Here is a 144,179-nt window from a genome sequence, read left to right on the forward strand (position 1 = left end):
AGGCCATAAAGCATTAGGGAGCTACCTATGCCAATTCCTTTTATGATCTTGTACATTTTTCTTAAGGATTTGGATAAGATTTATGTCGGTTGATTCTACTAATCTAGCTCCATGAGCATAGCAATTTATTCCTTTATCCAAACAAAATTCAATATTTCAAGGAATAAAAATATGAGGCATTGACAAATTTCAAAGATGTAGGAACATCGAACTTGAATATAATATTATGTTCAAGAAAAGATACTACTTGATCACCATTAATTTTCTCAAGTAGGATTTCCTTTGCCTAATTGGTGAAGTAGTATATAGCAATCATAATGCCTAATTGGTGAAGTAGTATATAGCAATCATAATGTATTTATGGAGTTGTAATGAGTTAGGATTGATCTCACTAATGACATTTAGAGTAGGCTTTTTCTCTCTTCTTGAAGATGTTTGATAAAGTCTACAATTTTTTGCATAAGAGTTTGAGTCCTTGAATGGAGTAGGTCAATAGTAACCAGTTTGAAAGATTTTGTGTGCAATTTTCTCTTCACCAAAATGTCCTCCAATTGTTCCATCATGAAGTTCAATCAAGACTTCTCTACATCAGATTTCTCTAAACATCTAAGTAAAACAGTGTAAAAATTCCTTTTAAACAACACTCCATCAATTAGTTGATATCTAGCACATTATAATCTAAGAGATATTCTTTTATTTAGTGCTAAATATTCGGGTGCACTAAAATTAAGTAGAAAATATCTAATAACATAGCACTAAGTATTGGTTGGTACATGAATGTAAAGGATTTCCTCCTCACTTACCTCAAACTCATTATACCAACCTTCTTCTTGATCATCTTGTGATCCTTTAGATTCTACTAGCAATTTCCAGAGACCTTATCCTCATATGATCTTCAATGGTTTTATCTCTCAAGGTCATACTCCTAGAGTGTAGTCATCCAGTTCACTCTCCTTTCTCCTAGATATTTCTACATCAAAAGATTGGGGATTGTCGAATAAGGAATAATTACTTTTGTATGATGTTTTAAAAGAAAAGGATGAAAATGCTTGACATATTTAAAAATTGTTTAAGTGTGTTTATCAATGTTAGGATAATTTAGTTCTACTCCTTGGAACACAAAACTCATGAAAGATATTGGAATCTCTATATTGTACAAATTTTTTTGAGTTAGAACGGCTGCATAAGACAAGTTAGAAGCAAATGTATATAAAATAAATTATCTTTCAAAGTTTGGAGTAATAAGAGTCAGTGTAACAACAATTGCATCCTTTTTATTTTTGAAATATTATTTCTATGTACTGTCCCATTTAAATATATGACCTTTCTTGATCATCTCCTGCATTGGTCTCACTATCTCAGCTAAGGCAGGAACAAATATTCTTACAAAGTTAATCTTTCCCAAAAATGATTGCATCAATTTTTTATTTTGGGAAGAGAAATGTGTAATATTGATTTAACTTTGTTGGGATCAATAACTATCCCAATTTTGATACTATAAATCCAAGTTTTTTCCTTCAGTTACAACAAATATTGCTTTCTTAGGATTCAAAGAAATGTCATATTTTATACACTTTTCAAATATTTTCTTTAGATGATCAACATGCATCTTCCCTCTTCTTAGAATATATTATGATATCATCAAGATATACAACCATGAAAATTATTTACCATAACTTTAAATGCAATATCCATTTACTATTGAAATGTTTCCCCTACATTTATCAAATCAAGTGGCACATTTTGATAAGAAAATGTTCCCCATTTAATTCCAAATGTAGTTTTCATTTGGTCTACTGGTGAAACCAAAATCTGGTTATAACCAAAGAAACCATCTAGTTGAGAAAACATTTTTGATGTACCTATCGATTGTAATATTTGTTCCATAGGAGGAATAAGGGGATTATATTTTTTAGAGGCTTTGTTTAGATTTCGAAAATCCATGGAAATTGTAATATATCTACTCTTTTTCCTCACTATGACTAGATTTGATACCCACAGGGAATTTCCAACTGGAAAAAATGATTCTAACTTTCGATAATTTGTTCAATTCTTTGTTGATTTGATTTTAAAGCTTATAATGAATTTTCCTTAACTTTTGTTGTACATGTTTAGTGTTTTATTTTATCGGAACAACATGTTGAATTATTTTTGTATCATAAACTTTCAAATCATCATACGTCTGAGCAAAATATCCTTATATTCTTTGAAAAGTTTTATGAATTTTATGCATTCAGAGGAAGCAAAATGAGCTCCCAAATTAATAGTTTGGAGTTTTTTTATATGTTCCTAAATTAATCACCTCATATTCCTTGCAGGAACTGTTTGTTTTTGCAATTTGTCCTTCCTTTGAATCTTTGTTGAAAATCAAAATATTTTTCTATACGAACTATTCACTTTGGTACTGGGTTTTGTGATTTAGCTTTATCTAGAGAATTCAAAATCATTTGTAAATTATGTTGATCTGCATCAATTATTGAACCTTTGAAAGTATCCTCCATAGTGAGAATTTTGTTTATTTAGTCATCATCGTCAAAGACCCTCGAGTTGGAGATGTTTTCAAGGACTGGTGGCCTAAAGATCATTTTTACATAAAATTTAGCCCAAGAAAAAATTTCCACATGAAGAAGCTTGGAGGCTGCACTAGCTAGTAAATAAATCAACATCTAAATTTTGAGAACGAGGTACAAAGTTTAATTCAAAAATGTCAAAGTTTCAAATTAAAATTCCATACCTCTTGTTTGTAATTCTTAAGGCGAATTGAAATGCAGTGAATAATTTTATTAACTTTCCTAAGAATGATTTTAGAATCACCTATTACTTTGATTTTCTTAACTTTCACATCAATGGATTTTCTAAGACCTTGTAATAATGCCTCATATTCAGCTACATTATTAGTGCATTGAAAGTGAAGTCTGCAAGATAATAAAAATTTATTACCTTGAGGGTCTTGTAATACTCAACTAACATCAGTGCCTTCAATTGACTTGGAACAATCAAAGTATATTACAACCCAGAATCAATATTGTCATCAATAACAAAAGAAGAAGAAGCTTGTGTTAAATCATAAACAACTATTGTAAGAAAATGTAAACTTTATTTTTATGACTCTTCAAAAAGAGATTCTTTTTATTTATAATTGCCAAGATAAGTGTCAAAATACTAATTTCTAAGAGAATGCTTGAGTAAACATAATAGGTTCATTTTTGTTGTCTAGATTTGTTACTGCACACTTCATATGTTTTTCTCATTCAATTTTAATTTTGCTAGGTTTACCATTCAAAGGTAACCATAAATGTGACAAATGAGTTGAAAAATAACCATTTAACTTATCCAATCAATCTCTACTCAACAATAAACCACATGACTCTAGAATGTCAACAACAATAATGTAAATAATATGATTTTTTTTGGATTAGAAGCAAGTCCAATCAACACATATTTTATTTCTCCCAAAACTATGACCTTTGATATGCCGAGTTGTACAATCTGTGTAGCAGATTTTATAGGAACCGAATTTAATTTTTTAGCCACTCAATATGGCATAACATTAAAGGAAGCTCTAGAATCTAATATACAATTATGTACATTGCAATTACTGATTTCAAAAGTTAAAAGAAAAGGCAGATTGTGTGAAGTGGACCGATCTCTAATCAAAGCTCCATTTATATTAGATATTTTCTTGGATGCATTGAATGTTTCCTGTAGAAGTAGGTTGATTTTGCATAACATTAACCTCTAAAGCTTTGAGAAATTTATTCTTTTGTTGAGTTGACTTTTATAACTCATTTAAGAAATATTAGCTCTTGCCTTTTTCATGTCTTCTACTAGGCCATACTCAATAATTTCAGTTTGAGCAGCTTTCTTAGATGAGGTAGATGTTTTTCCTATTGTTTGGGTCTTTTTTTAAGGATTTGGGATTATAGGATTTGTAGAAGTATACATTTGAGCTTTACTTCTTGTCTAAGCAATGTTAATTTCACTTTCTTCTTCCTTTTCTACATCATTTATTAATCCTTGAGATACCCACAAAGCATTAACATATTTCTAGGTTCTTCTTCTACTTTTTATTCTTCCTAGGTTGTTTATTCGTCTTCACTACCTACAAAAGCTTTAAACTTATCTATAAAAGAAAAGCTTGCTTTTTCTAAGTGATTAGAGTTATGAGCTCCATAAAAATCATCCTTTGTGTAATCTTCAATATTAATTTCCTTAGTTTGGGGTTGATTTTGAGTAGGTATAAGAATCCTTCTAAAAGGTCTACATGGCCTTGTATTATATGGTCCTTTCGAGGAGATGTTCTTAAGATCAAAAAATTTAGTAGTGATATTTTTTATAATCGTTTGAAGACTTTCCAAATCCACAACTTCCTTTTCTTTCTTTTCATAAACAATCCTAGTAGTTCTTTGTTTTTTGGGTATAACTATAAGCTTTTCTCCTGAAGTGTGTGTTTAGAAGTTATGATTAATAGTTGTTTTCCTACTTTCAAATTTTAATCAAAATGGTTTGGTAAAGTGGTTTTATTTGCTCTTATAATAATAATAGCAATTGACAGAGGCGAAATTGTGGTGTAAATTTTCGTTAACACATTTTCAACTGGTTTAGAATCATCAGAAATTTTATTCAAAAGAGATCAAAATTTGTCATTAACTCATTAGGGTTCATCTTGATACGTGAAAGTTCAATTACTAATGATGTTAGAGAATTGTCCTCACCCGATTTTCTGAGAAATTTGGTTTGAAAAGTATCCCAGTTGATATTGGAAGCATCAAGTGAAGAAAAATACCAAGTAGACTCCTTTCCCTCAAAAGTATAAGGGAAACGTCAACAAACATCATATTCATGTTGAACTCCCCCAAGTTTTAAAGAAAGCATGAATTGTTTTATATGTTCTTATGGGGTTATTTTGCCTTCAAGGTTGAACTTGGGAAGAAAACTTTCAAGATGTTTTGGTCAATCATGTTGATCTCATGGATTATTAACAACACCTGCAGATAACCAACGTCATTGAGCCATCATGATGATAGGATTTTGAGGAGGTGGTAAAGGAAAAACCATAGGTTGAATGATTTGAGTATAAGAAGATGGAGGTGTTTGAACAGAAGTACCTACTGGTAGCATTGTTTGAGTGGAAGTTATTTTAGAATCATAATCAATTTCTTCAATAGGAAACAAAGAATTCAAAACTAATGAAAATCTAGATTATTGCTTTGGGTATGATTGAGATGAAGAACCTACTTGATTGTGTATTTCTCTTTTAGGCTTTCTTTTATCATATAAAGTAAAAATAATTGGGGATAAACCCAAACGTTTACTTTAAGAGCGTGTGTAAAAGCAAACGAAAGTTGTCACTGGAGGTGAATAGGTACACCAACAGACTCTAAATTGGATGTTTTTGATGTGATTGGATTTTCTACAATAGAAGACGACTCAAAAACATGAGTTATTATGGAAAATGAAGTTTTTGGTTCACCTTGATGAACTAATATAGGAGGTGTAATGGAAACAATTGATATGTGTGGAATATTAATCTTTGAAGATTTATCATCCATACATGTTGCCCTCCTCAATGCGCCAAATTGTTGATAGACAAAAAAATTCCTCATGCAACATGGGTGATATCACTCAATCAGGATCCCAATTAGACCCTTATTCATTTGGTGTGGTGATACTCGCTGGAATAAAGGCTTAGTTGCTTGTACTAATCTACCCTAAAGAAATCATAAAAACTAATCTAAACAAGGGAAAATATATGACATAACAAATAGTTTACAAGGAAATATTATCTAATTTATACAATTGTTGTGGTTTTAGATGGGCATGTGCAATCGAGATAGTAGGGGTGAGGGAAAAATCACCCAGGTGCAGTCCTTTAAGAGTTCTGCAAATGTTTGGAGTAGTAATTTTCTCCACTGATAGGTGGGTTCAATCAACCCCCTGATAGATTTGTGCTCTTATTGAGATGGATTTTAACAGAGGAAATATACTTTTTTTTGCATAAAAATTAATCTATCTTAGGAATGAGAGCAAGTCTCGAAGCTATCATTCAAATATCAAAAATGAAACAATTATTTAGTTAAAGGTTTAGAATTAATCTAAATGCTCTAAATAACTGAATAAGTCATTAGTTTTCCATTTCAAAGGAAAATAAATACAATGCATTCCAATACTCTATTTTAGGAAATGATTTAAAGAATGAAAGGCTATGAAAAAAAAAATCACTTCCGAAGTCTTAAAAAAATCAAATCCTGATTAAAAATAGCATTTTGATTATAGTTCAAATGATTTCCAACCCCTTCTCCAACAAAGAGGATTGTATAAGTAATAAAATAAAATAAGATAATATTTGCTTCCTAAAGATAGAAAAATCCTTGTATCTTAACAAAGGATTTCCTTGCATATAAAAAGGAAACAAGAATATCTCGTTGATTGAAATATAGATAATATCTTTGTTGTGATTCTAGCTAGTCTTCCTTCATTTATTGAGACAACTGACCTTAATCTTTTTTTTTATTAAGGGGGGCCTGCTTTTTTTCTTTATCTTTAATATACTGAGACCACTAGTTGTATCTCCCAGATAACTAAAGTAGATAAACAAGGATAACATTCTTGAGGTTAATTTTGCATTGACCATTTCGTTTCTCAATGAACCTTATTATGCCTGTACTTGGGAAAAACTTGGAAATCAACTTCATGCATTCATAAGGAAATTGAAAGAAATTTAAATATTTTTAATATTCCATTAGTAATTTCATGAATTTTATCATTACTATAATCTCGATTATCACTAATTGTTTGAATACAAATGGTCAAAGGCAGAGCTTCTCTAATCCCTCCTAGATGAGGCATATTGAACTCCTTAATAATATCAAAGAACACTATCCTAGACCGAATCAAACCATTCAAAAGATTCTTTAATCCATTCCTTGATGATCATATTGTTATATTTCCTTTGATCTAGAGATATTTGCATTAATTTATTTTCTTCCTTGAGAACTAGCCAAAAAATTTCAGATTTTTCCTTACTCTCCCACATCACAATTTTATCAAACTAGTCTAGCAACATGTTGCCATCCTCCATCTGGACATCAACCTAATCTATAGAGGCAATCAAATCATGATGGAAGTTATAATTTTTATTTAACTATTTAAAGAATTTCAACTCAACTTGCTTGAGTTGATCATTCACAATTACAACTTGATTTTTGAAAACTTTAGCTTCTATAGGTTCCTTCTTTAACTAAATAATTGTTCTTCTAGAGATGCAATGCAAGCCTCAAACTTCATGGACACTATTTAAGTATTAATATCAACATGTTCCTTAAGTATCTCGATTTCTTGAGCTTAAACATGTCTCAAGTCTTCCATCTATTGAGCATGTGTGTTTTTCATTTCGTAAATTATTTTCTTGTTTGCTCCTTTATGCCAAAATTTTCATTGTGATGTTTCTCCTCATTTGTGCTATAATTATAGAAAAACTTCTCTTGGTACTGTGGCATGGGATTTCCACTCATTTTCTATGGAAATTATGTTGCTTGACAACTCAATATGCAATTCATTTATCCTACTCTGACTTTTATCTAATTCATCTAAAAGTTCTTGAACTATACCTTGATTTGTTGAAGAAAAGGCCCCAAGGGCTGATGTTGTTTCTATGGATCTTCCTTTTGGGTCACTTGTTGCTTTCCATATGATTGTTGATGAAGTCCTGATCATTGATGAATCAAGCTTTCTTTTTCTTGATCTTTTTACAACAAACTTATATTTAGAACTATAAAAATAATCCCCAAGAGACAATATTGTCTCTTGCATTAGTTCTATTTCATCTCCATGTCTCAAAAGAGAAGAAAATTTTGGAATGTTTGATGCCAAAGGAGTCATGACTACTCTTAGGGAAATTACCTCAGTTAAATTTACAGTAGGGACTAGACTTTGTAAAATTTATTAGGCAAGCTCATCTTGATGAATTTATGGTTGAGCCTCTTTCTCTAGTTTCTTTTGTGCTTCATCGATAAATTTTTATCAGTAATTTCATTCAATCGACCTGATGAATTTTCGACTTCCTCTAAAATTCTCTTTTTAAGAACAATTCCCTATACCTCAAGTTCTTATTTTTAGAACAAGATTCAACTTGTGTTTATGCATGTTCCATAAACTCTGACTATTCTTGTTCTTCTTCTGGATATGGTTTCGTTTTTTGTGGTTGTTGTTTCTTTTTTTTAACTGTTGTTTTTCTTTGTGAGGCTTTGACTAAACAAATTTTGACTGGTCTATCTCCTGAACATCCTCTTCTGGGCTAGACTATTAAGTTTGAAAATTCTGCATTCCTTGAGGTTCATTGTCATTGCGTGTGAAATGGGTATACCATCTATCATTTGAAAATTTTCCAAAGGAATACTAACGGTTTTACTCCTTTGTTAAAGGTAAAAAAGATAAGTATCTTGTCTAAAACCTTGTAAAGTCTATTTTGTTCCAAAGTTATTTGACAAAACACTCTGCAAACAACTTCATCAAAAGAGTTAACGTCTCTAAAAACAAAATCAAACATTAGGTCACGATGGACATAGTTCTTTGAATATATTACATAATTTAAGTGGACATTAACAATGTCATGAGGATCATATCTATAAAATTCTATAAAATGGAAGAGAATGTAACCAAATTTCCTGTAGGTTTTTTGCCTCAACAACTGCATGCCCTAGATTTTTATGGTCATTTGGCCAATTTTAATAGGAAAACTGGTACAAGGCTTCTTTGAATTCTTGTGTAAAAAAATGGTAATCCAATTGATTTTTTTTTGTAAGTTATCTCTCTAATTGTCGGTCTCTCCGGAATGTATCTAGGAAAGACATGAAGACCAACCTCAAAACCATCATTTTTGAAAAAAAAAAACTTATCTTGTAAACCTAATTGAATCTCTTTTTTGACTCTAGGTGTAGGTTTCCCAAATAGAAACTGATGAAAATGCAACATGACATTAACATATATATCATAGAAATGGTTTTTGCATTGACTTTCGCCAAGTATGGAACAAAATTGTTGAATGGGATGTTCACTAAGAAAATAACTTCAATCCATCATAAAAAAGGGGTATTGTAGCTATTACTATGTCCATCAGAAAGAGTGACATGTATAAACTTGGAACAAACCCTTGTGGAGCTGACTGTGATAATCTGATGACATTAGATAGGATCTATGATAAAATGTATGCCCAAATGAACCTTTTAGATTGGTTCATAATTCCGTAAACAAGGGGATCCCACTAAAGCTTAAAATGCTTTGAGTCAGATTCTCCATAAAGTCTTGATAGAATTTTAATTAGAAATGTATAAGGATTCTTGAATTGTGTAATTGGGTAAAGTTTGGTTGACTTAGCCTTAAAAGTTGTAGAGACCTCTACCCATTCTTTAAGAAAACCAACCAAATCAATTTTCTGCTCTTTCAACGCATTATTTTCAAAGTTTTCCATGTAATCTTTATTAAGATGAACCTTAAGAGGATTGAACATATATATTGACTATAAAACCTATGGTTTCCATGAAGCTATAACATTTTCAAATGATTTACTACCGAACATTTTGGAACATGTGCATCAAATATCAACCAGCTCACCATATCATAATAATGAAACATGGTTGGTCTCATTGCAACTTTATGTAGCTTTTTCTTCTTAATTTCTTAAAAAGTGTCTGAATCTAATGATGAGTCTTCTTCATTTCCTTTTTTCTATTCATCATTTTCAAAGAAGTCATATATTTCCTCCCAAGACATTTTCCCTGCACGTTGAGTTCTGAATGTCATATCAGAGAAGAATGTTGAGTTAGGGTTATTTTCCTTAGAAAGTTCACCTTTTGGCTCCATAACTTTAAATATGGTTTTGATGTTATGTACAACATGCTTAGTAGCTTTGGATTTTCCTTTACGATCCATTATTCTTGTGTAAAACAACAAAATTCATTAAGCGAGCACATATATTATTTTCAATGTAAAAGAAAGTTGCAACTCTACTAATACTTACCATATAAGATGATATTCTTCATCCAACAAAAATTCTACAAGAAACATGAATTATTGAAACATATGAAGCACAACAAGTTTTCTAAATGTCAAATTTCATTTAGAGTGTGAATGTTTGAAAGAGCTTCTTGAATTGCATGTGTAAAATTCCAAAAATTTGCTAAGCACAACAAATATTGGCACCTAAGTAAAATCATTAATGGGCATCACTCGTGAATTAATTATTCACATAATTATCATATCAAAAAATAAATCAAGATTGATTCGGTTATTTGAGAGTCCAAAATGTTTTCCCTATGTGATTATTTGCTTGGAATCAAATATCATATGTGTAAGGACGTGCGGTTCCTTAGCACGCCCACCCAATGTGCGACAAAGGCTTGTTGGTGAAACAAGCAGCTTAAACATGAAAAGTGCAAGCTTACCAAAGGTGTGAAGATTACTATGTAATAATGCGCATAAAAGGAAGGTTGTATGAAGGTTTATATGTGTGTGGGAGCGTGGATGGTTAGACCATGGGCTGACCTACAATTCATGCAAGGCCGACATGTATTTGGGAAAGATTGCGATGATTAGGGGGCGCTCCTCACATGGAGGACGAGTCGGCTTAGGCAGCTCGACTTGCCCTTCCACCCCTATATATAAAACAATGCGTGGAGCTCATTTTGGCATTCGAACTTCGCTCATCCAACAAGGAGAAGTGCGCAGAACAAAGGGTAGCCGCAGCAATAAAAGGGAAGAAGCAGAACGGTGATGCGCCCAACCTTGGGCGAGGCTACACGAAGAAGAATGCATTGTCTCCATTTTGGTGAGGGCACGGGTAGAGGTCGCCCGCCGCTCAGGTGAAGGTTGACACAGGTTCTTGGGTGGCTCGGGTCAGCGCCCGCCCGTCGTGTAAACACAAAACGGTGGAATGTTGGTGAAGCCAGGTGAACGATGGAAGATTGGTGAAGCCAGTTGTGCGTAGGAAGAGGGTGTCTTGGTGACTTGGTGGAGTCACTCGCCCGTCATGCGCGAAAACAAGATTCGGTTGTGAAGTGCGGAAGGCAGCTCGTGTGAGGGCACGCCCGCCCGACTTGGGCAAGGAAATCTTAGTTATCACACGGAAGTGTGATGATGACGTAAAATTGGCTAAGTATGAAACTTGGTGTTTCCCAAGTATACTTGTAAAGCTTTGTAATATTGAAAGATTATATAATATATTATTTGAGCAGACTCATTGTTCAGAGAGTTGCCCTTCCCTTTATACTGTGCAATTGTGTTCTCTTGTATAATTGTTGATGATAATGAATGTGTATGGGTGTTCATTGGTATAAAGGAAACATAATAATACTTGGTTGCGAAACACAAACTAAGTAGGATAAGTGGTTAGGCGTAGTCCACGAACATAAGTATTGGTGAAAAGAAAGTGTTCTGTGGTGCCACACCTCGCCAAGAGCGGTTGAAAGACTACCGCCGGCCTAGGAGCGTGACAGTTTGTATCAGAGCGAGTCTGAAGACTTGGAGGAGTCTTGTAGGAAGTTGGGTGAAGCAAGTGTATATACACTTGACAATTGATGACAGTGTAACAGGTACTTGCAGGTGAAGGAAGTTGGTTCCACATACAAGTGGAACAAGTGCTGGTTCATGTCTTGCAGGGAACTTGGAGAAGACTGAAAGGCAAAGATGATGGATGAACCTACGATAGGTGAATCTAGCCATAATGCAGGTGAATTCTTTTGGTATGAAGTGTTGGAACAGATGAGTAGATGGAGTTCTGACTGGGTTTCGATGAAGGCTGAGAATATGAAAGTTCGGGAAAGTTGTTCGAAGCTGAGGAAGGAACTTGAAGGACTCAAGTTTCAATACAGAAGTACGATGGATGGTGAACTCAAGGAACTTTATGAGGAGATCCGACAAAGTGGTCTTAGTCTTCAAGAGCTCTTGGATGAAAGAGCTTGGTTAAGGAATAAAAGTGCCATGGTGGAAGCCGAAATCAAGCAGATTGAGGAGGAGATAAAGAAGAAGCTTCTTAGTAAGAAGATCGTTGTAATTGAGCAAGAAGAGCTCGACTACATTGACAGGTTGGGGACTCACTACCGTAATAATCCAGAGGATGTTCGGAAGCTTAGTTCTATGGAAGTAGTCAACGAGCACTTGGTTGGTGCACTTAAGCAGAATGCGATGGAGGACAAGCTTGAAGGAAGTCAAGCTAAGCCAGGATCGAGTTGCTTAGAAGAGTCAAGCAAGGAAGTGAAGTACCTTAGGAGGAATGTCAAGTTGAAGCACAAGCCAATTAACACTTCTGAGGCCGAATTCTTGAAGAAGGTTGCTGATGTGAGACACAAGATAAAGCCGACAGAGGGAGGTGATGCCTTGAAGCTGAGTTTTGTGCAAGTGACCGTGAAGGGCAAGAGATTTGCAGCTTTGGTGGATACGGGGGCTACTCATGGCTTCTTGAGTAAGAAGGCACCAAAGTCTTTTGGGAAGAAAGCAAAGATGGAGAGGGAATGGAGTGCTTTCAAAGCAGTCAACTCTACCATGAAAGCTGTTACTGGTGTGATGGAAAACACTCAGGTGAAAGTGGGATCATGGTTTGGAAAGTTGGACTTGAGGATCGTGGACATGGATGATCATTCTATGGTGCTGGGGCAAGATTTCATGAGGCTTGCACAAGCCATACCAATGGTGGACCGGGACATTCTCTTGATCACAGCTGAAGGAAGAACCATGTTGGTTTCGATGAATAGAAGGAGTTGCTTGGGGTATGGACCGAGGATGAATTCTATGACTTTGTATCCCAAAGATCCGAATGTGAAGCATGAGGATGTGGAACAAAGAGGACTTGGGAGTATGACTCAAACAACGAAGGAAGGAAGTTGATTGACTTCGTTGTAAGAGCGAGGAAGAATGAAGTAAGTGGGAGATCAATCTCACGAACCTTAGAGCACTTGACAGAGACATCTTTTATGATGATCTTCACAATGGAGTTGCAGAAGAAGGGAGTTCGAGTACTACTTCAGAAGAAGTGGTTGGAGAGGATTATGAAGGTAGAGATCTGGCTGGTATAGTGGATTTTTGTAGATATGCTATGGGCATATATGACTTTCAGTTGATAAAGGACAAGCTAGGTGAGCTTGGATGCACATGTGAGGAGGTTGAGGCTGTGCATAGATATTTGAGGACACAGTATCAATCTGATACATGGGTGGATGAGAGTCAGGGAGGAAACTTCCTGGCCCTCCTTTCTCTATAGACAACCTTGGGGAAGGGTTGGTGTAGGGACCTTTTTTGGGAGGGGCTACACCAACTTAACAAGGGGCCTTAGAGGAGGCTTCTTTATGACATACTTGCAGACTTGGAAGTGGATGACCAAATGTTGGGATGAGGCCACTTGGTTGGGCATCATGGACAACTAGAGTCATGAACATCAGGTTGGAGACATGGAGCACGAGCATGCAGGGACATTATGCAGGAGCATGTGTAGAGGTGTCATTCATGGACATTCTATGGGGAATGCCAAAGCAAAGGATGTTGTGCAGATGTTGTTGTGACATGGAGATGTATGAGCCAGTGGAGAAGTTGTACACTCTTGTGCAACAAGGCCATGGGCTGAACATGTTTCAGATGGGATGGAGATTCCATGGACCTGAGCATGGGAATTGGACAGATTCTTGATGAGTCCGACGTGTAGCAGACGTTAGGGAAAGACTAATGGGTACATAAGGATGTGCATTCTTGTGGTTTGGGCGTATGGTTGGATTAGCTACCCAACTAGTTCGAGTCATGAGGGGTACCAGTGTGTAGAGGTATGTTGGCATTAGGACGAGGCAATCTTGGCACATGATAGAAGTGTGTTGGCATCTGATGAAAGACTACAGGATGAGGACGACACATGATGGAGATGGTAGTTCTACATATGTTGCAGGGATGCTTGTAGTATGTGGAGGAATCGGTATCATGGATAAGACTGTTCGGATATGGAATTCTTGATCTTGGTGGATGGCTACCGGGATGGCATGTTGTCAAGGACAAAAATGACTTCGGGTGGAGGAGTATGTAAGGACCTACGGTTCCTTAGCATGCCCACCCGATGTGTGACAAAGGCTTGTTGGTGAAACAAGCGGCTTAAACATGAAAAGTGCAAGTTTACCAAAGGTGCGAAGATTACTATGTAATAATGCGCATAAAAGGAAGGTTGTACGAAGGTTTATATGTGCGTGGGAGCGTGGATGGTTAGACCATGGGCCGACCTACAATTCATGTAAGGCCGACATGTATTTGGGAAAGATTGTGATGAGTAGGGGACGCTCCTCACATGGAGGACGAGTCGGCTTGGGCAGCTCGACTCGCCCTTCCACCCCTATATGTAAAACAATGCGTGGAGCTCATTTTGGCATTCGAACTTCACTCATCCAACAAGGAGAAGTGCGCAGAATAAAGGGTAGCCGCAACAATAAAAGGGAAGACACAGAACGGTGATGTGCCTAACCTTGGGAAAATAGGTTAACAATTATCGCATGGGGAAAATTATTTCTTCTGTCAATCAACACAAGCCCAATACTAAATATACTCTAAGGGGAATAGATTCAACACACTACATGTTAATGAAGTATTAAAAAAGACATTGGAAGAAAGGCAAAGGAATGTATTTGATGATAATGGGTTGAGAAATGAAACTAGAAGTAGGATTCAATCTAATGGCCATGACTAGTTTTCTTCAATTCAAATTAATGGTATAAATAAAAACAACTAGATAGTTGTTGTTGATTGGACTTCTTAATTGGGGAAACAAAACTAGAGATATAAATTTGGGACTTGGTTCCACTAGCAAACAAGAAGCAACTCGGGAATGTATATAACTTGGACCGGGGGGTGTATCAAAGGCTAAATGCCTTCCAATGGTAGCTTGATGAAGCACAACAAGGGATATGCACTAAGATGAGAAGTGGATTTGAACATAGAGGTCTTGTTGGGAAAATTTTTAATTTAGAACACCTAAAGTTGGAGACCAAAGATATAACCAGGCTTTCTCCAACTAGAATATTCAGTGTCTGTATCTTTACTTGTAGGGGAGGTGGGATAGAGTTAAACCACAATCAACTTTGACCAAGCTACCCTATCCCACTCTGTAGTGATCAAACCTCTTGTTTCTCACCCAGGGCAATTGCCAATCACTATTTTTGTTGTTTATGCATTTCATTGCTTGCTCATTGGGTACACTATTACAACAATTGTTGTAATATTTTTAATGAAAACCATACATACAAGTATTTGTTTTAATGAATGTAAAATTATTTGAGTAATGATTACATCTCAAAGTTACAAACTTGTGAGAGTAACACAAATATTACCCAATGAAGATTATAACATACCTTTTATTGGTGGCTAATTAGGAAGAACCAAACTACAAGGATAGGAAGACAATTAAGATGAAACAAAGCTTCAATCTGAAGGACTTTTATCTTACATGACATGTAATGCAGTGAGGATAATGCATAAATAAGGGGGAGGGTAATTTAATGCCCTCGACTTGATCCCCCCTGAATTGCAATGTACTTGTATGTGTGATACTTAGGTTGGTGAGCCATGATATGTTAATTAGGTCGGTGAACCGGATTATATTGAGGTCTACATGCCTTTGTGTGTATATATATGTTAGGAAAATGGGCCAATGTATTGATATGTTTTGAGGTCGGAGTGCCTGTGTGGTCCGGCTAGAGAGTCGGTTTGCTAAAAGCCCAATGAGCATGTATTGTGCGAAGTGCACATGTATTAAAAAAGAACACCAGAGTTGAGGTCATGGGATGAAAATAACATAGGAGCCCATACCTCCATGAATGAAAAGATAAAATGAGTTGACATTAAGATATATTATAGTATTATAATATATTGTTATAAAAAAAGGGTGGGGGGGCACCGAAGCCTATGAAAGGGTGTTCCCCCCATTAAGTTGCATATGAACTTGTAGGGACAAGTGTCTTTGTGTGAAGGCCTAAAGGGTACATAGAGACCCCTAAGGATAGAAGGAACTTTCGGAAGCCACATACTATGAGACATCCATGTTTGGCTTGAGTTGGACACCTTGGAGGGAGTGGCACAGTTTAAGTGACTACAAGTGTATAGGAGGGGCTGCACTACTTAGGTATGGGGGTTGATGGGGGATGTGAGCTTGTTGATTAGAGGTTGTCAAGGCTGGTACCTTAGCCCTGTTGTATTCAGTATTGGATATGTATCTGGCTTGAGAAGGAATTACCAAATTGGAGTCACATCCCCATCATGGGGGTGGTCGACTGCTAAAAGAGTTGGATCAACATAGTTTATGGTTGGGTAGTTTGTCCAAGTCCTACAACCAGTTGGTGGATTTCACTAGATAAGTGGCTAAAATCCTTAGGTTGTTTATAGTTTATGATTCTCATGCATTTTATAATATATCGTTATGTGTGTGTGTGTGTGTTTTTATCCTTGTGATATCAATATGTTTGTGGGTGGCATCACCCTAGTTGGGGGATGTTACAGATAGATTATGATAGTTAGAGTGCAATCTTCTTGGCAAAGAACCTAACTTATCATTCAAAGTCAAAGCATATTGATGATCAATATGACTTCATGAGAGATATGATTGAAGACAAGAATGTGTTGTTGGAAAAAGTGGACACTTTAAAGAATGATCCAAATTCATTAACAAAATATGTGAGCACTAAGATGTTATCTTGGTGAAGAGAAACAATGGGCATTTTTGCGCTATATTGTCATTCACGTACTCCTAAGACTCCCTATGTGAAAAAAAAAGTGGGAGAATGTTGGGTATGTGTTATATTCTTTACACGACTATCCCCATGCGTTGTAAAATGTGTGACACGTGACAGGGGTAGCAACCCCCCTACGTAGGGGTTTAGGGGTAATGCCCCAAAAAAATAAAAATAATATATATACCCCCAAAAAATAAAAAAATAAAAAATATATATATATATATTATATAAGGTGGTTTTTGCATTTGTTTTTGGTAGTTTTTGGCACACGTTTTTTGCTAAAAGTGCTTTTGTGGTGCATGATGGTTTTGCCTATGGTTTTGTAGTTTTGGTAAAGGAACTATGATTTTATTATAATCCAAGGTAAATGGATTGGCTATTTATGGATGCCACGAGATATCTATTGTTTGTAATACTATACGAAAGAACATATGTTGAAAAATATCATTGGTTTTCTCGATTTTGAGTTCTAGGATAAAAAAATTAATGTTAATGTGTGTGTTTTCCATTACATATTTTATATTTTATTAATAATATGTTTTTAGTAATTAGTGGTATAGGTGTAAAACCTAAAACAAATTGGTATCTTAAGCACTTTCTTTGCACTCTTTGCTTTATATTGTGTACACCCCTTAAGTCATCCTTAAGGTTTATTTTCCTGAATGTGCATATGACTTCAACCCACTATTTATACATTTGGTTTTGGCTAATCGATAGTTTTTCACCTCCATGGGTTGCCTTATCTTTAACACCCCTTGCATTGTCCTTTAGCGCAAGATTTTGATAGTGTGAATCTCATAGACTAAACCTCAGACTTCTTTCTCATCATTATTTAGACCCATCTCCTCACACTCCTAGTCATTATTATTTGTTGATTGGTTCTGGAAAATGAATTCCCACATTCTCATCCAACCTTTCATTCCCCCATAATCAGTAAACCATTTTCATTACAACCCTCCATTCATTTACCACCATGTAGACCAACTAATGACCCCCACCCTCCCATCATACATCTATGCTCTACTCTCGCCACATACGACCAACCATTTCATCACTAGGGGCACTTGCCTCCATGTATGTACATTCAAACCCAACATTTTTTTCATAGATTCAACAAGTGTACAAAGTATTTTATGGAAAGCAACCTATCATTTCATCACCATACTTGTGCCTCTTTATTTCTTTCTTCTTCTTCTTCTTCTTTATATATATATATATATATAGTCACCTTTGGTTGGAGCATCTATGCTGAGCCATTTCTGCTTACTTGGTTTCCACTACCAACTGCCTTTTGCGTATCCTAATACCCCTTACTAAAATCCTTGGTCGCCAATCTCCTTGCAACCCCTACATCCTCATTTGTACATTTTCCAAGCACATTAACGCACTTGGTTGTTCTCATAACATCACCTTACCAACTGTCAAATTGAATTTTTACTATTGCCACCTATTAACCACAACTTATGCTTTGCCTAAGGCAAGTTCTAAGCTTCCTTATGTCTCTTTTGACCTTGTCTATTATGATCTTTGTCTTCACTCCTTTGAAATTTGATATTTGGCCCCTCTTTAAGTTAATTACCAAAGGGATCTCTCCCCTTGGAAGTCATGGCTTCATTCCTATTTACATTGGCTCATGGAGTCTAGGAATGTAGTGGTATCTTGATTCTCGTTATCCACTCAAATGATGAACCTCAAACACACTAGAGAGTCATCATTGCTCGCTACATCTGTTGACCCTCTTGATGGTCAATGTCAACACATTATCACATTAACGTGGGTCTTACCCGATGATAGTTGTAGTTTCTAATTTCAATGGAAGACCTCTAGGCTTGACCATCCTTTCATACCCATCAAACATAAACACCCATATTCATGTGAGGCCTTACGGATTATTTCCTCAAAACAACTTTTTGTTGTTATCGACGCCCTTGAGGGTGATGTTGATTTCTACTTCATAACACACTAGTTATACTGTCCTCATGCACCTTAGACAGGATCATCCAACATCTTGTCGCTAATTGTAATATTCTTTGTTGATCATGATCATGAGCATGGGACATGGTTGCCTCGTTTGTATATTGTAAATAAATCTTCTAAGGATGCATGTTTTGCAGGGCCTCCCTTCTCCATCCACTATAAGACATCCTTCTCTCCTGGGTCTCTCTCTGTGTCAAAAGTATTAATTAAGTAGTATTCAATACATAAAACTATGATGTATTTCAACCATATATTTGCTCCTAACCTCACACAGGAAGGGGCCACTATTATCACCTAAAAATTGCTCACAACATCACTTTGGTGATTGTCGAAAAGGTCACCAACATAATAGGGCAAAGGTTACCCATGGAAATTAAATCAACAACTTAAAAGTAAAAAAAGCTATACAAAAGTGGGTTTTAATCCATTCGTGTAAACTTGTAGTAACGATTTTGCACGATCCATATGACTGATCACTTGACGGTTGTGCAAATTTGTAAGACAAGAAATCTCACCAACCTCCACACAATAAATACCCACGTCCCATCAAACTTCAAGGTCAATCATGAACCATATTGGTTCAAAGCTTAAAATCATTGATGAATGGTCCTTTAGCAGCCCAAAAGTCTCTTCATGCATGTGAATTATTAATGGGATTATGCTCCATTCACACTTGGAGATAGTTTGAATGAAACTAAAAAGAATCTATAAGTACCAAGCAATGGGTCTACATTTGGAAAGAGAAGTGTAGTTTTATGTTGCTCAACGACTATCAAACAATTGCATTTGTTGAGATTACCATTTGACAATTTTTTCACCATCTAAGAAGCATGTAAACTTCCTAAGGCATTTATCTTTCTTTTCTATATTTTTGTGAGTTGGTTTCATAACAGACTCTCCTCAAGGGGATTGGAGTAGGCTCACCTTTCTTAACCCAATCCTCATTTGTGTCTTCTTCGAAGACTACCAATATTTTGCTCAATTGGAAATCAAATAAAGGGTTTGGTACCCACTATTTTGTTTTTATGTGTTTTTGTTCATTTATGTTTTGATTTATTTGCTTTTGATTTTGCAAGTTATATTTTCCAACTATCTTTGTTGTGTTGTTTCAGTGTAACTTCTACAATGAGTTTGATTTTGCTTAGTCACTTGACAAATCAAACCAAATTCTACCATTACTAGGACTTCACAGTGTGAAGGTGAGCGCACACACATGCATGGATACTAATTAATTAGGCACGTGCACTAGTGCTTAAAAATATTTAGTACACAATGATGCTTTCAAAATATCTAATAAGCATAAATACTTTTAAAATATATAATAAACATTGTTTCTTTCGAAATATATAATGTGCATCAATGCGACTTACTATTTGAAATACATTAGAAATAAGTTTTCATTCGAGCATCTATTCAAAATATATAATAAACATTGGTATTTTTAGAATATATAATACACATCAATGTGTATTTAATATATAGTAGTGCACCAAAAAACAAACCCTTAGAACCTGGAGTCATCCATAATTTTGAGTTATAAATTACCTTTACTAATACCTTTGTTATCAATAATAAAGGATTTTTTTGATAATTTTATCCCAATCTTATAGCACTTGAAAACCTCATACCTTTTGCCACTTCATCAATTGACTAAATAAAAAGAAAGTGAAAAAATATATTTATTTTGCCCTATTTGGAAATATATATCCCCCTATTTCTATTAGTTGTAAAGTTGGAGATATATATAAGCATTCATAAGTGAAGCAATAATATGTCTTAGAACTATGTATTGATATTCATACTTACATTGAATCGTGAAAAAATTAAATGGTTTTAACAACTTTCCTATGATATGTCCGATTTGGCTTGGATTTAACCTATCAATTCTTTTTATAAATATGCATATCACTGTTTTCTTTTATCATGGTAATGATGTCTAAGTGTGGCATTTCAACAATAACAAGGGGAGCTGCGAGGCAGCAAGTCCCTGCATTAAGTTCAGCCACAGTTGCTTCCTAAGCAGATTTAAGTCCCTTCCCTTCTCATGCTTGTCCGATGACTGACCTTGATTGCAGAAGTCACCAAGGAATCAAGAAAATGTTGAATACAAGAGGAAATTCGCATTGATTATGTAACGCAAGTTGAAACTTGGAGCAAAGAGTTGAAACTGGAGTGGAACCCAATAAACTAGAATACATGGATCAACCATGGATTAATTAGATGAGAGAACTTTGCAATGAGACAACGAGGATTTTGCAACGCAGCCCTTGGATTTGAAAGTGTCACAAGCGTAGGAGCAAGCTCTCTGTCGCAATAGAAAAGTCTTGGAGCAAAGAGTTGAAACTGAAGTGGAACCCAATAAACTGGAATACATGGATCAACCATGGATTAATTAGATGAGAGAACTTTGCAACGAGACAACGAGGATTTTGCAACGTAGCCCTTGGATTTGAAAGTGTCACAAGCGTAGGAGCAAGCTCTCTGTCGCAATACAGACTCAGTAAAAAGGAAAGCATAAACATATAGACCATATAAAAGACTTGGCATGTAAATCATGAAAGAATTCTAAAAACCAGATCTGAAAAAGAGTTGACCCCATGCTCTTAGGGGTTTCATCATGCAGTTGGCAGTGAATTCTACAGTACAGAAAATGATAATAAATCACATGCTCTGAACATGTTTCTTATTCAATGATTATGCAACTTGCAATTCAAAGACACATATGCATAAAGCAAAATTTGTTGTATGTAATTCAATGTGGGAACCAAATGCTTCTCGTGGTATCCTGAGCTCAATGTATGTGCAGCCATCTATTGAATCCTTGGGACCTCCAGCAAAGTCTGGTTGACTCAGTCCAGGACTTTATTGTAATATACCTTGATTGTGTAGAAAAGAAAAGAAATATATTCCTAAGTAACCATGCAAAGATAGAAGAAAAAATCATATACATTGAAAACCATGACTATGTAACTTGTATGAGAAAAAGACTGAGAAGCTATATTAGAAAGAGAGATTTAAGTTTGAGAAGTAGCTAAAAGAAGTATATTTGCATTATTGGCAGGAATTTAAAACATTTTTACTTATAGAACTCAAGAGATAGAAAACTCAAAAAATACCAATTTGGTGTTTTGGTTTATATGGCTATAAAGAAGATACCTATACAATGTTTATATGTGAATTTAAACACCGATAGTCTCTCTCTCTCTCTCTCTCTCTCTCTCTCTCTCTATATATATATATATATATATAAAATACACCGTAAACACTACTGTATAAATCAATGGAGTTGAGTGTTGACTGAATCAACTAAGAACTAACATATAAACAAAGATAAAGCTATTCCATACTTTGGCTATGAACGTAATAGGCCAGCGAATATCATCTCCAGGTCGGACATACCCTACAATAGAATGAAAGGAGTTCAATAGAAAACCAGGTACCTAAAATACAGTTGGAGTAATATGTTACGTTTAACGATAACCTCATACATAACTAAGTTTAACTTGGAGCAAGCAAAAGGAGAAAATCCTCTTTTATTAGTCCATACTCACGTTTTACAAACCTTGAGATTAAATAAGTAATTTGTTCCCAATTATTTGTATCAAGAACACAAGAATTTATTGGCCAATGCTTCCATCGCCCATCTGTGGTTGCACAGGGACCTTCATTTGACTTTGGTGTCACCCAACAAAGTTCAGGAAATCCATGAATAAGGTGTTACACAATTCTGGAGATTTTCCCACTGCCTTTTTTTAAATATAATCCAAAGAAAGCCTTAATGACTAAGAAACCCATCTCTTCTGATGAAAAGGAAAAAGGAAGATAGTAGAGTATAAATCTTTGTATTTGAATTTTGGATACATTAGAGACAATTTCCTTCAGTTTTCCCAAAGAACAGAAGGTCGATAGAAGGTATGATTATCGCAATTGTATGTGAACTTCTTGTTACTGGTGGGAAGCTTTTGCAGGCACTGAGCAGCAATACTTGTAAAATTGCCTTTGAAATCCGGTACTCCGCAAGCACCACGGTGACCCTCGCGACAAAACTATATATCAGAGATTGTTGCCCCATAATACCTTCGGATCTAAAGGCCCTTCGTTGATATTAACTGTAGATAACACTATAAAAAGCCAACCCTCGAAAAAATTAAGAGAACCTCAGGGATTTTATGGAGAAAATTGATGAAACCACACCCGATTTAGTAAAGGAGGAAAAGGTCTTTTAGAAGGGAAGAAATCGCGCGTAAACCTGTTATGAGAAAGGAGGCAAGGAGTAGCATTAGAATGCTCAAACAATGAAAATATATGAAAAAGGGGAAAACAATATTTTATAAACAATTTAATATATAATATAAATGTAAGTTTCAATTATTTATAATAACAACTTTGCTTACATGCATTTTGACAGATGTTGTCTTGCTTGCTCTTGACGCTCAGCTTGTACTGAAGGAAGACGTGTGGAAGGTGACCCTAAACACGTTGATAGACGCTTGTCTAAAGCCACGCCCTTGAAGCCTCAGTACCCGCAACGAAGGTGTCGTCTGTTGCACCAGCCACGCCCATGGAGGCTAAGTACGCGCTCCGAAGGTGTCATCAGCTGCAGCAATGTCAAAATAAAACCAGATGGGAGCGACATATGCTTCTGAAACCTCCTTTACCGTTGGAAGAAACATTCTTGGTCTTTGTTTTTGTATGCTTTCATAATGCAGGTCAGTAGATGCGTTGGTGGCCTCAATTGCTCCAACAGCCCACAGGATTACAGCCAAACGATGGAGCGCTTCATCAGAGTATTAGCAACCGGTGACTTGGTATGATCTTCGAGCTATAAGCTTCCTCGCCAGATCGTTTATCTCTCTTCGGCATTGAACCGTACGAATAGAGTCTTTGAAATGAGTCTTATATATGTAAAAACAACTCCAATTTGATTTCTCTCGACCTGCATTTCTCCTTACTAATTAATAGCGAGTCAGGTCGATTCTTACAGTATTCACTTGATTCTTACAATATTCACTTGTTTAAAATTGTATAATCTGCAATGCAAATTCAATTTTAGATTACAAAGAGTTTTATTCCAGAAACATGTATATCAGGCTTTGTGTTAATTGTATTGAGTTTAAATTATCTGTAAATTGAAATGATATTATATATTTGAGGATTATGGTGTTAAAAATATCTAAGTAAATGTTTTTTTTAAGTCAATCGACAAGAAATAGCAACCTAACCTTTGGTCGAGCGCATTTCCACTCCCAACCGCCCCCTTTTCTCCTGCTGAATGGATCGTTGTCTCTAATAGATACAATCACTCATTGCTTTATGGATTGAATACAGGAGGGAAACTTGTTGCGGCTAGTGAATCTAGAAAGACTGTTAATCTTGTGCCAAGCTTCTTCCTTCGTCGGTTTCTTTCATCAAGTCCAGATTGGTTGGGACCAGTTCCTTTTGTGATAAGCACCCGCCAAGAACAAAGCCAACTATCAACAACGTGGAATACAAAACAGAAAGATAAGTGTTAGCCAAAAACAAACCGCCATTGCAAGTTGCTCTACAGGAGGCCTTAACTTTTTCCTGTAGAGCATCACTGGAAGTTGAATGTTACATCTCTCTCTCATTGCTTATCTTTGCACAACATTATTGCTTGTCTTTGCACGGCATGGTTATTCTTCAAGCCATCAATCTAGCCAGCCTGCACAATCTGCACAAAGGTGAGTTTTTTTGTTTCATAATGGAAATTGATTTTGCATGAAACGACAACAAAGAATGAAAAATTGTTTCTTACTTGTTGCTCTATTGTTCCAAGTTTCGAGCCACAGACTAGCTCATCATAGCTTATCTTCATTATCATGAAGAAGAACTGACGCAAAAGAACTGGCTCATCATAGCTCATCTTCATTATCATTCAAAAGACTCAGGGACTGGACTCCATTATGATGCAGAAGACTTAGGAACTCTAAAGACTCAAGGACTTTGGCTTATGGAAAACTCTCTTATGCAATATGGTGAAAGGGACAACTATTCCAGTTTATGGAATGGCACCTAGATTGAAGCGGTGGTACGTGGCAGGCGACAGGCGCACTAGACAGAAGCCTTCGTAGATGGACATGCCAAATCTCTGACCTTGCCGTGAAGCTTATGAGCTTAGGGTCAATTCAATTCAGTTGCTATAGGTTTAATTTAATTCAGTATAACACTTAATGTTTTAAACTAATGCGCGACATTAGTTTACTCTGCTACGCAAAAATTCCAAATGCTGACGGAAAAAAGAATATAACCTATGTTTTAGCCCCTCCCGCCTCGGGAAGAGGCTAAATAAGACTATCAAACTAATTTTTCTTTAAAAGTTTGGTTATTCATAATAGTCGCTTGTCATTTGTAATGGTAAGCAGGTGAAATTAATGTTAAATTCCATCTTTTCGATTGCTATAGTCCCTGGCCATTGCCAGATGGCAGGGACTAATAATAATCACCCGATAAAACATTGATAAATGAGTGAAAATGTTAGTTATCAGTATTGATGAGATGTGCTATCTCTTTGTAACTGTAAAAGAACACATTTATAGATGCGATTGCCATTGAAATGATTTTTTTATGATTTTATATGTGAACTTCATTTATCTCTTAACCGAACTAAAACTCTTTTAATGGATGAGGGGAATCTTTTGTGTTAAACCTTATATAGTTATTTTAAAATCATCAACTATATGAACACTTGTGAATGTCACCATTTGGAAGGGAAGTGGTGCTTCAAGAACATTACATTACATTACATTACATAGATATATCCACCATCAACAACACAAGAAAGAGAAATCCATTCTTCCTATTTTGGAGGTGCTACCTTAACTTGCGATGCAAAGAAAATGTACAATAGGGTGATGAGTTTGGTTTTTTTTAATGGTTGTTGTTATAATAATTATGTTTATTTTTTCTTTATTGAATTCAGAGGTTTATTTTATAATTTAGTATAAGAGACATGTAAGAGTTGTTTGTTTGTTTGTTTTTTTTTAATAAAAATAAAAATTATGTTTTAAATAAAAATAATAATATTGACTATAATAAAAGAATGAATATGTTGTAATAAAAAAAATGTGTATGTAAGATGTTTAAATCTTATACATTTCAAAAATATTTGAACAAGAGATTTAAATAAACTATTTGAAAATCTATGTTAACTAATTTATATTGATATCAACTTCATATATATCTAGAAAAAAATTGTTGAAATAAAATATTTTAAAGTTGTATATAAAAAAATATTAAATGTTGACGAATTAATATTGACATATAGTTAAAAATACATTTATAATAAAAAATTCATTTTAATTTGGATATACATGTTATGTAAAATATTTTAATGTTGATTATGTATATATTATATATCAATTTTTTTTCATGACAAAATTAAGTTTTTATGGTTAAAATGTTTATTTGGTCATATATATATATATATATATATGTTTTGTTAACAAGATGGGATAATGGATATATTACCAAAAGTTGAGATGCAAGCTCCTATTACAATCGACTGTAGCATAAGTGGAAACTAAGCAATGAGAATGTGTTGGGAACACAGTCCCTTCTCTTGTGCTTATATTAAAAAATTCATAGATTTCTGTAGCTATTCTAGAATACTGCCTAACATATTGACCTACTAGTAAAGCAAATTTACATAACATTGATTCTCTGATAATTTTTCATGGTTTGTAGACTGACTGCCCCTGAGAGGGTTGTTTCTTCTTATCATAATAAACAGAGTTCTCGCCTTCTTGGCTCATGGTGTTGGTTTTAAAGTATGTCACTGCCTCCTCTAAATGCTTGCATTTGTTTTTAAGAGCCATGATCTCTTCTTTCTGAATTTCCATGTTCCTCTTCTGATAGCAATACTCCATTCTCATTTCATACCTGATGTCTTTTAGCAATCCTTGGAGTCTACTAATCATAAATTTGTTCACTTTGCATGCTGGGCATGCATCATTCCTTGCTTCCTTTTCTATGGGGTTGAATTCCATTTGGTTTGCTTCCTTCTTTTTCCTCTTGAACTGCTTGTTGTTCCTTATGTTGTTGTGCTTCTTGTGCCTTATGTTGCCTGAGTTGATCCTTCTTTTACTGCGGCTGCCTTCTAGTCTTTTGCAATGAAGATCTTTGCTGCTTGCTGGAGAGAGTATATGATGGCAGTCCTGGGGAGATGGATTACAAACAGAAAGGGGTAGCGTTGAGATGATGGTAATAAACAAATGGTTGTGGAATTTTCTAATGGAGGAGTGAACAGATTGAGACTGTAGTTTTGTACTGCGACCGATCTAGAGCTGGCTGAGAACTTAATTGAAGAGAGGACAATTTGGAGAACCAGAGGGCAAGAGTGATGCAAGAGAGTTGTGCTTTGATAGTGGTTACCTGTGCACTGAGGAGGAGTTGGGAGGGAACTCAATGAGGGCGAATACACTTGGTGTAGGGCAGAGACGGGGAGAGGTGAGTGAAGCATACAAGTATGCTTGAGATTGGAGCTGCGATGGATAATGCATTTCCACATGTATTTAAAAAGGCTGAGAGTTGTCTGATGCCTATCGCTGATGAGATAGATTGCTGCGAATTTCCAGTGTGCTTGATCACATTCGTCCTTGCTGCCAGGACACTTGATGTTTTTTTATTTCCTTTGATTTTTTCTCTGAATTCTCGTGACCATCTGATTGTTTTTGCAGAGATATTTTTTGTTGTTGAAATCTTGCTGTCTTTTTTATTATCTCTTTTGGGAGTGCTAGTTGTTTCTTCTTTTTGAAAAGATTCATGCTTCTTATCCTTTGGGTGGACTTATGGCAGAGAGGTGTAAGATTCCTCTTTGTTTTCCCGAGTGCTGCCTGCTGATCTTTTAACTGCTTGATTAGCATAGTGGTCTGCCTATTGATTGTGAATTCTTAGTATATGTCTGAACATCACATCTCCTGAGCCTTCTAAATTCTTCTTGATTCTCCTGTATATTCTGTTCATGAATTCGTTGCTGGGATTTTTGTCTCGAGCCATTGCTTCTATTATTATGGCTGAGTCTCCTATTATAATGGGGTCTTGTATCATTATTTTTTTGATTATTATTGTTCCCATTAACAGGGTATAGGCTTTTGCCTTATTGTTTGAAACTTCTCCTAGTCCCCATTCATAAGTAACACTTTCTTTCCCATCTGGATCGAGGATGATTCCCCCTGCCCCTGCTTTCCCGGGGTTATGTTTTGAAGCCCCATCAAAGTAAAGACAATGTCTTTTTTTATTTTTTTTCCATGTTGTGAATTCTTCTTCACTCAGTCTCATTTTCCAGCTATGCTCAGGAGGTTTTTTCTTTTGTCCTTTTTGACCATTGTTATTTATTATGGCTTTGTTGAGCCAGTCTTTTTCTTCTTGTTGGAGGATGTTGTAGGTTGTTGCTGCTATTCCTTTAACATTTAAAATTTCAGAAGTTAAACCCCATGTTTTTGAAAGAATTTTCCCTATTCTTGGAGTCTGGCTTTTGAAAATGCTTTTATTTCTCATCAACCAAATTTGCCAACAAAGAACTGTTGGGATGCATTTCCAAATCCTCTGTATCGTCACTTTTTTCTTTGTTGTGTACGGGTAGGCCTTCTCCCAGTCTTGGAGAAATTCCGGCAAAGGCTTTGTGAAATTTAGATTGATTTCAAGAGGGCTTATTAACTGTTGCCAACACTCTTTGGCTAAAGTGCAGTCCTGAAATAAATGTTGAATGGTTTCTTATGCCTGCAAGCACATTGGACATCTTGAAGGACCTTGGAAGCCCTTTTTTTTTTAAGTTTTCACTTGTTAAGATATTTCCTTTTAAGAGTGTCCAGATGAAGATTTTGATCTTTGGTAGACTTTCAGATTTCCAAACTGTCTTCCAGAGACACCAGTCTTGTTGGTTTGGTTGATCTTGTAAAATTTTGTACCCAGTCTTGATTATGTATTTCCCACCACTTGGGTCCCAAAGGAAGTCATCTTCTTCATCATAGCTTATGGGTGCTGCCCCTTTAAGAAGTTGTCTTAATTTGACCCATTGCATTTTCAGATTTGCTGAGAGTGTTAAGTTTTTCCATTCTTGCCATTCTCTCTGATTCCATAGATAAATTAAATGAAGTGTATTAAGGCCTTTTCCTCTCATCCATTTTTGAATGCCCTCAAGTTCTGAGTGAGTTTTTAAAGGTTCTTCCCCCATAATTTTATCATCCCAAATTGATATTGTTTTTCCGTTGCCCGGGATTTTGGAAATATGGTTGTTCATTAGAGGGATTGTATTTTTTATGAGATTCCAGACTTGAGTACACTGTCTTGATGGGATATTTCCATTCAACAGATTTCTCCTACTATTGTTCATGTAGTTTGAGGCAAGTGTTTTTTTCCACTAGCTCTCTTTTCCTGTGATCAATCTCCATATTATTTTCATTCCCAAGGCAACGTTCATGAGACCAGGTAGCCGAATTGATAAGCCTCCTTGTTCATAAGGTAGTACTACTTGTTCCCACCTGACCAAACTGAATTTTTTGTTTTCTTGCTTCCCTCCCTGCCATAAAAAACCTCTTAGGATTAACTCCATTTGTTTATGGGCACTTGCTGGTGCCAAGATTATTGCATATTGGTAGATTGGAAATGCTGCCAAAAGTGCTTTTATTAATATCACCCTCCCTACCATATTTAGCCACATCATTCCCTGCTCTGGATTTTGTTTTTCATTTTTTCAATTTGTTTGGTCCATAGTTTTGCCTTCAAATTTTCTTTGGAGATGGGAAGTCCCAAATAAAAGAAATGAGTCCATTTTTCCTATATGGGGATGTCTAGGATTTGTGAGATCCTTTTCATGGTTCTGGGAGAGGTGTTCCAGCCATATATTCTGCATTTTGTGTTGTTTAAGAGCCCACCTGAAACCTGTAGGAATTCGTCCAAAATTCTTTTAAATCTTCTTGCAATTATTGTAGAGGCCCCTCCCAATAATAGAGTGTCATCCGCAAACAAAGAGTGATTTATGGTCTTTACTCCTCTTGCTATTCGTAGCCCAGTAATATTTCTTTCTTTTCTTTGTTTTTCCAATGTTCTGCTTAAAGTTTCCGCCATTATTATATATAGGAAGGGGGAGAGTGGACATCCTTGTCTGAGGCCTCTTGTGCTTTGAAAGAATTCACTGGGCCTTCCATTTATTAGAGGAGCGATCCATGGAGTTGTGATGCAAGCTTGAATGACCTCTATTATTTCTTTAGAGAATCCAAGTTTTTTGAGAACTGCCACTAAATATGGGAGGCTGACCCTGTCAAAAGTGTTTTCCATATCCAATTTGATAATGATTCCTTTTTCTTTTCTTTGCATGCTGGAATGTACTGCTTCCTGTACAATAATTACATTATCTATGATTTGCCTGTTGGGCACAAAACCTCCTTGATTTTCAGATATTATTGTTGAAAGAACTTCTTTGATTCTATTTGCAATTATTGTAGTGATGATCTTGTAGGAGGAATTGCAAAGAGAGATAGGACAAAATCTATTGAAAGTGGAGGGGTTGGCTTCTTTTGGGATTGATGCAAGATAAGATGATTTTGTATTGCTTCCATTTTTGTTTTTGAAGACGTTCTTCACCATTCTTAAGAAATCATTTCTTATTATGTTCCAATGATATCTGTAAAAAGCTATGGTAAAACCTTCTGGCCTTGGGGCTTTGTCTGGATGTAGGCTCGATATGGCTGCCGCTACCTCTTCTTCTGTTATCTCTTTGCATATTTCTGAATTTTGCTCGTTTTTGATTTTTTTTTTTTTTGTATGCTGAAGAAATCTTTCATACTCAATTGTCTCTTCAATGGCTGGAAGCAGATTTTTAAAATGCTTGTGGGCTGCTTTTTTTAGTTCATCTGTACGTTTGACCTCTTGTCCGTCCACTTGTATTTTTTCTATCTGGTTTCTTGCTCTTCTTATTTTGATGGTGTTGTGAAAGAAGGTTGTGTTTTTATCCCCTGCCTTGAGCCAAAGACTTCTGGATTTCAGTCTGGCCTCTTCTTCCTCTTTCCTGTTTTCCTTGTATATTTCCTAGAAAATCTCCTTCTCTCTTAAATAATCCTGCTTGTCTTCTTCTTTATTTTATTTTTCAGTTTGTATGTTGTCCATTTTATTTTGCAACTCTGTTTTCCTTTCTTTCTTTTTTATTTCATTTGCTCTTGCCCATTCCTTGAGCTTGGCTCTTAAATTTTTTAATTTTGTTTCCCAAATATATTGGGGTGATCCCGAGATTCTTGGTGCCCATGCTTCCTTGATTAGTTTGCTGAATTCTGTATTGTTGTCCCATATTGGGCTGTATCTAAATGGAAGGGGTCCTTGGTTTTCCATTTTGCCCATCATTATTGCCACCGTCTTGTGATATGATGCCGTGGTATGAAGGATTTTTTTATTTAATTGAGTTGTAGACTGTTGCAATGTTCTCTTGAATCAGAATTCTATCAAGCCTTTCTTTAATATTATTTTTGCCCACTCTTTTGTTGCTCCAGGTATATTTTCCATTATTTGGGGGTATGTCTATTAAATTGTACTGCTCCATTATTGCTTCTAGAGCGTCCCTAGATGGGTCTATGTGATATGTCCCTCCAAACTTCTCATATACACTTATTACCAGATTTAAATCCCCTCCAAGGATTATTTTCCCAGTTTGTATTTCATTTAATGCTTCCTCTATGGTGTTCCAACATTGCTCCTTTTCCTTGTAGTGATTGGGGATACTTATATTTATGAAACTATACTTCTCTTTTGTGCTTGTTTGCTTTAGATCTATTTGTATCCAGTGCCGATCCTTATTTTGTTGTATCATTTCCCAATGTCCTTTTTTCCATATTGTGCAGATTCCGCCTGAAGCTCCTATTGCCTGAATTGCTTCCCCTTCATAGTTTTTGAACTTTTTTATTATTTTTTCAGTTTCTTGGGTATTTGTTTTGGTCTCCTGAATCATAAGAATGTCTGGATTTTCTTTTGCTAGAATGTCTCTTGTGGCGTTTTCTTTAAAGGATGATCCCAATCCCCGACAATTCCAGGAGACCACTATCATTATTTATTTGTTGGGTGGTGCAAGGGACCTTTCCCTCTCTGTTGGATTTTGTCGTTGTTTCCTGAGCTTCTTCCCAAAAAGGAGTCCATTGGTTGTTGCGTACCTAATGCCATTTCCTTTGCTGCAGCTTCATCCCTCAGCTCTTTGTTTGACTTTCTTCCGACTTTTTTTTTGGTGTTCCGTAGTTTGAAGAGTTTCCTTTGACTGATTTCTTGTTAGAATTCTGTCAATTGAAGGGTGTGGTGGAGATTGAGTGTTTGAGATCGGAGGGGATGCTGGGGGGTTGAGGGTATTTGGGGGGGGGGGGGATTCAGGGGAAGAGGGGGCTGTGGGATCCAATGGCCCAAAAGGATTTAGGCTAATAAGAGAAGAGGTGTTGTCTGCTTTTGGAGATGAAGGGAGGTGGTCAGAGGGGGCGAGGGGTTGCGATGAAGAGTGAGGTGGTTGTTTATTGGATGTCTTCTTCCTTTTAGCCTGCTCCCATTTGTTTTCTGAGTCTTCTGCATTTTCGTTTTCATTTTTTTTTTGTACATCTATTAGCAAAATGGCTGTATTCATGACATACCTTGCATTTAAAAGGAATTTGCTCGTAATCCAGCTGTTGAATGTGCGTCCATTGATCCACTTTGATTTTGATCACCTCCGGAAGCCCTTTTCCTAGATCCACTTCTATGCAAATTCTGGCGCATGCATGCATATTTTCCTTTGGTTCGCACCTGTCTATGTATTTCCCTACTGCATTTCCTATAGCTTTGACTGAGTCATCTCCCCAACAGTGAAGGGGAAGGTGCGAAAACCTAACCCAGACTAGGACAACATTGGGCACATCCATTTCTGGGTCAAAATCTGGTGTCCATCTGTTCAGATACAGTCCTCTTGTATCCATGAAGTATGGGTTGTTCCTAAATATCAGATCACGATCCTCCTTGGTTTCAAAGTGGAAGGTGTAGTATCCTCTTCCACATAACCTGATTGATATTTTCCCATTTATTGACGCAGTCTAGTTCCTTTCAACCCATTTCTGGACCGTCTTGGGTGAGGGCCATAACCTAGTGAACTGCCCAACTAATCCACACTCTGCCAAGGATAAAGCTGCTCTACGAGGGAGAGCAGGGGGAAGGGAGATTTCAGGGATGTCTTCCAATCTTTTAACAAACTTGGTTATTGACGGTCGATTTTTGGCCGGACCCATTGCTGAAATGAGAGAGGTGAATGCTTTTGTTGTTTCCTCAGTTTCTTGGTGGCGACCTTTGGGGGGGGGATCTCCGTCCTTTAGGGGATCCATCAGACATCGGCCTTAGCAGCAGAAGGCCGCTGAGGAGCAGCTGCGTGTTGAAATCTTCAGGCTAGGGCTGCGCAGATCAATGTTCAACAGCGACAACGTTTTTAAGAATATGAAATTATTGGTCTTATATATATCTTATTGATCATTTAAAAATACAATTTAAATAATGAAATTTTGCACTCTAAAGAAGTTTGTATGTGAAGAAATTTGATCCTTGTTGGCTTATGTTAGATCCATACTTAACGTGGATCTATGTTGGTTTATTTTTTATTCGATGAAAGGAAGACACTTATATTATAATAAGATAATATTGGTAGTCATTACAATGAATGGTTGTAAGATTGTTGTCCGAATGATATAATATTATACATTAAGATTATGAAACCAAAAATATTTGAGCCGAGAGGCTCATTCTACAACCCAGTATGACGTGTAACCCTGTCCCTCCATCATCAGAGTTGAAATTTTGCTCATGTCAACCGAAATATTTTTTTTTAAAATTTTTAAAAATAAAAATAATTAAATAACTATACAAAATATTTAAATAATGTCGGTTCATAAAAAAATTTGCACCTGAAGAAATTGGATCCCTCTCGGCTCATGTTAGATCTGTATTTAAAATGAATCTATACTGGTTACAATTTGAGTGTTGTCTTGGAAAAATACCATTTCATAAGATTTAAAAATAACATTATATAGATGAATATGGATAACTATTAATTTGAAAATAGAAATTAAAAAAGTTTCATAAAACAAATGTAAACAAACTAAATGACTATGTAAGAAATTTATATACAACTCATGAGATTAAAATGTATGATATTGTTAAAAGAATTGGATGCTTACTAGACGAGACAAGGAAACACATCAATGAACAATTATGTTAATATTCATGAATTTCAAAGACATATGACATTTGTTCATATGCCATTTTTTTTTTATTTTAATTTTTTTAAAAATAAAAATAATTAAATAACTATACAAAATATTTAAATAATGTCGGTTCATAAAAAAATTTGCACCTGAAGAAATTGGATCCCTCTCGGCTCATGTTAGATCTGTATTTAAAATGAATCTATACTGGTTACAATTTGAGTGTTGTCTTGGAAAAATACCATTTCATAAGATTTAAAAATAACATTATATAGATGAATATGGATAACTATTAATTTGAAAATAGAAATTAAAAAAGTTTCATAAAACAAATGTAAACAAACTAAATGACTATGTAAGAAATTTATATACAACTCATGAGATTAAAATGTATGATATTGTTAAAAGAATTGGATGCTTACTAGACGAGACAAGGAAACACATCAATGAACAATTATGTTAATATTCTTGAATTTCAAAGACATATGACATTTGTTCATATGCCATTTTTTTTTTTTTTTTTTAAATTTTTTAAAAATAAAAATAATTAAATAACTATACAAAATATTTAAATAATGTCGGTTCATAAAAAAATTTGCACCTGAAGAAATTGGATCCCTCTCGGCTCATGTTAGATCTGTATTTAAAATGAATCTATACTGGTTACAATTTGAGTGTTGTCTTGGAAAAATACCATTTCATAAGATTTAAAAATAACATTATATAGATGAATATGGATAACTATTAATTTGAAAATAGAAATTAAAAAAGTTTCATAAAACAAATGTAAACAAACTAAATGACTATGTAAGAAATTTATATACAACTCATGAGATTAAAATGTATGATATTGTTAAAAGAATTGGATGCTTACTAGACGAGACAAGGAAACACATCAATGAACAATTATGTTAATATTCATGAATTTCAAAGACATATGACATTTGTTCATATGCCATTTTTTTTTTATTTTAAATTTTTTAAAAATAAAAATAATTAAATAACTATACAAAATATTTAAATAATGTCGGTTCATAAAAAAAATTGCACCTGAAGAAATTGGATCCCTCTCGGCTCATGTTAGATTTGTATTTAAAATGAATCTATACTGGTTACAATTTGAGTGTTGTCTTGGAAAAATACCATTTCATAAGATTTAAAAATAACATTATATAGATGAATATGGATAACTATTAATTTGAAAATAGAAATTAAAAAAGTTTCATAAAACAAATGTAAACAAACTAAATGACTATGTAAGAAATTTATATACAACTCATGAGATTAAAATGTATGATATTGTTAAAAGAATTGGATGCTTACTAGACGAGACAAGGAAACACATCAATGAACAATTATGTTAATATTCATGAATTTCAAAGTCATATGACATTTTTTTTTTTTTTTTAAATTTTTTAAAAATAAAAATAATTAAATAACTATACAAAATATTTAAATAATGTCGGTTCATAAAAAAATTTGCACTTGAAGAAATTGGATCCCTCTCGGCTCATGTTAGATCTGTATTTAAAATGAATCTATACTGGTTACAATTTGAGTGTTGTCTTGGAAAAATACCATTTCATAAGATTTAAAAATAACATTATATAGATGAATATGGATAACTATTAATTTGAAAATAGAAATTAAAATAGTTTCATAAAACAAATGTAAACAAACTAAATGACTATGTAAGAAATTTATATACAACTCATGAGATTAAAATGTATGATATTGTTAAAAGAATTGGATGCTTACTAGACTAGACAAGGAAACACATCAATGAACAATTATGTTAATATTCATGAATTTCAAAGACATATGACATTTGTTCATATGCCATTTTTTTTAATTAATCAATTTAATTTTTAGGGGAAAATGACATAACTACTTTGGAGATAAATCTCAATTTTGATTTGTGTACACTACTATGAATATTTTAGAATATTTTATGGAGGTCAAATCTTTACCATTCACCTAACAATTATTGATAATTAAATAAAATTCTAAAAACCTATTTTGACACCTGTAGTTATAACTTTATTTTAAACTATTATTATTAATTATAAGAGTAATTAATATATTTAGATTAAACATATATACATTAAAAAATATGGAATTAAATTTTTAACCATGAAGATTTACCTCAAATTTACCATGGAAATTCTTAATAGATAAATAGGCTTTGTTACAATACTATGAACCAATACCATGGCCTATTAATACTACATGCTCAAATAACTATAAATCATTGCTATAATGCTATGAATATTATATAATATTCCAAGGAGGTTAAACCCCTACCTAATTATTATTAATAATTAAATTAAAATCTTGGAAGCTGAATTCCAAAAGAGAGATACCCAAAAAAAAAGTAAAAATGTAGAAATATTTACATTTTTTTTTAAATGAGATATATTTACATAGTTCACATTGAAATATTTTACTTATTATGCACATTGAAATATTTTATTATAAGTCATATTCTTCACATTAAAATTTTATTAATGTTATTATTATTATTAAATACACCACATATTGAAATATTTTATTTACCACCTATATTGGATACACACATTGTGTGTAATTTCTCATTATTTAAATTGCATTTTAAATGATGATGATGATGATGGTGGTGGTACTGATAAGACCTAAAGAAACAAATTATTTAGTTTGATTTAAGATTTTATTCCTATGCTGAAAAGGCTTGGATAGAAGCCTCTCGAGCTCACTATAATTTGGACATCGTAAAAGGCTAGGAAGGCTAGTATCGCAACAAAGATTATGAAATTAAGATCTAATGTGGTTGTACGCGGGGCACTCTAAGAGGAAGTGATTTTCATCCTCGATGTTCATATTCTCAGAGAGATGGCAGATTCTTTCCATCCATGGTGTTTTAGGAACTGCCCAATGACCTGTTTCACTATGGAGTTCATGAGAGTTCGTTCTAATCTTGGCTATATTAATTTTCTTCTTTGAGCTAGTTAAAACAGAGAGATACTTTTGATCTTCTAGGGTGGGTTGATGACCTCCTTATAATGTCTTAATTTTCTTTTAGCTGATAAATCTTTCTCACACCACATTTTTTTTTTGAAGTTAGAAGTAACAATATTTTTAATGTTATTAATGTTTTGCAATGCAACATTCTCGTCGATCTCCCAATGGTTTAACTAGGCCTTGGTGTCTTTATACCAACCTCATTTGAGCCTTAGGTGGTTTTGGCTAGAATTTAATGCTAACTTAGGAAGTCTATGGTCTCCTATGTTATTGAGTTTGTGCTTGTACAACAGAAGCCTAGTCATAGCTAGGCTCTCGATAGGGGAAATACCCACTTCTATAAGGAGAATAGGATAGGGTGTATTGCTTTTAATTCTGAGGTTATACGTTATAAAAAGCTTTTGGATTTGCTCAATCTTTCGCCAATATTCTCTAGAGATGCTGCAACCCCAAACCTCACATCCATATAAGATAACAGGAGTGACTAAACTTTCAAAGAGGAGCTTCTTTCTATCCCACATTACGAGGTTTTCCGTTTTGCAATTATTTTCAAGACCAAAATTAGCTTTCCACCCCCCATTAATCATTTTCTCAAAGCTATAGTTCCAGTTGAGCTTGTGATGAATATCGATTCCTAGGTACTTGTAAGAAGACACTTCTTCCAAGTTACTATTGTCATACATAAAATTAGCGTAAGTGTCCTTCTTGGATTTGATAATCATAACTTTTGTTTTGTCAGTGTTAACAATCATACCCATGGTAGAGCAGGGATCCTTAAGAAGTCTAAGTTGCTTATCAAGATCAGATGGGCACCTTGCGAGAAGAACAATATCATCAACATAGAGAAGAAGGATGATGACTATCTTGTTGAGCAAGTAGATTATGTAGACTACACAAATTAAACTTGGAATTGTTACATTCAAGACATAATTGACAAAAAAATATACCTAAAAAAGGGTCAAAATGTAGAAATATTCACTGTTTTTTTTTTAAAGAGAATTTTTTACATAGTTGACATTGAAATATTTTATTATAAACCACATTCTTCATATTAAAATGATTATTATTATTATTAAATACATATAAATATTACTTAACACCACATATTGAAATATTTTATTTATTACCTATTTTGATATTATTATTATTATTAATGCTTTTAAAATGACAATTATTATAGTTTACAAAGTTTTGGATTAATGGTGAATGGGTGTGTGTTAAGACACTCTTCAAGTCTACCATTAATATAGCTTAAAAAAAAATCTGTCACATATTAATTTTATATCTTTTTTTAAAAAATAATTTATTTTTTAATTTTTTAGTTATTTTTACTTTTTGGACACTCAAATATTTTCTCATGGTCAACATTAAGATATCTGGTTTTTTATTTTTATTTTTAATTCTTCTATATATGAAGTTCATATTGAGATAGATTATTTAATATTGATATTAAAAAAGTATAAAAATTATAAATTTTTCTCTACAAATTATTTTTATTTCTAACTTGAAATTATATTTATATTATATAAATTTGTTCTTAACCATAAATACATAAAGAAGTACATGACAATTTCTTCAAAATTTCTACTATTTTTCTCTTATCCAAGAGATATGCAAAACTTAAATAATATAATTTTAAGTGTATATACCTTGTAGAATTGTTCCCGTAAAACACAACATTTAGCCCACATAAAATCACATTACCACATCTTTTATTAAGTTATAATATAAAAAAAAACATTACCACATCTTTTATTAAGTTATAATATAAAAAAAAACTGAACAATCCTTCTTACTCAATTGTAATATTAATATTTTATAATACTTTTAAAATATATATGTTTATTTTTTTTTGTTTTTTATTACTATTAATATTATTTTTATTTAGATAATATTTAAAAGGTAAATATTTATAAAAAAAATAAAAAAAAGAATAAGTAACAAATATAAAATATACTTTAGTATAAAGAAATAAAAAATAACATTTACTACAAGTGCTATTCATAAATATAAGGTGGCCTGGAGTGAGTGTATAAACGGATTCCATCCATCCTTGAACAGAAGGGGATATGAATAGGCTAGGCAAAAACATGGCAAGGTAGTGAAGAGAGGAGATGCAAATAAATAAAGAGTTTGAAGGTAGTGAAGAGAGGAAATATACATAAACAGTTTGATAAGATTTACAGATAAATAGTTTTCAGTAATTAAATTTTGAGTTTGATCAAATTACCGGTCAACGCCGCTGCAGGCAGAGGAGGCTTCACCGGCCCAACCGTGAGAAGCGCATCGCTCTCGTCCGTACAACATCACCGGTCGGTCACTTTTGTTTTTCTTTCTTTCTGTTCCGCTTCTTTTACGTAACCTTATCATACGTCTTACTAACTCTCGCTTTTTTATTTCATCCTTACCAAAGTGCCTTGTAATTTTTTTTGAATTGCTAGTTGCTTCTTTTACAGATTCCGGATTTCTTTTACTTACCTCTGTTCAACTCCGGTTTCCTCCTTTTATTTCAGGTCTTTGTTTTCTTACTATATTTTGGGAGAGAGCAAGAGAGGGCTTCATTTTTTGGGATTTTTCATAAAGAAATTTGATACGAGAGGAGGGCTCTGCATTATTGTGTCATCAGGCAGGGTTTAGAAATGCTGTTTCAGTCCCAGTTTGTTTTGCAGACAGGTCAGTGGGAGAAGAGTAGAAATTTCAATTCTAATGCTATTTCTACTGCCACTGCTAGAGCTACAGGACAAAAGGAACCCCGAAGGTATAGATAAAGCAATGCTGAGCAAGATAGTGCAGGCAGGGGAAGTGAATATAGAAGAGGATTTGAGCCGACTGAGTGCAAGGAGATAAAATAACACATAAGAAGAAATCCAGGTCGAAAAGATGAAAAGTATAAGGAAAGCTACTAGGGGGAAGTGCATATGTTTTTCTGTGGAAGACCGAGTTGGGTACAGGGTCCAGACAAAGGCATCAGGGTTATAGAAGAGTCAGTTGAGAAAAATAAGATATATTCGAATAGAAGTAGAAGAGCATTTCATTCCATCGATAAGACATTAGAAACCTTGCATTCCATAGATGGAACAGAAGGCGTCCAAGGATGGACTACATTTGGCAGATCTGACAGAGCAGGTCTTCTAAGACGCCCTTTGGAGTAAGTAAATAGAAGGAACACACATAGGCGAAGTGAAGTGTCTCTCCATGTCTGGAGCACCGAAAGTTAGGCACACCTTAAACATAGCAGACTCTGAAGGGAGGCCGGTTCTTCGGCCTGCAGCAGGGAACAACACCACTGGAGGAGGAGGTGGAGGAGGAGGTGGTGGAGGAGGAGGAGGGGCTTTTCCTGCAACCACAAAACCCGCGTCAAAACCTTTACCAAAACAGCACCCATCGAAGAATGCCAAGAGTCCATCTTCTGACAATGGAGAGGCCAAGGCCAAGAGCCCGCCTGCGCTTCTGGCGGGGACTACTAGAACCTCAAAATCCAATTCTATTCCTGTGCCTCCTGCCCTTGAGCCCAAGACCACCAGACAGGTCCCTTCTCCTTCCAAAAATGAGACATCCAAGAATGCGGGAGGGGGTATGCTCCCCAGGCTTGGTGCGAGCGTGGACAGTGCCACTAAGCCGTCTTTTCTCAAGGTGGGGGGCACTGTTTCTCTTACCGCTTCTTGTTCTTCTTCAGAAGAAGGTTCGACAGATTCTTCTTGCAGTCATGCTGCAATGAAGAAGGCAGATGCTCTGGAGCTTTATGCCCAGAGAAGGCTCAAAATTGCATCGTATGGGAGAAAACAAAGTGCACCAAAACCTGTGAAAGTGGTTCCAGATGGAATTCCTATGTCTCTGCCTCCCGAGGAAGCAAAGAAGAGATGTGGGTGGATTACGCCTCAGAGTGGTAAGGCTCTTGAAGATCTTCATTCTTATTGCAGATTTGTTTTTGTGCTTGTGACGGATTGAGTTCTATTTGCATGCCTTTTTAAACCCCATAAGCTACTGTTGGTGTTTTTATTTAATTCCGATGTTTGAAAAGGAAATTGGGTAGAGTTCATTACCACGAGCATGCTTCAGGTGCTTTAGTGTTATCCTTTTGGTGATCAAGTGTTCTTCTTTCCTTTATTCTTAGTTGTCCAAGAGCCTGGTTAGACTGTATGTAGTATAGCTTTGAAAAATGAGAGTAATGTTCACAGATTTTTGAGTTTCAGATATATTTCAGAGGGCTTAAAATAATTTTCACAGTCTCCTCAGTGACGTATATCCTTGCTAAATCATTTCCTTGATCAATCATAAATATTTTCCTTGGGTACCATTTGTTTAGGCTGTTACTCGTCCTCTGCCTCCAGTGAATTTTAAGCATTCCGTTATGTCTCCTATTTGTTCTTCACGCGTATATAATTACATGGGTTTGGGTGTCTGATGCAAATAGCCTGATTTCTAGATTCTTTCCCAAGGGAAAAATGGTTCCTTTGATGGAAGCCCATTTGCAGCCATTACCTTTGATGACACAGTAAGGTATAATAGGAAATTTGCTGAAGTTTTGGTGTTGTTAAATTGAATTGAATCAGGTCCTTCGCTTGATCAGATCCAATCATCTCTATGAGTTCATCTGAATTCCATTTCTCTGGCTTAGAAAAGTAGACTAAGCAGGTTACATGGATTCACATCAAACAATGCTTTCGTGCGGCTTCTGATTCATTGCGCATCAGGGTACTTCCCTGAAAGTTGATAGTGAATGCACTAAACATAAGAGCCTGTTTGTGAAATGCTCTCAGCACAGGTATCTGCCGCAAGTGAAATTTATTCCATTGTGATGGTTATCAGAACTGCATGTTTCAGCTATGTTTTCTAGACTCTATACTGGTGACATTCTTTTTATCCTTGTTTGTGATTGCAGATTAATAATATAATGTAGACTTTTGAACTTTGTATATGGGGGGATGCTATAAAATTTGAATCATTGGGAGACTTTGGTTTTCCTATGCTCCTGAACTTCAGGATTATGTTTATCTCAACCTGTCCTGTGCATGAAAACAATTCACTATTTTGCAATTACAACATTTATTAATAGCATATGTCACCTAGCAGTCTCATTTTTGATGGTTGAACTTTGGTTTGAATAGGATAGCATTCATACTGCCAAGATGTGTTTTACAAGTAAAAGCTTCTCTTTGGTATTGTCCTTACAGGTTCTCATTTAACTTGAGAGAAATAAGTTGTTTCCCTCCTGAAATTATTGGTTGCTTTAAGAATGCCCTGCTATGTGGCAATTAGTATGGACATTGTTCCTTTTAGAATTGATTGAGTGCAAGCAGGACTTTGACATCATGGCCTTTTATGGGGAGTGCAGATCCACTTTATGTTGCATTTCATGATGAAGAATGGGGGGTACCAGTTCATGATGATAAGTGAGTTCCTAATTATGTTGTATCTTTGTAATCATTTTGTATCTTAAAGATATAATTACCTGCTATGTTGTATCTTGAAACTTTTCATGTTACTGTTGCCGTTTTTTTGGGTAGTTCTGAATCCGGCATATGTTGACAATGCAGGCAGCTGTTTGAGTTACTTGTCCTATCAGGTGCATTGGCAGAACTCAGCTGGCCAGTTATACTTAACAAGAGAGATACTTATAGGTACCTTTCCAATGCAATCCAGTCTATCATTAACTTAATTGCCAAATTGGCATGATGCACTTTTAAACAAATATGTGTGCATACCATAATGTAGAGCAAGAATTTGACCTTTCAAGGAGATAGAGAAAGTTCACAAAGAATGTCAAATGACAAATTCTTCTAAAAATGCAAAATCTGGAAGAAACTAATAATTCAGGAAACGAGATATTTTACATGAGTGAAATGAAGAAATAAAAAAGAAAAAATTAGAAAAGAAAGGAACGGCTGAGGTTAGCAACAATGAAATTGAAATATCGCGTTTTGGGTAAATAGATATTGGCCTTCCTCCTTGCAATAGATTCTTTAAGTCAAGTGACAATGTAACATTCATGCACAATCTTCAAACTTCCACAATCTTACCTTGTTGTCCTTTATGTATCTGCAACTTGACTTTACAGATCGTGGGGCTTTTTGCAACTTCCCTGTGGTGGTAAATCTTTGTGCAGATCTTCTGGCTTTGTGGTAGTGTGCTTGTCTGCAGCTGTGGTTCTTGTGGTACCTTAACTGGCTCTGCTGGTCTGTGCTGATCCACAATTGTTTCCTGATGGTTCTGCAACCTTGATTTGCAGGTATCAAATTGTGGGTCCCACTGTTTAACTTTGTGGCCTCTGATTTGCAAGTCTGCAAAGGATCACCTTGTCACTTTTCAACCCGCAGGCTTCATGGTGTGCAACTTTGGATATTTCACTTCCTGCAGCCGTGTCCTGTTGGCATTTTACTTCCTATAACTGTGTTTTGTAGACTTTTAACTTTAAACGATTTGTCATTGCCAATTTCCTCCTACCTACAGCTTTATAACCTGCAAGTTTTACAAAAGGTAAGTCCTGAATGGTTCCTCAAATGACTCTGCCAGTCCACGCTGAACCACAATAGTTCTCCAATAGGTTTGCAACCTTGCTTTGCAGGTGTCGAATGGTGGGTCCCACAGCTGAACTTTGTGGCCTCTGATTTCTGAATCTACAAAGGAGCACCTTGTCGCTTTTCAATGTGCAGCCTTGATCGTCTGCAACTTTGGATATCTCACTTCCTGCAGCTGTGTCCTGTTGGCCTTTTACTTCCAAGTTCTCACAATTGTGCTTTGCAGACTTTTACTTTAAACGATTTGTCATTGCAAACTTCCTCCTACCTACAGCTGTATAACTTGCAACTTATTCTTGCATATTTTGGGTTTTCACCTCAGGAAAATGGTTCTTTTGAAGATGCCTTTTTCTACAACTAAATGTTTCCGTGAGATTCTTTTTTTACAGCAGCTTGCAGCTTCATCAATTGATTTAGATTGGATCATTATACTGTTTGTAACCCATCTCGATGTGTTTAGAGTAGAAAAAGTGGAGGAATCAACTCACAGAACCATTTTTTTACCAGAGGGACCTAGTTTGGCAAATTGGGGTTTAAAACCTTTTAGGAGCATTTTGAGGCATTAAATGACGTTTTTGAGGGTAAAACTTTTCTGCTTTAGTGCAACACCTTTTTTTCCTTTTCTACATACAAAGACATTTCCAACGATGCAAGAATTGCCTCAATCGGAGTTTGTATGCAAAAAGTTACGCCACTCGGAAGTTGACCGTCCTGTTTTCATCACCATAATTCGAGAGGATGCCACCTCAGCCCCCATTATTCATGGAAAAAAGACTAGTCACATGATTATGATGAATAAGACTCTAGAAGAGTCTATATTGTAACTTTGGTTGAGAGTTGAGGGACTCAAACCTAACCACTAGTAGGTTATCGAGCTGTGTTTTAATCAGACCACTAGGAGGAAAAGGGATTCCATTCTTTTCGAGTGTATCTTGTTCCATATATAGGTAGAGTAGTTGAGAGGGATAGGGAGAGAGCACATAGAAAAGATTTGTGCACTGTAGTAGCCCATAGGCCACAGGGTTTATTTGTGCTCACAGCCAATTTCTATTTAGAGAAAGAGAGCAGAGCGACCTTGCCTTCTAGTTGGGTTTTCTCCCGAAAGGGTTTCCTACGGTATATCTTGTGTTAAATCGTCGTTTGTGAGTTTTAATTTTATTTTATGCATAATTATAATTTTGCATGCATATGCAATAAACAATAATTTGCAAATCCATAACTCTAAAAAGAAATAAATCCTCACAGTGTAGATTTCAGGTTTTTAAGTATAATTATCAGATTTGTTGTTACAAATAGTCCAATGGAATATCCACGACAATTTATAGATCATGTTAGTATCCACGACAATTTACAGATCATGTTGGTGTTAGAGCAGGTTTCTTTGGGTATATTGTGGAGATTTGCAGGGGATCTAGATTGACTAAGACAAAAGTCAGAAAATCCTAGTCATAGTTGATGAATCTGTGAATAACCCTCGTGATCTGGTAGAGGAGAGGTTTTAACGGTTGGAAGCACAAGTTGCAAATATAAATCATAACGTGAATCTCTTCATGGTGGCCCTGACTAATAAGCTCAGAATATTCAGAGAAGATGAGAGTTCTAATGCAGAGGTTCAAAACCTTCATAAAGTTACAATTTTACCTTGTTGGGTATGTAAAGGACTAGTGGATCTAGTGGCACTATTTCAAGTAAAAGCAAGCACAGTGTACAAAAGTATACCACCGTGTTCAAAATGATGGTCATAATGCCATGTATCTCCCCAAAGAACCCACATGTACTCCTCAAGTATTTGGGGGGTCTACACAACCATTTGCTAAAGCAAATGATGTTGTTTAAGCCCAGATCGATGGACGAGGCTTGTGTGTAGCGACAATATCTGGAGAACATAGGCCAGAAATAAGGGCAATCAAGTGGATTGAAGCAGAAAGAATGCCAGGATTCTTCTAAGGAGGGGAAGGAGTGGAAAGGGGGATAAGATAAAAGGATGACAACCACATGACACTAGTGCAAGGATCCCAACAACCACTATAATATTGACGATCATACAGAGGAGAAGTGATGGAAGTTGCATCTGGAGCTAAACTTGAGGAACAGAAGAAAGTAATAAGAAGAAGAATCTCATGGCCATTGATTTGAGCAACCAGGTTGAAAGCATCTTGAACGTAGATCGTATGTAAAGCAATGTAGAACAAAGTGAATCTAAGTAAGTCTTTAGCAACAGGAAGAGAAATAAATGACCAAACTCTTTTACATAAATATACAAGTCAAGAAGACAAAGATTGATGTTCTGTTTGACTCAAGATCGTAAGAAAATCTCACTGTAGTAGAGTTGGTTGATAAATTGGGATTGAAAATTCGTGATCATCCAAGCCCATATCCATTGGGATGGGTAAATAAAGATGCAAAGTTAAAGGTAACAATACAAAATTATATTTGCTATCAGTGTTGATTTTATTGATGAAGTAGAACAAGATGTATTTCCCCTTGGTGTATGTGGAGTCGTGTTTAAGAGTCTCTACATGTACATGCGGGATGTAATCTTCATGTGGAGAGCCAACCAGTATTGGTTCATCAAGGATGAAAAGTTGTTCACCATCAACGCGCACAAAGGCAAGTTGAAAATTTAGCTGGTAAGTGCCAACCAAGCCAAGAAACTGATCAATTCTAACATGAAGTTTATTATATTGTTTTAAGAGAGAATTAGTCTGTAGAAGAGCCAGCAAGAGCAAAGGCATCATTGTAGGGGTGCACTAAGAAACAGAAACAACAACTGGAAGAGTTGCTACAGGGATACAAGGATGTGTTTCGAGAGCCTAAAGGGTTACAACCCAAGAGGGAAGTGGAGCGCGAGATATAGCTATTGTGGGACTCCCCATTGCCAAACATTGGGTTGTATAGGCAATCTGTTAAGGAAGCAAGTGAGGCGAAGAAACAACTGCAACAACTAATGGAACATGGTGTCATTTGATTGTGTACATCACCATTGTGGGTCGCCCATTATCATTGTGTCAAAGAAGGATGAGATTTGGCGAATATGTATAGATTATAAGCATTGAACAAAATTATGCTCAAGAACAAGTACCCCCTGCCCGGAATACATGATCTGTTGGATCAACTGCAGCGAGCGAAATACTTCACCAAGTTGGATTTAAAGTTTGGATATCAACGGGTTTGAGTTAGAGAAGAAGATACTTGGAAGACCTCCTTCAAAACCAGGCAAGATTTGTATGAGTGGTTAGTCATGCCATTTGGCCTATGCAATGCACCAACTACGTTTATGAGGTTAGTGAATGATACACTGCGCACTTTTATAGATTCATTTTTTATTATCTATTTGGATGATATATTGGTATACAATGCTTGCTTGGGAAGAGTACATCTCACATTTGACAAAGGTGTTGGAGACATTAAAGAAGCACCAACTGTTAGCAAATCTCAATAAGTGTGAGTTTGCACAATAGCCTTTGGTGTATCTAAGGTATGTGATAGGTGGAGGAGAGTTGAAAATAGATCATGAAAAGTTGAAAGCCATCATGAAATGGCTGGTGCCTACTAATGGTTCTGAGGTTAGGATTTTTGTTGGGGTGGCATAGTACCTAAGGAAATTCATAACCTTGTTTTTAGCTATAACAAACTATTCCATGCCATAATAGCAAGTGGCAAGAGTTTCTAGTGAGGAAAGGGTCAATAGAGGGCCTTTGAGGAGCTAAAGAAGAAGATCAATCAAACATCAATTCTGACATTATTTAACTTGCAACAACCCTTCGAAGTGGAGAAAAATGTGAGGGGGTATGCTATAGGAGCGATTTTGATGTAGGGAGGAAGGTCCATATACCATTCTGAAGTGTTTCATGGGGCAGTTCTTAACTACCCTCCCTATGACAAGAAGCTCTATGCCATGGTGCAAGCTGTGAAGAAGTGGAAACATTATTTGATGGGAAAGGAGACAATAATCCACACAGATTACCAACCACTATAATACTTGTAGGCCTAGAATAAGCTACACTAGACCAAGCATTACAAGTGGATGGGGTTTCTACGACAGTTTCATTTAGTGATCAAGTACAAGAAGGGCAACAAAACAAGTTGGTTGGCATGCTTTCAAGGGCATGCACATCAAAGATCATGGCTTTGGGAACTTTGTTGCACATGGAGCCATTAACCCATGATACATGCAGAGAGGCATATTCAGAGGATGAGGACTTCAAGGAGGTGTTTCAATAGTTGCAGAGTCAGAGTCATGTGCATGATGGCGACAACACTTTTGATTACCATGTCCATGATGCGTTACTCTACAAGCTGGATAAGTCATGTGTTCCTAAAGGTGAGCGATTGCAATTGATTTGAGAGCTTCACACCTCCAAGGTTGTAGGGCACTTTGGTGTAGAGAAAGTGGCCAACTTGCAAAGGTATGTGTATTGGCCCAAGATGCAAGAATAGGTAGCTAGGTTCATAAGAGGATGTATGCTTTGTTGTACCAACAAGCGTAGTAACAAAAAATAGGGTCTATATCACCCCTTAGTTATACCCACTCGTCCTTGGGAAAACATTTCCATGGACTTTATGGGAGGTTTACTAACAATTAGGAAGGAAGATGACTACTTATTCGTGGTAGTTGATAGGTTCAATAAGATGTGTGTTCTAATGCCCTCTAAAAAGACCAAGAAGCAACAAACTTGTTCTTTAGATAGGTCTAGGTGCAGTTTGGGATATTGAGGAGCATTGTTTTAGACAAGGACACAAGATTTCTCAGTGCATTTTGGACTACTTTGTGGGAGAAGATGGACATAAAGTTGAAGAGGTCTATAACATTCCATCTTTAGACCATAGTTTTAAAAACTAGAATTGAGTTTCGAACCGGTCACTTATCTAACCGTGTTTTGAACTGAAACTAGATCAAACCAGATTCCATAAATGAGAATTGGAAAAAATACATAAAATAAATAATTAATTTTTAATGAAAACAACTTATTTTTAAGATTACAAACCATGATTCCAAACCATTAGAGACAAATTATGGAAAGTCTTCTCATCTATATACCATGTAAGGGTGCATGTATCAAAATGGCATCGAGTGCAATATATGTCAATGATATCATCAACAAAATACATAACCATTGAGGCTCTAAATGGCCTATAGTGTCCAAAAACAACACTAAAACTCAAACTACTGGACCATTAGCCTACTACAAATCATTGATCAACATGATCACTCATCAAACTCATCACAACTACTACACATGGGATCATCGCCAAGAGCTACAAAAACATCATCTGGCCTAGAGTATGACGACTCCTCAAACTACTTTCCAACCTTAATAGCAGTAGCATGAGTAACAACACTAGACCTAGCAAAACTAGAAGCATGAGTTCGCTGAGCTACATGACAACTGCTTCCTCACCATGTGCCATGCTTGGTTTTGGTGGTTCACTTCCTTTAGCTTCGGGTTCAACTACTAGATCAACACCCCCCCAACTCCATGGCATCAATATCAAGCTCAACTTGTTGAGTCTCCTCCACCCATTTTGAAGTTGGATCAATATCGTCGAAGATAATGGGCTTTGTACTAGGTCTTTTGTTCAACAACTGGTTGCGCCTTAGTCGAAGTTCGACGCGAAGACAAGATCATTTAATCATTTTTGTTCCAACCAATTTTTCTTGTTCGTGCTAATTCGTTCAAAAACAGACCAATTGCGCTCACACTGAGAAGCACTGCAAGTTTGGTTAAGAACTCTAACTGCAAACTTTTGTAGTTGAGGACATAGGCTGCCAAACGACTCCCACCAATTTGCTACAAAGACAAAGACTAGAGTTAGTTCATTGTTCAACATTTTATATGGTAAGTTTGAACAATTTACAATTTGCAACTTAAATTTTAAATGAGTTGGAATTGCTTACTTGGTTGATCCACATCTCTTGCAATCTTTGCTAGATTTTTGCCAAATGTGCTTGTGGCCTCAGAGAAAGTAGTGAGTTGTTGAAGTATTTTCAACTACTGTGACTTTTAGGTATCACACGCTTTAAGCACTCGTACAACCCATCTTTGACTTCCCTAGTCTGTTAGGTCCCTATAATACTAATGTAGCCCCTATAATGTTATTATGTGTGCCATAGAAGCACACTATTGTTATTATTGTGCCTTTACAATAAAATTGTTATGTAGGCCCTAATTATATTTTGATCCTTTAGACTCCTATATATACCAAGGAGGTCGTGTCATTCAAATCATCTAAGAATTGTTCATTTATGTGATGTGAAGGGAGGTTGCCCCCTCGAAGTGGCTTATTATCTAGTTGTTGAACTATCTTTTCTTATGTTTTTGTGTTATTTTGATCTGGATACGTAACATTTGGTATCAAAGCTCTTGATTTTAGGGTTTTTCTACTTCAAACAGGTCATCATTGCATTTTTGCCATAATTTTTTATTTTTTTATTTTTTATTATTTTTTATTTTTTGTCCGTGAAGCTTCAGATCGTGAATTGTTACCACCTGAAAGTGAAATCTTGATGAACATCTGGTTACAATTTTAGACCTTGGTTTGCTATATTTTCGGAGATATGGTCCAAGGAAGTTAGGGTTTTTGTATGCTCCATAATTCAGTGTCAAACAGGTATCCGAGGTAAAATCGTCATAACTTTCTCATTGAGGAACATATTTGAATTTTGTAAAAAGTGACTGAAAGTGCATGCGCTGTAGTTTTTCAAGTACGAGTTTCAAGGCTAAAGGTTAAAAATGTTAAATTTCCACGAAACTTTGCAACGACTTAGATGAATAACTGAAAATTGAAAACTGAAACTAGTTAACTTTCACCAAGATATAGAGCCACTTAACATCTTATAAACAACGAAATAAAAACATAGATAAAAACACATGCACAAATTGACACACTTATTTTCTCAGGAAACCCAACAGGGAAAACCCACTTGCTTGGTGTTGCTATTTTATTGATTGTTCCTATAGCAACTGAATCTAGTACAAAGCAATCTGTCTCTCTTGGGAAGGCGTTTTGCTTCTCACACAACTCTCAGCTTATACAATTGATCTTGGCTGCCTTGATCACTACTTGATCTCGATTCCTACACATAATTCTTCCTCTATTGCCCCCTTGACTTGCTTTGCAAACCTTGCTGACTTGCTTCAATTTCTCTCCTCCTTCCTTGTGCACTTTGCCTCCTTATTCCATCCGCTGATCTCCTATGTGCATTTATGACCCTATTACTTAGCGAACTTGGGCTCCTATTTTTTAGGACCCTAACTCCACACAACCTGTGCACAACCAATTCTCCTAAATTCTAGTGCACTTGTGCTCCTATTCTTTTGGACATAATTCTTGCGCTCCACAATCAAAGCTCTCTCACACTAACCGGTGAGCTTTGTCTTGTCACAATCCTTCGTGCACAAAACAATGTAATTTACTTGTGCCTTCGTCCTCTCTTTATAGGTGAAATTTGATCCATTCATGGAGGCCCAACTTAAAACTTCGATCCATTCATGGAGGCCCAACTTAATTTAGAACTCGAGCTGTGATAGTGTTACTCGCTCTCCTTCCAATCATCACTGGAGTTGTTAATTCGTTCTCTCTCCAATCAACACTGGAGATCTAACTTGTTCTTCCTTCAATCAAAACTGAAGATTAACTCGCTCTAACTGAACTACTAACTGCTACCTTGTTTTGTAGTCAAACTGATGAAGACTTCCACTAAACTCTACGCATGCTAACTTGATGATTATTCCAGTAAATTGGAAATAATTCATCCTAACTAAAGTCTAACTCATGGGGAAAACTCGAGGTCTTCACTGGCCAAGGCATAAGCCAGAAGACCTTGCTCGCAACATTTTCAACCTTAGCGATGAAGGTACTTTTGGAAGAACCTCTTCCACCTTGGATTTGTATCCAACACTACACATTCTTTGCTGTTAAATTGCTCACTCTGAACTGGAAGACTTCCTTGCTTTCTCTAGCGGAATCTGATTTGAAGACCTGTTCTTCCCAACCATGCTCTGCGAGTCTATCACTTCAGGTATAAGTGCCATGTACCCCGTGTATCTCGGTGGCTACTTACTTTGCTTGAAGGTGGTATTAGAAGACCTAATTCTCTCCTGATCCCCCTTAAATAACTCTTCTGCCCTCTTGGCTTGAACTCTCCCTATATTGGGAGTGACTGACTGAGTGGCTGCCTCCACTCGCCCTGGGCTCTACTCCTCATCATCTTGTTGGTCGGCACAACTGCTAACTAGTCGAGGCTCAAACTAAGATATTGGCTGAGACTCCATCTTGAGTAGCATCTTCTCAAGTACTCTAACCCGCTCTCGCTCCAAGGACTCTTTTAGAGCCCTGCTCTCCTCAACCATCACTTCTCTACTTTGTGCACTTACTGTCTTGCTGCTCAAGGTGGTGCCTGTCTCTCCCTGGAACTTATAAAGAGTCTTCATGCTCACACCTATTTACTTCTTACATCCTGAAGCTAAGTGTTGGAGGTAAGCCTTATCTTTGTTGAAGATGACATCATAACCCTTGTCCTCAAGAGTAGCCACTGAAACAAGATTCTGCTTCAGGCTTGGAACATAGATGACATCTCTGAGATGGAAAGGATTACTAGACTTCCTATGTAAATTGACAGTACCATTTCCTCTAGTTGCATATATGCCATCATCTCCTAGCTTAATTTGAAACTGCATGCCCTTATCCTTCATGTCGCTGAAATACTTCTTATTCACATTCATGTGGAAGGATGTTCTTGAATCAATATACCATACATTGCTGCCTGTTGAGCTTTCCATGCAAGCTATCAATGAGAAATCTTTCTCGAATTGGGCATAAAATGCATCTACCTCCGCTAATGCAACCACATGATCGTAACTAGGCTCCGTCTGATTAGGGCACTTAGTGGCATAGTTCCCAAACTCATGGCAATGGAAGCCCTTGATATTTCTTAGGTCCTTCTTCTCGCCCTTCTGACTAGACTTGGCCTCTTGTTGGCCTTTCTTTCCCTTGGCTCTACCTTTGCTTGCCAGGGCAAAGTTTTGCTCATCCTCTGCTAGAGCTTCTCTACCAGCGTCCGTTCCTCTCCAAATTGCTTCTTGAACACAATCACTCCATAACCTTTTCCGACTGGGAATATTCTCTTTGCCACTTATTGCATCCTGGAAACTATACCAAGACTTATAAAGTCCCAAAAGCATAAGACTCACAAGGTCTTATTCAACAACTGACTCGCCCACACCACCTAGGTCATCCCTAACTTGAGTGAACTCTGAAAGATATGTGATGATGGACTCTCCTTTACTCATCTGGATACTTCTTAGCTTCTTGGCATCACTGGAACCATGATACAGATTTAAGATGACTTTAAACATCTCATATGCTGTCTTCTTCTCATGGAGATGAGGAATCATATGGTCACTGATCGCCTCAAGAATGATCTTCCTCGCCTTGGTGTCATTCTTGTTATGCTAGGCCAACTGTTGGGCATCTGTATGTGGCACTATTTGTTGCTCCACAAACTCTAGCACCCCATTATCTTCCAACACCATTGATATCTGCTCCTTCTATGCATAGAAATTTGAGGCTCCCTCTAAATTGTGATCTGACCTTAGTCTTAGGAACGCCATATTGCTATCCAAGGAACTGCTTTGCTCTGCTCTGCTCTTCAAACTCTAGTGCTAGCCTTCCTGCTTGATCTGTGTTGTCCACTAACTGGTCAATCTGTGCTAGTCTTTATATTGATCTTTGCTCTTATGCCATGTTAAATTTCCATGAAACTTTGCAAGTATTTAGATGAATAACTTAAAATTGAAACTAGTTAACTTTCACCAAGATATAGAGCCTCTTAACAACTTACAAGCAGTGGTATAAAAACACAGAGATAAAAACACATGCACAAATTGACACGCTTATTTTCTCAGGAAACCCAACAGGGAAAACCTACTTACTTGATGTGACTATTATTGATTGTTCTTGGAGCTGTTGAATCTATTACAAAGCAATCTGTCAAGGCATTTTGCTTCTCACACAACTCTCAACTTATACAGTGGATTTTGGCTGCCTTGATCACTACTTGATCTCGGCTCTTGCACACAATTCCTCCTCTGCTGCGTCCTTGACTTGCTTTGCAAACCCTGCTGACTTGCTTCAATTTTGCTCCTCCTTCCTTGCGCACTTGGCCACCTTATTCCTTGCATTGATCTCCTATTTCCTAGTGTAACAAACCCGAAATTAAAACATGCAACTAATTAGATCAATTATGCGATTTACAAACAACACTCATCTATTCAACTAATTAGTATATAATTTTTGAGAAATAGGAGCAAAGGCAACTTACCTGTAGTGATGATATTCCTTACTTGTAATTTCGGAGTTGAACGTTATTTGAACCCTGCTAACCGCAACAAAGTTTTTGGGGACGACTCTCCACCCAACCGTAGGCTCAGTTGCACAAAATCTTGCTACAACTGGCCACCCCCGAGCCCTCAATCAACGTACTACTGCCAGGGAATCTTTTGTCTCACAACACTTTTCTCCCAAGAGAATGGATGATGGAATCATGGAATGATGTCTCATCTTCCTCACCTCACCGTCTATCAAATATAGAGCAAACATTGGAAAGGGAACCGCATACACACAATCCATGTGTCAACATGCAACTTTTATTTCTTTATTTTAAGTTTAACTTAATTTAGTAATTCTCTTAATATAATTCTTTCTTATTTTATTCCTTTTTACTTTTTGATAACTTTACCTCTTTTTACTATTTTTATAGTTCTCTTAATTTAACTCTTTCTTATTTTATTGTGCTTTGCTTTACTTATTTTTACTATTTTTATAGTTTATTTTTAATTTTATTTATTTAGAACTCTAGTATTGTTATTTACTATTTTATTTATTTATTTATTATTATATTTTCTTGATTATTTATTATTTATTTACTATTATTATCTTTTCTTTATTGTTTATCATTTATTTTCTTATATTTTAATATTATATTATATTATTTATTATTTTTATTATTATTAGGGGATATTACATACTCCCCCTCTTTAAGGAACTTCGTCCTGAAGTTAAGTTGAATTATTTAACATTTTATTTAGTTAGTTATTTATTACTTCATGTTTGCCCTACACCCTTTGTTGAACTAGTATAACCAGCAGGCATCGAAAGTTTTCACAACACCCGGGAAATCTCAAGGAATCTTTGTCATTTTTCCCACTTTCGGAACCAGGCATAAGTCTCCCCGGTCTGTATCCCAGTCCAAGGCTGGCTCCAAGGCTCGCGCCTGACTCAAACCTCATCTGCCCCAAGGAAGGCATCCGGTATGGTACTCAATAACTTCGGGCATCTCGCAAGGCTGACCCACTCCACAATTACTAAGGCGCATAGCCTCAGGCATCGAAGTCCTTATGCCCCCACCAGACTTTGGCATTCCAATCCAATAACAGGCACCTAGCCTAGAACATCAGGCACTTGGCCTCCTCAAGATGGTCCCATAGCCCTTCAAGAGCTATCCATCAAGAGCTATACAAGACAAAGGAACCACTGGCATATGTAGTGTTGATTGAGTATGTCCCCAGCCCATATGGTGTTACATATTCTCCCTCACAGGTATGGGCTCTTACGAGATCATCAAATAAACTGGCCTCTCGACCCATTTGTGGATTTCCTATCAATCACCACATCTCAACATACATCCAATGCATTACTTATAATCATAACATCATAGAAAATAATCTACATGCCAACTATTGCATGTCATCATTGTTAATCACCACATTTTCATGTTATAAAATCTGCTTGTAATTACCACATGCTTCACATATAATATTCTCATAAGTTACAACATCAACATATGAATTTCAAAGACATGTCATCACATAATACATGAACCACATGTCAATATACCTCAATATAACATCATAATCCCTATGCATATCATATTCATCATGAGCATTCAATGCCATTATCATGATAAATAAATAAATAAGAACCACATATAAATCATTACCTCTCATCCGAACTATATCTGTTTACCACATACCATCTCATTATGAAACATCATTAATATGAGAATCATCTCAATACATATCAAATATAGAACAACAATACACTTTAAGCATTATTATCATGAATTGATTTCATTTACTTATATAAACAATGAATATTAACTATGAATTAAGATTATTCAACATCCCTCTAAGATCTATGTTATCTCATGAGTACTATTATTGTCATGTTTTCATCAAGGTACCAATTACTTTTCAATAATCATTTCTTGTTTTTTCTATTAGGAAGTTAACTATTTACACCGTAGGTATACTTATCTAAGTACATCGTTAAATTTCAAATGAGTCTCATCATCTTGAGCCTTAATCTCTCATCAACTATTCTTCTTTCCCCAAGGAAATTTTAGTGAAATTCATTGTTAAGATATTACCATTTGTACAATCATTTAAATCATCAATATCAAGTGAAAATTTCATGATCACTATATATATTGTGTTTATCCAAATGACACACATACACGAGGCCATCCTTACTTGAGTCTTATGTTATGCTTAATCCACCCGCATGGGGGCTTGTTGTTCCTTAGTGATTTATCCATCACTCGCATAATTGTCATTGTTCATCTTAAAAATATTTTCCTATCTCATCAAGTTCCCACTTCATCTCTTTTATCATAGATTCACCCATCTTCAAGTTGGACTAGGGATTCTTCCACCTTAATTTCCACTTATTAAATATTTAGTTTATAATTTGAAATGCTCAGAACCACTACCACCATTATCATCTATGAATGATCTAGTATGCCCAATGTGTTTGGCAATAACTTCTTTCAATAATAATGACACACTAGTAAGTTGTTTTATCTGAAGTAACACTAGGTCATCAATCTACTTGTAACATTTATTCAAGTACACCCTTTATTAGTTGATTCTTACTTCTTCGTCCAATTCATGTGTAATCATTCTCAAAGTCACATTATAGAATTTCCAATAGTATTTCTTCCTACACTTCACGGTGGGTGCTTTTCATTAGTCTACATAGTCTCTTTCCTTTTCCAAAAGTTAAACCATCATTATCCAAATACTTTATTGTGAAAAGAGATGTTTGTTTGTTTTTATCAAGATAAAAAGAACATAGCCACATGGGTTTTAATTGGTATTTCTAGTCCCCTTACCCCCAAAAAGGGGTTAACTAATCACTATGTTTGTACATCAATGCGTCCATTAAACTTTACCTAAAAATCAATATTTATTATGTCAATTTAACTTTGTGCATTACAAAGTACCATAATTAAAAAGGCTAATATTCAACATTGGCTAATATTCAACATCAATATTTATTAAACTTTTCCTTGCCATAGTTAAAATATCCCCTTACACTAAACCAACATATGCACTTTAAATCCATTTTTTTTATTTAAATAAATTCCTCTTTTATAAACTCATTTAAAAATCAACTTCACTATAACTTATAATCTAATAACATAACTAATTTTAAAATCACTACCCTATACTGATTAACAATTTGTATTTACATGTATCAAATATTTTCACCTATTATTATATTTCAATACACAATTTTTTTCCTCAGTATTACATTTTCTCACAATATATTTATTATTTATTTTATTAATAAAATATTTACCGTCCAAAATAATTATATTTATTGTTTTAATTTAATTTCACTTTGTAAAAATTATATTATTATAACTCTCATATATATATATATAAAATACAAATTACAAATACATCTCAGAAAAATAATGTAATTTTAAATGTGCTCACATGTTATATATAACGTATATATTTCGTTAAAGAATTGATTACTATATAATGTATATATTTCATTAAAGAATTGATTACTAGATTTAAACACCTTCCACCTTATGGTATTAATCATAATAAGTACGTTAGAGTTAATAAGTACGTTAAACTCTAGACAATGTTAATGGGTAAAGTGTCCAACTCACTCTTTTAAGAAAAGTCAATGCCTACTCAAGCAAGTCTATTACCGAATGCCTTTACATGTCTATGAGCAGTTATAGCATGATTTTTTTTTTTTTCTTCTTAAATTAGATAGGAAAACACGATTGGTTTTTTCCAGTAACAATAAAATCAAGTCTCCTCCCTTACGGTAGCAGGTAACAAAGTGAGAACTAAACAGTGAAATAAATAAATAATTGATGGTTTTTATCATTTAAAATGCTCAGAAGTAATTGCTCATCTTCAACATTTATTATTATTATTAGAAGCAAATTCTGTGGATTTCGATTAAATTTGGCTAGATTAATTGAAATTTAATATAAATAAACAATATTCAAATTTATTAAATATTTTCATCTATATAATATTTACTATTAACACAACTAATATTCTAAACTTTATTTTCATTAAAAAAATAATTTTCAGATATATAATATTTACTATTAACACAACTAATATTCTAAAACTTTATTTTCATTAAAAACCCTCTTTAAATGAGTTAAGTAATTGATTTTTATTTTTGAAGTTTCATTCTTATAGGTTAACCACTCATATAAACAGTCAAATACATTTATTTATTTTAAGTAATAATTTTATAACTCTAATTCAAACATTGAAAATAATAATATTTTATGATTTCCTAAATGATTATGTGATACATTTTTCTGGCATGTTTTAACTCATAATACTATTATCAAAGTATATTAATTGTTGTTCATAATTGTTCACACGTTATCTCCTTCAAAATATGTAAACTCAAAATGGGTTATTGGATACGACCAGTGTGCATGCTCTCCAGTTCATAAACTCTTATTACTACTCATAACCACGTATGTGAAAGAAGTGGAAATCCATACAATCATCATGGTTATCATAATGATAGGCATGAAAATCGAACCTCGATCAGTCATAAATTCATCCACCACCATCAATTTAAAAGTATTAATGTTCCAGAGACTCTGAACAGAACAACTCCAACACTGCAAAGGCCACGAAAATGCCCTAAAGTCCGACGGTTACTCAGGTTGTTGGTTTATTTTTTTAATTTAATGCTGAAGGTGGTGAAGCTAGTGGAACATTAGTCACGGTAGTGAACAAGTTCTCAGGAAAACGACCAGGTGTATTGACCAACATCAACAGGTATCTTGGCCAATGGGGCTTTTCCCGGTCACCAACGCCGTTCACTTCGATGAATGTCCTTTTTGACCGGTTTTGCCACTTCTGGAGCGCACAGGTTGTGCCTTGGACTTGTCGGCATCGACTTCTACCCCATAAGAAATTGTGGCCATGGCCATTTATGCGATAGCACTAACCAGATGTCGCCTGTCCCTTTGGCAGAGTTCAACTAATAATGGCTTTTATATAGAATTAGTGGTTGTGGAGAAAGAAATTGTGGTGGAAATGGGTTATATTATCCACCAAATAACTACTATGGTTTATATTACCCGGACTATCATGAAAATGTCATATGCTCACTTGCTATTTTATTTATTTTTTAATTCTAATTTAAAAAGTAAACCACAAACCCTTCAAACATAGGGAAAACAAAGGTGGAGTGAATTAACAATGTGTTATCTTAATGTTAATGATTTTCAACAAAATTTTAGGAGCTTTGGTTCGCAAGTTTCTTTTGAATTTGGGTTTTCAGTACATGCATAATATCTCAAGATCATTATATCCATGCATGTAACGAGTATGTAAAGTTTTTAAAATTATAATAGTAGGTTCAAGAGCACATATATGATATCTTAAGATCATTACATCCATGCATGTAACAAGTATGTAAAATTTTTAAAATTATAATAGTAGGTTCAAGAGCACATATGTATATAATTACATGCAAACAAGAAAAGTGTCGAGTTTATCTTTAATAATAAAGAAATTTTATTTACCTTTTTAAAAGAAATGTTATTTATTTAATAATCTGCGAAAATTAAAGATTATTTTTATTTTTCCAGTCTACTTATTAAATTCTTCCCTATCATCACAATCGAGATCAAGTATTTTTTTATCAAACTTTTAGCTAGAGGTCAAATAGAGTGGAAACCCGCTCTGATATCATATGTAACAACCCCGAAATTAAAACATGCAACTAATTAGATCAATTATGCGATTTACAAACAACACTCAACTATTAAACTAATTAGTATAGAATTTTTGAGAAATAGGAGCAAAGGCAACTTACCTGTAGCCATGATATTCCTTACTTGTAATTTCGGAGTTGAACATTATTTGAACCCTATTAACTGCAAAAAAGTTTTTGGGGACGACTCTCCACCCAACCGTAGGTTCAGTGGCACAAAATCTTGCTACAACTAACCACCTCCGAGCCCTCAATCAACGTACTACTGCCAGGGAATCTTTTGTCTCACAACACTTTTCTCCCAAGAGAATGGATGATGGAATCATGGAATGATGTCTCATCTTCCTCATCGTCTATTAAATAGGGCAAACATTGGAAAGGGAACCGCATGCACACAATCCATGTGTCAGCATGCAACTTTTATTTCTTTATTTTAAATTTAACTTAATTTAGTAATTCTTTTAAGATAATTCTTTCTTATTTTATTCTTTTTTACTTTTTGATAACTTTACTTCTTTTTACTATTTTTATAGTTCTCTTAATTTAACTCTTTCTTATTTTATTGTGTTTTTTGTTAACTTTACTTATTTTTATAGTTTATTTTTATTTTTATTTATTTAGAACTCTAGCATTGTTATTACTATTTTATTTATTTATTATTATTATATCTTCTTCATTATTTATTATTTATTTAATATTATTATCTTTTCTTTATTATTTATCATTTCTTTTCTTATATTTTAATATTATATTATATTATTTATTATTTTTATTATTATTAGGGGACATTACACCTAGTGCACTTCTAGCCCTATTTCTTAGCACACTTGAGATCTTATTTTTTAGGACCCTAGCACCACACAACCTGTGCACAACCAATTCTCCTAAATTTTAGCCAATTTGGGCTTCTATTCTTTAGGACACAATTTCGGTGCTTCATAATCAAGGCTCTCTCACACTAACTTGTGAGTTTTGTCTTGTTGCAATTCTTCGTGCACAAAATAATGCAATTTACTTGTGACTTCGTCCTCTCTTTATAGGTGAACTTCGATCCATGCAAGGAGGCCCAACTTAATTTAGAACTTGAGCTTTGATAGCGAGTTAATTGATAGTGTTACTCGCTCTCTTTCCAATCATCACTAGAGTTGTTAGCTCGTGCTCTCTCCAATCAACACTGGAGATCTAACTCGTTCTTCCTTAAATCAAAACCAAAGACTAACTCGCTCTAACTGAATTGTTAACTGCCACCTCGTTCTAAAGTCAAACTGATGAAGACTTCCACTTAATTGAAGCTCCAACTCTATGCATGCTAACTTGATGATTATTCTAGTAAATTGGAAATAACTCATCCTAACTGGAGTCTGACTCATGTGGACAACTCAAGGTCTACACTACCTAAGGCAAAAAGACCTTGCTCGCTACATTTTCAACATAAACAGTGACACGTGGCTTCCCGTACAAGTTTACTCTACTGAACCAATCCATAATCAAGTCATCATGGGAGATATGACATAACTTTACCTTGAAGAATCCAATCTCGGTCAAACTTGTGGGGTTGGAAAGAAGGCACATACCGCTACCATAAGACACTATTTCAGGGTTTGGGAGGTTGAATTCATAGAGATACAACAATTTCAATGTTAGCCTTATTAATAAGCTCAAAATCAAGCTCTTAAAAGCTGTGCATTTTAAAATTTGCATAACTTTTGTTTGAAAAATCAATTTGAAGGCAATGTTGCGAACATTGCGAATTTTTCGTGATGACGATTTAATCACCCGATAAAAGCAATGATTTTTTTGATTTGAAAAAAATCGCGACCTGATGCGAAAAAATTGCCGGTCGCGCGGTAGAGCAGTGTTAAAGGTCGTTTTTGGTTTTTGTTTGATTCATTTTGCAAATAGAGGGTAGAGGTGAGAGCTAAGAAGGAGGAGAACTCATCTACAAGGGCAAGAGAGGAGAAAAGTGAAGAAATATAGCATCCAAGCAAAGAAAATTCAAGTTTGTACCAAGTTTCTTTAGCAAGGCGTGGTTTTCAAGTATGGACATCAAATTTGGCCCTATTTTTTTCTGTTTTTTCCATGGGTTTCTATCACCCATATATTTTCCATGATTTTTTGCTTGGATTTGAGTGTATTTTTTTGTCACTTTTGTTGCATTTAGTGGAAAGGGTTTTTTTGGTTAAAAATGCAAAATCTTGATTGTTAGTTTTATTTGTTTAATTTCTTCTTGTGCCTGAGTTTTTTTCCATGATTTTTGCTTGGGTTTGAATATGTTTTTTGCCATTATTGTTGCATTGAGTTGAAGGTTTTTTTCGATCAAAAATTCGTAATGTTGTATGTAAATTTTAATTTCATTTGTTTAACTTGTAATTTTTCTTGTGCCCTAGGTTCAAATTTCAATCTTACATTAAAACTCAAGAGTTCAATAAAGTTACAAACATGCCAAGGAACTTGGACCCTCTGTGGGAATTTGGTGAACCTGTGGAGGGTTTGACAGATTAAATTTGACTTGCAAGTTATGTGGACATCATATGACAGGGGGTATATAGATAGAAGTTCCCCTTTACACAAATTCTTGGACATGAAATAGGGCCTTGCACAAATACAAATCCAGAAATCATCCGCAGAGCCCTCAAATCATTGGAAGAAATAAAGATAACCAAAGTGACCAAGGAAACTCTGAGGAGTCAAATGGTAGGTGGTGGAGTGGCAACATTGGGAGGTGACCGTGAGAGTGGTACTGGTTCTTCTTCAACATCAACATCTACACTCAATTCCATAACTTCCTCATCATTTTTTGTTTCTAGAACCACAGCTGGTGCACAACCATCTTTCACGTTAGCTCTTAAAAAAGGGAGAAGGAAGAAACCGACAAGTTGTTGGGTAGGTGTCTTCTTTGGAGTGATATTTCTTTCAACAGCTAGGAACAATCCATTTTTCCAGAGCACGATTGATGCTATTGCTATTGTTGGCCTAGGGTACAAAGCCCTTTCATGTGGTGACTTTAAAGGGCGCATTCTTTAGAATGAAAAGGATGAATGCACTAAGAGATTAGAGGAGTTTAGGGGCTCATGGGCACACATAAGATGCATTGTGATGTCAGATGGTTGGACCGATCAAAAGGGTAGAACCCTTATTAACTTCTTGGTTAATTTTCCCAAGGGGACAATGTTTATGAAATCCGTTAATGCATATGCATATATCAAAGATGCACGATTATTATGTGATTTGTTGGACATGTTCACTCAGGAGGTGGGTCCACAACTTGTTATGCAAGTCATAATGGACAATGTTGCAAACTATGTTGTGGCTGACAGGATGCTTACGGAGAGACATCCTAACTTATTTTGGACACTTTGTGCCGCACACTACATTGACTTGATGTTGAAGGACCTAGGAAAAAATCTTTTTGTTAAGGATATTGTTGAATCGTAAAAAGCATTGCAAAATTCATATATAATCATGCATCTGTGCTTCATTTGATGATAACATTCACCAACAAGGAGTTGGTGCGCCCTACCATGACACATTTTGCCATTAGTTTCATATCTCTTAAATCCCTCCTGAATTCTATGTGGAATGTGAAGAGAATGTTTCTTTTAGAGGAGTGGCGTGCTTTGTCATATAGCCACAAACCAGAGGGAGAGGCCATATGCAAGCTAGTTCCATACCAGGAAAGCTTTTGGGTGAGAGTGCAGGAGGTGTGTAGCATTACTGAACCTTTGGTAAAGGTTTTCAATTAGCTGATGGAGACAAGTCCACAATGAGCTACTTGTATGAGACCATGGACAGGGCCAAAGAATCCATTCGCAGTTACTATGATGATAAGGGGGATGAGGGGCTTGAGAAACAACAACTCATATGGGCAATGATTGATGAGCGATGGAGCAATACACTCCATCGTCCCATTCATGCTGGCTAGTTTCATACCAGGAAAGCTTCTAGGCGAGAGTGCAGGAGGTGTGTAGCATTATTGAACCTTTGGTAAATGTTTTCAATTAGTTGATGGAGACAAGTCCACAATGAGCTACTTGTATGAGACCATGGATAGGGCCAAAGAATCCATTCGCAGCTACTATGATGATAAGGGGGATGAGGGGCTTGAGAAACAACAACTCATATGGGCAATGATTGATGAGTGATGGAGCAATACATTCCATCGTCCCATTCATGCTGCAAAGATCTACTTGAACCCCACATTTTCTTATTCCCGTGGTTTCTTATTTGATGCTAAGGTCATGGATGGATTCTTCACTTGTGTTAAGAAGATGGTGCCATCTCTAGCAAAACGTGCAGAAATATCCGAAGAAATGGAGATATACATGATGGAAGGTGACACATTTAGCTTTGACATGGCTATCCATGATAGGAAAACCAAAATGCCAAGTCAGCTTTAGTTTATTTCAAATTTCATTGTCTCTTCATACTTTGCTTAAACTTTCATTTTTTTTTTTTGTTTTTTTGTTTTGTTATGTTTGTCTCATTTGTTGTAGATGCATGGTGGAGAAGCTATGGTGGCAGAGTACCCAATCTCCGAAGGCTTGCCATTTGAGTGCTCAGCCAAAAATGTAGCTCCTTCGGATTTGAGCGCAATTGGAGTGTATTTAAAAAAATACACACCAAGAAGCGCAACAAGTTAAAAATATTCGAACTAATTTTTTGAATTCATTAAATAATTTTTTGTTGTTGTAATTGTTAATTTATTATCTATAATTTATTAATTTATGACCCTTGTACAAGTTAGAGTACCAACGACTTAATGACATAGTCTACGTTTATTACAATTTTCGATTCTGGGTGAGGCAACTTGAGAAGACCCCTGATGTGGAGGCCATTTCATTGGATGGGATTGACACCACTACTGCCTCGAGGGTTGAGGTCGAGAGGCCTATCATGGAGTTGGTCCTTGATTGGTTAGAGGAGGAGGTAGTCGAGGGGGTAATAGTTGTAGATGAGGAGGAGGAGAAGGAGCAACAGGTTGAGGATGTGACACCAGTAGAGGACGTGGTCTACCTCCTATAGCTTCTAGGTTTTTAGCTTTTAGAGCACAACAGGGTCCACTGCCAACTCTAGGGCCTTCTTGATCTATAGGGAAAGTTGTTACATTTTCTCAGAATAGGGGCAAAGGAAATCAATAGTAATAGTTATTTGGTTCATTTCATTGTATATGATATTATGACTTATGATATGATATATATTATTATATTTTTTGTTGATATTTTGACGCTGAGTTGGGACTCAAGGCTCAATGTTTAGGACATGATTAACTGTTATGTGTGATGTAGCACTAAACATTATGTTACACATCTTATATATTAGCTATCTTTTCATATTTATGTGTCAATTCATTTATTTTGTGTTATGGATGCCTTAGATATTAAAAAATTTGAAAAGAAATGATTTTTTTTGTTTTGTATTTGCCGATTTTTATTGATTTTAGACCCTTTCCAATTTAGCTTTGATCGTGATTATCACAACACTAGTTTGAAGTGATTCAAAGGGCATAGTGAAACATAGATAACATCACTTGGTTCCAAAATGCCTCCCAAACAAAAAAATTCTACACCCATTAAGCCCTCAGAAAGATCTACTATGACACATAAAGAAGAGGAAATGGAACATGATATATGAAATTACGAGAACAAGTGCAACAATTTTCGCTCTCACAAAGAACAAAAATAAATAAATTGGAAGCAATGAATGTTAAGATGGATGGTTTAGAAGAAAAAATAAAAAGGGACATGGAAGGTTTGATTGAACGAAGAAATAAAAGAAGACATAGAAGGTTTGACAAAGTTGCTACAAGAAATGCTTCATAGTGGTGCTAAGTTGCACAAAACGGGGAAATGGGTACGAGTTTTCGAAACGGGAAGCGTTACGAAACGCGACCTCCCCAAATTTTGGAAACGGGGAAACGCGAATATATATATATATATATATATATATATATATATATATGTGCAATCATAAAGCATAAATGATATATAATAATTTATTACACTTAAACATTAAGATTTAATTTACATCACATTTACTCAAGAATGATCACATAATGAAAATAAAAATATCGGAATATCCAAAAGCAACCTTTATTATATATCCAAATCTCAAAATCAGCGTTTATTTATATTAATATATGAGGCTGCAAGTACAATAAAGACTATAAGGCTGCAAGAGAGAGATCCAAATTAGGATTTTCTGCATCCACATCCCATTCTTTAGAAGGACCATTGTTGTATTGGGAGTCTCCTCCTACATAGTCAAACGACCTTAGTGCTCTTGATTAAATACACGTTTCATACCCTAGTACCCTACATGATCTTGATTATTGGGAGTTTCCCATGCATAGAGGGCTTGATTCTCTTGATTAAATACAAGTTCCATACCCTAGTACATGATAAAATCCAATGGAAACATTGCAATACCTCCAATCTTGAAATCCTGAAAAACAAATAAGTCTGCTGGATTTTGAGTGAGATCTAAAATTCTACTTTCTCCATATGAAATCCAATGAGGGCGAAACCACTCTCAAACATCCTGAGTCATTTCATGGTAATGTTAAAAATTTAAGTAAAAGGATGAAAATGAAAAATAAAGGAGAATATCACTTTTACTTTAAGAATTTAACATTACCATGAACTGCATATCCCTCAAACTTCCTGATGAACTGCATATCAACACTAGGGCAAAAATTCACTTTTATAACTTTAGACACGCATCTAGAAGCAACAAGAAGTCACTAACATACCCTAAAAGTAAATTAAAAAACAAATTAAAAAAAACACAAGTTAATGAGGAAACGTGGGTCATACGGCCCTGAAACGCGTTTCCGGCTGTACTGGCCACGTTTCCGTTTCGGGAAACGTGGTAGTACGGCCGGAAACGCGTTTCACGGCCGTACCAAACGCGTTTCCGCGTTTCGTACCCGTTTCCGTACGGAAACGGACCTCTATACCACGTTTCCTGCAACATAGTAGTGGTGACAAGCTCTTCCATGAAACTCATGATGAGAACAAAAAGAATATGAATCATGATTTTAGAGACTCTAACTTTGGGTTGAAAACCAACCATATTCTAAAGATCGATATGAGGAAGTTTGATGGCAAGGATCCAGTAACATGGATACTACAGATGGAGCAATTTTTTGATACGCACGATGTGCAACACACACAAAAGGTACGCATTGCATCTTTATATTTAGAACCCAATCAGTTTGTGTGGTATTAATGGCTTTGTTCTCGTAAATCACTTGTCAGTTGTCACTTGAACAATTTTTATAGAGGAATTGAGAGCACATTATGAGGATACAAAGAACAATACTTTGTTTAGCTAGTTGATAAATCTCAAAGAAAAGGGTTCAGTTGGGGAGCACATTGAGGACTTCCAGTGATTGAATATTAAAGTAATTGATATTCCAGAGGAGCATCTAATTGATGTCTTCATAGGGACTTTAAAGAGATACCATCCAACATGAGGTTCGCCTTTGAGAACCAAACTCATTGGAGAATGCATTCAGGGTGGCAAGAAAAGTTGAAAGCAAAATTATGGCAACAAGGAGGTCTACCACTGACAACTATAAAGATGGAAGTGTTGCCACTCCTAGCCTCCCACAACCTACAAGGTTGACATGACAACAACTAGAGGAAAAAAGAGCAAAAGAGCTTTGTTACAGTTGTGATATCAAATATACTAAAGGTCATAAGCGTGTTGAGAAGAAAATATTTTACATAGATTGTGAAGAGTAGGAAGAAAAAGAAAAAGAAACATCAAAATAAGAAGATATACACCAGGAACCAACCTCAGGGGAGGAAATGAATCTAACCATATCTTGTAATGCATTGATGAGAATTACTATATAAAAAAGAAAAAGGTAATAGTGTTGATTGATTTAGATAGTACCTATAATTTTATTTATTATAAGATAACCAAGGATTTAAATTGCTTTCTATATTCAGCACCTGAGTGTCAAGTGATAGTTGCAGATGGAGGAACTATACATTGCTCGAGGAAGTACCATAATATCAATCTAACCATGGGGGAATATGTATTGAATACTCCAATGCTTGTCATTTCAATGGGTGGTGCTAACGTTGTATTAGGAATCCAATAGTTATAATCTTTGGGGATGATAGCTTTTAATTTTCAAGAACTTCTCTTGAAATTTTCTGGGAATGGAAATTGAATTAAGGGGTATCACATGGAAATCTGAGAAAATAATAATTTCTAATGGTATGACAAAACTTTTGAAGAAGGAACAACGAGAGGTAATTGCACAATTATGCTCACTAGATGTTCAAACATCTAAGTCATCCGTATCTCAAAAGTGTCCTTGACAATCATTCCAAGGTATGTGAGACTCCCAAAGGTCTCCCACCTATTCGTGATCATGATCATGCTATTCACTTGATTTCATGAAGTGTTTCTCCAAACATCAAATCTTACAAATATCCCTATGCTCCGAAGGGTGAAATTGAATGTATGGTTGCAAAAATGCTAGAGGCAGGTATAATTCAACCTAGCCAAAGTTCTTTCTCTTCTCCAGTAGTATTGGTGCACAAGAAGGATGGATCATGGCGTATGTGTCTGGATTATAGAGAGCTCAACAAGCTCACTATTAAAGATAAATTTCCCATTTTTGTCATTGATAAATTGTTGGATGAACTACATGAAGCAATTTTACTTCACCAAGCTAGATCTTCATTTTGGATATCATCAAATTAGAATGAGGACAAAAGACATTCTGAAAACAACATTCATAACTCATGAAGGTCATTATGAATTATTGGCCATGCCTTTTGGCCTTACTGATGCAACTTCCACATACTAAGGTTTGATGAATTCCACTGTCAAACCCACCCTTAGCAAATTTGTGTTAATATTTTTTGATGATATACTAATCTACAACAAGTCCTGGAAAGATCATGTTCAAGATGTTGAAAGGGTACTCAAACTATTGGAGGAGAAACAATTGTATGCAAAACCCTCCAAATGTTACTTTGGGGTACAGAGAGTGGGATATTTGGGTCATATTGTATTTCATGAGGGTGTTAAGGTAGACCTTATCAAAATTAAAGCCATCAAAGAATGGAAATTTCCCACAACCTCAAGGCATTTTCGAGGGTTTCTTGGGTTGAAGAGGTATTACCCAAGTTTGTTAAGAAATATGGGAAAATAACAACACCTCTAACAACATTATTGAAGAAAAATGGATTTTTTTGGACTTTAGAAGCAACTAAGGCATTTGAATGTCTTAAAGAGGCAATGTGTCGAGCTCTGGTCTTAGCTACATTAGACTTCCTAAAAACCTTTATCGTGGAATGTGATACCTCAAGAAATGACATTGGTGCTCTTTTAATGCAAGAATGAAGACCCATTGCTTTTGAAAGTTGTCGAATCAAAGGAAAGCATTTTACACAAACCTATTTATGACAGGGAAATGTTGGCAATAGTACATGCCTTATAGCAATGGTGCCCTTACCTAATCGGAAAACACTTCAAGGTAAAAACAGATCATGATATTCTTAAATACTTTTTAGAACAAATATTATCTTGAAAAGAGTAGCAAAAATGGGTCACAAAAATGTTGGGTTTTGACTTTGAAAACATCTACAAAAAAGGGAAGCAAAATGTTGTTGCAAATGCACTCTCAAGAAGGGATGAGGATTTGGAGACATTGCTCTGTGCCATTTCTATTATCCAATTTGATTGGAGAACTGAAGCAAGGGATGAATAGATGAATGACAAAGAGGTGTGGAAACTCATTCAAAAGTTGCAACAATATCCCCATGCACTTGATACATTTATCTGGAAAAATGATTCACTATGGTATAAAGATCGCTTACATCTATGTAAGAAATCCTAACTCAAACAAAAGGTTCTTTTGGAAGTGCACACCTCTCCTATAGGAGGGCACTTGGGATTTTTAAAAACTTACCACATGATCAAGAAGGAATTTTTTTTGGGACGACCTTAAATCTGATATTCAGAAGTTTGTGGTAGAATGTTTGGTTTTCCAACAAAATAAAGCTGAGACAATTAAGACCCTTGTATTTTTACAACCTTTAGCCTTTCCAAGTCAGTGTTGGGAGGAGGTCCCAATGGATTTTATCACAGGTCTACCCAAGTTCGAAGGAAAGAGTGTCATCATGGTGGTAGTTGATAAACTTACCAAGTATGCACACTTTTGTGCACTATTTCATCTTTTAAAGCTAGTACAATCACTATTGCATTTGTGAACACAATTCAAAAGCTACATGGAAACCCAAAGATTATTGTAAGTGACAAAGATCCCATTTTCAGTGGAAATTTTTGGATAGAATTATTTTCTTGTGTTGGTGCTCTGTTGTCTCTCAAATTGTATAGGCACTGCGACAATGACTTAGGTTGGGGGTTGTCACTTTGATTCCCGACCTGTTCATTCTAGCTGTCTCCCAACAACAGGCTATCGGGGGTGGTCCCTATGGAAATGTGAAGATGAAGGACAAGTTGGCAACCAACAAGTCCGAGAGACACGATTGAATGACCAGCTACTTGGTTAAATTTAACAAGACTTAAAGATTAGATTCAAATGTGAGACCAGTGCCTTATGGAGTCGACTTCTTGCTTATTAACAATTTGACGCCAAGTAACCGGATGAACAATCATTTCTTGGATGCTTGACTATCCTAGATGGAGTGCAAATCCTGCAAGCTAGGTGAAATGCAAAATCTTGGTTGATATTAAGTTAGATGCCTATTCTAAGTGTAACCTTCCTCTTAACTATTTTAGAACTAGTCTCTAGAGTAAGTTGTGGGATAGAAGCCAACGGGAAGCAAGCAAAGACTTGATTAACGACACCTCCCCCTGTGTTCTAACCATCAGATGTCTCTGACGCTATAAAGACTGTGGCTCTGACGACTGCAAGGTCACCGTGTTAACCGCTAAAGAGGTGTGAAGCCTTTCAAGCTAAATTGAGAAAGGTGGTCCTATTCTCTATCAATCAAGCTTATGTTCAGAGGTAAACTATTAATGCAAGAGGCTATCCTAGTATGCACGTGCAAGAGATGAATGCTCTTAATGTGAGATTACTTAATTTGTTAAGTACTTAATGACAATGATTTTCAATTAAGAACAATAAGGTACTTAAACAATAAATGAATAAAATATCAACCACAAGAGAAAGTGTTCAATCTTAACAGTGCTAGAAAAATGCGATAGTAATATCAATGGACAATTGCTCAAAGACAAGATTAATGCTACTTAAGACAATTAACAATCTCCAAGATTATAATCAATAAATCACCAATATACCACTTAGATACAAGAGAGAAATGTAAATTTCTTATCACAATTATGATCAGAATAGCATCCACAAGAGATATCCAATTTAACAATGAGCAATGCATCCAATCAATGACAACAATGACAATGAGAAATTAAGAGTATTAATCCACAATGTCACGTAGAGCAATTAGCCAATTAAACACTTATCAACTTGATTAGAGGACTTGTGTGAGTGTAAGAGTGTAAAAGATGCCAATGACTAAATTTAAGCCCAAATCACTTCAACCATGAATGATTATGAATTGTAAAATTTCCTTAACCATTTTTAGAGACTTATATGTGATTTATTATCGCTGCAACTTTGTATTCAGAGGTCTGCAATTTTATATCAGCAGTCAAGAAGTGATGCAAAATGCCAAAGATAAGTTAAAAAATCAATGCATTTAACTTCCAACGATATTCACTTGATTATGGGACTGCTTAGACACTATAGATTACATTTATTATGTTCAGATCAGATTTCAAAATTATGTATATTAGATTTGTAATAACTCAGAAAATTAGTGATTCAATCTTTAATAAACCAACAAGATGTCTAAATATTAATGCCAAATAAACTCCAATGATCAATTAATAAATTTGAGTGATTTTTAGATGATCTTCAATCAATTCATGATTCTTATTTAGTTTATATGATTGCATAAATGGCTGTAGCAAATATATTAGATCTGGAAATTGCGCAACGGTCCTAAAAAATAACTTGTATGCTATCAATTTAACCACAAGATTAATGTTCAATGCCTTAAGTGACTTGTTAATGAATTTATGCTTATTTTATGTGTGTTTATGCCCTGAATACACTATTGTAACAATTATATCAGACCTGAAACTTTCAGATCAGACCTCTGCAATTTCAAATCAGACCTTGAAAATTATATGACAGCCAACATAAAACAATAAAATTGATATATCAAACCCTTGTAATTTATTTTGATGTCTTGTATGAGTTATTAGCTTAATGTGTGGGTTCTTTAGGCTTGTATTATGATGATTATGCCACTGTTATATCAATATATCAGATCTGATATAAATTATGTAGTCAATTAAAATGAGAGATGAAGGCAATAGAAGCAAACCCCAAGGCCTAATGGTCTATGCCAAGTTTGGAGATGTGAGAGAAATCACTCCTTAACACCCGCACCCACAAAATAGTCGCTCAAAACCCAAAGATCGGACCTTTATGATTACTGCAATCACAAATTATTAGAGATAAAATGCCAATCCCTTGAAGAAACACTTGTTTGCAATGAGATCTAGCCTTTGTAAGGCCTACGTCCTAATGGCCTATGCCAAGTTTGGAGATGTGAGAGAAATCACTCCTCAACACCCGCACTCACAAAATAGTAGCTCAAAACCCAAAGATTGGACCTTTATGATTGCAACAATCACAAATTATTAGAGATAAAATGCGAATCCCTTGAAGAAAACCTTGTTTGCAATGAAATCTAGCCTTTGTAGGGCCTACGACCTTCTTAATGCTTGCAAAATAGGTCCTTCAAAAAATGAGTTTTTCCCCAATTTGAAAATAAACAACCTGCAAAAATGGGCTCAAAAACCCTAGACATATAGGGTTTTTAAGGGTTGGAAACTTCAAAAGTTTACTCATTTCTTTGAATCCTTGAAAGATTTCACTAGTAAAAATAAAAATAAAATTTCCCAAAAAGCCTAATATATACAAAATAAAACAAAAACCCCAAACCCTAGTTGCTACAAAACAAGGGTTAGAAAAAATTATTTACAAAAAAATTTCTTACAAAACTAATTTACAAATTATATACAAATATACAATGTTTGAGAAATTTTTTGAAAAATAGAATTTTTGTAGATCTTGACAATGGCTAGATGTATTTCGAAAGATAAATGTCAAACCACAGCCTTAGCGAAGTTAGAAAATCACATAAAATATTCAGAATCCAAACATAGTCGGCCTGTGCCCACAGTTTGTGAACTTGGAGCCCAAGGACTAGGAACTTGCAAACTCTATATATTTTCTCAATAAGAATCATTTAGAACATACAATGAATCAGATCACCTAAGATAAGCCCAAAACTTACCAATAGAATGTTCTTATTGTCTACAAATGAAATAACGATTCAATTAATATTTGAAGCACAATATAAGAGTGCCTGTACCGAGCACATCCTACAAATCAGCGAGACAAGGACACCACAAATTGCACCCAAAATCCTTTTATTATGATGATTAAAACGTTCCCAGCAGGATAGTGGATTTACACCAGCTTTTACAAAGTTACATTAGCGCAGAGTTCAAGATCAAGATGAAAATAGAAGCAAAACCTTCAATTTATAGAGCCATTCCTCCAAGTGGAAAATAACAGCTAGTTGGTTTGATTCCGGTTAAAATAATCTCGATTGTTGATAAATCTTCGATGATCTTTTAATTTCTGCCGTCGAAATAATTATTTTTGAAGAATTTTCGAATTCTCATTAAAACCATTTTTTATTAGCTCAAAAATAATTATTTTGAGCTAATTTCCTCAAAAAATTGACTTTGACTTAACCAATAAGGTCCAAGGGTCCAAATTTTATTGAAATTTCCAATATTCCCTTGGTGGGGTACCTCCAAAATTTGACTTCTTTAAGACCCATGAATTTTTGCACTTGAGAATTTAATTTCTCTAGCATTTTAATTTTTGATTCTAATTAATTAATTTTCTGGCTTGGGATTTATTTTTATTTTCGTTAGAAAAATTAATTAATTGAGATTTGAGGGGATTAATTATTTTTCCACCCTCAAATATTTTAGCCATGGTGTCTAAGTATGAGGGACCATGTATTAAAATATATTTTACATAAGATTTTACAATAATTCAACTTTCAAAGGGGGAATACCCATTCATTATAGACCCTCAAATAACTTTCCCAATTCTGCAACACAATATGATTTAGTAGACCAAGTGACTTGCAATAAAATAATTTAGCCAATTAGCTTAAAATATTCCCAAATCACTTTTACAAAAGAATCGATTAAAACACTAGGACTTACCTAAGACTTTGACAATAAATTCCACTCTAGCTTTAGGGTGAGGCTCGAGGGAAAAACTCTACCGATCATCCGTATTTAGAAACAAAGATAATCAATGAGACAAAAAACCTCTTAGGATGAAATTCGTCGCCAAAATAATAGGCTTATGTAGGTTGTTACATAAACATACGATCTTACTAGTATCATTTACATTACAAATTTGCAGGATGGGCTTATAATGACTCAAAAAGATGATGGCTGAAGATCCTCATCTTTGAAAAAATTGGCACAACTGCTTCCTTGGAACGTTGACAAAATGTGTGCAACAATGTGAATTAGCTCATAGCTCATCTTATTATCCTCAATTTGATGGGAAAACTGAGAGAGTGAACAAATCTTTGGAATGATATCTTCTTTGCTTTGTATATGATAAACAAACACAATGGGTCAAGTGGTTACTGTTACCACTCAAACAAGCAGGGGACTTAAAAGGGGTTCCTAAGAGGGCAACTGCTAGGTTAAGGGAAACGGTGGAGGTTTTAGCCCACTGTCACCACAACTAAGTCTCCAACCTCTTTACGAACTTTCACCGATGGGAGGAGTCTCGGTAGTGTAGGGATCACTTGTAAAGTATATGTCAATGAATAGGGGGAAAGTGACCCTGGAAACCCTTTTTCAAGGATGGAGTGAAGAATGGAACTTTCTTGCTTTTTAAACAAGGGACTCGGTCCTCCAAGGGTAAAGGCTGAGGATTGGAGGGTTGAGGGAGAAGGAATAAGCTTATATACGAGGTTCTCAATCCCTATAATCCTTGGGAAACTTGGATTCCCAAATGGTCCGACAAATAATCTTTATTGAGAAGTGGGACAACACGGGGCCAAGTTGACTCAGTCCAGGTTTGGGGATGGAATGTAGCAACCAATGTTGTTCCTATTTTAGACAAGGTGAAAGGAAAGGACCAAACAAGAATATTTACTTCAAAAGGGGGAATTGATCATGTTGAGGTCTAGCCTTGGGGATGCCTAGGCAAAATTTGATCCTAGAGCTAGGGCTTGGGATTCCTAGAGATTCCCCTATTAGAATTGCCTCAAATTTGGAGGAAAGGGAAGGGGGACGCACCAACGCAGTAGCCTGTAGGAGATCGAAATTTTTCCTTGGGTCAATTCCCATGAAATTGATGCCCAAGGTGATCTAATGGGGCTAGACCTAGGGAAAAGGGTAAAAAGAGGTTTAAAATGATCACCCTTTTTGAGGGATCAATGCCTAATACACTTGGAGATATGGAGTCAAGGATGATGATGAGTAAGAACTTGGCTTCTTGATCAAGGAGGCCCGAAAAGTTAGCTTCGTCCAATGTTGAGAAAATGAAAAGAAAAGTGACTTTCAAGCATTCAAAGAAAATGATGCAAGCTTATCGATACAAATAATCTCTAGGACATTTCATTCATATAACATTGGCCCATACATTAAATTAGCTAAAACATGCTTAATTCCACATTTCAATTACGCAACAACTAGCCCTAATTTTAGCAATATGCAGCAACAAGAATAACGTCAAAATTTACTTACAATAGAATATATCCAACCAAAATTTCGTTTGCAAGACAAAGCTCCAAGACAAGAAAAATAGCCCAAATCATATGTCAAAATTTATCCATCTCCAAAAAATATCCTCCAGGGAAAAAATGCGAAGTTCTCTATGATTAGAGAGATCCCAAGTCAAGTGATGATCCAAATGAATGTATCTAACATCAATATATAGCCTCCTAAGGAGCTCGAATTAGCTTATAGGCCTACATTAGCCCCTAATGATAAAATAATGTGCAAATAAAACCCTTAATTGTGACAAGCCCACCAAACTAGAAAGTGTAAAAATAAGCCTCAGTAGGGGCCTAATAATAATATGTGCATGTCGTGGGGCCCTCCAAAGGCCTACTAATGCAATGTTCTACTAAGACTACGGTGTGGGGAGACACGGGTGTGGGGAGGCGCATAGGTGGGACATGTGGGAGTACCCTCAAATTTTATGGAAATTCTGGGGGTGCAGGGAGACGTTGGAGTATATAATTTTTAGTTATATATATATGTATATAATTCAAGTTATATATATATATTTCAAGTTCATATTCATTGTTCAATAATGAAAGCAAAATATTAAATAGACTAATAGTAATATGGATACCAATATATTGAAAATTGAAATTTGATCCACATATAAAATTTAAATTCATAATTGAATAAAATAATGACATACAATGATCCATCCTCATCATTCATTTTGATACATACATCATTCATATGACATACTCATTATTCATTCATACCATGAGATTCAATAAAAGAATTCAATAATGAAATATTTAAATACACTGATCCATATCATTCATCATTCATTATTCTAGAATCTAAGTTGAAAGCAAAACATACTAGTATATTACCATATACTATATACTAGATACTGAAGTTTTGCGGGGGGCGCTCAGACGCACCCCTTTTGGGGAGTCTCGTCCCCCACACTAGGGAAACACACCCCCTTGCATCTCCCCAAGACTCCTCAAAAAGGGTGCGTGGGGAAACACACCCCCAGTGGACTCTCCGTCCCCGGTGCGTGGGGTGCGAGGGGTGCGTGCACCCGACCCTGGGGGACGTGTCCCTGTGAAACACTGTAATAATGTCCTGAAGTGCCATACTGAGTAATAAGTTCCTCAGAATATGATGGACAAGGGGGTGGCCCCTTGTTCTCCAAGTAGTAGACCTGTGGTGCTCGCAATGTATGAGGGTGCATAAATGACCCCATGGATCTCCATATGAATTAGAGATGCCTGTAGATCCTCTGCAAGGGTTCAAGTGGTGGACTGAACACTATCATGACATCGTACAAGTCTTGGGACACTTGGAAAATGTGTGGGGCTGTTGGGGGGGCTTGCTGGGCATAATGTACCAAGCATATCACCATCATCCCAAATGGAATCACTAGTAGTCTCTGAGCATCGATGAAGATCCGTGGAATGATGTTTGTTGCTATGGAGTTTAATGGCTCTCGATGCACGCCCTATATGTGCCAATGTAGACTTTTGGGGGTTAGGATCCTGTACAGGGAGACCAAACCCAAATGGGAACCACTTGTAATCCTGCATAAGATCTAATGCGTCCCCTAGGCTTCCAGTACAATTAGTCATTAAAATAATTGGGTAAAAGAGTTTACAAATCATGGGTTACAAAGTGGGCACTTCATAATGACATGCCCTTCCGTAGTGGGATTTGGCATGTGCTAATGTATCCAAGCTCCAAAGGGGGGTTAACCAAGTACCTTATTAGGTGGTTTTAGCCCTTAAAGGGGATAATATGTCCAAGGTACATCCCTCTAATGGGGGTAGCAAGTGATAAATAAGTGGAATGGAGTAGGGAATGAGAGGGGCAATTTTGGGTCACATATTGGGGCATAAGGGTAGCTAGATAAGGGAAAGCCCACACCTGGGTATATAATGTGTAGGAGGGAGCAATCGTGGTATATGAGGTGCCCCGACCTTGATTTTCCACCCTTCTTTTTATGCTTTTTGTCCTTTATGAATTTTCTTTAATTAACTGATCGGGGCTTAAAGGACAAGAGGATGATGTGAAAGATATAGTAGTGTTACCCCTTTTAAGTAGGGCGGTTCATTGCCTTCCAGGGGTTGGGACAATAATGAGTTCCTGAATGATAAAGAAGGCTCATCTAGGGCCTATGGAACCAGGGTGATGACCATGGATTGGGGTAGAGCTCATGTATTGGCTTTTGCCCACGTGCTAATTATTTTGTCTCGGCCATCTTTTGCATTTTGTGGTACAATTTCTTGTTAAATGTGGCCAATTATGCTTTTTTCTTTTTCTTTTAACTGCTTCAACCTCCGGGGCGTCATTCCAGTTTTGACCCAAGGTGGGGGGGCAAGGGGATAGCGAGGCTGGCTCTATGTGGACCCAGAATGGAAATGCGGACCTAGGTGGGAGAAATGATGATGGGGTATAATGAGTGGAAACAGAGTAATATATGCGGGTAAAGGAGTGGGACCACGCACCCAAAGTCAGGGTTTTCCAAGCAGTACCACCCTTAAACCAAATGGTCAATAAAGGAGATCCCACGGGACTAAGATCCAAGGGTAACAACCAAAAGAGATCAAGGGGACAAGAGCACAAACAAAGCCCACCCTTTCTGCCAAATCCCCCCATCAATCCATAGCCAGAAGTATCCATGATAACTAAACCCAATACTCAATTATCAAATGACAAGACATACCTTTAGATTCGGGAGGCCCACCTTCAAACATACGATCAATACAAGTGGGTGAGGGACCACATGGCTCACTCAGGTGGCAGAGAAATGGCACAACGAGCTAGCAGGAGGCTGCAAGGGGCTACCAATTGAAGTCCATCATGGAGAAAATTTTCTCGTGGGGATATCGCCCACGAAGTGGTGGGTACAGTTCCCTCTGAAAAAATTGTGGAATAACACTTTATTCCATACAACAACAAAAATGACCCCATTTATGGTGCTTTATGGATATCATCCACCATCCATCACATTGTATCTAAGAGACAATTCTAAGGTTCAAGCAATGGAAGATCACATCAAGCATCAACAAGAAGTTCTGCAAATCTTCAAGGATAACCCGATTCTTGCGTAGAATCGAATGAAACAACATGTAGATCATCATCACAGAGAAAGAAGTTCTGACATGGGGGATTGGGTATTTTTGCGCCTACAACCATACAAACAAATGTCCCTCAAGCAAGCTAAGAAGGATAATAAATTATCACCCAAGTACTATGGCCCAATGTTGGACGAAGCGGGGATGTGGAAGCGTCATTTTCCAAAAATCTAGGAAGCGAAGCGTCTGCTATATATATATATTTTATATTTTTTTGCATTTATACTCAAAACAAACATCTCAAATATCAAATTAGTTGTAGAAGACATGAAAACATGCATATTTTTGTATAAATCAAGGTAGATATAACATCCATTGTACATTAATGATTAATTATTTGAGCATCAACCATTTAGATGCATCAACCATCTAGAATCTAGATTCTTCTCCTCTTGTCTAGCCTTTGCCTCTACCTCGATTGTCTAGGGATATTAGTCAACATTGCCCAATTTTGATCAGACTACCTAATTCAAGACTTAAAATATGGTAGAAAAAGCTTAACATGCTTGATCGATGATTTTGACTTGATTGAAAGGTAATTTTTTTGTTAAGGGTGTGCCGCGTGACAAAGGAGTTCAACAATTAACATCACCAACACTAGGGTACATATAGGGCTTGGTGCTCTTGATTAAATGCTAATTGCATACCTTCATACTTGATATAATCTAATGAAATGCCACAATCCCATTGATCCTGAATTCCTGAAAACTGTTAAGTCTGTTGAATTTTGAATAGGATATGAAATTCTATTTTCTCCATATGAAGTCCAATGAGGTTGGAACCACTCTCAAACATCCTGAGTCATTTCATGGTAATGTTAAAAATTTAAGTAAAAGGATGAAAATGAAAAATAAAGGAGAATGTCACTTTTACTTTAAGAATTTAACATTACCATGAGGGAGCATCTAGTATATTTATATTTTTTTTGCCTTCATTCCTCACCCTAACCTAAGGTGGATCCACTCCCAACAAGCAAACTCACCTAAAATAAAATAAAAAAAACGATTTTCTAAACAACGCGACGCTTTTCTGGAAGCGTACGGAAGCGCCACGCTTCGTACTGTTGAAGTGCCGTACGAAGCGCGCTTCGGAGGTCTGGAAGTGCACTTTCGAAAAGTCCAGGAAGCGGCAAAAAATTTGGAAGCGCGCTTCCGGCGAAGCTTCCTAGGCGCTTTCGCACAGGACGCGCTTCCGGGCTTGGAACTGGAGGGGGGGGGGCTTCGTGCAACATTGCTATGGCCCTTACAAGGTGTTGCAAAAGATCGGTATGATCAGATACAAATTGGAGCTGCATCTTTGCGAATAGACCCAATTTTCCATGTTTCATGCTTAAATAAGTTTATAGGTGACATAGTCCCAATTCAAACTATATTGCTAGAACTTGACGAGGAAGGAAAAATCGTATTGGAGCCTAAAGAAATCACGGAAACAAGAATCCAATAGTTACAAAATTGATCAATTTCAAAGTATGTCATTAAGTGAAAGACTTACCTATTGAAAATTCCACATGGGAGGATGAATATTTTATATAGAAGCATCTAGAACTACTCAAGCATTGAGGACAACACTTTTTTGAAGGAGAGGGACATGTTAGGTTCCTATAATATTAATGTAGCCCCAATATTGTTATTATGTGCCCCATAGAAGCCCGCTATTCTTATTATTGTGCCTTTACATTAGTATTGTTATGTAGGCCCTAATTATATTTTTACCCTTTAGACTCCTATATATACCAAGGAAGGTCTTTTCATTCGAATCATCCAATAATTGTTCATTTATGTGATGTAAAGGGAGGTTGCCCCCTCGAAATGGCTTATTATCTAGTCGCTGAACTATCTTTTCTTACGTTTCTTTGTTATTTTGATTTTGATACATAACACAGTTTAATCTTCTCCTAGCTTAGCTTTATAATGATACTTTGGGTTCAGGAAATACTCGATTGCTTGTATAGGATGATGGAGTTGATTGTTCCATCTGTTATCAATGATCTCCCAAATAGGATCATATTTACCTACTCTATCCCTAGTGGTTGCTTGTATTTGCTCATTTGATTGATCCATAGCCCCATAGGTGTAGTCCATGGCCATTTTTTCCCCATCCACCAATCGTAACACCTTAACAAGGGGTTCACCAATTTTGACAATCACTGCTGTTTTTTTCCAAAAAGTGTTATCAAAAACTTGCTGTTTGGCGTCTTTTCCATGTGCTCTGTGAGCCCACCAAGATGAATTCCATTCATCACCAAAAAACATTTTCTGCAAGTTTTGTTGTTGGGAAGTGAGAGATTGCAATTTGAAGAAGTGACTTGCAAATCTTGTGATGGCTGGCCTAACAAACTCCCGAGCCCTAGTGTTTTTCCTCATTAGGCTCAATACCCATGAGTGGTTGTAGATGTATTTTTTGTTACATTTGGCATGCTTGATAGTGCCCTTTACCCAACTCCAGCTTTCCTATGCCCTTATGCATGATGTCTATGCAATGTGCAACACATGGGCTCCAAAATGTTCCTATATTTGGACTTTACCATCTTTCCAACAAGACCATAGTTTGAGGCATTATCTGTGATGACTTACACAACATTTTGCTCCCCTATTGTTGTAACCATCTCATCCAAAAACTCAAACAATAGGTTGGAATTTTTCACCCTATTAGATGCATCAACCGCTCTAAAAAACAGGGCTCCTTGAGGGCAAGAGACAAGGAAATTTATGATAGTGTGGTTGGTTGTTTCTGTTAGTCCTTCCATCTGATATGATGCAACAACCTGTTATGGTCCATGACCCTTTATACTTAGTCAAATATTCTCCAATGGATGAAACCTCTCTTTGCAAAGGGCTCCCCTCAAGTCATGCATAGTAGGGCCTTCGAAGCCCTTTCCTGCAACGAAAGCAAAGTTCCACATAGCTTGGCAACATTACAGGGGATGCATTTGTTAAATTTTCATGAAACTTTGCAACTACCTAGATGAATAATTGAAAACACAAATCTGGTTTAATTTCACCAAGATACAAAGTTTCTTAGCAATTCATAAGCAGCGGAATAAAAACAATAGAGATATAAAAGCACATCACACAAATTGACACACTCGTTTTCTCAGGAAACCCAATAGGGAAAACCTGCTTCCTTGATGTGGGTTATTTTATAAATTAATCTTGATCATTTGGATCTATTACAAAGCAATTTGTCTCTTTTAGAAAGCAATCTACTTCTCTCTCAAATCTCAGCTGATACAATTGATCTTGGTTGGCCTTGATCCTGTTTGATCTTGACCCTTATAGCACGCAATTGTTCCTCTGTTGACTCCTTGACTTGCTCTCTTCTGCTTGATCTTTGCGCACTAGAGGCTCCTTAATCCTTGTGCACTAGGTCCCTATTTCCTAGCGCACATGAACCCCTATTCTCTAGCACAAATCAACTCTTATTTTATAGGGGAAATCCCTATTTCGTTGCTCACTTGGCAACCATATTTCTTAGGACCTAGTTCCTCTTCTTTGTGCACAACCAACTCCTAAATCCTGGTACACTTGTTGCGCACTTGGCAACCATATTTCTTAGGACCTAGTTTCTCTTCTTTGTGCACAACCAACTCCTAAATCCTGGCGCACTTGTTCCTCCTATTTCTTAGGAAACAATTCCCACGCTCTCCACAATCAAGGCTCTCTCACAAACTCGTGAGCTCTATCTTGTCACATAAACCTTTGTGCACAAAACAATGAAATTCTTTGTGCCTTCGTCCTCCTCTTTATAGGCCCAATTCGAACATACAAGGAGACCCAGTTCAAATTTAGAACTCGAGTTCTAGTTTACAAGTTAACTGAGAGTGACACTCTTTCTCATTCCAATCAACACTGGAGTTCTTAAATCATTCTTCCTTCAAGATTTGAAGGCTAACTCATTCTAACTGAACTTCTAACTGTCACCTCGTTCTGTAGTCAAAATGATGAAGACTCCTCTTAACTGAAGCTCCAACTCTATGCATGCTAACTTGATGATTATTCTAGCAAACTAGAAATAACTCATCCTAACTGAAGTCTAACTCGTGAGGACAACTCGAGGTCTGTTGATTTGTGTAGCTTGGGAGGTACTCCAAGCCCTAGGGTTCAGGATTTGGAGGGCAAAGCGCCACAAGGGTCACTTGTGGGCTTGGAACCCAAGTATGTGGTTTTGCACCAAATCATGTTTTGGGCATTTCTGGGAGCACATTTCTACATAGGATGGCATGAGATGATAGAGGGCCGAAATACGAATCTAATGCTTCGAGAATTGTTGAATTCTGAGTTGTAGAAGTGGAGAAATGAATTTTTAAAGTTATATGGTGGGATTGCAATGTGAATGTCAAGGTCGGCCTAAGGAGTTTTAGGCACATGACAGGTTGGTAGCCACTAAATTATAACGCTGGAGGAGCCCTTATATTGGATATAAATACAAGCTGAAGACAAGGCTAGAAGGCATCCAAAAGTGCAACAATCACACATGAAAAGGGCAGTGTAGGAGGGTAGAAGGGTTTTGTTTTAGCCGCAGGAACAAAGGCAAGGACAACGAGGAGATTAGGGCTGGTTCAAGGGCTGAACAAGGTCCGAAGTTGCTGGATTGGAGGCCGTTTGGTGACTGCGTGGAGGACCAAGCCACTACAGGTAGGCTGAGTGTGATGAAGGTGATTTGCAGGCTGTTGGAAGGGTTTATGATGGAGGGATCTTTGTTTTGAGTGGCCCGTGAGCACAGGAAGAGGATTGTGGTAGGCCACAGGCCATACCACCTATGTACAGTGCTAACAAAGGGCTGTTTTGGGGCTGGAATGAGCCCAGAACGACAGTATAATAGGAGGTCCCTCTTCCCTTGCTAGACCGCAAAATCTAAGGACTGTTTGGGTGTCAAATGAAGGGTTGGTGCAACATACTAGTGCCCTAACCAGGAACAGTCTAGGGCAACGGTGGAACAATAGACATAGAGACGTGTTCACCTTGTGTTGGGTCAAGGATATTGACCAGTATTGGATCAAAATTATTGCAGCCTATGAGTGCCATGTATTGAGGTCAACTTGAGTAGTTGGAGACCTCAATTAGGAGCAGAACTTATAATGAAGGATTGGGTCATTGGTCTGGTGGAGGGCAGCGTGTTGATAACCCAATGTTAAATTATGGTATGTTCTATGCTTAAGAGCAATTTACTTCAAATCTTCTTGTTAGCCCAATATCAATTTCCAGTATGCAATCACATCAACATGATAGTAAAATGCAGATAGAACATAAATGTAAACAACAAAAGACAAGCCAAGACAAGAGACACAAGGATAGGCACTAGCCAGGGACAAACCCCAATGCGGGGAAACCCTTTGATCAATTCTTCTATATTTTTCAATAATTCAGTAGAGAGAGAGGTAGTACAATATCAAAAATCTGTGATTTTACAACAACAACAATAACACCCTAACCAACAATGTTAAAGCTGGTCAAACAACTCCAAAATGACCTCAAGTCAACCTAGGAGAACTCAGCCTCCAACAACAATAGTAAACAACCCAAAAAAGGTCAACGAAAGGTGGTCAAACAACAATCAACATATCAACAATCTTGCAGTCAGCCCTAACCAGTCAACGCTGGTCAAATTTGTGGTCAAACAGGTCAACGTTTGGTTGCCTAGCAATGCAGCTATCCTAGGAGAGGCTCCCTAACCCAAGAACACAATCAAACCTTCTCTTCACAGGTCAACGCATGCATAATACAACCCTGCTGCTCCACGGTCAACCCTAGGTCAACGGTGCCCTAAAACAGACTTGCGTCCTTCCTTCTCCCACGTGTGAATGCCTTCCTCCTCCTATGCATACCCAAAAGACTAGGAGAGAGAGGAATAAGATGGTGAGATGAGTGTCATAATGCCTCAAGGTCTCCTCCTTTTATATGAATCGTGGAGGATAAGTTGGGGGCGAAAATCACTGTTTTACTTGCTGGCCAACCTTGACAAATTGTCAAGAAATACAAATAAATTTATATCTGCAGGAATACATGTCGGAATCAGATGATCGTTAGATAAATCCTACACCTCTCGATGAGAGGAATCCAAGAAAAATATCAGTTGCCATAAATGAGGTGACCCACATGGAGTTTGGCCCTAGTAGCCATTTTTAACACTCCCTCTCAACTAGGGAGAAATCCATCTGTCTGTCGGTACTATCTCTGCGATCAAATGCACTGCCTTGCATTGCTCGGCTCTACTCTGCTGAACTATGAAGAAGAAGAAATGATCGAGAATGTATCATACCATCCTCTACTAACCCGAAGTCAGGTCCAGATAAAAGAGAGTGTCCAATAACACTCTTACTGACCCGAAGTCAGTCCCAATGAAGAGAGTGTGTCATACCACTCTTACTGACCTGAAGTCAGTTCCAAAAGAGAGTGAGTTATATCACTCTTACTGACCCGAAGTCAGTCCCAATTGATCCCAGATCAATGACATCCTAGCATAGGGAGTACAGTAGATGCACGGTGCGTCCATCAATATTACTACGGTCCATATCCTCATTTCCCTGCTCATTGGCCACATGAGAGGTATATCCCATGAGTCCCAGACTGCATGGGTAGGATGTCTCGGCAGGAGAAGGATGAACCACTCATCCTGCCTACATGTCGCAACGGGGTAGGTATCACAGGGGAAGGTTGAACCATTCACCCTGTACATAGCGCACGACTAGGGGAGGGTGAGTCACCCTATGGTTGCTCGTCGCTCCAAGAAGTACCACAAGCCCCCTGGAGCTCCCAGAGCTCAATATAGGACCCTCATAAGAGGGTCTCTCAACGACTCCTAGTCGTTCTCGGAAAGTCAGGAATTTGACCTTTCCCAGGGGCTTCATCAGAAGGTCGGTGACCTGCTCATCAGTCCTAATATGATGGAGCCTTATTGCTCCTCGTAGTACCATATCCCAGATAAAGTGGTACATGATATCGATGTGCTTGGAACGATCATGAAATACGAGATTCTCTGATAAAGAATCCCACTCTGGTTGTTGCAGAGGATCACGACATCCATCGTATGTCCAAACAGCTCACTGAAGAGCTTCCTCAACCAGACAGGCTCACAGGAGGCCATACTCGCAACAATGTACTCTGCCTCAGCGATGCTCAAAACCATCAACTTCTACTTCCTGCTCATCCAAAATATCGAAGTAAAACCCAAAGAGAAACAACACTTGGAAGTGCTCTTTTGGTCCACCACATTGTGTGCCCAATCAACATCGGAATATCCATGTAGCCTCACATCTCTGACAGTGTATCTCAACCCATGAGTGATTGTGCCCCAAGATATCTCAAAAGATTCTTGGCACCAATCCAATGTGAGTGATGAGGCAAAACCATATATTGGCTCAATGTGTTGACTGCAAAACATATATCCGGACAGGAGTTCACCAAGAACATCAATGCTCCTATGAATTGATGATAATTAGAAGCATTTCCCAAAACAGGTTCGGCAACACTACCGCATAGCTTCTTGAAGTTAAGCTCCGTCGGGGTAGTCATGGGCTTGCAGTTTAACATACCAAATCTCTCCAATATCTTCACCATGTATTTTCCTTGAGATAAGAAAATTTCTCCTGGCTTTTGCTAGACCTCCAGCCCTAAGAAATAGTGCATCAGTCCTAGGCCCTCCATCTCAAATTCGGAAGCCAACTCCCTCTTACATTTGTGAATGAGAGGGTCTGCACTTGTTAGAAAGAGGTCGTCAACCTACAACACCAATATGGGAGGCTTATCATCTTCAACCTTAAAGTAAAGGTTCAGATCAACTTAACTCCTAGTGAATCCCAGCTTCATCAAATAGTTATCGATCCTCTCATACCAAGCTCGGGGTGCTTGCTTCATCCCATAGAGAGCTTTCTTTAACCTGCATACGTGAGATTCCCAATTATGAATCTCAAACCCCTCGGGTTGTTCCACATAGACTTCCTCTTTAATCGAACCATGCAAGAATGCTGTCTTGACATCCATTTGATGTAGGTTCCATCCTTGCGAAGTAGCAAGGGCTGTGATTGAGCGGATGGTGGTGTATTGGGCAACAGGTGCAAATATCTCATCATAATCTACACCTTCCTTTTGAGAGAAGCCTCGAGCAACAAAGCGAGCCTTATACTTTTCAGCATTCCCATCAGCTCCATGCTTGATTTTGTAAAGCGACTTCGAGGTGACAACTGTTTTGTCCTGGGGTTTGGGTACCACATCCCAGACGTCATTCTTCATGATAGACTCATATTCTTCATTCATAACATCCTTCCATACTTGATGCTTCACGGCTTCTTCGAATGATGAAGGCTCATTTTGAATGATGGTTCTCATAATGGTCAAGTATCCCCGATACCTGGTCAACTTCTTGATTTCATGGAAAGTCCCTTTGGGTGCAATATGTCTCTTGGCATCTTCAAGAGTCCCCGTAAACCATGAGGGCCTCTTCCTAGAAGAGGAAGGCTCTTGTGGAGGGGGATCAATAGGATCCATAGGTTCTTCCACAACAGGCATCGTCTCATCTTCTTTCTCATTTGGCTTCCTGGTCTCAGCGTCTTTATCTTTCCTTAGAATAGGAAGATTGTCAACCTTGTTAAGAGCCATATCTTCGTCAAAGGTGACATCATGACTTATCTCGACTTCCCTTTGACCAGCCACATAGATTCTATAGCTCTTAGAATTTTCACTGTAGCCCACAAAGATTCCCTTCTTACCATATGCACCCAATTTGCTTCTTTTCTCTTTCGGCACATGAAAATATACGGGACTTCCAAAAATTCTAAAATGAGAAACATCGGGTTTATTACCAGTGAACATTTCTTCGGGAGTCTTGGAATCCAATGCTTGATGAGGGCATCGGTTTTAAACATATACAGCGGTGTTCGCAGCTTCGGCCCATAGAAACTTCGGAAGCCTTTGATCAGGGAGCATGGAACGAACAACTTCCATAATCGTACGGTTTTTCCTCTTAGCCACACCATTCTGCTTAGGAGTGTATGGCGTTGTAGTCTCCCTCTTAATGCCATCTTCTTTGCAAAAGTCATGGAACTCATTGGATTCATACTCGGTCCCATTATCAGTGCTTAAAATCTTGATCTTCTTCTCGGTATAATTCTCGAGCAAGGCTTTGAAGTGACGGAACCAGGAGAACACTTCATCCTTTTTTTTCAAAAAGTATATCCAAGTCTTGCGAGAATAATCATCTATAAAAGTGAGATAATATAGATATTCTCCCATAGAGTTCACGGGCATCAAACCAGATATGTCAGAGTGAACCAATTGCAAAATGTCGGAGGTCTTGCTATGGCTCGAGGGGAATGGTCCTCTTTTGAGCTTTTCTTCGGCACATCCCGAACATACACGTTCATGCTCTACTTTGAACTCGGGCATCCCTATCACCATCTGTCTCACAGCTGGTAGAGCCTTATAATGCAGGTGAGCAAACCTCCGTTGCCATAGTTTAGACTGAAGAGATGTGTCGCAAGACATGCCTCCCAACAGACTTCCTCCAACTTGATATAAAGAGTCAACTCGAAACCCAAGAGTAAAAGCATCTTTAAAATTCTCTTTCCATACACGTACCTTGCCATCAATGAAAGCCACCTTGTAGCCTTTGCCTTCCATTGCCGAAATGGACACCAGGTTCTTCTTGAGATCAAGTACATATAAAACTTCTTGCAAATGGATTGTGTTACCCTGATTTAATTGAAGAGTAACATTCCCTACACCCTTTACGGGATAGGTGGAATTGTCTCCAAGAATAATCTCCAAGTTTGTCTCCTTCTCTATCAGATTAGAGAGAGCTTCCTTGTAACCATTGAAGTGCCTTGAGGCACCACTATCAATAAGTCAATTTCCCAATAAGTTCGAAGGAGAGGTAGTGGAGAGGGTTGATATCAGATGATATTCATCTTGCTTATTGTTAACAACATTTGATTCATACCTGGAGTTCCTTGCTTTCTTGGAGGGCTGACCACTTACTTGATTTCCCGCATTCCTCTTTCCTTGCCATTGAACCTGCCATTCCTTTGATTGTGGTTGAAGTTGCCCCTGGAGGGATTTGCATCACTAACTTTAAACAAGCTTACCAGTGTATCGTAGATCTCCTTGAAGGTGCTCAACTCGGAAACGTAGGCCACCAGACGCTTGTCAATGGAGTCCCGGATGATCTTCTTCGCTTTGACTTCAACCTTAGTGTACTTGTTCTTTGTAGCAACCGGTGCATTTGATGGGGGCTCCGTAATTCTGCCCCTCATATAGTCCAACACTTCTTGCTCTTCCAATGTCAGATCAATAGACATCTTCCATCCGTGATAGTCAGACTTCTCACGGAGCTTGTCTTCGGCCAGGAAGTGTGATGAGGAACTCGTGAAGCCTTTTTGACCTTGTCAACTGCCTTCGATGATTGCCTTTCCACTCTTGCTTGGGCTTTGTCTTCACCTCAGCTCTGATACCATGTTAAATTATGGTAAGTTCTATGCTTAAGAGCAATTTACTTCAAATCTTCTTGTTATCCCAATATCAATTTCAAGTATGCAATCATATCAACATGATAGTAAAATGCAGATAGAACATAAATATAAACAACAAAACACAAGCCAAGACAAGAGATACAAGATGTGGCACCAGCCCAGGACAAACCCCAATGCGGGGAAACCCTTTGATCAATTCCTCTATATTCTTCAATAATTCAGCAGAGAGAGAGAGATAGTACAATATCACAAATCTCTGATTTTACAATAGCATCAATAACACCCTAACCAACAATGTTAACGCTGGTCAAACAACCCCCAAATGAACTCAATTCAACCTAGGAGAACTCGACCTCCAACAACAATAGTAAGCAACCCAAAATAGTCAACGAAAGGTGGTCAAACAACAATCAACATATCAACAATCTTGTAGTTAGCCCTAACTAGTCAACGCTGGTCAAATCTGTGGTCAAACATGTCAACGTTTGGCTGCCCTGCAATGCGGCTAGCCTAGGGGAGGCTGCCCAACCCAAGAACGCACTCAAACCTCCTCTGCACTAGTCAACGCATGCATAATACAACCCTGCTACTCCATGGTCAGCCCTAGGTCAACGGTGCCCTAAAACAGACTTGCGTCCTTCCTTCTCCCACGTGTGAGTGCCTTCCTCCTCTTACGCATACCCAAAAGACTAGGAGAGAGAGGAATGAGATGGTGAGATGAGTGTCATAATGCTTCAAGGTCTCCTCCTTTTATATGAATCAAGGAGGATAAGTTGGGGGCGAAAATAACTGTTTTACTTGCTGGTCGACCTTGACAAATTGTCAAGAAATACAAATAAATTCATATCTCCATGAATACACATCGGAACCGGATGATCGTTAGATCAATCCTACACCTCTCGATGAGAGGAATCCAAGAAAAATATCAGCTGCCATAAATGAGGTGCCCTGCATGGAGTTTAGCCCTAGTTGCCAATTTTAACACCCAAAGTAGCCCTAGACGAGCTATCTTGAAGTGACGAAGAGGAGCTGAAGGTTGGGTGAAGTTTGGAGCCTTATGAGTAGCTCTTAGATGGACGATAGAGGCTACTAGAAGGAAGATTGGAGCTCGAGAATTGGCCAACCTAGAGAGCAGATTGATGAGCCTGTGTACATGTAGCAGAGGTGTTAGGTGGCAACCCTCCTAGAGTCTCGATGTGTAGTGGCCTTGACGGACTAAGGCACTACGAGTGAGCAATACGAAAACGAAGGACCGACAGGACAAGATACGACATAGACGCTGCAAATAAGTTTGTCATTGTATCTTGTATACCACAGACTGTTGTATTATTCAGATTTGGTTTAATATAACGAAGATTGGTGATTGTACATTTTGTTAAAAAGTGTGTATATTTGTGCTTATGTGATTTACTGCTTTATATTTCCGCTGTGCAAAGTAGTTTATAGTTGAGATCCTTGGTTTGGTAGCGTGAGAGATTTTGAGATTCTAACCTAGACCCAAGATTGTGGAAATTTAGCTCTTCACTGCCTAAGGCACAAGCCAAAAGACCTTGCTTGCTACAATTTCACAAACATCATACCATCTTCTGGCTATGTATTCAAAAGAAACGTCTTTGCCTTGCTTTTTCCAATGAGCATCCAAGGTGGGTTGAGTTAGATTTGGTTGGGAAGCAGTGGCACTAGTAGAGGCAAACGTGGAGGAAGGTGTGAAATAACTCTCAATATTCATCCTCTTTTTACCTTTGGCTTGACAGTGAGACCCAAGAGGTCAAGGAATATAACGAAAGGGGTTATGGAGATTGGTGGAAGGGATAGAGGAGGAGTCTTCAAGGTCAAAATCATCAAACCCATTTGCTTCTCTCCTAGCCATAGCTTTTACAAGTTCCTTCTTCCTTGCAATTTCTTCTTGTATAACCTTTTCCCCAGCCTTTGCATCTTGGAACTTCTCAAACTTTTCAAGGTATTGTTTCCTAATAGGTCCTATCACTTTATCTGGTGCATCACAAGGGGTTTCTTGGCCTGTTATACCAACCAATTGTTGTTTCAACTTAAAAATACCCCTTTTCCCATTGGGTGCTTGCAATATTTACAAAACATTTTGCCATCAACAACATCACAGTGAACCCATGCAGCATCTTTGGCTTTTGGGGCCATGGTGGATGATGAAATTTTAGATTTGAAAGGAAAGAGATATGCAAAGCAAAAAAAAATGCAAAACCTATGATTAACTACTAGTCTACTATAGGGGCTATTTTTTAACTTGAAAGTTGAAATAGGGGAAAAAATAAAAAATAGGGACAAAAATGTTTTTTTTTTTTGGTTTAAGTGAAAAATCAAATGAAAACTAGTTGAATAAAGCATCTTCCCAAAAATGCCAACTCCACTAGACAACTCCTAACCAACTCCAAGATGACAATGAACGTCCAAACTTCTTGTTGTTCCAAAACTCAATGTTGTTGCAGCACTGTCCAAGCTCTCATATGCTCACAAACACTAGAAATCAAATGTGTGAGGAAAATAAGAGTTTGGGCATCCTTTTATAAGCTCTTATATGTGTTGAGAAGATCAAACAAATCCATATATAGGTACAAAAGGCATTGCAAAAGTCATAGGTAAAATACAAGGTCAAACATGATCAACACATAACAGAGAAGTTGTTCAAGTTGGGAAACTGGGGAGATAAATGCACTACAATATTGTCCCTTTGAGATACTGGAAAAGGTGGGAGATAACACCTATAGACTTAGTGTACTCCCATACATGTGCATTTAGTCAGTTGTAAATGTAGATAATCCGAAACTCTATGTGCCTTCCATGCTAGATCATGTAAGAGGAATAGGTCCTACCTTCTGTAGAGGATTTGGCACCAGATGCTCAGGCAAAGTTGACAAAAGATACAATTTTGCAGAGGTCTAGAACTACAAGCTAGGGGCAACGTGACCTTTAGCAGATTGGGTTGAAAGGACAACTTCCAAGCAAGGCTAATAAATGGTATTCTTGAGAGGTGGAGAAAAATATTCCTCACCTCATTTAGTATAAACTTTTGGGTACCAAAAACCTCCCAAAATGGGTAAGTGTGATCTGGATTGGATCGTTATATTGTTGGGTCATCCATCTCAATGCTTTAAGTGGAAAAAGTGGAGGAATCAGCTCACAAGACCTTTTTTATTGGTGGGACCTAGTTTGACAACTTTGGTCTGAAAGCTTTGCTAATTTGGCAGCTCAGGGACAAATGCCCTTTTTTGGACAACCTAAGTCACATGACACGAGGACATGAGACATGGAGGACATGTAAATACGAGTATCCAATACGAAACGTAGCGACTTGGAAACAGGACATGAGGGACACGTTATATATATATATATATATATATATATATATATCGAAATATAGTTTTTTATCCATATTAAATTGCAGGCTGCAGCTTATCTAATCAAATTAAAATATAATTACTTCAAAGTTCACATTTTGTGGGCTTAAGTCGAGGAAGTTGTTCCAGATGATGTTGGGCTTATACAAGAGCTATCCTCTTTTCAGAAGTGTCTTTGCATGAGTATGTGGAGAATAATGATAAGAAATTGGTATAAATCTGCCTTAAATCCTAAGTATCTCTCACACTTTGGGGTAGTAAATAATTATACATTGGAAATGATTCCTCTTGCAAGTTAAATGGATTGGTTAGTCAATGAATTAATACTAGTATAGGAAGGGATTTGGAGTTTAACTAGCATGACATTTAATAGTATCATGGAATTTCAGTTTGAAAGAGGGCACAACCACAACATATTTCCATATTATTACACTTTGTGATGTGGAGGAACTATGTAAAGGATCAAAGAAATGCAAGAGTGATGTGGCAAATTAAATGTAGTGTCTGATTAGTGATGAGAACAATAGTTTGAGAGAGTAAGAAATATGATCACGTGCATTCACATAAATACTAGTTGGTTGGTTATAGAAATACCTATGCCAAATGTAAAATTAAAATAAATCACAAATATAAGAAAGAATTAAAGATCAATAGTCATATTAATGGCTCCATGCACTTGTTTATAAATATAATAGTGATTGACCTAGCTATATATCAAAACTTTTTCTTGACTTTCATGGATCATTCTATGCCATATGCAAACTATGATCCTCTCTCCATGCTCAATTTCTAGAATATAGCCCTAGAGGCTACCAAATTCAAATAAACTATGGTATTCACACAAGTATATCACGATATGGATGAAATTCACTGTCGACTATATTATGCTTATCAATTATTAACCTTCTACTTGTATAATAAATAAAAGAGAAATGTCTACCTGTTTGGTCCGAGGAGGGTATCACATTTGCAGCAAGTGGGTGGACAGAAACTAAATGTGTTGCATCTAGTGATTCGACAGAAATTGATTGTGGACAGAAACTGATTGCATTGGTGTTGGTTGTTGAACAAGAACTGATTGTGTAGTTGCTGATTCAGATATTGCAGGCATTTGTTGAACAGAGACTAAAGGCGTTTCAGCCTGTGGTTGAATAGAAACTAAAGATGTTGCAGCCGGTAATTGAACAGAAATTGAAGGCGTAGCAGCTAATTCAGATGTTGGGCTTATACTCGAGGAAGTTGTTCTAGATGATGTTGGGCTTATACTCGAGGAAGTTGTTCCAGATGGGCTTTAAACTACACATTTCGTGGGGTACGTATTCAACCGGAGGAAAAACGTTAGGGCAACGTTTTCGATCAACTGAATACTCGTTTTCCAGATGAAGGACACGACGAAAACGCCATAATACGTTTTACATTTTACAGGACACGATGAAAAACATTTTTGACGCGTTTTAGGGCCGTTTTCGTGTCCGGCACATTAAATACGGGACACGGGACCTTGGAGGACGTGTCCTGTGACTTAGTGGACAACCTTCCTCATCTAGAGAAGACCCTCTTTTCCTTTGGAAGAATTTAATTTGGTCAAGGAAATATATATTTTTAATGTGAAATCCCACGTGTACACAAAAGTAAAAGTCACCCCAAAGGACAAATTGGGCTCCAAAGAAGCATATAAATACAGGACAAGTCAAACTCATTTGGACGCACATCACTCACACATCTTCTCTTAGAGGTTCATACAAGTTGGAAAATTATAGGTTTCTTTCACATGTGCGAGTAGGAGAGAGAAAATTTCAGGAGGGCCTAAATATGTCTTTGACCAACGTTGCTCTTTTTGTGTTTGGGCATACTTTGACCTGGTTTGACTTTTGATTTCGACCTGTTCTTGGAGGCCGCATTCATTGGCACAAAGATTGAGGCATTCTTAGCAATTTGACTTTTGTTGACCGCAGGTTTGATTGTAGTTTCTCTCTCCTTTGATTGAGTAGTATTGGGGTTGTTTTGACTTGACTTTGACCAACAAAGGAGGGAGAATATTTTGACCTTTGATTGAGGTAATTTGGAGGCTATTTGATTGTTGATTGGTTAGGGCATCTTTGGCTACTGTTGGTTGTTGTTGACCTTGACCAGATTTGACTTTTGGGCTCATCTCTTGGATTTTGGATATTGGTTTATTGGAAAATCAAAGTTGTTGACCTTTGACTCATGGTTGATAATTGGATCATTGTAATCTTTTTGTTGAACATTTTATGACAATCTAATAAGAAGAAAAATATGAAAGGGTTTTCCCCCTTGTGGGGTTTTTCCCTGGTCTTTGACCAAATCTTGTGTTTCCCATTGCTCTTGATTGTCTTCTATCATTCACTGCATTTGCTGTTCTATCTACAATTGCTATTTGTTACTGAAAAATTGAAATTGATCTGAGAATTGTTAATTGAAGAAATAATTGGGCTAAAGTGATTGTAAGAACATAAACAATGGAGAATTAACAACCTTCTAAGAGCATTTTGAGGCATCAATTGGTGTTTTTTGGCAGTAAAACTTTGTCGCTTTAGTGCCACACTTTTTTTCCTATTCTACATATATAGGCCTTTCCAACAACGCAAGAATTGCCTCAATCGGAGTTCGTAAGCAAAAGTTATGGTACTCGGAAGTTGACCTTCCTATTTTCACCACCATAATTCGATAGGATGCCACCACAACCCCCATTATTCATTGAAAAAGGGCTAACCATGTGATTACGATGATACGATTCTAGAAGAGTCCATATTGTAACTCTGGTTAAGTGTTGAAGGAGTCAAACTTAATCACTAGTAGGCTATCGGTCTGTGTTATAATCGGGCCATTAGGAGGAAAAGGGATTCTATTATTCTTTTTGAGTGTATTTTGTTCCATAGATGAGTAGAGTAGTTGAGAGGGATAGGGAGAGAGCACACAGAGAGGATTTGTGCACTGTAGTAGCCAATGAGCCATAGACCTTACTTCTTTGTACTCACAACCAATTTCTATTCAAAAAAAGAGAGCAAAGCGACCTCACCTTCTAGTTGGGTTTTCTCCCAAAAGGGTTTCCCCGAATATATCTTTTGTCAATTTGTGGACTGAGTTTTATTTCATTGTTTTCTATTTTTTGCTTAATTATAATTTGCATGCATATGAAATAAACAATAATTTACAGATCTAGAAATCTAAAGAAACATAAACCATCATAGTGGAGATTTCTAATTTTAAAGTATAATTTATCAGATTTGTTGTCATGAATTGTCCATTGGAATATCCACAACACTTTACAGATCATCAATTGTTATAAAACCAGCTCACAAAAAGATAGAAAAGATAGATCAACGACTTTAGAATCAACCTCTTCGAGGGGGCAACCTCCTTACATTACACAAATGAACAATTCTTGGATGATACAAATGACAAGACCTCCTTTCTATATATAGGAGTCTAAGTGGTCATAATATAATCAGAGTCGACATAACAATAATAATGTAAGGGCACAACAATAACAATAGTGGGCTTCTATGGGACACCATAATAACAATATGGGGACTACATGGGCACAACAATATAATAAGGGGGTTGCACTAATAACAATATGGGGTTACACTAGTAGTATAGGGACCTAACATGCCCATCTCTTTCAAAAAGTGTTGTCTTCAACGCTTGAGTATTTTTGGATGCTTTTGTATAAAATTCTCATGCTCCCATGTGGAATCTTCAGCGAGTAAGTTCTTCCACTTGATGAGATACTCCGAATTTGATCTATTTCGTAGCTGTCGGGTTCTTGTTTCCGTGACTGCTTCAGGTTCCAATATGATTTTTTCTTCCTCATCAAGTTTCGGCAATATTGTTTGAACTGGGAGCTTGTCACCTATAACCTTCTTTAAGCATGAAACATGGAAAACTGGGGGCACTCGGGAAGATACAGGAAGCTCCAATTTGTATGCCATAGTACCAATATTTTGTAGCATCTTGTAAGGACCACCGTACTTTGGTGATAATTTATTATCCTTCGTAGCTTGCTCGAGGGACATTTTTTTGTATGGTTGTATTTGTAAAAATACCCAATCGCCTACATCAAAACTTCTTTCACTCCGATGTTGATCTGACTGTTGTTCATTCAATTCTGCACCAAAGTGGGGTTATCCTTTAAAAGTTGGAGAACTTGTTGTTGATGCTCGATGTGATCTTTCACTGCTTGAACCTTTTTCTTCTTGACATGTCCTTCTATCTTGAGAGTTTGAGGAGTGGTAATTCTTACCAATGCATTACAAGATAGGGTCAGATTCATTTCTTGATGCCCAATGTGATCTTTCACTTCTTGAACCTTTTTCTTCTTGATATGCCCTTCTATCTTGAGAGTTTGAGGAGTGGTAATTCTTGCCAATGATTTACAATATATGGTCGGATTCATTTCTTCTTTCTCTAGGGTTGGTTCCTGGTGTATATCCTCTTCTTTTGATGTTTTTTTGATCCTTTTCTTCCTCCTTTTCACAATCTATGTAAATAATTTTTTCTCAGCACACTTATGACCTTTAGTGTATTTGCTATCACAACTGTAACAAAGCCCTTTTTCTCTTTTTTCTTCCAATTGTTGTGGTGTAAACCTTGTCGGTTGTGGAAGGCTAGGAGCAAAAACATTTCCATATTGATACTTTGTGAGTGGTAGGATTCTTTGTTTCTATAATTTCGCTTTCAATTTTTCTTGCCAACCTGAATGCCTTCTCCAATGAATCAGGTTCCCAAAGACGAACCTCATGTTGAATGTTATCCTTTAAAGTCCCTATGAAGACATCAATCCTTTGCTTCTTTGGAATATCATTTACCCTTATATTCAATTTTTGGAAGTCCTCAATGTGCTCTGCCATTGAACCCTTTTGTTTGAGATTTATCAATTGGCTAAAGAAGGTGTTGCTCTTTGTATCCTCATAATGTGTTATCATTTCTTCTGTGAAAATTGACTAGGTGACAAGTGGTTTACGAGAACAAAGCCCTCTATACCATAGAAATTGATTTGGTTCGAAGTATAAAGATGCATTATGTACCTTTTGTAACAATTGTACATCATGTAGATCGAAATATTGCTCCATCTGTAGTATCCAATTTACCGGATCCTTGTCATCAAACTTCCTCATATCGCTTTTTCTTGATTTTGGCAGTTCAATCTTGAATCTGTTTTATCTCTGAAATTTCAGATCTCCAAGGCCTGAAATTACGACCTGCAGTAGCCCTCTGCGTCCTCTTTCCAATGCCACCAGTTTGATCGAAATTGGATTCTCCAAGAAAGAGTTATGCCGAATTTCCCAATATGACCTGATTATATAATTTTTCAATAGAGCGAACTTGTACGATGTGGCACATGTCACTGTTTCGACATTCGGATCTGAAAAAGACACACATAAAACTACAGTCTATCCTCTTTCTGTAACTTCTTACGAAATTTCAATCTGATGCTTAGAGAAAAAGTTATAATGATTTTTCCAAGGTCATCTGTTTGGAATGTAATTTGGGAGTTTGCAAAAACCCTAACTTCATCAGATCATATCTCTGAAAATATAGCGAGACAAGATCTGAAATTCAGAACGATTTCGGCTCAAACGGGTTTTTTTTCGCTTCTGAAACTTCGTAGAGAAAACGTTATAGCAAAAATGTCACGATGACCTGTTTGGAGCAGCGAAACCCTAGAATCCAGAGCTTTGATACCAAATTTTATGAAACCAGATCACAAAAAGATAGAAAAGATAGATCAACGACTTCAAAATCAGCCTCTTCGAGGGGGCAACCTCCTTTACATTACGCAAATGAACAATTCTTGAATGATACAAATGACAAGACCTCCTTTATATAGATAGGAGTCTAAGGGGTCATAATATAATCAGAGCCAACATAACAATAATAATGTAACGGCAAAACAATAACAATAGTGGGCTTCTATGGGGCACCATAATAACAACATGGGGACTACATGGGCACAACAATATAATAAGGGGGTTGCACTAATAACAATAAGGGGTTACACTAGTAGCATAGGGACTTGACATCAATTAGGAACAAAACAATTTCAAGTATTTTCTTATCGTGCTTTATAATACCACCAAAATTTTTCTATATGGAACTTTCACATAGCACTTGCTTTTCTTCAATAGTTTTTTGGCTGCGACCAATCGTTTGTTGCTATTTCCTTCATTCTTCTCTGTTCTGAGAGATTGTTAATTGATCACGCCAAACAAATCAAGGAAATTTCACAAATGAGAACATTGAAGATATTTAGGCTATTAGACTCATTAACCTCTTAGAAGGTCATATAGTGTGATGATATCCTTACATCATTGAAAACTGCAAAGTACTTAACTAATGCTAAGAGTGACATGGCAATTGCTCAGTGTTACAATTAACATGTGAACAAAGTTAAGTGTTGAGATACTCATCTTTTAAAATATATAGGATTGTGAAGATTCACCACCCAGCTATAGGCATTCTTGTTTTAAAGGCACCCCTGAGCTGAGGTCTGACTTGATAGGCATGCCCTGACACCAAGTTTCCCACATTCAAGGCAAAACCTCTCTTGCCATTTTATTCAACTATGGTACTCCAAAGCAAGTTGAGTCACAATAGTGCAAGATATGCACAAGGAGGTTAGTATTGATGTAGTTGCAATATGTTTTTTAGCCTTCACACATAGTACTGGGCTAGACTGTTAAGAGAAGTGTGGAAAAAGTCGGGATTAAATCCCCAAAATGCGATTTTTTTTTGCTGGGCGATTAAATCGATCGATTTTTTGCCGATTTTTTCCCAGTTGAAAAAGTCTGGATTAAATTAGGACTTTTTCCAAAAAATCGTGAATGAGGTAGTTTCTTTAACAATTTTTTTTTTTTGATTGTTTTGAAAAATCGGGTTTTAAAAAAAAAGAATCTTTTTGTATTTTTTTTTATTTTGCCGACTATTTGTAGACTTTTTGCCGACATTTTCAAAAACCTCCAGACTTTAACGACTTTTCAATTTATGGACCCTTGCCGATTTAATCCCGACTTCGACTTTTTCCACATTGGTTAAGAGTTCTAGGCCAAACCTTACATACACTTCCAGTGCTGACACAGTTTCATGCAGTTACAAACTCTCTTGCTATTACTAGTTCTCACAGTTTCATGCAATTATTACACAGTTTCAGGCAATTACGGACTCTCTTGATATTACCAGTTCTCACATAGTTTCATGCAGTTACGGACTCTCTTGCTATTACGAGTGCTCTCACATGTTTTTGGGCTCTCATAGTATTTCTGGCCCTCACAGAGTTCCAAGCTCTATTAATTTCACTATAGTAGTTAACTTCCTGTATCTGTCTTTCACTTCCGTCCCTCTTGTGGATGCAAAAATCAAGCATTCATAAACATTATACCTATTACTAATGATGAACCCAACAAGGTTGTAGACATTTTCGCACATGGCTAGGCCACATGCCTCATCATGGATCCTTTGCTTAAACACAATTCCAATCTTCTTGTTTATATTCCAACAATGATCCTATGTCCCCAACTTTGAAAAATACAAGGATTGCAATTGTAATAGAAACCATGGTAACAACATTAGCAGGGTGATAACATCAATAATGGTGATGGTAGCAATCTCTTCTCTTTCCCTATGCAAGTAGGTGGTCGGGGGGTGTATAGTTAGGGCTTGATAGAAAGCTGTCACCCTTTCCTTTATGTGTGCTTTTTTTAATGTGGTACTCAACTTAATACAACAATGGCCCGTGTTTGAGTGAATGCCACATATCTAGGCTTTCAAACTTTGTCGGTTCCCCCTGCGACCGATGTTGAGATTTGTAGCTTAGGAGGTACTCCAAGCCTTATGGTTCAGGGTTTGGAGGAATGGGCGCCACAAAAGTGGTTTGTGGGCTAAGAACCGAAGGTGGGGGTTTTGTACCCAAACTTGTGGGGTCAAAACCATGAATAGTTTGATTGGTTTAACTCTTGGAGATGGAAGAGGACTCTTAAAGGAGAAAGAGGCAACTTCAAGCACCAAGATCGAAGCTCTAGAAACAAAGATATTAACTCTTATATATTTCTATTTTGTTAGAGGCACTAAAAGAGAAGTCAACTTGCTTAGATTAGTGTCCTCAAGGGATGTGTTGGAGCCCATGGTGAAGCATATAAATATAGGTGACGTTAGAGTTCATTTCTTACATCCAAGAAGCAACAAAACATAAGATACATTTTTGTTTTGGGCTGCAGATCTAGAGTAGACCTCAAGTAGAGTAGAGAATACTTGTTTTGGATATTTCTTGTGAGTGTTTGAGGGTCAAGTTGATTTGAGTGCAGGCCAAGGCTAGGAGGAAGGATTCTGGTAGTCTGAATTGGTTTTTATGTGTGGACAGACCTCCAAAAGGAGCCGCAGACTTGTATTGTTGATTGGAGAAGGGGTCGAGCCCTATATCTTAGGTTGGAGGGGGCCGTAAGGCCTAAACTAGGGTTGGAACACATCTACAACGACAATGTATAGGAGTAGGAGGCTAAGGGAGGAAGGTCGCAGTTGTGGGAGGCTTGTTGGAGCTTTCAATTAGGGCTGATGTGGACTGTAGGTTTCCCTAATCAAACTACAAACTTAACAACAACGTACACTAGCTCAGAAAGGCATGTTGTGAAGTGTTTTATGTTGGTTTGTTGCTAGTGGATGAGTTTTCTAGGTTGGATAGATTGCATTGGGCATCTTGAGGTTGTTGGAGGGAAACAAGTAGGTGCTTAATGTAGCCCTTGGTCAGTTGCCAAGAAAGACATTGACAGTTGTAAGGAAGGGTGAAGATTGTAAGCCCAACACTGATTCTTGAAGGACAAAGAAAGGAGGTCAAGGGAGCAAATTGCATAAGCCCAAGTTCATTGTTGGAGAAGGACATCTTGTAGTGATAGGTGGAGCAACGCAAGAAGGCATTAGAGGGAAGAAGTCCCAAAGGAGATGAGGAGCAACAGTGGGCAGTTGAGAGTTGTTCACAAATCAACATGAGTCTCTATGTGTTGATGCATTGAAAGACTAATGATCAACTAGAGAGCAGTTGGAGAAGCCATGTTTAGTGACCTAAAGGAGTAGGACCATTGATAGAGGCAAGAGATGCAGATTGGGAGCAAACAGACCAACAATTGTGTTCAGGGTATGACAAAAGGAGTTGTGATTGTCGACTACATCAGCGAGACCGTCATTGAATCTTGTTTTGTATTCTTGTGTCAGTGGATTTATGAGGGCCATTATCCCTGGTGCGGGAGCCCTAGATAGTTATATTATCAGTTTGTTAATATAAATAAGTTGGGTTATTGAAAATCGTAAAAAGTTGTCTATATTTGTCACATTGTTGTTGAAGGGCTCACAACAATGTTGAAGTTGCAGGTTGGTCTACAGTATGAGGATAGGTTGGAAGGGTTATCCAACTATAGTTTATGGAAGGAAAGGATCAAGTTGGTTATGATGGTGAACAAGATCTGGGACTTTGTTGAGAAAGCGATCAAGAAGCTAATTGACCCTAAGGAGCTGAAAGTGTACGAAGAGTTGGATACAAAGGTAAAGTTGATCATCCTAGACGGTGTCAAGGATTCCTTAATACCTCATATGTCTGGGAAGAACACTGCCCATGAAATGTGGGAGGCTCTTCAGAATTTGTTCCAGAATAAGAACGAGAACCGGGTATTGGTATTACAGGATAAGTTGAAGGCCACCAAGATGATACAGGGTGAAGGGGTGACTTTGTATCTGATGAGGTTGCCTGAGGTTCGAGATGAGCTTGTTGCCATTGGTGAGACTGTTTCAGATTCTAAGATGGTGAGGATTGCCTTGAAGTGGTTTACTCTAGAGTTGACGCTGTTTATCAAGGGGATTGTTGCCAGGGACAAATTGAGGAACTGGAATAGGTTGTGGGATGACTTCATTCAGGAAGAGTTGCGAGACGAGGATCTTCATCCGAAAAAGAGGGCTTCAGTTGATGACATGGCCCTTCAACGAGAATGAAGGGCAAGCAAAAGAAGGACTTGAGTAAGATCAAGTGTTTCAATTGTGGCGAGTTTTGTCATTATTTGACGAAGTGTCTGAGGAAGAAGATCGAAGATGACGAGAAGAAGGGGGGAAGCAAGTTGAAGGTGTCACCACTTCTACCGAGATTGATGACCTCTCCAGGAGATTGGAGAGTGAGGACTTTGCTTTGATCTCTCATTTCTCTCAAGGTACCATTGATGAGGCTGCATGGTACGTGGACAGTGGTGTGTTGAAGCACATGATAGGTTCGCAGGATGTGTTCGAGACTCTAGCTGAGTGGGACTCAAAGTTGCACATGGTGTTGGGCAACAAGAGTCAGAAAGAGATAAGGGGATCAGGGGTCGTGCCATTCAGGATGGAGTCAGGTCAAGTGATGTGAGTTCAGGATGTATTGTTTGTACTAGGACTTAGATATAACGTGATGTTTGTCTTAACGATCGAGCATAAGGGGTTTGAGGTGCTGTTCCAGGGTGGGAAGGCGAGACTCAGGCCCAGAGGCTCTAGCTCCATAGGAGTTGTGATTGGAATTAGAGAGCATGGTCTATATAGGTTGAGGGGCAAGCCTATAGATCATGAGAATAAAAAGGAAGAGAAGGTCTAGGTTCCAAAGGTTTAAAGGGAGTCGAGTTCTAGCGGGAGTTTGTAGGTTCAGACGGAGAATGTGCAACTTGTTACCCACCACCTGTGGGTAGTGTATATAGGAGATTTTTTTTCTCCTTCATGGTCCTCAACCGACATTGAGCAACCCCTTGCAACTACCAAAAAGCTTGATGTGTCGTTATCTCCACCGCTTGAGCCAGCCATGTGGTCCCTCACCCACTTGTTATGATTGTATGTTTGAAGGTGGGCCTCCCAACCCTGAAGGTATGGCTTTTCATTGGTATAGTTGAGTAATTTTCCTTACTTGTCATTGGCACTTTCGGGCATGGATTGGTGGGGAGATTCAACGAAAAGAGTGGGCTAGGTCTGTACTCTTCTCTCCATTGTTTGATTTGGTGGTTAGCCTTGTATCCTAGTCCCGTGGGATCTCCTTTATTGGCCATTAGCTTTAGGGTTGGCAATACATGGGAAATCTCGATTTGGTTGCGTGGTCCCGTTTCCCAACACCATATACATCACAACCTTCCACTAATTTTAGCTCCATTCGTCCCTTTTCCCATCTGGGTCCACATGTGTCCACTGGGTTCCTCCCCCTCCCCTTGTCCACACCTTGGGTTGGGCTTGGAATTGTTCTCAAAGGTTGATGCAGCTGAAAAGAAAAGAAAAAGCATAATTTGGCCATTCTCAATAAGAAATGTACCACAAAATGCAAAAGATGGTTGAGACATACAAATTAAGCATGTGGGCAGAAGGAAAAAAACGAGCTCTACCCCTTATCCATGGACATCACCTTTGTTCCTATGGGCCCTAGATGAGCCCCTCAATCATTTAGGAATCCACGATTGTCCCAACCCTTGGTGGGCAATGAACTGCCCCACCTTAAGGGGGTATCCACTACTATACATTATAGAACATTCTCTCTTCTCTTGGAGCCCCGAGCAATTATGAAGAAAAATCAATTAATGGAAGAGGGGATCTGAAGAAGGGTGCAAAAACAAAGGTCGGGGTAATTCATGTACCACGATTTTCTCCTTCCTACACACATATACCTAGGTATGGGATTCTCTTATTGTAGCTACCCTTGTACCATGACATGTGGTCTGGATGATTTCCCTGATCCCCACTCCGTTCCATTACTATATCATTTGCCACCTACCACTTGAAGGATGTACCATGGACATGCCACCCCCTTTAAAGATTGAAACCACTTAATAAGGTCCTTGATTAACCTCCTTATTGAGCTTGGAGACACTTGTACATGCCAAATCCCACTATGGAAGGTCATGCCACCATGAAATGCCCCATTGATTCCATGACTTGTAAGCTCTTTTACTTGATTATTCTAATGATTTTGTTGTATATGGAGGGCAAGGGGACACATCGGATCTTATGCATGATTGCTGGTGTGCCCCCATTTGGGGCGTGGTCTCCCTATATGGTGCCTTGGCACTCCAGAGGGCCACACTGGCACTTGTAGGGTGAGCATTGAGAGCCACGAGCCTCCACCATAGCAGAGAGTACTTCATGGATCCCAAATACCACTCATTGATTGCTCGTGCTCCACCTTTTGGATGAGGATGATTCACTTGGTTCACCATGCCCCGCTGATTCCACACTTGCACCATACACTTGGCAGATGATCCAGGGTCCAGATGAGGGCTTATGACATCCTCCTAGCCCTTACAAATGGTTTACAAGCAATTTCGATCCACTTGGAGACCCATGAGGATGTCCTTGTGCCCCTCACACCCATTTGGGGGCATCATAGGGATTTGCTTGGAAAATAAGGGGCCATCCACTTGACCACTATGTTTGAGGTCCATTCTCACATCATGGCACTCTCAGGACTTCTAGGCCTCTTCAAAGGCCAACGACTCACTTTATTGATCATTCGACCCTCTTGAGAGGCTCCTTATTATGTTATTGAGCTATTTTGGTGGGCTTGTCACCAAGGGATGTTATTATTGCACGTTATTTTATTATTTGGGGCTCAATGAGGCCAAATTAGGCAAATTGAACTCATTAGTGATTGTATAAATAGAAGTGAGATGATTCATTTTCATCATCATCACTTCGATTGGGATTTAGTAGCTCTTGGGAATTTCACATTCCTTTTGGGGGACGAGTTAAGATGTTATGGATGAATTTTGATGTTTGGACCTATCTCTCTTGTCTTGGAGCTTCATTATTGGCATAATATGATGATTGGATATACTCTTTTGTACATGTAAGTGATCTTTTCATGCTTATTCTTGCTATTTACTTTGTCACAAGAATGTTGCTGGGATATTCGCTATACAAGTTTGAAATTTACTTCTTTCCTATGCGAAATTGTGGAAATTTTGATCTTTTATAGTGTTGCATCATTACATGGGCCATGTAATTATTTTGTTTAAATACATCTTGACAAGTCATCAATTATTGCATATCGAAGTGTAAAGATCTCAAGTAGTTGTTCTCATGCTCTAATGCCATGCGAGTTGCTTGAAGGCCTTCTTGTTAAGTTATGGTATGTTCTATGCTTATAGCAGTTTACTTCTTTTTCTTATTATATTCCACCAATTAGCAATCACATGTACATAAAGTAAAGTGCAGATAGAACATTAAACGATCGACAGAAAACAAGCCAAGACAAGAGACACAAGATGTGGTAGCTAGCCAGGGACAAACCCCACAATGTGTGGGGAAACCCTTTGATCAAATCTTCTTTTATCTTCAATAATTCAGCAGAGAGAAATAGTACAATAAATCTGATTCATATCAGCAGTAGCAAACCCTAGATTAGCAGCATCAGCATTAGCGGCTTCATTATCAAACTAGGGCAGACGATATCTCACAAACCGACCGTCAGATTGACTTCATTCCACCACCAAAAGTTTCGGCTTCCAGAGGAGGTTCAGATGAACCTACAGTGCAGTTCAGATGAGGAGATCTTCTAGGCCATGCAAGTCAATCTTTACTTCTATAGTTGCAGCTTCAGTTTCAGCAGTTTCTGGCTTCAAACTAGGGCAGTCGATATCTTGCAAACCGTTCGTCGGATTGACTTCATTCCACCACCAAAAGTTGCGGCTTTCAAAGGAGGTTCAGATGAACCTACAACGCAGTTCCAAAGAGGAGATCTTCTAGGCCACGCAAGTAAATCTTTACTTCTGCAGTTGCAGCTTCAAATTCAACAGCTTCCAGCTTCACATGTGTGAGAGAGAGAGACCCATTTCAGCGGAATAGAGAAGAAACTCATATCTGTGCAGTAGAAAGAGAGAGATGTGATGAGATGAGTGAGTCTAAATGAGGAAAAGTCCTCTTATATTTATACACAAGGTTGGAGGGTGAATAGATGCGACTGTTGGGCTTCTGAGCCTACATGAGTTGTAGGTCGGCTTGATAATAATTCCATAATCAAAATAAATTCATATCCCCATGAATACTTATCTATATCAATCCTACACCTCTCGACGAGAGGAATCTAATAAAAATATTATCAGCCATGAATAAGATGACCCACATGAAGTTTTGCCCTGGTTGCCAATTTTAACACTCCCTCTCAACCATGGAGAACTTCATCTGCAATCTGTCTATCGGTCGTTACTATTCATCCATCAAATGCACTGCCCTGTACAGCCTGACCCTTGCCTTGCTTTGCTCTATTCTGCCTATTCTGCTTTGTCTTGTTCTGCCTGCACTGATCTGTACTGTTTTGCTCTGTTCTGCTCTGCTTTTGCATTGTTCTGTTCTGCTCTGCTTTTGTCCGAATTACGAAGAAGAAGAAATGATCGAGGATGTATCATACTGACTCAAAGTCAATCTTAGAGTATGTACCACTGGTCCCAGACCAGTCTCAACCAACCCAAAGTCAGCGTCATAGTGAGTACAACTCCAATGGTCCCAGACCAATATCATCCTCCACTAACTCAAAGTCAGTCTCAGAGTATGTACCACTTATCCTAGACCAGTCTCAACCGACCCGAAGTCAGCGTCATAGTATGGTACAACTCCTACCACTGGTCCCAGACCAGTATCATTGATCCCAGATCAATGGAGGTCATCCTAGCGTAGGGAGTACGGTAGTTACAACGATGCGTCCATCGGTACTACTATGGTCCCTAACTTCATTTCCCTGCTCATTGATCAGATGAGAGGTACTTCCCATGAGTCCCAAACTGCATGGGTAGGATGCCTCGATAGGAGAACTAATCAATCCTGTCCTCACAGGAGAACACATCAATCCTGCTACAATTGCCATGGAGAACACATCAATCCAGGCCTCATAGGAGAACACATCAATCCTGCTACAATTGCCATGGAGAACACATCAATCCAGGCCTCACAGGAGAACACATCAATCCTACTACAATCGCCATGGAGAACACATCAATCCAGGCTGCCATGGAGAACACATCAATCCAGGCCTCACAGGAGAACTAATCATCCTGCTACACAGGAGAACGAATCATCCTATTCCACAAGAGAGCGAATCATCTTGTCCCACAAGAGAGCGAATCATATTGTTCCAGTGTGCACCACTAGGGGAGGGTGAGTCGCCCTATGGTCATATGTTGCTCCAGTAGGAACCGCAAGCCCTCAGAGCTCCCAGAGCTCAATTTATGCAACATGCAGGACCCTTGGAGAAGGGTTTCTTTCCGACTCCAAGTCGTTTGGGAAAATCACAGATTAGATCTTTCCTCGGGGCTTTGACAAGGTGTATCAACCTGTACATAATCTTAATGCGATGGAGCATCCTTGCTCATCAAATTACCATATCCCAGATGATGTCTATCTGCTGGAGAAATCGACGAATATGGGATTCCTCAATAATCGAATCCCACCTCTGGTTGTTATAGAGAATCACAGTGGTATCCAATGTAAATCCAAACAACTCACTGAATCTATAGCCTTTAGTATTTTCACCATAGTCCACGAAAATTCCCTTCTTTCCAGATGCTCCCAATTTATTTCTTTTCTCTTTCGGCACATGAAAGTATACAGGGCTTCCAAAAATTTTAAAATGAGAAACATCAGGTTTCTTACCAGTGAATTTTTCTTCAGGAGTCTTGGAACCCAATGCTTGATGAGGGCATCGATTTTGTACATATACGGCAGTGTTTGCAGCTTCAGCCCATAGAAACTTAGGAAGACTTTGATCATGTAGCATGGCCCGGATAGCTTCCATAATTGTGCGGTTCTTCCTTTCTGCCACACCATTTTGTTCAGGAGTATATGGTGTAGTAGTCTCCCTCTTGATGCCAGCCTCAGATATGCCTGAGTGAACCAACTGTAATACATCGGAGGTCTTGCTTTGGCTTGAGGGGAACGGTCCCCTTTTGAGCTTTCCTTCGACACATCCCGGACATACACCTTCTTTCTCTACTTGGAATTCGGGCATCCCTGTCACCATTTGTTTTACACCAAGTAGAGCTTTGTAATGAAGGTGGGCAAACCTCTGATGCTAAAGTTCGGACTGAAGAGTTGTGTCACAAGACATGACACCTAGCAGACTTCCATCGACCTGATATGATGAATCAACACTAAACCCAAGAGTAAAGGAATTTCCATATACATACCTTGCCATTGCTGAAGGTTACCTTATAGCCTTTGTCTTCCATTGCCGAGATGGATACCAGGTTCTTTTTGAGATCAGGTACATATAATACATTTTGTAAGTGAATCGTATTACCTTGATTCAATTTAAGAGAAACATTGCCTACGCCTTTCACTTGGTATTTCATGTCATCTCCAAGGACAATTTCCAGGTTAGTTTCTTTCTCTACCAGATTATAGAGTACTTCTTTGTAACCAGTGAAGTGTCTTGAGGCACCACTATCAATGAACCAAATTCCCATTGAGTCCGAAGAAGCGGAGCTAGATAGAGCAGCTGGTAGACAATATTTAGCCTGCTTATCGTCAACAGTGTTAGATTCATACCTGGAATTTCTAGCCTTCTTGAATGGTTGCCCTCTTCCTTGATTTCCCTCATTCCTTTTTCCTTTGGTGTTGAATTTTCCATTCCTTCGATTACCATGAGAGGGATTTTGATCATCGTCCCGGTGTGAGTCCTTTCTATCAGGGCACTCCCTTGCATAGTGACCTGCTTTATCGAAGATGTAACATCATCCTTTTCTTCCACCCTTAGGTCCAACCTTTCCTTTTGATTTAGACCCAGAATTATTTCTTTTCTTAGCATGAGAAGAAAAAGCAGTAGGAGGACCTTTAGGCAAGGGCATTTCCTGCTCTTCTACCGTTGTTTGTTCTTGAATGCATCTAGCCATTAATTCCTCGAAACTAGGAATTACATTATTGTTCAGAAGAGTAGTCCAGTCTGTCGTAGATTTCCTTGGAGGTGTCTAGATCAGAGATGTAGGCCACCAAGCGCTTGTCGATAGAGTCCCGGATGATCTTCTGTGTTTTGACTTCTTCATTTTTCCATTTGTTCCAAGCAGCAGCAGATGCATTTGATGAAGGCTCAACAATATTGCCTCTTACATGGTCCAGCACTCCTTGATCTTCAAGGGTTAGATCGATAGACATCTTCCATCCGTGATAGTCAGCTTTCTCACGGAGCTTGTCTTCAGCAGGAAAGAGTGTTGAGGACCCCATAGTTCTTTTAGGGTAGCCTTGCCAATATTCTCTTCGATGATTGCTCTTGCTCTTGCTTGGGTTTTGTCTTCACCTCAGCTCTGATACCATGTTAAGTTATGGTATGTTCTATGCTTATAGCAGTTTACTTCTTTTTCTTATTATATTCCACCGATTAGCAATCACATGTACATAAAGTAAAGTGCAGATAGAACATTAAACGATCGACAGAAAACAAGCCAAGACAAGAGACACAAGATGTGGTAGCTAGCCAGGGACAAACCCCACAATGTGTGGGGAAACCCTTTGATCAAATCTTCTTTTATCTTCAATAATTCAGCAGAGAGAAATAGTACAATAAATCTGATTCATATCAGCAGTAGCAAACCATAGATTAGCAGCATCAGCATTAGCGGCTTCATTATCAAACTAGGGCAGACGATATCTCACAAACCGACCGTCGGATTGACTTCATTCCACCACCAAAAGTTTCGGCTTCCAGAGGAGGTTCAGATGAACCTACAGTGCAGTTCAGATGAGGAGATCTTCTAGGCCATGCAAGTCAATCTTTACTTCTATAGTTGCAGCTTCAGTTTCAGCAGTTTCTGGCTTCAAACTAGGGCAGTCGATATCTTGCAAACCGTTCGTCGGATTGACTTCATTCCACCACCAAAAGTTGCGGCTTTCAAAGGAGGTTCAGATGAACCTACAACGCAGTTCCAAAGAGGAGATCTTCTAGGCCACGCAAGTAAATCTTTACTTCTGCAGTTGCAGCTTCAAATTCAACAGCTTCCAGCTTCACATGTGTGAGAGAGAGAGACCCATTTCAGCGGAATAGAGAAGAAACTCATATCTGTGCAGTAGAAAGAGAGAGATGTGATGAGATGAGTGAGTCTAAATGAGGAAAAGTCCTCTTATATTTATACACAAGGTTGGAGGGTGAATAGATGCGACTGTTGGGCTTCTGAGCCTACATGAGTTGTAGGTCGGCTTGATAATAATTCCATAATCAAAATAAATTCATATCCCCATGAATACTTATCTATATCAATCCTACACCTCTCGACGAGAGGAATCTAATAAAAATATTATCAGCCATGAATAAGATGACCCACATGAAGTTTTGCCCTGGTTGCCAATTTTAACACTTCTCGATTGGGTAGACCTCTTCCAAACCATAAATTCTCCTGACATCATCATCACTTCGATTGGGATTTATTAGCTCTTGGGAATTTCACATTCCTTTTGGGGGACGAGTTAAGATGTTATGGATGAATTTTGATGTTTGGACCTATCTCTCTTGTCTTGGAGCTTCATTATTGGCATAATATGATGATTGGATATACTCTTTTGTACATGTAAGTGACCTTTTCATGCTTATTCTTGCTATTTACTTTGTCACAAGAATGTTGCTGGGATATTCGCTATATAAGTTTGAAATTTACTTCTTTCCTATGCGAAATTGTGGAAATTTTGATCTTTTATAGTGTTGCATCATTACATGGGCCATGTATGAATGGGTGAATGTTCCTAGAGATTATTTTGTTTAAATACATCTTGACAAGTCATCAATTATTGCATATCGAAGTGTAAAGATCTCAAGTAGTTGTTCTCATGCTCTAATGCCATGCGAGTTGCTTGAAGGCCTTCTCGATTGGGTAGACCTCTTACAAACCATAAATTCTCCTGACTCCATCTCTCCCAAAAGATAAGGCACTGGTCTTTTCATTGGTGGTCACTTTAAACGCATATTTTCCTCACCTCTCCTTCTCTTTCTAGGCCTAGCCTCCATAGGTCATCTAGGGCATCACTTATCTCACGTTCCAGCCATCAAAAGTATTCAATTTCTTGCCTATTACTGTGCTAGGGTTTCCTCTAGAGGCCCTCTAAATTTCACAAAATTTCGATGGTGGGATCTCGAGATATTGCAAGCCCTAGCCCAAGGATTGTTTCTTGCCCTAGGTTTCCCTTGGCTAGTGACCTCATTTGGATCATTGTATTCTATTCTAAGAAGATTTGTCCATTGATCCTCTTCCCTTCCACAATTAGGTCAAGCCCCTCCTTGATTGATCAATTCCACTTCCTTGACCTAATTCTGGGTCCACTTGGTCCCGTGTGGTCCCACAACTTTACAACTCCAACTCTGCAAAAATCACATAAAGACCAAGTCTCCATAAGGATTTTTAGACCTAGGAATCACCTTTACGAGATACATTCCCCAACCCTAGCTTCAAGAATCCTCTTAGCCCTTCCTAGAGAACCTATCACCTTGCTTTCCAAGCAAGAAAGCCATACATTTGAGTTTCTTTTACATTTGAGTGATTCCTCTTATACTGGGTCTCCTCCCATAAGTTCGTAAAGAGCAGGCAACCTTAGATGAGCTGACATTGAGCTATCGCTCCATTGTTGCCCTTAACCTAGTAGTTCCTCTATAGGATCCACTCCTAGGACCCCTACTAGTTTGAGCGGTAACATTTTTGGTGCCGTTTCGAGGAAGGGAGCAGGTCTACCTCCTTAGTGAATTGCTGAGGAATTGATTCATAAACAACCTTTCAGTTATTCCTTTGGCAACTCCACAACATCCTTCTTAGAATGGAGAACACTAAAACCATGACATCTCATTGAAGAAAGGATGAAAAGCCCCACACTCCATTCTTTGACAAAAGGATCAATAAAAGGAAGCAAAGTCTTGCATTTTTCGCTCCTTTAAACCTTTGCAACATGATTGGGGTCCTTTTTGGTCTTCCTAAAGATTCGGATAGACCAAAATTCACCGGGAAGGAGGATCCCCAAGAGCATCTCTTAAATTTTGAATATCGAACATGTGATGCATCCTATAATGAATTCACCCGCATGACCTCCTTTGCCATGAATTTAGTAGGGGATCGCCAAGTATGGTATTTGTCATTACCCACATCCTCCATTTCTTCCTAGGGTGATTTTGTTGGTACATTTAAAGGGAGGTGGGTCCATGAAAATGATGTAGTCAAATTGTACAAAGGTCCCATGTCTAGCAAAAATGGTGATAATGAATCCATTGCTGAATTCAACCAAAGATTTAACATGATAATCCATTATATTCCCCAAGAGTTGACCCCCCCAAAGGAGGTGACCCTAGCTGCATACTTCAATGCTTTCACAGGGAAGTTGGCCTTCGATGTTAGAAACAAGAACCCTACTAATCTCCTCCAAGCTCAAGACATCACCTTTGACCTCGATCAAGCCATGAAGCAAGCCTCCATTAACATAGTGCAAGTTGATGATCCTGACATTCCCACAAGTGGAGGAGAGCCATCTCTTCATGAAAACAAGACTTTGCCTGAGACAAATAAGAAAAGATGGAAATGTTACAATGGAAAAGCCCCTAAGGTTGGCTTTGAACATGCATGACCCTTTCTATATTGCCTTAGGGATCAATGGCCACACCTTGAGAAATTGCATTTTAAATTAATGGAGCCCAAGGCTTGGACTCAAGATTTCTAGGGAGTGCACTAATAAACTGATCTTGAACTATGACGAGTTCAAGGTGCATGAGATAGTGGAAGGAGAAAAAGTTTTCTTTCATACATATCCCGAAAAGGAATTCACCATAAACATAGTCATAGTAGAGATGAATCCTACATGGGGAGTGATTGTGTCCAAGCAACTGGTTGAGGATCTAAACATGTCCATTAGCGAGGATAAGTCTACTATATACCTCCCTTTGAGCGAAAATTCTTATGCATCCATTCCTAGGCATGAATTTTCTGCCCCCATGATCGCTTCTTCACAAGACCACGATGAAAACCTAAAGGAAGAAAACATTGAGCTCAGGGAATGGAGGATTTTCAAGAACAAGCATGTTAGAGCTTTACCCCAACAAGGAATTTGGTTATGTATTTTGATGGGGCTTGTTCTAAAGCAGGGGTTGGGGTTGGTATTGTCATTCTCTCCCCATCTGAGGAATATTGGATGTTTGCCCTAAGACTCCAATTTGCATGTACCAACAACATGGTTGAATATGAAGCTCTATTATTAGGCCTTGAAGCTGCCCAAGCAAAGAAGATTCAACAACTACTAATCATAGGTGACTTTGACTTGGTTGTTTCGCAAATAAGAGGGACTTTCAACACCAAGCATCAAAGGCTCATACCATATAGGGAAAGGATTGTTCACATGATAAAGGGTTTCAAAGAAGTTTCCTTCCAGGTTGTTGACCGATGCCTAAACCGTGGCTGATACCCTAGCTGTGGCAGCATCTACCTCTTCTATAATTGACAATGATACATTAAAGCTAGGAAGATGTGTGGTCGATACCATCTATAGACCTTCGATTCCTGATTATGAAGACCATTGGCCTGTTTTTGAAGATGACAAAGACATAGATAACTTCCTTCAAAATCATGAAGAACCCCTCAAGAGAACAAAAGACATAATCAACGAGCAACACTTCGATAGGGATGATCATAGCATAATTGAACCCAATAGTCATGATTCACTTGACACAATGGACCTAAACATTGGATCCAAAACTTCTCAAATAATTAAGATTGGACAAGGTTTGTTTAGAGAAGGGATGGACTCGAAAAATTGCTAAGAGAATTCAAGGATGTGTTTGGTCTTACGATGATCTAAAAGGCTATAGCCTGAGATTATTCAACATACCATCCCTCTCAAAGGAGTGAAACCTTTTAAGCAAAAGTTAAGGCGAATGAACCCCAAACTTGCCCCCTTGGTTAAGGAAGAACTCCAGAAAATGGTTGATGCTGGAATTATTGCTCCTATATGACATTCATCCTGGATTTCCAACCCTGTGATCACTCGCAAAAAGATCGACAACATTAGAATGTGCATTGATTTTAGGGATCTCAACCAAGGGTGCCTAAAGGATAATTACCTATTGCCCAACATGGAAAATCTATTGCAAAGGATAGTCACAAATGATGTCATTTTTGGATACAATCAAGTCATTGTAAAAGAGGAAGATCGTTTGAAAACCGCCTTCACCACACCATGGGGAACTTACATGTACCTTAGGATGCCTTTTGGTTTACTCAATGCCGACTCTACTTTTCAAAGGGCCATGGACTTTGCTTTCAGGGACCTCATTGGGAAAATCATGGAGATATACCAAGATGATTTGACTGTTGCTTCCAAAGAAAGAAAAGACCATTGCAAACACTTGAGGAAGGTATTCGAGAAATGTAGACAATACAACATATCCCTCAATCCAAAAAAATCTGTCTTTGGTGTCGACAAAGGTAAATTGCTTGGGCATGTGGTCTCTAAAGACGGGATCAACATTGACCCTGAAAGAATCCAAGTAATCAAGGATATTCCTCCCCCAAAGGACCAAGGTGCCCTTAGGTCTTTCTTCGGCAAAATCAATTTCGTGAGAAGATTCATACCCAATTTTGCTGAGATCGTAAAACCCATGAATGACCTCTTAAAGAAAGGCACTCCTTACATATGGGACCATATGAAGAATAGTGCTTTTGAAGAAATTAAAGAAAGAATCGCCTTTGCCCCTGTCCTAGCCAACCCTGATTATACCAAGGATTTCATCATTTATTCATTCGCCTCTAAAGATACTATTGCTAGCATACTCATGCAAAAGGATGATGAAGGGAGAGAGAGACCCATAGCCTTCATGAGTAAACCACTTTGAGATGCTGAGACAAGATACACAATCATTGAAAAACAAGCTTATGCCCTTGTCAAGTCTCTCAAGTATTTTAGAGCATATGTGGGATACAACAAGATATATGCATATGTCCCCGTAAGAGATGTGTTATCACAAATTGATTGCCTTGGATCTAGAGGGAAGTGGGTAGCCAAAATCCAAGAATATGACCTTGATATCTGTCCCAAGAAAATCATCAAAGGTCAAGGCCTGGTTGAGATGTTGACTGAAAATAATAATGAAGCCATTAAAGAAGGGGAAGAAGAGCAGATATGTGCCACTTTTGTTGAACTTGAAGGTGATGATTGGTATAGGGACATCATTTACTACTTACGCAATCTGTCGTCCCCTCCTCACCTCACTGATCACAAAAGAAGAGCCCTGAGATTGAAAGCATCTAAGTTCTATTTGACCCAAGATGGCCTTGGTTGGATGAGCCCTGATGGAGTAATCCTTTGATGTGTTAGTAGGGAAGAATCTGAGAAACTAATGAAAGAATTCCATGCTGGGTTTTGTGGAGGACATTACGCCGTTAGAACCACTACTCACAAGATCCTGAGGGCTGGCTACTATTGGCCGACCATTTTCGCTGACACATTAAACTTTGTGAAAATATGCCAACCATGCCAATTGTTTGCTGGAAAACAACAACTCACTACCATGCCTTTAAGAAATGTTGTTGGGGTTTAGATTTTATTGGTGAATTCAAGGATAACTCGAGCCATGGGTACAGGTGGATTCTCACGGCTACTGACTATTTCACAAAATGGGTTGAGGCTATACCAACTAAGAAAGCAATTGATCAGGTAGTTATGGACTTCCTTGAGGACAAAATTATTACCAGGTTTGGTGTCCCCACCAAGATTGTTACTGACAATGCTAAGGCATTTGACTCCATGGCTTTAACATCCCTGTGTAATAAATATGGTATAATATTGTCGCATTCATCTAACTATTATCCTCAAGGAAATGGCCAAGTTGAGTCAAGCAATAAGAACCTCATAAAGATAATCAAATGAACTATTGGGGAGCATAAAAGGGATTGGGATAGCAAGATTAAGTATGCTCTATGGGCCGACCGAACAACTGTGAAGGCATCAACCGGGTTTAGTCCATTTCAATTAGTCTACGGTTCTGAGGCCAAATTACCTATCCAACTCTAGTTGCCCACCCTAGAATGCCTAAAAGATTTCCTTGACCAGCAAGATGCCATACAAGCTCGTATTGACCAAATTATTGAGGTCGATGAAAATAGAAGGAAAGCCCTTGATCAGCTTGGCCGCAGTCATGATAAAATGAAAGCTGCTTTTGATAAACACGTTCAAAATAAAGCCTTCAAACCTGATGACCTTGTGCTTTTGTGGGATAAGAGGAGGGAGAAGCCTGGCATGCATAAGAAATTGGATAACTTGTGGATAGGCCCATACAAGATAGTTGATATAGCAGGCATAAACTCTTACCATCTGGAGACTCTTGATGGGGAGTCCATTCCTCTTCCTGTGAATGGGCAACTCCTTAAAGAGTACTACCCTGAAGGCACTTGACATTGTATTATATGCATGTTAGAGTAGGATGCATTGCATGCTCATTTTTCTCTTTAGAACTAACATCATATGATATTTTCACGATAGATTAGACGCATTTAGATTAAATTTGCAGTTTACGTTCTTGTTGATTGTTTATGCCCTAATACTAAGCATGGGTGATCATAAGACACCACAAAAACATGCTGCCCCGTGTTAATATAACCAAGTTGGATTAGTGAAAATTGTAAAAAGTCGTATATATTTGTGCACATGTTGATTTACTGCTATATTTTGTTATGCTGCGCAAAGTAGTTTGTTGTGATACTTGGATTGGTAGCATCAGTGATTATAAGATTCTAACCTAGACTCCAGTATCGTGGAAAAACAAGTTACAACAACTAAGGCCAAACAGTCAGTTTCACTTCACCTTGTTAACTTATTTAAGTTATTTTGTATCAAAATCTTGGACCTTGCCCTATATATAGATCAGTTCAAAATGCTTATCACCAAGCTGTTATATGCAGTACCAAGTTGTTATGTACACATTTAACCTTGATATTTACTGTGCTGGTCAGGGTATTACAACCAAGATGCTATAGTGATGTTTTTTTTTTGAATAACAGAAACGGGTATTTTTGTATTAAAATAGGTCTGTGGCTGAACTGTCTAGCGGGATAATACAAAATTTACACAGCAGGTCTGACTTGAACACTTGAAGAATTATCAAGAAAACTAGACAACTGTCCACTTTTTTACTGTCGTTAGAGTTCTGAAACTACTATTAACTATTCAGCATGCATATAGTCTCAAAAACTGCCCTACCAGGAATACAACTTTACAGAACATTTCAACAACCAGAGATTAAAAGTGATTATGTCCACTAAGGGCTTCCATATTGCTAATCTTAGACAATTGCATAACGGGAAACTGCTTCTTTGCTTGAGCTGCACCCTGTTTGACTGTGTCTTCTTCCGTTGCCATCAGATGGTTCACACCAAATGAACCAACAGAAAGAACTGGAGGAACTGCAGACTTTATCTCGTCAATTGCTGTCTTTTCTCCATCTCCAGCTTCACGTCTCTGTCCTGAACTATTCCCATTTCCTCCACTTCTTCAAACTTCTCAGGATTATTATCCATGTAGATTTCAAACTGATTTTGCTGTTTGTTAATGAATTCTGCATGTAAATTTGAGCCAATTACCTGCCTTTTCATGTCTATGCCTCCAATGATTTTTTTTTTCTCTCCCAGTATTTTTTCCATGCTTCCCAGTTCCTCACATATAGATATATATATTCTTGAGTCTCACCAATATGCCTCTCACCCCGTTGGATACCCTTGTGTAGGTCTGCATTTTCACAGATTTTGCAGTGTCCAGAATGGCCATGGGAGCTAGCAGTTGTTTTAAATCCAAGTTGAGCTAACCAAGCGGCATCTAGTGCACACAGCAGACTCTGGACCTAGTCCAAAGCTTTAATCCACCAAGGTGCTCCAAATCTCTGAAACTGGAATATGAGATAAGGGTTGAATCTTACAGCAGAGAGCAAATTCCAGATTAATCTGAGCATTGAGCCACATGTGAATTGCCATCCCAGCCTAAGAGTCTTGATAAGAGAGACCGTGGGTGATATAAAGTTTGAAAGTACGTGGTGAGGGGGTTGCATTAGTGTTTCATTACACCTCTCCAATGTCACTCGTTATGTGTCTCTTGATAACAAAATCTTCATTCTTGTTAATATGCTTGATAATTGATTCATGTGAGATAACAAAGAGATGTTCCCCACCTTTTATTCTCACTATCCTGTCATGTAGATTGCAAGCTTCATTTGCTTGCTTGTCCACAATGGAGTTATGTTATCCGAGAACATGATAATAGCCTTCAATTTCAAAGCTTTCCACAAATTTTGAGCTCTGATAACAAGCATGCTTAACTGAGTGTCTCGGGGCTTTAATTGATAAAACATATGAGAATTATTACCATGGAATCCCCAATTAGCGAGATCTGATTCATACCTTTTTGCTTCAATATTATCATCCCTTGCAACAATGCCAGAACCTCTGCCTGATTACTGGTGGTCTTGCCTAAGCCCCAGGCATGCCTCAGTTTCTTGTTTTCCCTTGGGATAAATATTAAAAATGACCCCCTCTTGACTCGCTACACCTTTTTATAATTGTTGACCAAAGATAAAGAGAAGAATAAGTTTCGTTGGAAATTCAGGAGGTTGTGACTACGATATGATATGAAATATGACATTTATTTGATATGGATATAGTTCAGTTGGTACTGACTTTGTACTACTGTGAATGATTGCAGAGAAGTCTTTTCTGGATTTGATCCTGTCATTGTGGCAAACTTTGAAGAGAAGAAAATAAAATCTTTGAAGTCAAACAGCAACATGATGCTTTATGAGGGAAAACTTCGTGGCATCGTGGACAATGCTAAAAACATACTTAAGGTATGGTTAAGCTATCTAATGCATTCATCTGAGATATGCTGTCAAATGTATTTTTGGTTGTTCTCATGACTAACGTGCACACAGGTCACCGGGTGAAACATTCCTTCAAGTTATTATTTAGGTTTATTGATTAGTTTTTTTAATTATCTATGCAGGTTATAGAGGAGTTCGGATCATTTGATAACTATTGTTGGGGTTTTGTTAATCACAAGCCAATTGTCAACTTTTATAGAAATACCAGACAAGTTCCAGTGAAAAGTCCAAAGGCAGAGGTAATCAGCAAGGATCTGGTGAAAAGAGGTTTTCGTTTTGTGGGGCCTACAGTCATGTATTCATTCATGCAGGCAGTAGGGATGACAAATGACCATCTTGTAAACTGTTTTAGATATGAACAGTGCAATGTACTCACAGATAGACAGCAGGTAGGGCATTGCAAGAAAGATCATGCAGAGGATGCAAGTGAAAAGGATGTAGAAAGGCTGGTTGCAGCAATTGAAAATACAACTCTTTTCCAAGATTGTGACAGGGAGGCTTGATTCTCCTCACTGATGCACTTCTTCTCTGTGTTATGGTTTTTATTTCAAGTTTGCAAAAATAAAGCTCTCCATACTTTATTTTGATGACATTTCACAGAGTAGGGAAGAAAAGAAATATCCCAAAAAATGCAATGCAGCAGTCATGGAGGGAAACTTACGGAGTTGTAATGGGAAGATACTTTAGACATCTTGGAGTGCACACTGTTTTTCTTTCTTTTTTTGCGTATCTCGGCTGTTTATCTGAGCTGCAATACCTGCCACCAGACTCGTCTAAAATATACCTTGAAAGTCCTGAATGGCCGTGTTTGACTGTAGAAGACATTTGCACTCTGTAGAGAGGTGTGTGCCTTTGTATTGCACAGATGATCTAGTTCAATGGCTGCAGGCAATAGTATATTCTTATGAAGAGTTGTATAAAAGTGAAGCTGGTACACATTTTGTAGATAGACTTTCAAAATTAAAGTGGCCTTTTTTAAAACCATTCTTTACTATTACATTTTGATGTTCAATGTTGCTTGTCTTCAACTTACATTTCATTGGCTGAGATTGAATAGTTTGGACTGTACACTGCTATTGTTTTTAGAATATGCAGGCACTCTGATTACAACAGGATGAAAGTATACCAGCTGAAAAATTGTTTCAATGCAAGTACTTAGCATTCCATGCCAAGAAATGATTTCTTGGGCTTGAGAATATTATTTGGCTAATAATTTATATGGTCGCCCCACCTGTTTGATGACGCTGCATGTTTGAGATTTGTCCCTTTGGCACATATATGAAAGCCATATCATTTTATGGATCTGTATGGGTTTGGAGATTATAATGACCGGGTTATATTTTATCCAATGTTCCTGCGATGTCAAAAATAAGTGAAATTATTATATAAGCTGTATTCTTATGTGGCCCCTTCATGTCAACTCTGTGGTTTGCAATTGAGATTGCAATTTCAGGACATTTGATAGCCAGATGATTATGTGAGAATAGGTATTCCGTTAGGAATGGATTCAAAACAGTCACCGGCATAGAGTTTTGCTTGGTTACAGAACTCATAGAAGGTAAGGTTTTCATTCTGTTTTTGAAAAAATATCAAAATTTATCCAGGATTGTTTGTTCTAGTTGATGCGTCATAAGGCATTAATGCCAGTTTATTTCTCAAGGATTGGGTTTTGTCCCAGAAGCATTTTCTGGTTTTTTTCCGTAGTCAACATGTACCTTTCGTGTGTATGCCTTCATTTGGGGCATCTTAATGATGTAAAACTTTGATTTACTGTTAAGCTAAATAAGGCCTCGGGGCAAAAATGAGAACTAATAAGTAATCCACCATTTAACCAAATTAGCATGCAATTTTACGTTAGAATGTATGTGAAAATGTCGTAGGGGCCAGGGTTCTTAAAAAAAAAGTCATAACTACTTTGGCCTTTTGAAAAAAAATATATTGAATCATTACAAGGAGAATAAATTTAAAATTGAAATATAAATTTAATAAAATATGGGGAACAAAACAATTATTTTAAGCTGCTTATGACATGTTTTAAGATCAAGTGTATAAAAGCTGTAAATGAAATAAAATGAAATATATTGGTTCGCGGTTGTCTATGGTGTATAATAGTTGGTGTTAATGTGTTTTGTTAAGGTACTCTATAGTGAAAAGGTCACTGGTTTGAAGGCCTTTAGGTACAAATTCAAGGTATTGTCTATTGAGGGTGTATAATAGTTGGTGTTAATGTGTTTTGTTAAGGTACTCTATAGTGAAAAGGTCACTGGTTTGAAGGCCTTTAGGTACAAATTCAAGGTATTGTCTATTGAGGTAACAATTTCGTTTGGACAACCATTTCTTGTTGGAATCTGGTCTTTTTATTTTTTATTTTTTATTTTTTCAAAAAGTCCAATCGTGGGAGTGTTTGAATCATCTTTTTGATGGTGAAAATGGATTCAGCACCATCAAATGCCCCTAGGGCACCCAAAATTTTGAAGCTTGACAACTATTAGTGTAGATTTCCAAAAATTTCGACCGGACTTTGTCAAAATTGTGCTGGAATTTCCATTGTTTTTGGGCAAGACATCGCCTCCTTAGACTACACGCAGATTCAACCATGAGTATGTGATACCCAGGTGAGTCACAGTTTCTCATGCCACAGATTAGTCTTGCTGATTTGACCATAAACTAAACCCCAAAAGAATACATTAACTTTAGTAAAAAGCCAAATGAAATGTTTTCAAGAGCAAGCTCTTAATATAAATAAGGCCAACATGAAAGAGAAAAAACACATTAACTGGCTAGTAAAAATATAAAACCAATGGTCTCCCTCTCATCCAATCCAATATGATTAACTAAGATTTATATTGTGGTATTTGAGAGGGCTTCATGTGCATTCTCATTGCACATGCTTCATGCATTGGTCCAAATTTATGTTATGGTATGCAAGAAGGTTTCATATGAATCTTTGTTGCATTTACTGCATGCATAGGTTGTATTTACTGCATGTGTTGGTGGCCAAGGGGTGCAGTAATTGTCTTTTTAGTAGAATCATTCATTGAAAGCATGGAATGTGTATCCAGAAAGCAACAAAAACCACATATTGTTAATTTCTAACTAATAAGAAATGCCAATAATTTAACTTACAAATATACAAAGTTACGCAACCAAATCATTATGCAATTCTAAAAGATATAGCGAACAATTATCTCAATTTTTTGTTTAAGTAATTTCTATTAAAAATAAAAAATAGAAAACTCATTTTACATAAATGCAATACTGATTAGTGCCATTGTTTTACAATGTCACTATTGTTAAACCTTAATTTTAATGGATTTTTTAATAATATTTTTTTCGCATAAGTTGTAGTTTGGAACTTCATCATTTTATCAAAATAAAGCTTATTTTTGCACATGTATAGTTATATTATGTCATATATTTACCCACGAATAAGAGACTTATCAATTAATATATTAAAATATGTATAATTGTGATGAATACTAGCTAATCCCCATCCTTGTATATAGATATGAATAAGAGTCTTGTATACCGGAGTCTCTGTTTTAGCATATGGTAAACTAACTAATTTGCGAGAAAATAATTGTATATTATTTTATTTTCAGTTTTGGTTTATATTTTGTTTTGTTTTGTTTTTCTATCATTATTGTCGGATAATGTGTTATGAATGAATCTAAGTTAATAATCTAATTTCAAATTGGTCAAATAGCTACTCATTATGTAAGGTTCATCCACTTCAAATTTACTTGTCATTGTACTTTCACCAACTAATGCTTTGATGTAATAATTCTATTTAATTGATAAATAAACTTGAGTAAATGATTTAATGTTAAACTAGTCAAATAGCTACTCATTATGTAAGGTCCATCCTCTTCAACTTCACTTGTGATGCATTGTATTTTTTTTGAAAAGTGGGAAAACCTATCATAACTCTTTTGTCAAACCAACAGTGAGGATAACCATCTCTGGTTCCTATCCTCTAATGCAGGTTGACTCATCATTGTTATTCAAGGAAAACCACGCCTTTTGGAATGATTGGCTAGTGGTCGGTAAGGGGGCTTCTTGCGAGATGCCTTTAGGTTTTAGGCCGTTAACCTGTTTGCTTACGTCCGAGAAAGACGAGCTCATAGCAAGCATAAGCAGTGTTAGGGCATGCTCCAGGCCCAATGCATTGTATTTCCATTAACCAATATTTTGATATAATAATTCTATTTAATCAATAAATATTCTTAAATTTTAACATAAAATGAGATTTCTCAAAATTGTGCAACCACGAGAATTATAGTTGGGTCATTTCTTATAGTTCAAATATCTTATGAATCTTGGGCTAATTGTGTATCCTTGAAAGCCCATGTGCCATTGACCAACTAAAAATCAAAGATTTTTAAAATTTGATACTATTATGTTTTGCAAATAATGATATATTGAATAGTCTGGTCAATATGTACAACTTTCTAGACTAGGTAATTGAATTGCTATATAGAGGGGGTTGTGTAAAGGGGAGCTCTTGTCCCACAAACAAGGATGACTTATACATGAGTGGGGTAGCATATGTACATCTTCATAGACTATGTAAATAGTTGTGTGGAGGGGGTCCATTGTTCTACAAATAAGGGGGTTCTAATAGATCCAATTGGTGTTTGGCTAGGTTGTGACCTTAAATTTAGATTATTATTATTATTTTAGTAGTTTTATACGATGATATAATTAATATTAATATTAATATTAATATTAATATTAATATCAATATTATTATTATATGATATGGTGTGGAAATGCATAATTTGTAGGTATTGTGTATATGTCATGCAAACATATAGTCCCAAAAATGGATTATGGGGATACTTGATGCACAAGGGGTGATATGGTTATGCCCTTAAAATAGAGTACTCTTGATTTAATGATACGACGAGAATGATTATTGCTTGAACTGATGGAGGGCTCAAGGGAATTCTGGTCATTAAAAGTAACAAGATGTTTAGTAAATTGCTATAAAAAGTCAACATATATCAGTGTTAGGGAAAAAGGCCAGCATTGTTGGCCCTGTGATATCAAGGTCTTAACAATGATTGGCCACACATCATGTTCCATCATAGAATGGAAAAACCCATTTTAATTATTTCCATTTTAATATCACTGAGTGAACAATAATAAAGATTCTTGGACAAAAGGTAAGTCACAGGGGGAAAAGTGACTAATATCACGTAATGGAAGTCAACATGGGATAAAGTTGAGTTAGAGGACATACCATAAAATAATTTTCTATAGACATCTTGGTACCAAAGATATGGTGATTGATGCTTGGGGGAAATCACATAAATGATCGAATCATTCCATAATGATTGTCGAATACCAACATATGCATCTACTCCTCATCATCAAGGCGATTATAGGAAAGAATGGGTGGGAGGGTTACTAATACAACTCATAACCAATCACCCAAATCTATCATCCTCCATTATCCTCCCAAAGTTCACTCAAACACCTAAGAAGGACATAAATACATTTTCGTGGGATAGATAATGGTTTAGAAAGCTTTGAGAAGATTTTGGAGAAGAGTTTTTTAGCATCCCATGCATTGTATTGAGAGAACAATTTTGAAGAGTTTTGATAGTCCTAGGTGTGATAGCATAAGTATTACGTTGAAAAAGTCTAAATGAAAAAAACATTGTTGTTGTTGAATCATTCTAGGAAATTTATAAAAGTGGCAAGTTTACATATGCAAATTCAAGGAGTTCAATGATCCGTGAACTCTACTTTTACTTGGATTCAATCAATTGATATGAAATCTATTTATGTTTGTCACCATAACTATTGTAGAGCCATAAGCCACTATTGTTTAAAGAATTTTTTTGGCTAACTAGTTGGTCATGCGAGGATCATTCCAAAAGCCATAATTCAATAATTTACATGAAATTCATTGGTTGAGTAGTTGGTTACGCCAACATTATTCCAATTTCCTCTTATCTTTCCAATGGAAAATAACAACGGGGGAAGAGTTTTAAGTGGATGACCATGTAAACTTTGGTACTAAACTTTAGTGAGCTTGGAATATCTACTAAATTCCCTAGTAGTTAGAACATTCTTTCTCATTAGAGTTATAGTCACAATGTGAAGCTTTAGTTTCACTAGTATAGTCATTGTAAATTCTCCATGGGAGAGTTGGTAAGATTTCAAATCGTCATATAAATTCATCCTTAGTAGGTTATCATCTTACTGGATTTGTTTTGGGTAACCAATGGTAAGGGAGGTAGTGCAATTGGGAAAGTGTGTTTGGATCAATGTCTAACATAATTCCTAATCAATACTATAGGCCACCTTAATAGCGTAGTGGGTCTCAACTATCTTGTTTGAGCTTGGAAATACCATTTTGAGTGAGGAACATCCTAGATGTGATACATACATCCAATGATCCTATATGAACATGTGTATTAATTACAATATTTACTATTGTTATAAACATGTTATGTTATTTCTCTAAAGGTGGTTATTGAACAAGGACTTACACCATTATGATGGTAGGTAGACACAATATTAGAGGGTTTGGGTTCTCATTATAGATTCATGGGGTTGTTTACACCCTTCGAGGGGTAATCATTGATGTATGTGTAATCAAACTATATTTGATTATGATTTTGCTAATGAATAGATTTTACATGTGATAATTATTCTAACAAAGAATGATATTCTCGTATGATTATTAGGCATAATTGAACACAAAAATTTACTTAAAAAATGCCATGATATATTTTATTTGTTGTTATAAAACTTGTTTTTGTTTATGCAATGAGATTTGTTGAGTTCAATGAGATGCCACACTATGAATTGTGAATTCCATAAAACATGGTATAATCTTGAAATGAGATAAGTTGTGAACAAAGTTGGAGGAAACATAGAAAATTACATCTAAAGAACCTGTTAGAGTCAGTGTTTGCATACTGCCATCAGAGATCAAAAATCCTCTTTTCATATCATTTTAAGGGTCCCACTCAGAGTTTTTAATCATTCCACTAGGTCATGCAAAAAATTAGTCACTGATGGTAGTCCTAGTCCAAAAACATCACTCTTCCCTAAATGTGATTACTTTCTGGCATAGTTTCATATCTTGTTGACTATACATCATCCATAAAGTTATTTTTATCATGCCATTTGTATCAGTCATGAGGTCATTATGTCATCTTGAAATTTAGTCCTTCAAGGTCTCATTAGGTCTATTAGGGTTTCCAAGGTTCCATTCCATTGCATAAGACCAACAAGTAAAGGGTGATCAAATAACATTCCTTCACCATGTGAAGATGATTTGTAAAGAGAAATGCTTATTTCATTATGTAATTTTATTTTTTTCAAATGTAATAATTTCACCATCCCAAGTTGTTAACTCAGTGTTCCAAAGATGCCAGACCATCAAAAGATCAATTTGTCAAAGGAAATAGTGAAGTGAAAGGGTTAAGTGAATGCCAAAGGGAGTTGTCTTTTCCCAAGGGTGTCCAAATCATCATTTTCCACAAGCACTAAACCCTAATTTCCTCTCCCACTGAGCTAGGGTTGGTTATGGAATCAGAGACGTTTGAGCAGAGGAGGCCTAAGGGAGGTCATTTCAGCAAGTATGAGGCCATTCCAACTCATACATATCATGTCTCCATCTTTTTTCAATAAGTCATTCCAAGGGACAAATCATTTGTCACACATAGGGCCAATTTTTCTTCAAACTATGTTTCTGACCAAACAAAGATGAAATTGACAAAAGTGAGAGAGGTTTTTGTCCCTCATAGTCCAAGGATGAAAAATATCCTTCACTCTTTACACAGGTTTCATGGTTTTAGAGAAATGTCAAAAATACAGTTGCTACAAGAGAGTTGCTGCACTTCTGGAGTGACTTTGGGAAAATGAATTGTTATTCTAGCTAGATTGTCCAAATGACTTTTGTGATGAGTCAAATGATAACTAGAGAGAAATATATTTCCAATGAGCTATCATCAGTTCAATTTGGAGTTGAGGAAGAGCTCCAAACGATTCCTGCAAGAGAACACTTCATTTTTGCACCCTCATTCTGCACTTTTTGACATGTCTTGGGATAATTGACTTTTTAGGGGATATAATTGATAATTTTTAGTGCTTTATAGGTCCATTTTGTAGACAAGAGAGAGACCTCTGCAATGAGCTATCATGGGATCAATTTGGATACCGGGAAGGTAGTGAAAATCAACTTGCAAGTTGGAGGGCGCGTTTAACCGGGTCGTTGCGTGTTTGACTGGGTCGCTACGCGTTTGCCAGAGAGTTCAGTGTAATTTATAACGGTGCTGCACTCCTGTAGCTGAAGGGCGCATTTTCCTGGGTCGCTGTGCGTTCACTTGGAAGGAGCAAAAACGTGCTAGAACCTCCTCCATCGCCACCAAGTTTCAAAATTGGTCATCATATACTTCAGCGAATGAGGTAGGTGGCAAAATTTATTCACTCTTTCCATCCATTGTTCATCTACATAAGGTTTGTAGTTGTTTGCTGTCATTCCTAAAATCAAACCCTAGTAATACATTTTCACAGTCCCACCTATTCAACATGGCCAAGAGGCACCTTCATCCTCTCATCCATCCACCTCAGTCCATACATCATTCATCTTCATCTGATGAGTCAACCACACCATCACCTCCATCATCACCCTTTCGTGAACCTATTCATTCACCTAGCTGAGATGAAGGCACTGGGCAGGAGCATATTGAGCATGGTGAGAGTAGCAAGCCAAAAAGGGCTGGTTTAGGTACCTTGGCACATATCTATCAGAGAGGGCAGAGGCAAGTCTTTGCCCCAATGATTATGGGAGGGGCCTTGACTTCTTCATCGACAAAGCAGGGACAAAAGGGTAAGGAAAAAGTAGTAGAGGCAGAGATCCAATAGCAGGAGGAAGACCTCCATGAGATAGAGCATGCTTTTCAGTTAGTTTACTCAGATGAGCATGATGACAGTAAAAGAACAACTATTATCATCAAGTAGAAGAATGCACTCATAGGTGAGCTCGAGGTCAACTTGCAAAGGGCCAAATGAATCATTTCCTACTATAAGCAGGAAAACAGGCAGTTTGAGGTCAAACATGAGCTCATGGAGATTCAACTCAAAAAGGCAAAGAGAGAGGCTGAAAAGGCTAAGGCCTTACTTGATGAGGCATATGGGCCGTATGGTGAGCAACTTGATGAATAGGTTCCAAGAAGAAGGTCAAGGACTAGAGGCCTAAACAGAGCTTGGGAGCAAGAAAGGAAAAGGGATGAAGAACTAGCCAATGGGCTCATCTTGAATGAGAAATTTTGCAAGATGGTAAATGAAAACCGAGAATATTAGCTTGAGAAGGTAAATGATCATCTGGAGAGCCTCCTAAACAAGGCCAAAAAGGACAATGATATTCAAAGAAGGATGGCGAAGCACTATGCCATGAGAGTCAAAATTGCAAGGGCCAAGCTCAAAAGAGCTCATGCAAAAATTGAGGCCTTGACCAAGAAAGACAAGAAAAAGAGGTTGGATATCCTTGCCGAGGCATCACTCCATGCCTCAAACATATAGCCAGTTGTCAGCCCACCAATTTTGGCCATTTTTGAACAATTTCGGCAAGATATGTTTTGCTGTGTTTTTTGAGAAATTTTGGCACAGTTAGCATGGTCAAACGCACAACACCTTGGACGCTGCTCTTTTTTTTGGGGCATCCAATGAGCAAATGGTCAGCATTTTTGGATTCAGAATGATGAGGACATGCACGTTGTACTTTTTCTAAGCATTTGGAGCAAATCTGGTTAGCCAAAAGGGTAAAAAACTACAAAAAAATCACCTTTCTGCCTCTTTTTTGGCCTGGTCACTGCACGTTTGAGTAGTCTTGGGAGATTGAAATTTTGGAGAGTCAAATCAAGCCCATTTTGAAAACCAAGGGCAGTTTTGGAAACTAGACAGGATAAGCTTTCCAATGAGTTATCCTGGGCTAGCTTTGGACATCGGAAAGGAAGTCAAAAGTTAGATTTAAGGGGACACTGCGCATTTGACCAGGTCGCTATGCATTTAACCAGGTTGCTACGCGTTTAACCAGGTCGCTGCACGTTTGACAATCTTCCATTATTTTCATTGTTTCACTCCAAGTTGACTTTTGCCTATGGGAAATTCAAGTTTTACTCATGTAATTAATCTAAATGATGTAATAATTATGTTTTTACTTTTATCTAGGGCAGATACATCAGTTCAATGACCTAAGTGGCATGTAATGAATCAGTTTGCTAGAGTGAGGGATGAGTCACTTTGACCACCCTACACTCCAACTATCAGTTCAGTCTTTCTTGCAACTGCTCCTCCTCTCATGGATTCGACCGCTGAGCCTAGGATGAGTTGGTTTTAGGCCTATATTATGTATTTTCGTAGTCATTTATAGGTTGGATTCAGTGGGAGGATATACTAGTGATCAAAGACAATTGTATCAGATTTTGGCCAGTTTCAATAGATGAGTTGCAACTATTTTTCTGGGATACACGTGGTATGAATGTTTAGAATGATTTCTTCTTTGTGATCATTTTTATGAATGTTTTATCAGTTCATAAACCATTTCATGTCTGTAATATGGTAATTTTCAAGTTGATAGGCAGAATACATGCTTGCTCATGCTCTGTTTTGGGTAATTTATCATACTTTGTCCATCTTTCTTCAGTTTAGGAAGAATAAATCTCTTATGCTCTTCCTAACTCCTCATCAGTCTTAAACCATCTCATCAAATCACCTTTTAAGTGTTAAGATTCATACCTACCTTGCCCCTTTGAATGTTTGCAATCATATCTCATTTGCCCTGACCTAGTCCCTCTAACCTAAATCACCCATCCTTGTGACTACCCAACCAAAATCAAATCAAACAACCCTCTGCACTTTACATCTAGCCTAAAACCCTAATCTATCCAGCCCTCTTGGCCGTGATCCTTTGGAGAGAGCCCTCTTTGGCTTGGTAGGGCTAGGTACCAAGCTAAAATATTGGTCTGTGGTTATCTCAGTTGGACTCTTCCTTAGCCTTGGAGATCCAGAGGAGTGATAACATACTGGCGTTGCTGCCGGGGAGCGAAAGCTCTATCTTCCCTGGGAAAGAACGACAATGTTTCAGATCTAATTGTTGATGGTGAAAATAGTTGGACACATAGGAAGGATGTACCATTCACCTGGCAACTCCATTGACTAAAAGATCCAGAAAATCAACACTTCATGGCGACTCCAATTTTCATGAACCAGTAGTTTGAAAACCTTATTTGTTGTGGGGAAAAATGCCTATGCAGGACGACCCTATCCACCTAAGGTGTGACAGTGCCTTAGCAACAAACAGAAACAACTACTCTGGTATTCTTCCTTTATGAATTAAGAATGAAGAGAGATGGATGGACTAACTGGTGTCTTCCGTTTGTCCTTCGATCCGGTTTCTCTTCTCTTTGGGAGTTCCCAGCTACTTTCCTTCTCGCTCACCCAACTTCAAGAGGTTTCTGCAAGATCACAAGAAGAGAACACTACACAAAGACATAGATTCATATTCATAACTAGTTCAGGATTAGAAATAAACTAAACATACTAATGCAATCATACATCAAAGATACACCAGTATATAGGAGAAACCAAGATAGCTTTATTGATGAATAACAAGGTTCAGGAAGAGATACAACCCAGAGGGCTCCAATCCAGCATCTCCTTCCCAGCAAATGAAATTCCTATCTTCACCTTCCCTCAAAGCATTAAGCACCCAATGATTCCAATGTCAAACCAACAGCAATTCTTTGCAATGACAAAATTCCAACCTTCAGATCTCATGGAGGAGAGATCCATATATAGATGTTTGGAGAGAGGATGAGTCAGCTTGAGACCTGACTAGTGTCCTCTCCCTCTGTCAGTTCTTGCTTCCACTTGGAGGTTCTTGCTTCCACTTGGAATTGAGAACCTCTTACTCATCACTAGTCGAATTCACTAAGGCAAGTGTCATTGAGGAAGATTCTGGAAGCTTCCAGGGTCTTGACACCTTGTTGAATGAACTTGCCATTTGTCAATTCCCACTCAGCGCACCCTGGTAGTGCTTCTACCTGCGTTGCAATGCAGGTAGCCAGTGCAGACTTTGCATTTCAGCGCAGACAGCTAGTGGAGCCTCTGAACTGATCCTGAATTGACTTGTTTTTGAGCAGTTTCTGGTGGAGAACTTCTGTGAATTGCTGTGGTTTGTTAGCCTTGTTCCTCTAGGGGTAGGAACAACATGTTTAGGGTCTTTGGATCCCTTAGATTATGGACATTTCATGCTCAATGTTGTAAGGCACAAAAATGTCTATAACAGTTTCCCCCTAAAGTATGAGGCCGTTTATCGGGTGAAATGCTTTATCAGGAGGATCCGAAGTTCATTCATTGCTGGGAGGAGACCTGTAATAAGATACAATACAATACATTATTTTTCATACTGCTTTCATGATCTAGCTGAGGCGGGCATTTCCATGCTCAACTTTTTAAATTCATTTTTCTGTACATAGAACAGACAATCGTATGATGGTAGACTGATAATTTTGATGAAATTATCATCCTTTGGGTAGGATGATTATCTGCTGCAATGATGTACATGTCAATGTCTTTATTTTTTCCTGAATATATATCGCAGCCCGGATGGATGAAACTAGATCCGGGGTCTTCAAACTCGTTCGATGTTCACTCTAAGTACAAGTCGATCCATGTGAGAAATGTTCTGAAGTCGAACATGGAAAGACATCGCTTGATTACTGGTCAATGAGGTAAACCGTTAACAAGCGCAAGAGGAATCATCGATAATGATAATGACCCTCAAGGTACTGCAGTACAATTCATGTGGTGTGAATAAAGGACTTGGCGTCGAACACCACGCAAAATCTTTCGGTCGAAGGTCATTGATGTATACCTGTCGCCGGAAGTGAGAAACTTGCCATTGAGGCATGCAAGCTTCAAAGTACTGAAGGGGTTGTTCCTAGATCAACTTCTTGGATAATGAGCTGATGTTGACAAGAAGCGATCCGTCAAAGGAGGGCCTTAATGAATCCCACATCAGTGACACGGAACGGAGCAAATGATTTTGATGGAGGTGAAAACGATCTGATGACATATGATTCAGGGTGGCGGTCATGAAAAGATGAAGGATAATGTATGGCAGTGGATGGGACACGGTTGACTTCTCTGAACGACTTCTCTTGAACATATGGCGACACTTATGCGATGGATCGGTAGCATTACCCCAAATATGGATGGTATGGCGAGACCATGGTGACGTGACCGGTGAATGAAACAACCCAACCCGACTGTGGTACGGAGGAAAAGTGTCATGTTCAAGAGCGACTTGCTACCATCAAAGTTTTCTTGAGTTTCTCCCAAATTTTCCCCAGTCATTGCTGACCAGTACCTCTTTATTTTTGTCAAGCTTGAGGAGGATAACATATGCTTGTTCTATAACTTGCCCTTCGGGCAAGCCCATCGCTATGTTTTAACGAGCCTAGCGATAGTGAAACTCGTTCTCGTCTAAAGACAAGTTTGTCGCTATTTAATGATTTTAATGAGTCTAGCGACAAAGATAACTCGGTCCTTTTCATTTTTAGAGAGTCTGAAAAGGTACGTAAAGTCAACTCCGAAAGTCCTTTTTCGTCATCTAATCACTTAAGTCCGAAAAAGTATAAAACAATACAGAAGGGATGAGTTTTCGATAGTTTTAACGAGCCGAACAAAACAAGCGCTCGATCTTTTTGTGCAATAATCCCTCAGGTCCAAAAATATTAAAATCTAGAGGAGGGATAGCACTTCCGGTCGCTTTAACGAGCTGGAAGGCCAAAACTCGACAATCTTTTCATATTTTACGAGTGAGATGAAAAGAGCTTAAAGAAGACTCCTCTTTTGAGGAACGAGTGATGAAACGGGTTAGCAGCTGATTCCAGGTACAGGTTGGAATTTTCCAGTCACGACAGTGTCACAAGGATGGCTAGTTAAATCACTCTTCGCAGCTGTTCCTCAAAATGGGTAAACAATCATATGGAGGTGAATGATCGGCCAATGGAAAAGTGGAGGTGACGGTGCAAACACGACCAAGGCTTTAATGGCTGATGATATTACATTCACTATGGTTATTTACCGGGTAGTTCATTTTTTAACGAGCTTAAACGCGGATTGAAACACTTGCTCGATCTTATGTTTATTTTTTAACGAGCATGAACTATGCGCTAAAACTGCTTGGATATCGCGTTTATTTTTTAACGAGCATGAAATGTGTGCTAAAACTGCTCGAATACCCAGTCATATGATCAGAATGTCTCATTAAGATTCTATTTTTTATGGAGCTTCATCTCACAAAGCTTTGCTCCGGATCCTTTCGTTATGCAAGTTCGGAAACGACTAATCCTACAAGTTTAAAGGGTTAGACCTACAGGTTTAAAGGGAAGGACCTAAAAATTTAAAAAATAAATAGCCGCCCCTTGCTTGCACTCCAAAAGGTTTGCATGCCCCCAGGCATAAAGTATGATTTCAAGGTTACCCCTTCTTAGTCCAATAAAACATTTGTTTTACCGGGAGAGGCCTACCTCTTTCAAGCTACCCAAAGATTGTTCTGTTATTCTTTCAACAAAACACTTCTTCGGCGGTGTCTACCGAGATAGACAAAGGTGAATGACCTTAGTGCCAAACACGTAGCTTTGACAAGAGAATCTTATTCTAGAATAACCCCTCTTCCTAGACGGATGGGGTACAGACTAGTCATATTCTCCTGCGGAAACCTACCCTATACCCAAGGTTTTCCTGCCGAAGCAGACCAGGACGCATGCCCCCTGGGTTCCAGTCATATCCTCCTAGATTACTCGCGCTCATCAGGAGGACGGACCGTGGGTTGAGACATTTCTTGCGTGAAGAAACCATTTAGGGATGGTATATGACTATTTGCGATGCGTGATCCAGGAAATGAAAGCTGGTCCACGAGCTTGACCACTCTTCCTTCGTGCAGAAAACACATTACTCTAAAGAGTGAGGAGACGATGGCTCCCATGCAATATATATAGTCTCGTCCAAGGAGTAGGTTATAATCCAAGGGTCCTTGAACGACCATCACGTTCATTTGAACGGTCTTCCCTTTCAATGTGATAGGCACATTGGGGAGGATCCCTAAAGGTCGACTGGTTCCTTTATCAAAGCCTGTCAGATTTCTCATTTTAGAAAAAAGCGCTGGCGAACCAAGCGCTTTCCAAGCAATAGAGGAAAGGATACTCACAAATTCCCCCTCATCAATGATGGTGCCAGCCATTACCATTCTGTATATTTGAACGATAATTCTGAATGGTATGCTTGCTGGCAAACGGGGTCTGCCTAGTTGGTTCCAGTCGAACGAGACAACTAGGTTGCTTGGTGGTGGGACCGAATAGACGGCCGGGTATGACTCTGACGAAGTTCCTTCCTGCGATAAAGGAATGGGCAAATTGCCCCCTTATTCGTCGGAGTCTGTGTTGATGAAGAGAATTTGGACGGTGTCGTCTTTATTCTCTTCTGTGATGGTATCATTCGAAGATAGAGCCCCTGAAGGCAAAACCGGGTCAACTGCCGCCTCAACCTTTTGAATTTCTTCAGGTATGGATTCAGAGGGTTCATCCTCAATGATAGGTGCTTCGGCTGACCACCTGAGCGGGCCAGCCGGGTTCTCAACTGGTGAAGGACTTGGCAGGAGTTTTTGATATCCAGGAGGAAGTTGCACTGGTAAAACCGGGCGATCTTCCAAAACTCTTTTAGCCTCGTCTAAGAAGGGACAACGATGGATGGCATGGTCGCCTTCACACAGTTTGCAGGGAAATCTAGCTTTCCCTCTCTGTCCTGTGACTTCACTTTCACTAGTTGACAGTGAGCTGTCAACATGGCTATCAGAGGTTGACGCCACCGAATTGTGCAAACGGGGAGACCAGTCCCCTAGTATCCGAGGGATGCAGGGACAATCTCTGTGGAAGTGGTCTCCCTTGCATATGACACATGGCAATTTAGGCCTAGTCAGTGCTGTGTGTGGATTTTTGTCAGACGCCACTTGTTTGCCCCCAGTCGCTTTTGGCTCCTTCTTCTTCTTCTCTTTCTTCTTCTTTTCCTTCTTCTCCTTAGGAACTTGGTTTTTTGTTTTACCAGGTCCTTCAAGCGAAGAGGAAGGAGGAGAGGGAGAATTAGATGAAGTAGAAGGCTGGTGGGTAACTCTGGTCTGGTCTAACTGTTGATTCGACTGTTCAGGAATGGTGGTGTTCTGAACGACATTGGTTGAGAAGAGCCAGACCGGCAAGCCAATTGTCAGTGCTGGAAGCGACAATGTGGCCATATGGGGCGCACCAACATCTCCCCAAGAGGAGAAGGGACTAGGATTTCCACCAAGGGGAATTCCTTGGTTGGTGTGCTCCATTTTCTCAACCTAAAGATCAACGCAGGAATAGGGGTGATTGTTCCGTTTAAAATAAATTTTAACGACGCTTTAGACACAACTTGCTTTTTCAATTTTAAAGAGTCGAGAAAAAGCTAAAGATGACTCTAGTCTCCTTCGATGTTTTAACAAGCCCAAAGTGACAAATGCTCGGATGGACTTTTTCCGTTATAGAGTCTAAAAAAGGCCAAAAGGAATTGCTCTGGAGTTCTAGGTAGAGGGTGTGCCAAACTTTTCGCAAAACTGCAGAATACTTTTTAAGGTACGGGCGGTCGATCTTCCTGAATGCTGTGTTCAGTGCATTGCGATCAGTAGGGCGGCCGACACGGCTTCCTAAGGATAAAGGTTTTATGCCTATAGGGGTCTCCCAATATATACGCGACGGTACGTGGGAGCACAATCCGTACTGGTGCTATCGTCCCTCAGGAGGAATCCCCCACCATCAGCGAGATCAACAGTCACCAGGCTTTACGATGCTGGAACACGTATCTAGCCTAGACCTCTATGTTGTGCGTTATGTTGCAAAGCGTTGTTAAGTTCATTCAATTTATTTTAGGTTGATCTTTTTAGAAGTTTGCCTTTTTGAGATTCACCACGAGATGTATGATACAATTCCTAAATGCAGTCTAAAGATGATAAGCAAGCTCTTTATATCTTTTCAACTATGAAAATCCTAGCTACAAAGGGAAAAGAAAGACACCATCTTTTCTCAAAGAGCAATCAGCACACTCTAATGCACTTTCCCTAAATCAAGCATGCAAACTATCAAGATGCAAATGCACAATGCAGGTGTTTGTTTTCCGCTTTCTTAGTATTGATGACTAAAAAGAAAGCTTTTTGTACAACTTTGAATTTGCTTTTAAATGACAAATACAAACAAGTTTACTTTTTTGAAATCAGAAAGGGTAGAAGAGATTACAACACTTAACGATTTTCGAAATGAATACTTGTTTCGACACTTAAAAGAGACAAACTCAAACCAAAACCAAAAGTAAATGTATAATCAACCGTAAACAGCCAATGAACTCTCTCCTAAGATCACAATCAACAGATCTGGATCAAGGGCTACATGATGCCTATTTCACTCTTGCAAAGGAAAACTGTAAATGATGCCACAAACACATAAAAACATTCACAGTCTTTTTGTACAAAAGGAGGCGGAATTTAAGCAGAGAAAAGGAGTTATCAGACAAGTACCTATGCTGGTTACAGGCTGCAAAAATCAGAGATCAAAACAAGGCAAAATAGAGTAGAGAACCCCAGCTGCACAAGGCCTAACTGGATCAGCGCACCCTCAACACAGGGGTTTTTACATTTAGCACAGGTAGCCTTCACGGGACCTGCGTTGAAATGCAGAACCTCTTCACAGGGTCTGCGCTGAAGGAGAAACGAGAGTTTCTCACTGGGTTCTGGGTCACAGTTTGCTATTTAATCTACAGTTTCAGGCCAAACCAAAGCAACAAGCAAGGTACAATCAAAGGGATGCTTTGAGGAAGGGCTAAGATCTATCACAAAGGATCATCAAATCATTTGTGAGTCCATTGTTCAGATCATAGACAAATCCAGTGATTGGATCAAAGCAGCAGCTGTCTACTTTGCATCTGAGAATCGCAGATGCAGTTCGATTGTTGCTGTTGAGTCTATGAAACAAACAATTATGGAAACACAAATAAACTGACTAAACAGATCTCCCCAGCGGAGTCGCCAATTTGTTGTGGGGAAAAATGCATATGCAGGACGATCCTATCCACCTAAGGTGTGACAGTGCCTTAGCAACAAACAAAAACAGCTACTCTGGTATTCTTCCTTTATGAATTAAGAATGAAGAGAGATGGATGGACTAACCGGTGTCTTCCATTTGTCCCTCGATCTGATTTCTCTTCTCTTTGGGAGTTCCCAACTACTTGCCTTCTCGCTCACCCAGCTTCAAGAGGTTTCTGCAAGATCACAAGAAGAGAACACTACACAAAGACATAGATTCATATTCATAACTAGTTCAGGATTAGAAATAAACTAAACATACTAATGCAATCATACATCAAAGATACACCAGTATATAGGAGAAACCAAGATAGCTTTATTGATGAATAACAAGGTTCAGGAAGAGATACAACCCAGAGGGCTCCAATCCAGCATCTCCTTCCCAGCAAATGAAATTCCTATCTTCACCTTCCCTCAAAGCATTAAGCACCCAATGATTCCAATCTCAAACCAACAACAATTCTTTGCAATAACAAAATTCCAGCCTTCAGATCTCATGGAGGAGAGATCCATATATAGATGTTTGGAGAGAGGATGAGTCAGCTTAAGACCTGACTAGTGTCCTCTCCCTCTGTCAGTTCTTGCTTCCACTTTGAGGTTCTTGATTCCACTTGGAGGTTCTTGCGTCCACTTGGAGATTGAGAACCTCTTACTCATCACTAGTCGAATTCACTGAGGCAAGTGTCATTGAGGAAGATTCTGGAAGCTTCCAGGGTCTTGACACCTTGTTGAATGAACTTGCCATTTGTCAATTCCCGCTCAGCGCACCCTGGTAGTGCTTCTACCTGCATTGCAATGCAGGTAGCCAGTGTAGACTTTGCATTTCAACACAGACAGCTAGTGGAGCCTCTGAACTGATCCTGAATTGACTTGTTTTTGAGCAGTTTCTGGTGGAGAACTTCTGTGAATTGCTGTGGTTTGTTAGCCTTGTTACTCTAGGGGTAGGAACAACATGTTTAGGGTCTTTGGATACCTTAGATTATGGACATTTCATGCTCAAATTTGTAAGGCACAAAAATGTCTATAACATTATTGGTGACTTCATTTTTGTCAAGATGAGTTCTGCTGCAAGAAGAAATCCCAAGCATGATCCTATGAATCGATCTCAGATCCCTGGATTTCCAAATCCTATGCCTCATGTTGATTGATTTAAAAATCTTCCTATATTTAAAAATGAACAAGAAGATGATACTACTTTGCATTTAGTAAGGTTTCATGTACATGTATGTAGACTAAGAGTTGAGTTTCTGGAGGACTATCTCATGAAGTTGTTTACGGCTACCCTTGAAGATAAAGCTAGGGTATGGTATGAAGGGTTACCATAAGGAAGCTTATGTTCTTTAAAAATTTCCATAATGCGTTCTTCAACCATCATGTGAAGTCTTATCTTTCTTTACAAAGCTATTGTGATTATAGTGAAGGTTTCATTGCATATCTTGAAAGTATTGATGATATTGAATGTATGGATGATGAAGAAATCATTGAAGCCTTCTCTGATTTTTCCATTCAATGACAGTTTGAAGAAGCTTGTCACTTTGATACACAAGATCATAGTCAACATATAGTAGCTTCCTCTTTGCTTGAAGATGAAGGAATTTTGCATCTTGATATTCAAAAGGAATTACATGAAATGGATCAGCAGTCTGATGAAATTTATATACTCCTTTGCTTGAAATTAATGAAGATATTCAATATCCTTGTCAAAATTTAGGAGCGAAAGAAGACAATTACTGTTTCAACAAAAGAAAACAAAAAGTACTAACTCCTCTGTCTGAAGATGAGATATATCAACTTCTGAAAATTCATGTTACAACCCAAGCTAATGCAGGTTTGCAATGTTCACATAGTCAAGAAGTTGTTAGTGAAGATTCTTCCACTTTTGAAAATGAGGACAATATTGATATTAGATTTATAGATCAGCGAACAAATATTGTTTTCTTTCATGAAGATGATAGGGCTATCATGTTTGATAATATTGAAGAATGTTTCTGTTTAAGAATGACTTAGACTATGAAATTGAGGAGTATGAGCCTGAGAGAGACAATATGCCAGAAATCGAGTCAGAATTTCTCATGCTCGATGAATTTACAGCCAACACTCAGGTAGAAGAAGCTTATACTTCTCTATGCCTTCCTATCAATCAACAACCAACTGTTCTTTTAGATCAGAATGAAGGGAGTACTTGTATTTTTGCTGCTGGATCTCAAGACAAGGTAATGCTTCAGGATTTCAAGATCCCTTCGGTAGTCTTTTGCAAGCATTGGGGAAGATGAATGTTGTCTGGTTTGTTAGCATAAATCTTGGTTTCAGTTGTTATGGTGAGTTGCATACATGTACATCGTTCTGCCTGCTCGGGGAAAGTGAGAGAAGAATTTCAGTAAGTAGCCATCTGCTGGATTGGTTACATTGGAAGGATCACTTCACATGATTGTACATATTTCTTCAGTAGGCAGGTGGTTGTCATCAATATTTGAAGCAATCAAATCTCGATGGTTTGCTACCATTAATAAGCTTTGTAAGTACTTGTGTCAGTTAATTAAGTCAGTATTGAGTCTTTTTTTAGTTTGTCACAAGTCAGTTTGTGTCATTTGAGTTGTTAGCGTTTAGTCATGCATTTCATTTTAAGTTTTTGACCGTATTGGCCCACATGGTTAGGCACTTGGTCTATAGTGTTCTTGTCACCTCCAAGTAGTTTTCATCCACAATAAGGCTGATGTTAGAGTCAGTATTTGCATACTGCCATCCGTGATAAAAAAATCCTCTTTTCATATCATTTTAAGCAGTGTTCCACGGGGATGTGTCCCCCAGGGTCGGGTGCACGCACCCCTCGCACCCCATGCACCCGAGACGGGGAGTCTACTGGGGGTGCGTTTCCCCACGCACCCTTTTTGGGGAGTCTTGGGGAGACGCAAGGGGTGCGTTTCCCCAGTGTGGGGGATGAGACTCCCCAAAAGGGGTGCGTCTGGGTGCGCCCAACAAAACTTCAGTATCTAGTATATAGTATATGGTAATATACTAGTATGTTTTGCTTTCAATTTAGATTCTAGAATGTTGAATGATGAATGATATGGATCAATGTATTTGAATATTTCATTATTGAATCTCATGGTATGGATGAATAATGAGTATGTCATATGAATGATGTATGTATCAAAATGAATGATGAGGATGGATCAATGTATGTCATTATTTAATTCAATTATGAATTTAAATTTTATGTGTGGATCAAATTTAAAATTTCAATGTATTGGTATCCATATTACTGTTAGTCTATTTAATATTTTTCTTTCATTATTGAACAATGAATATGAACTTGATATATATATATATATATATATATATATATATATATAACCTAAGTCACCTGACACGGGGATTTGGGATTCGTGGATACGGGGATTCGAGTGTTGGATTCGGACACATTGACCCCTCGGAACAGGACACATAGGATTCATATATATATATATATATATATATATATATATATATATATATATATATATAGATTAAAAATTAGATATTTCTTACACAAATTCTCATTAATGATACAAATTCATTGACTTCAAACATATATCTTCATCTAGATGTTAGTTTTACTATTTACAAAGTAAGTTAGTAACATTATAGCATGCATAGTACATACAGAATTCAAATATTTTCATAAACCCTCAAAAACGTCAAAAACCCTCCCAAACCTAAAAAACCCTCAAAAACCCTCACAAACCTCATAAACCCTCATAAACCCTCATAAACCTCATAAACCCTCACTCATAAATCCTCACAAACCTCACAAACCTCACAAACCCTCCCTCATAAACCTTATAAACCCTCACTTTTTTGGGATTCGAATCCCAAATCGGGACACAACCAAGATTTGATGGTCGGATTCGTGGGATTCAAACACGTGGTATGTTTTGGACAAATCCAGTTTCATAGTATATAACTAAAATTATATACCAGAATGTCTCCCCGCACCCCCAAAATTTCCTAAAATTTGAGGGTACTCCCACACGTCCCACCTGTGCGCCTCCCCGCACTCGCATCTCCCTGCATTGTAGTCTTAGTGGAACATTGATTTTAAGGTTCCCACCTAGAATTTTTTTATAATTCCACTAGGTCATGCAAAAAATTAGTCACTGATGGTAGTCCTAGTCCAAAAACATCACTCTTCCCTAAATGTGATTACTTGCTGACATAGTTTCATATCTTGTTAACTGTACATCATCCATAAAGTTATTTTTATCATGCCATTTGTATCAGTCATGAGGTCATTATGTCATCTTGAAATTCAATCCTTCAAGGTCTCATTAGGTCTACTAGGGTTTCTAAGGTTCCATTCCATTGCATAAGACCAACAAGTAAAGGGTGATCAAATAACATCCCTTCACCATGTGAAGATGATTTTTAAAGAGAAATGATTATTTCATTACACAATTTTATTTCTTTCAAATGAAATAATTTCACCGTCCCAAGTTGTTAACTCAGTGTTCCAAAGATGCCAAACCATCAAAAGATCAATTTTTCAAAGGAAATGGTCAAGTGAAAGGGTGAAGTTTCAAAGGGTTAAGTGAATGCCAAAGGGAGTTGTCTTTTCCCAAGGGTGTCCAAATCATCATTTTCCACAAGCAATAAACCCTCATTTCCTCTCCCATTGAGCGAGGGTTGGTTATGGAATTAGATACATATGAGTAGAGGAGGCATAAGGGAGGTCATTTCAGCAAGTATGAGGCCATTCCAACTCATAAACATCATGTCTCCATCATTTTTCAATAAGTCATTCCAAGGGACAAATCATTTGTCACACATGTGGCCAGTTTTTCTTCAAACTATTTTTATGACCAAACATAGATGAAATTGATGAGAGATTTTTTTGTCCCTCATAGTCCAAGGATGAAAAACCTCCTTCACTTTTTAAACAGGTGTCATGGTTTTAGAGAAATGTCAAAAATACAGTTGCTATAAGAGAGTTGTTGCACTTCTACAGTGACTTTGGGAAAATCAATTGTTCTTCTAGCTGGATTGTCCAAAGGACTTTCTTGATGATTCAACTGATAACTAGAGAGAAATATCGTTCCAATGAGCTATCATGATCTCAATCTGGAGTTGAGGAAGATCTCCAAAAGTTTCCTTCAAGAGAATACTTCATTTTTGCACCCTCATTCTGCACTTTTTGACCAGTATTGGGAGAATTGACTTTTAATGGGCTATAATTGATCATTTTTAGTGTTTGATAGGTCCATTGTGTAGCCAAGAGAGAGACCTTTCCAATGAGCTATCATGGGCTCAATTTGGACACCGGGAAGGCAGTCAAAATCAACCTTCAAGTTGGAGGGTGCATTTAACCGGGTCGCTGCGCATTTGCGAGAGATTTCAATGTAATTTATAACGGCGCTGCGCTCCTATCGCTGAAGGGCGTGTTTTCCCGGGTCACTGCATGTTCACCTGGAAGGAGCAAAAACCCTCCTCCATAGCCACCAAGTTTTGAAATTGGTCATCATATACTTCAGCAAATGAGGTAGGTGGCAAATTTTATTTACTCTTTCCCTCCGTTGTTCATCTACATAGGGTTTATAGTTGTTTGCTGTCATTCCTAAAATAAAACCCTAGTAATACATTTTCACAGTCCCACCTATTCATCATGGCCAGGAGGCACCTTCATCCTCTCATCCATCCACCTCCATTCCTCCACCTTATTCCATACATCATTCATCTTCATCTGATGAGTCAACCACACCATCACCTCCATCATCACCATTTTATGAGCCTATTCATTCACCTGGCAGGGATAAAAGCATTGGGCAGGAGCATATTGAGCATGGTGAGAGCATAAAGCCCAAAAGGGTTGGTTTAGGTACCTTGGCACATACCTATTAGAGAGGGCATAGGCAATTGTTTGCCCCACTAATTGTGGAGGTGCCTTGCCTTCTTCATCGACAAAGCAGGTACAAAAGGGTAAGGAAAAAGTTGGAGAGGCAGAGATCCAGCAGCAGGAGGAAGACCTCCATGAGATAGAGCATGATTTTCAGTTAGTTGACCCAGATGATAGTAAAAGCACAACTATTGTCACCAAGGAGAAGAATGAACTCATAGGTGAGCTCGAGATCAACTTGCAAAGGGCCAAATGGATCATTTCCTACTATAAGCAGGAAAATAGGCAGTTTGAGGTCAAACATGAGCTCATGGTGATTCAGCTCAGAAAGGAAAAGAGAGAGGATGAAAAGGCTAAGGCCTTAATAGATGAGGCATATGGGTAGTATGGTGAGCAACTTGATGAACATGTTCCAAGAAGAATGCCACGGACTAGAGGCCTAAAGAGAGCTTGGGAGAAAGAAAGGAAAAGGGAGGAAGAACTAGCCAATGGGCTCACCTTGAATGAGCAATTTGCCAAGATGGTAAATGAAAACCAAGAATATTGACTTGAGAAGGTAAATGATAATTTGGAGAACCTCCTAGACAAGGCAAAAAAGGACAATGATATTCAAAGAAGGATGGCGAAGCACTATGCCATGAGAGACAAAATTGCAAGGGCCAAGCTCAAAAGAGCTTAGGTAAAAATTGAGGCCTTGACCAAGCAAGAGGAGAAAAAGAGGTTGGATATCCTTGTCGAGGCATCACTCCATGCCTCAAACATATAGCTAGCTTTAAAACCACCAATTTTGGCCCTTTTTGAACAATTTTGGCAAGATATGTTTTGCTGTGTTTTTTGAGAAATTTTGGCACAATCAACATGGTCAAATGCGCAACACATTGGAGGCTGTGGTCTTTTTTGGGGCATAAAATGAGCAAATGGTCAACA

At 37.6% G+C, this 144,179-nt stretch overlaps 1 protein-coding gene across 1 annotated transcript; it reads left to right on the plus strand.

The window, feature by feature from the left end:
* Positions 1–39,389: 39,389 nt before the first annotated feature.
* LOC149262800 (uncharacterized) lies at positions 39,390–120,189 on the plus strand. Its single transcript, XM_089425239.1, has 5 exons — positions 39,390–40,817; positions 42,267–42,324; positions 42,469–42,552; positions 119,031–119,172; positions 119,328–120,189. The coding sequence occupies exons 1-5, from the start codon at positions 40,127–40,129 to the stop codon at positions 119,706–119,708; spliced, it is 1,356 nt and encodes a 451-aa protein (XP_089281365.1). The 5' UTR covers positions 39,390–40,126; the 3' UTR covers positions 119,709–120,189.
* Positions 120,190–144,179: the final 23,990 nt, after the last annotated feature.

This window comes from Pinus tabuliformis, chromosome 6, assembly GCF_031772625.1.
Source record: "Pinus tabuliformis cultivar Carrire ecotype Pingquan chromosome 6, CPIR1, whole genome shotgun sequence".
NCBI lineage: Eukaryota > Viridiplantae > Streptophyta > Pinopsida > Pinales > Pinaceae > Pinus > Pinus tabuliformis.

Bases quoted from the DNA above. Each gene is read 5' to 3' on its own strand.
- LOC149262800 (XM_089425239.1), top strand. From the start codon at position 40,127: ATGTCTGGAGCACCGAAAGTTAGGCACACCTTAAACATAGCAGACTCT. The intron at 42,325-42,468 runs GTGAGTTCCTAA...TTGACAATGCAG, and splicing joins GTACCAGTTCATGATGATAA to GCAGCTGTTTGAGTTACTTG. The intron at 119,173-119,327 runs GTATGGTTAAGC...TTATCTATGCAG, and splicing joins ATGCTAAAAACATACTTAAG to GTTATAGAGGAGTTCGGATC.